General features: G+C 45.9%; 2 protein-coding genes across 2 annotated transcripts; one reads left to right on the top strand and one right to left on the bottom strand.

Moving 5' to 3' along the window:
• Positions 1–47,194: 47,194 nt before the first annotated feature.
• On the bottom strand, positions 47,195–117,545 carry DEPDC7 (DEP domain containing 7). Its single transcript, XM_073576336.1, has 9 exons — positions 117,402–117,545; positions 87,956–88,367; positions 78,109–78,236; positions 76,190–76,376; positions 75,889–76,106; positions 58,798–58,940; positions 57,208–57,333; positions 56,269–56,347; positions 47,195–47,500 (listed from the first exon to the last, which is right to left on the bottom strand). Exons 1-9 carry the CDS (start codon positions 117,472–117,474, stop codon positions 47,286–47,288), a joined length of 1,581 nt encoding a protein of 526 aa, XP_073432437.1. The 5' UTR covers positions 117,475–117,545; the 3' UTR covers positions 47,195–47,285.
• Positions 117,546–129,845: 12,300 nt separating this feature from the next.
• On the top strand, positions 129,846–130,963 carry LOC141090271 (paraneoplastic antigen Ma1 homolog). Its single transcript, XM_073576365.1, has 2 exons — positions 129,846–130,733; positions 130,775–130,963. The coding sequence occupies exons 1-2, from the start codon at positions 129,846–129,848 to the stop codon at positions 130,961–130,963; spliced, it is 1,077 nt and encodes a 358-aa protein (XP_073432466.1).
• Positions 130,964–144,179: the final 13,216 nt, after the last annotated feature.

Below are 144,179 nucleotides of genomic sequence, written 5' to 3'. Positions count from 1 at the left end.
AACAGGAAACCAACTGATGCGTGGGAGAGGTGCCGCCCTTTTGTATCTGTAGGTTTCCTGTTCCTATAGGGCGGATCCCCTCTCTCGTGGTGCTGTCATGGGAGTCCGAATAAAACTGAGGTTTATTTTTCGCCAAAGGAGCAGCATCAATCCCCCTCAAAGGGATAGGCGTCCGCAGAGGTGTCATCGGAAATCCACAACATTTAGCAAAATCCAAGTCCATTAGGTTCAGGGCTGCTCCCGAATCCACAAAAGCCTTGGCGGAAAATGTGGACAGGGAGCAGATCAGAGTAATTGCCAGAAGAAACTTAGGTTGAACACCACCCACAGAAAACGTGTGTGCAAAACGTTTCTCTCGTTTAGGACAAACAGAAATAATATGCGAGGCATCTCCACAAAAAAAACACAGCTTGTTACGCCTTGTGAACTCCTGACGTTGCTCCCTGGACAAAACTCTATCACATTGCATAGGTTCAGACACTTGTTCAACAGGTGGCAACACCTCTCGTGCAGTCCTGCGTTCACGTTAACGCCGATCAACCTGAATGGCTAATGACATAGAATCGTCAAGACCAGAGGGAACAGGAAATCCCACCATAGTATCTTTTACGGCTTCTGACAAACCCTTCCGAAAGAGAGCTGCCAAGGCATTATCATTCCAGGTAGTAAGGACCGCCCACTTTCGGTATTTTTGACAGTACAATTCTGCAGAATCTCGACCCTGGCTCAATGCCAACAGGGTCTTTTCAGCCTGATCAATAGCATTAGGTTCGTCATACAACAACCCCAAGGCTTGAAAAAATGCGCTCACATTAGTAAGAATAGGATCATCAGGTTTCAAAGAAAACGCCCAATCCTGGGGATCGCTGCGCAGCAAAGAGATGATAATTTTAACCTGCTGCGCGGAGCTCCCCGACGAGTTAGGCTTCAAGGCAAAAAATAATTTACAATTATTTTTGAAATTCAAAAATTTAGACCGATCCCCAAAAAAACACATCAGGAGTAGGGATCTTTGGTTCAGCAGCATGTGAATGAGCAAGGTAGGCAGAAATTCCCCGCACTTCCGCAGCGAGCTGCTCCACACAATCAGACAATTGCTTTATCTCCATTGAGAGAAAAAAAAAATTCCCCCTACGGCCTCAGAGATAGAGGAAAAAATATACACACTTTTTTTTTTTTTTTAGCAATTCTTTCCTGCTATTGAGTACCCTAGGATCTGCGGTAGGGCGGGTGATTGTTATGAATGAGTCACCGTAGGAGGCAAAAACAGAAATACTAGCTAAGTCCAGAAAACCAGAGGAGTTGGCAGCTATCGGATTGCAGACCCCTGAACCTATCAACAACAACTAGCAGTAGCCGTGGGAGGTTCCTACGGTGCCCTAGACCCCTCGATCACAGTCGGAGAACTAAATAGCCTAAAGACAGAAAGGGAAATCTAAACTGCCCCAGAGCAGACCCCAAAGCAATAGGCAGCCCCCCAACATATAATGACAGTGAAGCAAGATGAATAAACACTCACAGATAGAAAGATAGGCTGAGCAAATGATGGGGCCCAAGCTAACTAAATAGGACAGGATAGAAAATCTGCTGTCTGCAATCCGCCAAAAACCTATCAAAGCAAGAGCCAACAGACTGATAGGGAAAAAAGCCCTGAAGACGCTAGGCTTCAAAAAGACTATCAGTACTCAGGTATTTTCTGAAGACAGAGCAAAAAGGAATTCAGCTCACCCCAGCAGGGAATGGCAGAAATCCAGAAAAACAAGGCAAAACAAAACCAAAACACAAATGCAAAAAGGAGAGCAGAAAACTTCGCTTTTGAGGAGCAGGTGTCAGAGACACCGCACTACACTTGCTCAGAGCCAGTGCGCGTGTCCTGAGTACAGAAGCAGTGCTAAGAGTTACCTGGGGAGCAGGGCAGCAGAGGTGACCATGCGTGCTACAAGCTAATAATGTCAGGGTCCAGTCAGCGCTGGAAAGTAAGGAGGCACGGGACCTGCGGACACTGACAATGAACAAGCTTGCACGGGACCTATGGTCATGTGACTGCAAGGGGGCGTGGCTTAGCGTCCTGCTTTCAGATATGACAGTACAACTCAGAGTCAGGCAAAACGGAGGTCACAACAGTACGGGCAAACGTAGTACAGGAGGGACAAACAGATGGGAGGTCAGACAAAGCCAAAGGTCATACACAGGATCACAGTACAGTACCAGGGATGAGACAAAGCGGATAATCAGGGCCAAGCAGAGATCAAAACCAAACAGACATAGAAGGTACCAGGCAGAATCCAAAGCGATATCCAGGGAACAGACCGAGTCATACACAGAGAATCAAGTAACCAGAACACAGCACAAACACACTCAGGGGTCACCACACAATGCCAAGGGCGAAAGTATAACTGACAGGGATGGGAGCGTCCTGAAGCTATAAGAAGCCTCCCCAGAACCAGGGAGAGGCCACAATCATAGCCCCAGGTGTGCAGGTAAGCCTGCATCAGGATCACAACCTTTAACCCCAGAAATGCCAGTCATCAGCACTGGTTCCAAACATTAACCCCACGTGTGCGAGTCAAACCCACACTGAGATCATGACAGTACCCCCCTCTCAACGGGGGGCCTCTGGACCCCCAGGCTTTCCCGGGTACTTAGCATGGAAAGTCCGTACCAGGCGATCAGCATGCATCAACCGGGCCGGTACCCAGGACCTGTCCTCTGGTCCATAACCCTTCCAATGAACCAGGTACTGTACCGACCGCCGTACCAACCTGGAATCTACGATATGACCAACCTCGTACTCCACCTGCCCCTTGACCAAAACAGGAGAAGCAGCAGACTGAGTCTCCCCGGACTGCTTCAAAAGGTTTCAGTAGAGATTTGTGGAAGATGCTAGGGATCTTGAAAGAGGGTGGAAGGCACAGCCTATACGCCACTGGATTGATTTTTTCCACAATCTTGTATGGGCCAATGAATTTGGTTCCTAACTTGGCTGACGGAATCTTTAACTTAATGTTTCGCGTGGAGAGCCAAACTTTCTCTCCAACCTGAAACGTGGGACCAGGTGTTCGTTTCCTGTCCGCGAAAAACTTATACCTGCCTTGAGACCTGGATATACGCCGCTGGACTTCTGCCCATGTATCTTTTAACCGCTGAACAGAGTCCTCAGCCCCGGGGCACCCCGAATCCAGACGAGAAAACTCACCAAAATGAGGACTGAACCCATAGTTAATCAAGAAAGGGGACCTACCAGTGGATTGACTCACCCGACTATTGAAGGCAAATTCAGCCAATGGCAGTGCATCGCACCAGTCACTCTGTCTAGCAGAGGTTAGGCACCTGAGGATCTGTTCCAGGGACTGGTTAGTGCGCTCCGTCTGCCCATTGCTCTCAGGATGGTATGCAGACGAAAAGGACAGAGACATACCTAATTTTTTGCAGAAAGCACGCCAAAACTTAGCCACAAACTGCACACCACGATCAGACACCACATTCAGGGGTACCCCATGCAACCAGATCACATGCTGCACAAACAACCTGGACAAAGTCTCAGCTGACGGTAGTGCGGACAGGGGTACGAAATGAGCCTGCTTAGAAAACCTGTCCACCACTACCCATACCACTGTATTACCCTTAGATGGAGGGAGATTGGTAACAAAATCCATGGACAAGTGAGTCCATGGCCTCTCGGGCACTGCCAAGGGTATCAGCTCCCCTGCCGGCCGGCTATGAGAGCTTTTAGAACGAGCGCAGACCCCACAACCAGCAATGAATTTTTTTATGTCTGAACCAAGGGTAGGCCACCAAAAGATCCTAGCCACCGCCAGACGTGTGGCTGAAATACCAGGGTGAGCACTCAGCTTGGATTCATGGAACTCCTGCAAGAGTTTCAGGCGAAGTTGCTCTGGGACAAACAACTTCCCCTCTGGCTTGGCCGCCGAGGCCTGCGACTGGGCCCCCTGAATCTCCCGTTCCAATTCAGATGAGACCTCTGCTATCACAACCCCAGGGTGAAGAATGGAGGACGGTGGCTCAGGGGGCGACACCGGCTGAAAACTGCGTGATAAGGCGTCAGCCTTGACATTCTTAGACCCTGGACGAAATGTAATCGTAAACTGAAAATGGGAAAAAAAAAAGTGACCAACGGGCTTGTCTGGGCGTTAGTCTTTTAGCAGATTCAATGTATGACAAATTTTTGTGATCCGTGATCACCATAACCGGGTGACTGGCCCCCTCCAAAAAGTGCCTCCATTCTTCAAACGCCAATTTGACCGCAAGAAGCTCTCTATTGCCTACGTCGTAATTTCTTTCCGCAGCAGAGAACTTCTTGGAAAAGAAAGCACATGGCCTGAGGTTGGTTAGAGTGGCAGGCCCTTGGGACAACACCGCCCCCACCCCCACCTCAGAGGCGTCCACTTCCACGACGAATGGTTTGGACGGATCTGGCTGCACTAACACAGGAGCAGACATAAAACATTTTTTCAGCGTCGCAAAGGCCTCTTTTGCGAGCGAGGACCAATTTCTCACATCCGCACCTTTGCATGTTAGATCTGTGAGAGGTTTGACCACTTGCGAAAACCCCCGGATAAATTTGCGGTAATAATTGGCGAACCCCAAGAAGCGCTGAAGACCCTTAAGATCTCGGGGTTGCACCCAATCCGCAATGGCCTGCACCTTCTTGGGGTCCATGCGATAACCCTCACCGGATACAATTAACCCCAAAAAGGACAACTCTTGTACACAGAATACACATTTTTCCAATTTGGCATACAAATGATTTTCTCTCAGCCTTTGGAGCACAGTTCGTACATGTTCCAAATGAGAATACTTGTCGGGGGAATATATCAAAATATCATCTAAGTAGATAACGACAAAACGACCAATGAGATCCGAGAATACCACGTTGATGAAATTCTGAAATATGGCAGGGGCGTTAGTAAGACCAAACGGCATGACTAAATTTTCAAATAGTCCCTCAGTCGTGAGGAACGCGGTTTTCCATTCATCCCCCTCACGGACCCTTATCAAATTATATGCCCCCCGAAGGTCCAGTTTAGAAAACCACTTTGCCCCTGATAGTTGGTTACATAAATCGGGAATCAACGGAAGGGGGTACGTATTCCGTACAGTAATTTGATTAAGCTCCCGGAAGTCGAGACAGGGACGTAACCCGCCATCTTTTTTCTTTACAAAAAAGAAACCTGCCGCCACAGGTGAGACTGAAGGACGTATGTGTCCTTTGCGCAGACTTTCAGTAATGTACTCCTTCATAGCCAAGCGCTCAGGACCGGACAAATTAAACAGACGGGCTTTGGGTAATTTAGCCCCCGGGACCAGCTCAATAGCGCAGTCAAAGGGTCTATGTGGCGGTAACGTCTCGGCCTCGCTTTCGGAGAATACATCTTCGAAGTCCTTCAGGCATTCCGGAATACCTTCCAGCTCGACAGATGATACAGACACAGATTTAACAGGTTCAACCAGCAGTGCGGATTTATCATACAACTCAAAATCATTAAACCCCCATTGTACAATCTCCCCCGTTTTCCAGTTAATAACTGGGTTATGGTGTTGTAACCAGGGCATTCCCAACACCAACCCTGCAGGTAGATTGTCCAGCACAAAACAACTTATGTTTTCCACATGAGTAGCGCCCACTCTGAGCGAAAACACATCAGACAAAGCAAATTCCTTCCTTAGTGAGGGGAGATGAGTCAATGGCCATCACCTTGATCGGAACCTTGAGCCTAACTGTCCCTATCTTGCAGTGTGTGACCAATTGGGAGTCAATAAGGTTAATAGATGATCCGCAGTCCACGAAGGCTGTAGAGGAAAAAGAACTACCCTCCACAAACAGTTCCACAGGCAGTACTACTTTAGAAAACGAGGAAAATGGTACCTGAGGGTCTGAGCAGCCTCCCCGTTGACTACCCAGACCTAGTCGTTTCCCACCGACCGGGTTTGAAGACGGGCAATTCGGGCACTCCCTTTTCCAATGTCCCGTTTTACCGCAGTAAAAGCATAACTGCATGTCCTTCCGGCGTTTCCTCTCCGTATCCTTCAGGGAGAGGGCGCCTACATCCATGGGCTCAGGGGCAGTCTCTTTTCCACTGGGGAATAATGGAGTATCCACCTGCATCACCCCTCTGGCCCGCAGCCTGCGGTCCATCCGGACGGCCTGGGTCATGGCGTCCTCGAGAGAGTTAGGTGGGGGATGCAACGCCAAGGCATCCTGCAGCCGCTCGGACAAGCCTCTGCGAAAGAGTCCTCGGAGTGCGGCGTCGCTCCAAGAGACCTCTGCCGCCCAGCGGCGGAACTCAGAACAAAACCACTCAGCTGAGTGTTTCCCCTGACAGACACTCATCAACATGTCCTCTGCCAATCGCACTCGGTCAGGTTCATCATAAATGTGCCCGAGGGCCTCAAAGAATGCGTTCACTGACATACGTTCAGGAGCAGAGGAAGACAGAGAAAGCCCATGCTTGCGGAGCCCCCCGAAGTAGGGAAATAATGACCCCCACCCTCTGGAACTCATCCCTGGAGGAGCGGGGCCTTAGAGAAAAAAAAAGCTTGCATCCTTCTCTGAAAGACCTGAACTCCTTTTTATCCCCTGAGAAAAGGTCTGGTAATTTGACCGGAGATTCGGGGGACGCTAATGACACATCCCTACCCCCAGAACCAGAAGCCCCTGCATCAACAGCCCCCTGCACAGTAACCACCAACTGTTGCTGGGTCTGGGCCATCGTGTGTTGTTCCACATTGAGCTTATGGAACATTTGGGTCAGGTGCTTGACCTGATCAGCCAAGGCTTGTATGGGATACTGACAATGAACAAGCTTGCACGGGACCTATGGTCATGTGACTGCAAGGGGGCGTGGCTTAGCGTCCTGCTTTCAGATATGACAGTACAACTCAGAGTCAGGCAAAACAGAGGTCACAACAGTACGGGCAAACGTAGTACAGGAGGGACAAACAGACGGGAGGTCAGACAAAGCCAAAGGTCATACACAGGATCACAGTACAGTACCAGGGATGAGACAAAGCGGATAATCAGGGCCAAGCAGAGATCAAAACCAAACAGACATAGAAGGTACCAGGCAGAATCCAAAGCGATATCCAGGGAACAGACCGAGTCATACACAGAGAATCAAGTAACCAGAACACAGCACAAACACACTCAGGGGTCACCACACAATGCCAAGGGCGAAAGTATAACTGACAGGGATGGGAGCGTCCTGAAGCTATAAGAAGCCTCCCCAGAACCAGGGAGAGGCCACAATCATAGCCCCAGGTGTGCAGGTAAGCCTGCATCAGGATCACAACCTTTAACCCCAGAAATGCCAGTCATCAGCACTGGTTCCAAACATTAACCCCACGTGTGCGAGTCAAACCCGCACTGAGATCATGACAGCAGGAATCAGACTGGTCTCCTAGAATCCCTCAGAGAAATCACCCGCAAGGCAGAAGGGCGTCGGCTGCCTTATATCCAGTCAGCAATTCCAGTCACCCAGTCATCATCATCCTGCTCAGGTGCTTGGTAATCAGCCTCACTACCTTCCTTCACCAGAAGAGGGAGTTCATCAGACCTCAATGGTGAAGGGGAAAATGAACTCACAGCAAGGATGGCACGCACCGTTCTCTGAAATTTTTCACTTTATTTCATGTTAACAAAGCATAGGCGTCGGCACGGGAAGAATGTAAGAAGATGGACAACAGCCGTTTCGTGCACAATGCACTTCAACAGGTCCTGACCTGTTGAAGTGCATTGTGCACGAAACGGCTGTTGTCCGTCTTCTTACCTTCTTCCCGTGCCGATGCCTATGCTTTGTTAACATGAAATAAAGTGAATTATTTCAGAGAACGGTGAGTGCCATCCTGCTGCTTATCACATTTATTATAAACTGATAATGTGGAAAGCAGGGGTATAAAGTAAATGTACAGCCCGTACCCAAGTTATAAGGGTTGCATACACTTACCCATGTTGTAAAGTGCCGGTGCACAAACCACAGAACTCCCAGGGGCTGACCCCAGACGCATGTTTCACGTAAGCTTTTGCAATGATTCCCCATTGAAATTCCACATTCTTCCTCAATAATTTTTGCCTAAGATTATGTATGTTACTTATTATTGTATCTGTAAAATCATGTTTAATTTTTTTTTTTTAATTTGGATCTGAAGTAAAAAATTGTGAAAAAAAGTTAAATGTTCATTTTTTTTTAAACATTCCAAAAATTCCTGTGAAGTACCTGAAGGGTTAATAAACTTCTTGAATGTGGTTTTGAGCACATTCAGGGGTTCAGTTTTTAGAACGGAGTCAATTTTGGGTATTTTCTATCATATAGACCCCTCAAAGTGACTTCAAATGTGATGTGGTCCCTAAAAAAAAGTTGTAAAAATGATTAATCGCTGGTCAACTTTTAACCCTTATAACTTCCTAACAAAAAAAATTGGGTTCCAAAATTGTGCTGATGTAAAGTAAACATGTGGGAAATGTTAGTTATTAAGTATTTTATGTGACATCTCTGTGTTTTAAAGGCATGAAAATTCAAAGTTGGAAAATTGTGAATTTTTCAAAATTTTCACCAAACTTCCATTTTTTTCACAAATAAATGCAAGTCATATCAAAGACATTCTACCACTATCATGAAGTACAATATGTCATGAGAAAACAGTGTCAGAATCACTGGGATCCATGGAAGTGTTCCAGAGTTATTACCTCATAAAGGGACAGTGGTCAGAATTGTAAAAATTGATCTGGTCATTAACATGCAAACCACCCTCAGGGGTAAAGGGGTTAATGACCAAGCCTTCGGTTTTCAAACTTTTAATTTTTGTGCCCTTAAATCTGAGAGTCATATCGCACAAAATAGTTAACATTTCCCACGTCTACTTTACATCAACACAATTTTGGAAACAATTTTTTTTTTATTAGGAAGTTATACGGGTTAAAAGTTGATCAGCGACTTCTCAATTTTTAGAACAAAATTTACAAAACCGAGACCCCGGAGAAATTCCAACTCTGGGGGGCGCTATGCACTTAGCTCTCAGATAAAAAGCATACCGGCGGTCGTTAAGGGGTTACCATTGAGAGATAGAATATCAAAAATAAAATCCAGAAAATCACAATGTATAAATTATATAAATTTATTTGCATTTTGCAGTGAGAAATAAGTATTTGCTTCCCTACCAACCATTAAGAGTTCTGGCTTCTACAGACCAGTTAGATGCTTCTAATCAACTCGTTACCTGCATTAAAGACAGCTGTCTTACATAGTCACCTTTATAAAAGACTCCTGCCTACAGACTCAATTAATCAGTCAGACTCTAACCTATACAACATGGGCAACACCAAAGAGCTTTTTAATTATGTCAGGGACAAGATCATAGACCTGCACAAAGCTGGAATGGGCTGCAAAACCAAAAGTGAGACACTGGGTGAGAAGGAGACAACTGTTGGTGCAATAGTAAGAAAATGGAAGAAATACAAAATGACTCAATCAACATCGATCATGCAAAATCTCACCTTGTGAGGTATCCTTGATCATGAGGAAGGTGAAAGTTCGGCCTAAAACTACACAGGGGGAACTTGTTAATGATCTCAAGGCAGCTTGGACCACAGTCACCAAGAAAACCATTGGTAACACATTACGCCGTAAAGGTTTAAAATCCTGCAGTGCTCGCAAGATCCCCCTGCTCAAGAAGGCACATGTGCAGGCTCGTCTGAAGTTTGCCAATGAACACCTGGATGATTCTGTTAGTGACTGGGGTGATTTTTTTAATCAAAAATAAGTGGGTGTAGAACCCCTTCTCTATCTCCTTTGGAGGAATGTCTTCCAAAACATGATTTTCTTTGAGTGGCAGGACCCAATTTTCCAGCACCAGTTGTTTGTGTGGAGACAGTTGCACAGGTTTCCATGTATCTCTCCTGAGGCAGGGTCTGGAATTTCAACTTTAGGCCTGATCCTATGATCTGAAGGATCCAGGCACTGGAAGAAATTTTTTCCCAGGCCGGGAGGAAGAGCGAAAGTCTCCCTCCCTCCTGGGAAATCGACTAATTGAGGGGTTTTTTGGTCTCCCGGGAGGATCTTCCAAAGATGGAACCTCTGCCTCCCCTAGGTCATCCCTCCGGTTTGTCCTGCTCTCTGGGAGGTTTCTTGAGGGAATAGCGACCCTTCCAGAAGGATGGAAAAGGTGCTCTAGAAAATCCTTTCTTCCTATCTCCTGCTTTCTCAAGAATCTCATTGAGGGCCGGCCCAAACAGGAATTTCCCTTCACAGGGGAGAGAACAAAGCTTACTCTTCACCTGCATGTCCCCTGGCCAACATTCTAGCCAACCCTCCCTACGACCTGCATTGGACAGAGCGGCTGATCTGGCTGCCAACCTAACGAGTCTATAGAGGCATCTGTTAGGAATGTCGCTACCCCCTTAATGGTTGGTATTCCTTAGGACTTTCTGCTCCAACTGGTCCTCCAAGTTATCTTTTCAAAGAAACTGGAGAACTCTATTTAAAACAATTTAAACATCTTTATTGATACACTGATTAAAAAACAAAGGTTACACAATGGTATATGATAAGACAACACATGGTACACTCTAATGAGAAAGTGATTTTAATTTATTTCACAATAAATTCTTTATGATTTCACATTAAAAAATGACTTTCCTTTAAAATTGTGCATAGCATACGAGAATTTCAAAGTACATCCCCTTAAATTATGAAAAAGGGTTACATACTAAAAGAGTAGTACACCCGCAGACCTGTTTGTACAGGCAATAGGGGAATATTTAATGGAAAAGAAGGGAAGTGACTATACATCAAATTAAATTATCAATTTCATATAAATAATCACACCCAGAGCACCATTTGGTCAGAATATAGATATATCAAATGAAAAAAGACAAAGGGAATGGTATCCCATGAGCATCAATATTCCCATCTAAGCCTAGATATAAGTTCCCTTTGTAGATTGTGAAAAAGCTGCAAAGCACTATATAATTAATCTATGAAGATTCAACTATAAAACCAGATATCAACATGATTTTCAAAGTGCATAGGCAGAAGGTTTGAAAAGTGGCATTAGTGCATATGCAAGTGCTTAAATAGTGCAAAGCAGTCCATCCAACAATACAAACAGATAGTTAAGCAGGCATGTTCATTACCACAGACTCAATTCTTTTGGACAGTGTGCAGGGACCCCTTAACGTGCATTTCGCATGTGCTTCCTTCACACAGAAGTTGATACAAATGGGTTTGAATGGCTACTAAAGGTAACACTCTCACCTGTGACCTGTTTGCTTGTAATAAGTGTGTGTGCATAAAAGCTGAGCGAGTTTCTGGGATCTAGACAGACTCTTGCATCTTTCATCTACCCACTGTCATTTCTGGATTGGGAGTCATGGGGAAAGCAAAAGACTTGTCAATGGATCTACGGGAAAAGGTAGTTGAACTGTATAAAACAGGAAAGGGATACAAAAATATATCCAAGGAAATGATAATGCCAGTCAACAGTGGTCAAACTGTGATTAACAAATGGAAAATCAGGGGCTTTGTAAAAGCAAAATCACGGTCAGGTAGACCAACAAAAATTTCATCCACAACGGCAAGGAAAATTGTTTGTGATGCAACGAAAAACCCACAAATAACATCAGGTGAAATACTGGAGTCCCTGAAAACTAGCAGTGTGGCTGTTTCAAGATGCACAATAAGGAGGCACTTGAAGAAAAATGGGCTGCATGGTCAAGTCGCCAGAAGAAAGCCATTACTGCGCAAATGCCACAAAGTATCTCAACCACAATACGGAAAACAGCACAGAGACAAGACTCAAAACTTCTGGAACAAGGTAATTTGGAGTGATGAGACCAAAATTGAACTTTTGGCCACAACCATAAATGTTACATTTAGAGAGAGGTCAACAAGGACTATGATGAAAGGAACACCATTCCTACTGCACAGCATAAACCATGAGTGGAGAAAAAGTTTTGGTGTTATCATGAGGAAAGGTTGCAGGATTTGGGAATGTTTAGCTTGCAGAAGAGAAGACTGAGAGGAGACTTAATAGCTGTCTACAAATATCTCAAGGGCTGTCACATTGTAGAACGATCATCTTTATTCTCATTTGCACATGGAAAGACTAGAAGCAATGGGATGAAACTGAATGGGGAGACACAATAGATATTAGAAAAAACTTTTTGACAGTTAGAGTGATCAATGAGTGGAGCAGGCTGCCTCGAGAGGTGGTGAGTTCTCCTTCAATAGAAGTCTTCAAACATTGGCTGGACAGACATCTGACTGGGATGATTTAGCGAATCCTGCTTTGAGCAGGGGGTTGGACCAGATGATCCAGGAGGTCCCTTCCAACTCTACCATTCTAGGATTCTGTGATTTATATTCTCTGAAAAAAGGCCAAGAAAGCAAAAATTCTGCAGGGGTATGTAAACTTTTGAGCACAACTGTATATAATGTAATGATGGCTGCTGGAGCATGGGAAATGGAGGAGCTGATGGACTGGTCTTCTGGTCACGGGTTGCTCTATCAGCAGTTATTTTATATCTAGCAAGAGAAAAATTTGTAATAAAAGAGGCTGCTGTGAATAACAAAAATAACAAGAATACACTATGTAAAAGATGATGCTGTATATAGCCAGACATATTACTATGTAGAGTCAATTTCTGCTGTTTCTTCTCTATCTGGTCAGACCTTCATGTCAATATCTCCCAGCCACAACTCGTCTTGTCACGATGATCATCACAGCCCTGAAAATAACAAGGTCACTTGCATTATATACGTACATGTGTTTCCCCCACACTGCATCCCTGAATACAGATATGTATCCCACCCAGGTACGGACTGGGGCTGAAACTCAGCCCTGGCATTGCAATCACACAGGCCCATGTTGTCCCCATCCCAGCACCAGATGGGATATATTACTAATATCACCCTGGATGGAGGAAAGCAAATTTTACTACAAGACCAATCTTTCTAATGATACCCGTGGCCTGCTGGGGTAAGTGATGGAGTCAGCTATTTTGTGCTCCGTCACAACTCTTAGCAGTATGGGTGTCTTGAGAACGCCAATTCTGTTAATAACAAAGCAGCCAAGTGGCCCACGACCAGACAGGCCCTTCTGGCATTTGCCAGATGGCCAGTCTGGCCCTGACCCCACCGTTAATATACCATTAGCCATGCACCAATCAAAATATAAAGTGATAAGCAGCACTGTGTACCCCATTAACTATATTCTCTGCTGCCCAATAATATACATTATTCAGTATCTGTGACTTTCCCCAATTAACTGTAAGGATATATGCACACGGAAAATATGTAAAGTTTTACAGTACAAGTGAAGTGAATGAGTTCCTGAAGCCTCATGCACACTCTGAATATTTTTTCCTTGCAGATTTGCAGCAGATTAAAATCTGCATAATGTCAATTCTTGCAGCATATTTCCTGAATACTAATGAGTGGAGAAAATACGCAACAAAAGCATGGCAAAAATGTGGCAAATAAATGTTTTTTACTCAGCGTTCTTCCTGCCAACACATTAGGATATGCAGCAGAATTTTCTCCTGCATATCCTCAATGTGTGCACGTAGCCTTAGTCCCTGTCCTGTGTCCCTCCATTCAGTATAAGTCCTTGATAGCATCATAATGAATTTGGGGGTGGGAGAAGACATCAGATTATGAGCATCCGCCACCACCTCCCAATTAATTACAAGTCCCACACCTTTCAATTCATTACAAAGGGTCCTATGCACCTTACCACCTCCTCTCCCACTCCCCAATAAATTTTAAGTCACTGGAAGCATTATAATGATTTGTGAGATGGGGGAGGATGCTGTCAGGGGGCTTAGCACCCTCCTCCACCAACCAATTCATTTTACATCCATATCCAACATCCTCATCCCCTTCCCCCTGTTCATAAGGCCCCAGCCCCCTCATTGTCCTCTCCCTCACCATCAACGTCCTCCCTCACCTCCATCATAGTCATCCCAAGACCTCCAACATTGCCTTCTCCCCTCACCTTCATCATTGTTCTCTTCTCCTCCACCCCTGATTGTCCTGGACCTCTTCCCAGTGTATTGTTTATAATAAAAATAAAAAAAAAACCTCCACTCACCCCTCTGACCATTCCCCCCCGCAGCATTGTGGTCGTGGGCAAATTTGTCTCAACACATGTGCATGCTGCTTCCTGATGTCATCAAGCCCGCGTGTGCCTGTGTCAGAAAGCAGAGAACAGATCACTGCAGCTCTGCTGCTAATTTCTCCTGTAGGTAGCGGAGCTGCAGTGATCGCTCCTTGCCCGTTGCACATGAACACAATCTGGCCATGGGCCTGGAGAAAGTCTTAGTTACTCACCGGTTAACGGTATTTTTCGGAGTCCATGACAGCACCACCTGAGAGAGGGGATCCGCCCTTTAGGAACAGGAAACCTACAGATACAAAAAGGGCGGCACCTCTCCCACGCATCAGTTGGATTACAGAGCACAGAGGACCACCATGGTTAATAGCATAACTTATCCATAATACTATACACAATTTAAATTACCCGTGTACGTATATAAGAGGAAGAAGTGCACACCCAAATTAAACTAAAGGGAGGGAATATACGGGTGCTGTCATGGACTCCGAAAAATACCGTTAACCGGTGAGTAACTAAGACTTTATTCGGTCGTCCATGACAGCACCACCTGAGAGAATTACAGAGAGTAATAACTACTTTAGGGAGGGACTACAGCCTGCAGCACCCTTATCCCAAAAGAGAGGTCTGTGGAAGCACCCAAGTCTAGCCTATAATGACTATAAAAGGTGTTCGGAGAGGACCAAGTAGCCGCCTTACATATCTGGTCGATGGAGACTTCTGATCTCTCGGCCCACGAGGTCGCCATGGCTCTGGTGGAATGTGCCCTCAGCTTCCCGGGTGGCGACCTGCCTTTTGGAGGTGTATGCTAAGGCAATCGCTTCTCTAATCCACCTGGCTAGTGTATTCTTTGATACTCTATAACCTTTCCTAGGGCCTTGGTAGGAAATAAACAGTGCATCATCTTTCTTCCAAGGATCGGTAGCTGCCACATATTCTATAAGGCACTTCCTAACATCCAGGGTATGTAGTTTCTCTTCCTTCTTATTAGCCGGATTAGGGAGGAAGGATGGAAGGACTACTTCCTGAGTCCTATGAAAGTTAGAAACCACCTTAGGTAAATACGTTGGATCAGGTGTGAGTATTACCCTATCATTTTTAATCTGTATATAAAGGAGGACGCCTAGATAATGCCTGGATGTCGCTAACTCTGCGAGCTGAGGTTAGAGCTACCAGGAAAGCTACTTTGAGGGACAGGTTTTTTATGGAAGCTGATGAAATAGGTTCGAATGGAGCTTCCGTCATGGCCGTGAGGACTAGATTCAAGTCCCATGGCATGAATCTATCCTTCACTACCGGCCTGGATCTTCCTGCTGCTTTAATGAACCTACTGATCCAGTAATTACCCACGATGTTGCAGCTAAAGAGGGCCCCTAAGGCTGCTACTTGTACTTTAAGGGTACTAGTGGAAAGCCCCATGTCTAGACCTTTCTGAAGAAATTCTAAGATCTGATTTATAGGTGTTGAACCCCCAGCGATTATTCCCGAGCTCTGAAGGAATTTCTTCCAAATTCTAACATAGATTTTGGTACTAATGGCCTTTCTACTTTTAAGAAGGGTATTAAGTCTGGGGAGAAGCCTTTATCTTTTAAGAGTGCCCGCTCAAACTCCACGCCGTCAGATGTAGGCCAGCCACCTGAGGATGGAAGACTGGGCCCTGGGATAGGAGATCCAGGATGTCCGGAAGAACCCAAGGATCGGATACCGACATGGTCCTGAGGCAAGAAAACCAAGCCCTCCTGGGCCAAAATGGGGCGATGACTATAACCCTTGCTCTGTCTTTCCTGATCTTTCTCAACACCAAGGGTAGTAGCGATAGGGGAGGGAAGGCGTATGCTAGCCTGAAGTCCCACTTTATCAGAAAGGCATCTACCGCCAGGGAGTTCTCTCTGGAATTTAGGGAGCAGAATAGTCTCAATTTTCTGTTTTCTTTGGTGGTGAAGAGGTCTACCTCTGGCTGTCCCCACCTTTGCACAATCAGGTGGAAGATCGAGATGTTTAGGGACCATTCTCCTTGCCTTAGCAGATTGCGGCTTAAGAAATCTGCCATAATGTTTTCTTTCCCTTTTATGTGTAGCGCTGTCAAAGATAGAAAATGCTGCTCTGCTAGTTGGAACAACCGTTCTGCCACATTCATCAGGGGTTTGGAACGAGTCCCGCCTTGGTGGTTGATATAAGCCACGGTGACCTGATTGTCGGAGAGCACTCGGACATGATGGCCCTGCAGATACATAAGTAGCTTCTTAGCTGCCTATTCTACTGCTGACAATTCTTTCAAATTAGATGACATATTTATCTGGTGCTGGGCCCATAGGCCCTGGACCACGATCTCACCCATATGAGCCCCCCAGCCAGAAGGGCTAGCATCCGTAGTGACTATGCAGGATATGTCGAATTCCCAGGGAACTCCTCTGGATAAATTATCCTTGTCCAGCCACCACCCTAGGGACTCCCTTGTGTTTCGGGACAAGGTTAGCTGGCCTTCTATGTAGCCTCCGAGGATTCTTTGATGCAGTAAAACCTCGCCCTGAAGTGTTCTTGAATGAAACTGGGCCCACTGCACTGCTGGGATACAGGAGGAAAGGGAACCCAGAAGGGACATGGCTTTCCTGAGGGACATGGTGGGGTTATTGGAAGCATTTAGGACCCGATAGTGTAAGCGAACAAGCTTCTCCGGAGGCAGACGGCATTCCTGTTTCTCAGAATCTAGAATCAGGCCTAAAAACTGCTGGATTTTCATCGGCTGTAACCGAGATTTTTTGATATTCAGCAGCCATCCTAACCGCTCCAGGGCAGACATTGCTCTCTGTAGCTGTTCCGTACAATGTTTTGCCATTTTTCCTGACATCTCCCATGTTCCTTTTAGAAAGGAATCCGCTTTTTTATCCAGCGGGTCTTTTAGGGACCACGGCCTCCTTCTGTGGCCGCTCCTACTACTTTGGTAAACACACTGGGAGCGACTGCCACCCCAAAGGGGAGGGCCGCATATTGGAAATGTTCAACTGACCCATTTAACTGAACCGCCACTCTGAGGAAGAGCTGATGAGCTGCATGAATGGGTATATGGTAGTAAGCATCTTTTAAATCCAACACCACCATACAGCAGTTTTGAAACAACAATTTTATTGTTGAATTAATTGTTTCCATTTTAAACGGGCGTATAACCAAGAATTCATTGAGGGACTTAAGATTAATTATAGTCCTAAAGGAACCTTTTAAGGCCTCCCTGTACCCGGGTCAGCAGGGTTCTGGTGCGGCACCTCCCCAGCATCCGAGACCCCCCCCGCATGCTCCACCTCCCCCCCTCCGCCACGGGCACAGCGCGTCCCCCCTGGACAGCCGCGCACACTGGAAAGCCGGCCGGCACCCGACTTCCGGTTTCGGCGTCCCCGGCCCCGCCCCTTCCGCCGCGTCACTTCCGCCATGCGTCAGAGACCGCGGGAGCGCGTGGAACGGAGCCGGCAGGGCGCCCCCGGCTCCGGTGTGCCCGCCGCCCCCATATGCGCCCGCCTGCGCCCGCCGACCCGGACGCAGGAGGAAGACCGGACCCCGGGGGGAGACTCAGGAGGGGCCTGCATACGTACCTGGTGCCCGCACTTTGGAGACGGCTGTCCACCGGACCCTATGCTCCACCTGCTCCAACCACAGCCGTGGCGACCTACCCGGCCCCACCGTGGTGCTTCCAGGGACCCCGAACTGGACCGAGGTAGGAGATCCCCACGCTACCTGAGTCGGTCAGCCGGCCTGGGAATCCCTCGTCGACTCCATGACGGACGATCTGTAGGGAGTCCTGTCCTCTAGGAACAGGAAACCAACTGATGCGTGGGAGAGGTGCCGCCCTTTTTGTATCTGTAGGTTTCCTGTTCCTAAAGGGCGGATCCCCTCTCTCAGGTGGTGCTGTCATGGACGACCGAATAAACAGGCCAAATTTGCCTCAGTATTAGCCGCCCTTCACCTCCGGGCCAGGGCAGCTGAACCTGTAAAACAATCGCCAGGGGGTAGACACATCAGCACATTCTGTACTCACTGTGCTGGCAACTGCTTCTTCCCTGGTGCGTCCCACATTCTTCCTGGAGTTCAAAGGACTGGAGGCAGAGCCCAGGAAAACTTCAAACAGTAAAGATTTATTCTCTTCAGGACACAGCACATCCAATACACCTTTAGTACACTCGACACGGTACCAGCAATACATTTTCTTCAGCTACACCAGAATGGACCACAAAGTCACTATTGGACGAGGAGCCTGGTGAAAACGGCACTTCGACCTATCTCCCTGGAACCGACTTCAGTCCAGACACGGAAATACTCATCTACTAGGTCCTCCACCCCCTTCTGGTTATCCTGCCAGAGCACTCGCTGGTGGCCCACTCGACTACTTCTTCAGCACCCAGACTTCTGCTGACACTTCATCAGTGACTTCATCACTGATGTCTTCACTACATTGCTGCAGATACCATACACTTCACTTTTCTTTGCTCTGCTCAATTCTCCCACATCTACTATGGATGGCTAGGGATTCCACATCACACATGTGGCAGCTATACAGCTCAGGCGCAGGACCATCTGAGCTGCACCAGGGGTCTCCCCCCTCCTGACTATAAACCAGGAAATCTGTCTAATTCCCAGCTGCCACTCCTACAATTAACCCCTAAAGTGTCTTAAAACTGTGCTCTATTATGAGTGTGCGCGGTGCCCCATCTAGTGTCCTTTTTCCTGACTGCTCTGTCCCTAACTTATATATCATGCACATGTGGCGCCCCTGAGGCTCCGTCGCCACAGAGGTACTGCACCTTCCTCTCTCTCTAATGGTGTGGTACCCCACCATCCGGGTAGGGTGGGAACTCCTTTCCACACTCCAAACACTCGCACCCCACACAACAGGCTAGTTCTGCATAACCACATTGCGGCTCCTTGCTCAGAGGGTAGCAGAGCACCTTTGGTGGTTCCCTGCTTGGAACACTGGACGTGCTGGGAGGTGGGTGGAGTTAAGATACATAAAAGAGTGAGAAAGTGTAGGATGAGAGGTTCAGTCTGACAGAAGGTCAGTCGGGTAGGAAGTCATTCAGACAGGAGTGAGGATCCCTGGAAGAAGGGATGGAGGAAGGAGTGCTGCAGCTGCCTCAGTGATCTGAGCCAGCTGGCACAGGAAAGGAAAAGGAGAAAGACGTAGAACTGAAACCTAAGCTTCCATAAGAAAGAAAGACAAGTACGGAATGAAGGAGTAGAGAGAACAGAGAGGACGTGGGTTGGAAGAGGAACCCTGCCTATAGGTTCTCAGCGCAAGGCCGGGGCCCGGTCCCCGAGGTTGTATGGACACTTATGGTTCTGCAGCAGACACCAGTGGAGTAGTTGGCAGTAAATGCACTACTCCCATCTAAGACTTGGGGCACAACAGCAATTGGATAGAGAGCTGGGACTCAGGAGAAAGGAGTCCCCAAAGCAGGCTACAGCTGTCTGCCGTACAAGTAGAGTTCTTGGGAACATCTGTCAGGAGGAACTCCAGCGTACCACGGTACTGGAGATCTTCACACTTAAAGGCACTATAGAGGAGACGTTCAGGAAAGGCACATAAGTTGGCGGAGTGTTGAAGGGAGCTTTCCATCTTGCCTGGGGGTTGGCTGGGTCCCTGAACCAGAGGATACGGCACAGAAGCGGGCACTACTGACTGAGTAAAGCTTTGAAACTACATGCCCTGGTGTCCTCCATTCCTTCCTGCGTCCGTCTGCCTGACACTGCTACATCCCCTGTGCCGGACACTACACCACCAAATGTCCCCACATCTACACTGCCCTGGGACAACAGCCCTGCCTGTGGAGGGCTATACCATCATTGCTGCACCACACCACCTGTCCCGGAGGATCTGTTTGCTGCGTCGGCTTAACACCTCCCTTGCCGAACACCACAGGTGGCGTCACGAACTATTCCATTCCACTTAAACTACATTACAAACTCCCATTGATTTTTGGGCACCCAGGGCCACGGACCGGGTCACCGCTGCTGTGACACATTCCCCTGACACCAGCCCGGTACCGAGTACCCCCACAGCCCTGGGAGGGCGACCCAATTTGGCATCATGAACAGGATGACGAGACCCGATGCCATCGGGTTCTGTGTGCCTAAGATTTGTTGGACTTTGAATTTTTGAAAATGTGCAGAAGTCCCAATTTAATAGACTGTGACATGAATATTAAAAATGGCCACTGGCGCGGAGAAGAAGGGCGTGAAGAGATGGGAAGTCCTAGGAAAAGACCGTGAAGAGTCTTGGGCCTCCCCTGCCTGAATTACTATGTGACAGCAACATGGCCCACCCCCCGAGGGGTTCGTATACTGGCTTGGTATGGAGGCGCTGGAAGAAGACGCCGCACCCGGAAGGAGGGGCAGAAGAAGCCAGTGGCGGGAAAGGGACTGAGGCGGGGAGAACGCCAGAACGCCATGATGAAAAGAGAGAAGTCAGAAGAACAGGGGGAGAAGAGGCCACTTGCTCCCAGGCCGCCCCTGCGGAGGCTGCGACCACTGATACACCCTCTGCAGCGGCCGCCACCACCTCACACCCGATACGGTCTTTGGGTGAGCCCCATTCGGAGAAGATATACGAGGACGCTAGAGCAGAATGGAGGCCCAGGACAGCGTCCCCACCTGGACCGGGCGCGGCTGTACCAACCTCCACCAACGACCCCGGCCAAGACCGGCCTGGCCCCGGCACGGATCCAACTGCGGTCCATCCCATCAGTCACTCCGGGAGTTGCGGCTGCAGCCATCTACCACCAGGTACCGGAGCCGGAACCGCGCCTGGAAAAGCCAGATACGATTGCTGCCCCGGGGTTGACCCTAGCTTTGGGAGCGGAACTCATGGATAGGAATGGCCCAGTTGATCTCCACCGACGATCCCCGACTGTGGTACCACTGACTGAAGTCCCAATGGACACTGAGGAATCAGATCCCGAGGAATTAGTGGCGGCGCCGGCTGAATCGCCAACAGCAGCAGCAGTGCTGTCAGCGGATGCGCCATCCCCGCAGGCAATTGTTGTTTCGATGGCCCTTTCCATTACCCCGACCAGTCCCTATCTCACCCTGTGGGAGGCAGAATACATGCGTTTAGCAAGAAACCAGAATCAAGATGAAGATACCACATCTGGTAGCAGTTCCCTATCAGCTTCCAGAACCCCAGGAGGGGACCAGCACTAAAAAACTTGCAGTAACTCTCGTTACCCAGGAGGGTTTGTTTGCACCGTTGTGCTCTTGTTTTATTTTTTTGACCATCATGGTTAGTTTTGTTTTCCCAGTCTTGCCCTGTGTTGTTGGCAGCCTTCATATTGAACTAGCGATCATGAACTTGGAGTGATCCAAAAACTTTTATTTGTAAATAGTTGCACCTATTTAGGTGCCCTCTCTTGGTTTTACATATAGACAGTTTGTGAAGATTACGTCTACCTCCAGGGGTGGATTAAGGGTAGCCAGGGCCCGGGGCAGTTTAGACTGTGGGCCCCCCTCGTCACGTGACGGGGGTCACGAATCGTAGAGCCACACTCTACATAGAGAATAATGGGGCCTCCAGCACCGACCTCCACCCGCAGAGCCACACTCTACATAGAGAATAATGGGGCCTCCAGCACCGACCTCCACCCGCAGAGCCACACTCTACGTAGAGAATAATGGGGCCTCCAGCACCGACCTCCACCCGCAGAGCCACACTCTACATAGAGAATAATGGAGCCTCCAGCACCGACCTCCACCCGCAGAGCCACACTCCACATAGAGAATAATGGAGCCTCCAGCACCGACCTCCACCCGCAGAGCCACACACCACATCGAGAATAATGGAGCCTTCAGCACCGACCCCCACCCGCAGAGCCGCACTCCACATAGAGAATAATGGAGCCTCCAGCACCGACCTCCACCCGCAGAGCCACACTCCACATAGAGAATAATGGCGCCTCCAGCACCGACCTCCACCCGCAGAGCCACACTCCACATAGAGAATAATGGAGCCTCCAGCACCGACCTCCACCCACAGAGCCACACTCCACATAGAGAATAATGGAGCCTCCAGCACCGACCTCCACCCGCACTCCACATAGAGAATAATGGAGCCTCCAGCACCAGCCTCCACCCGCACTCCACATAGAGAATAATGGAGCCTCCAGCACTGACCTCCACCCGCAGAGCCGCACTCCACATAGAGAATAATGGAGCCTCCAGCACCTACCTCCACCCGCAGAGCCACACTCCACATAGAGAATAATGGAGCCTCCAGCACCGACCTCCACCCGCAGAGCCGCACTCCACATAGAGAATAATGGAGCCTCCAGCACCTACCTCCACCCGCAGAGCCACACTCCACAGAATAATGGAGTCTCCGGCACTGACCTCCACCCGCAGAGCCACACTCCACATAGAGAATAATGGAGCCTCCAGCACCGACCTCCACCCGCAGAGCCGCACTCCACATAGAGAATAATGGAGCCTCCAGCACCGACCTCCACCCACAGAGCCGCACTCCACATAGAGAATAATGGAGCCTCCAGCACCGACCTCCACCCACAGAGCCACACTCCACATAGAGAATAATGGAGCCTCCAGCACTGACCTCCACCCGCAGAGCCGCACTCCACATAGAGAATAATGGAGCCTCCAGCACCGACCTCCACCCACAGAGCCGCACTCCACATAGAGAATAATGGAGCCTCCAGCACCGACCTCCACCCACAGAGCCACACTCCACATAGAGAATAATGGAGCCTCCAGCACCGACCTCCACCCGCAGAGCCGCACTCCACATAGAGAATAATGGAGCCTCCAGCACCGACCTCCACCCACAGAGCCGCACTCCACATAGAGAATAATGGAGCCTCCAGCACCGACCTCCACCCGCAGAGCCGCACTCCACATAGAGAATAATGGAGCCTCCAGCACCGACCTCCACCCGCAGAGCCACACTCCACATAGAGAATAATGGAGCCTCCAGCACCGACCTCCACCCGCAGAGCCGCACTCCACATAGAGAATAATGGAGCCTCCAGCACCGACCTCCACCCGCAGAGCCGCACTCCACATAGAGAATAATGGAGCCTCCAGCACCGACCTCCACCCGCAGAGCCACACTCCACATAGAGAATAATGGAGCCTCCAGCACCGACCTCCACCCGCAGAGCCGCACTCCACATAGAGGATAATGGAGCCTCCAGCACCGACCTCCACCCGCAGAGCCGCACTCCACATAGAGGATAATGGGGCCTCCAGCACCTACCTCCACCCGCAGAGCCGCACTCCACATACATGGCTGCTCTCAGTGCTCTGTGCTGTGCGCACAGGACCTGTGATGAGGTCACAGGAGGGGAGGAGACAGGGGTCACATGATCGGGGGCCCTGACACCTTACCTCCTGTGATCTCATCACAAGCCTTTGCACGCTACCAGCAGCACCAGCGTTCACGCTACTTGTAGATGCTGCTGGTAGCAGAGCACATAATGCCGCCCCCACGGTCACTCACTTTTAGGTGGGGAGAAGATGGAGTGCCAGTGCAGCAGCCAGCAGGAATGTGGTGGGGGCCCCCTTAGAAGCTCTTGTGGTGGGGGCCCCGGGGCTGAAGCCCCGCCTGCCCTGCCTATAATCCGGCCCTGCGCGGTGGCGGATTATAATGGGGCAATTTACTGGCCTGGGCTGTGGGCCCCTTAACCCCACTGGGCCCGGGACAACTGCCCAAATTGACCTCATTATAATCCGCCAATGTCTACCTCATTTGGAACATGACTCCAATCAAGGACACTGCAAGAGATCCCGGCTGGGAGCGGTGTCCAGCACTTAAAAGAATAATTGTTGAAAGTTTTAATGTGAAGTATTTCATAATGTGTCTAATGATAGCTTTTATATAGAATGAGAAATGTTTTGATACAGGGATGAGAGATTTGAATAAAGAGTTGAAAATGTAAATGGTGAACCAGGTATCACGGGTGTTGCACCAGAAAGAGAAGAAATGTGTACTAGAGAAAGAAAGATGAATATTGAAGTGATAGTGAGTCACAGATAATAGCCCTTAGAATTACGTAAAGTATGAAAAATTGCACTTTTTGACTTAGAAATGTAGGTAGTTAATTGATGACTGTTTGCAACGTTCAAGAAACAATGGCTCCTATATTAGGAAGTTTAATATAAGAAATGTTTATGTAGCATTACAAAATGTTGTATGTTCCAGTACTGTCAACCTTGTTTATCCTGCAGCCCACGGACGTGCTGTGTTTAACGGGGGGGGTATATGGCGCCCCTGAGGCTCAGTCGCCACAGAGGTACTGCACCTTCCTCTCTCTCTAAAGGTGTGGTACCCCACCATCCGGGTAGGGTTGGAACTCCTTTCCACACTCCAAACAAACACTCGCACCCCACACAACAGGGTAGTTCTGCATAACCACATTGCGGCTCCTTGCTCAGAAGGTAGCAGAGCACCTTTGGTGGTTCCCTGCTTGGAACACTGGATGTGCTGGGAGGTGGGTGGAGTTAAGATACAGAAAAGAGTGGGAAAGTGTAGGATGAGAGGTTCAGTCTGACAGAAGGTCAGTCGGGTAGGAAGTCACTCAGACAGGAATGAGGATCCCTGGATGAAGGGATGGAGGAAGGAGTGCTGCAGCTGCCTCAGTGATCTGAGCCAGCTGGCACAGGAAAGGAAAAGAAGGAGAAAGATGTAGAACTGAAACCTAAGCTTCCATAAGAAAGAAAGACAAGTACGGAACAAAGGAGTAGAGAGAACAGAGAGGACGTGGGTTGGAAGAGGAACCCTGCCTATAGGTTCTCAGCGCAAGGCCGGGGCCCGGTCCCCGAGGTTGTATGGACACTTATGGTTCTGCAGCAGACACCAGTGGAGTAGTTGGCTGTAAATGCACTACTCCCATCTAAGACTTGGGGCACAACAGCAATTGGATAGAGAGCCGGGACTCAGGAGAAGGGAGTCCCCGAAGCAGGCTACAGCTGTCTGCCGTACAAGTAGAGTTCTTGGGAACATCTGTCAGGAGGAACTCAAGCGTACCACGGTACTGGAGATCTTCAAACTTAAAGGCGCTATAGAGGAGACATTCAGGAAAGGCACATAAGTTGGCGGAGTGTGGAAGGGAGCTTTCCATCTTGCCTGGGGGTTGCCTGGGTCCCTGAACCGGAGGATATGGCACAGAAGCGGACACTACTGACTGAGTAAAGCTTTGGAACTACATGCCCTGGTGTCCTCCATTCCTTCCTGCGTCCGTCTGCCTGACACTGCTACATCCCCTGCGCCGGACACTACACCACCTAAGTGTCCCCACATCTACACTGCCCTGGGACAACAGTCCTGCCTGTGGAGGGCTATACCATCATTGCTGCACCACACCACCTGTCCCGGAGGATCTGTTTGCTGCGTCGGCTTAACACCTCCCTTGCCGAACACCACAGGTGGCGTCACGAACTATTCCATTCCACTTAAACTACATTACAAACTCCCATTGATTTTTGGGCGCCCAGGGCCACGGACCGGGTCACCGCTGCTGTGACACATTCCCCTGACACCGGCCCGGTACCGAGTGGACAGCACGGTGGCTTAGTGGTTAGCACTGCAGCCTTGGTGTTCGAATCCCACCAAGGACAACATCTGCAAGGAGTTTGTATGTTCTCCCTGTGTTTGCGTGGGTTTCCTCCGGATACTCCGGTTTCCTCCCACATTCCAAAGACATACTGATAGGTAATTTAGATTGTGAGCCCCATCGGGGACAGTGATGAAGTGTGTAAAGCGCTGCGGAATATGTTAGCGCTATATAAAAAATAAAGATTATTATTACCCCCACAGCCCTGGGAGGGCGACCCACACAGATACGTAAATAAATTATATATATATATATATATATATATATATATATATATATATATATATATATATATATATATTTATTTATTTATTACACACACTAATAATATATTATACATACACACACACACATCACATACAGGTAAACAATAGCAACAACATCTACAGGGCTAGGCCCTGACCCTCTTACAAACCGGCAGTATGTCCACCCCTGGTCTCGTTTGTCACTTTGCTCTAGTAATCTGCTACTTTCTAGTGTTTTACAGTATATCGAATTATGACTTCATTTTTCTCCATACCAATGTTGTCTCCTTAATGATCACATCTCCTGTCCCCATACAGAGAGCTTCTCCTTCAGCACACCCCACTGCTGTGATTTACTGTACACTCAATCCTGCATTCCTCAGACGTGTTTGTTTAGGGAGATGAAAGGTCATTGTGTTGTGTGACTACATTCCAGCCAGGGCTTTGGTTGTGTGTGATCTGCTGCTTCATGGAGATGTCATTGCAGCCAGCAGATTTTCCACAGAGGTCGGAGACCACTAGATATAGCCGAATCCTCACCTTATCCCTAAAAGGGTCATTAATGGCTCAAATCAGTCGTCTTCAAACCATGGCTCCTGGGGTACCAGCATACCATGAGTGTCAGGGTGCGGACTGCTGCCATGAACATATTATGTAAGAATTATTCACTAAATCTTGGGTTCTACTGTACATCCCCTCTCTAAGGCTATGTTCACACATTGTTTTTTTTGCAAGTTGCGTCGCTGATCGTGCTCGAACGTCCTGGGCCATTTTCTCCTCATTGGCGTCCCGCTGGCTCCGACTAGCGACGCATGGACGCAAGCGGAAGTCATCGCTGCGGTGTGACAGGTAACAGCGACCGCCGACGGATCGCTTATTGCTTCTGCATCGCTGGTGAGATCTGCCTGTGTGGCAGCTCAATAGCAACCATTTAGTGATGCACCAGCGATCCTGACCAGGTCATATCGTTGTCGGGATCCCTGGTGCATCACTAAGTGTAACGGGACCCTTAGGTAAACTTTGCCAGACGAAATCAATCTTCTAGATCATTTTAGATAATTTGATCAAATTGCCCTTTTTTCTAAAAATCTTTTATGGTTTCACATACGCCTTGCATTGATCCCCTAATACCTTGCATTGTTCCTGATTGTATGGTAGAAACAAAGCTGAACTTTGGGATCCTGAAAAACGCAGCAAAAAATGCAGCAAAAATACAGCGAGAAAAGTCTGATTTTCAGACAGTATTAGGAAGCTGGAGAATTTTTTTTTTTTTACTTTCCACATCCAAGAAAATCAGATTACACTATGATCACACTCTGATTAGCTTGATCGGACCAATTTTCTCAGATGAGAGAAAAATGGTTACCTTACTTTGAAGAGGTGGAAGCGTCGCCCACATTCCCACTTGAATATATTTAAGCATAACAAATGTCCAACAAATATATTGCCAACCTCATACAAATTAGAATAAACAGAATCCCATTTAGATACAAAGGGGATAAAGAGGCATAGGCTAAATTATTTACCGTATATACTCAAATATAAGCCGAGATTTTCAGCCCATTTTTTGGGGCTGAAAGTCCCCCTCTTGGCTTATATTCGAGTCATATACACCAGGGGGTCGGAGGGGGAGGGGGCTCGGGGGTGTCAGGTCATACTTCCTCGTCCTGGCATGGTCTCTGCATCCCCTAGCTTCTCCACGATCTCCCTTCAGTGGACACGTGGTACCGCTCATTACGCTCATGATTATGCGCATATTCATGAGGTGTAATGAGCGGTACCACATGACCGCTGAAGGCAGGAAGGGAGATTGCGGAGAAGCTGGGGGCTGCAGAGACCGTGCCAGGACCGGTAAGTATAGCGATACTCACCTGTCTGGGTCCATCGCTGCTTGCTGCTGTCTGGCACGTCATCTGTCAGTGACGTTCAGACAGCAGAGGGCACGGTGACATGGTTAGTGCGTGCCACGCCCCCTGCAGACTGAACGTCACTGACAGATGACGTGCCAGACAGCAGCAAGCAGCGGCACCTGGCCCCAGTGACGGAGAGGCAAGTCCTTTTTTTATTTTTAAATGCAGCAGCGGCAGCACATGGGGGCATAATGTATGGAGCATCTTATGGGGGCAGCACATGGGGGCATAATCTATGGAGCATCTTATGGGGACAGCATATGGGGGCATAATGTATGGAGCATCCTATGGGGCAGCATATAGGGGTATAATCTTTGGAGCATGCTATGGGGGCAGCATATAGGGGTATAATCTATGGAGCATCTTATAGGGGCAGCATATAGGGGAATAATCGATGGTGCATCTTATAGGGGCAGCATATAGCGGCATAATCTATGGAGCATCTTATAGGGGCAGCATATAGGGGAATAATCGATGGTGCATCTTATAGGGGCAGCATATAGCGGCATAATCTATGGAGCATCTTATAGGGGCAGCATATAGCAGCAAAATCTATGGAGCATCTTATGGGGGCAGCATATTGGGGCATAATCTATGGAGCATCTTATGGGGGCAGCATATGGGGCCTATTCTATGGAGCATTTTATGGGGCAGCATATGGGGGCATAATCTATGGAGCATCTTATGGGGCCATAACCTTTATGGAGCAGCATATGGGGTATATTATTCTAGGGAGCACCTTATGGGGCCATTATTAACCTTTGTGCAGCATTATATGGGGTGTATTTTGTATGGAGCATCTTATGGGGCCATCATGAACTGTATGGAGCATTATATGGGGCTCCTGATTCAATATGGATATTCAAAAATATTTAGCCTACTGATGTCTCAATTAATTTTACTTTTATTGGTATCAATTTTTATTTTTTAAATTTACCAGTAGCTGCTGCATTTTCCACCCTAGGCTTATACTCAAGTCAATAAGTTTTCCCAGTTTTTTGTGGCAAAATTAGGGGGGGGGGGTCGGCTTATATTCAGTTCGGCTTATACTCGAGTATATACGGTAAAATATTTTCTTTAAATAAATCATAAAATCACAAAACATAAGCAACAGGAAACCTTAAAAGAGCTGGGTAAAAAAAGCACAGGCCCAGAAAAAAAAAAAATGGACAGCCAAAATATATGATTGATAGTTCAGAATAGTACCATTTTTGATATCCTAATGTATATGTTAGCAGCAAGGTTATAAAAACCAACAAAGTGCCTAGTGCTTATATATAGTATTAAATAACACTGCCCATAATATAAAATTAGTAGTCATAACATCACTGCGATAGTATCAAACCATATAGTGCATCAATGCAAAAAGTCCTAACACCATGATCATGATAAACAGAAGATGGTAAAGTGCCTTTATGCAGATATTAAAAAGCTGTCAAACAAATAGCCATATAAACTTATTTAAAGGGAATCTGTCACCCCATTTTTTTTGAGTTTCAGCTGCCGGAACCGCCATCAGGGGTTTATCTACAGCATTCTGTAATGTTGTAGATAAGTCCCCAATGTAACCTGAAAGATAAGAAAAATAAGTTATATTATACTCACCCAGGGGCGGTCCAGGTCCGGTTTTGGTCCGATGGGTGTCGCGGTCCAGTCCGGCGCCTCCCATTTTCTAATGGTGACGTCCTCTTTGCTGCCTGTCGTGGCTCCTGCGCAGGTATACTGCTCTGCCCTGTTGAGGGCAGAGCAGAGTCCTGCAGTGCGCAGGTACCAGGAGAGATCCGGCGCCTGCGCACTGCAGTATTGCAGATGCTGAGCTTGCAGAAGTGGCAGACCTCAGGTTTTGTTAGAGTATCTTTGGAGAATGACCACCGATACATCAGAGAACTTCACTGAGCAAGTTATCTTAAGTAAACAGCATTTACTTCTTATGGGTAAGCATGAGATAAGAATTCAGAAGCACACAGCCCATGCTGCTGAATAATACACTCAAAAGCGAAAGTAAAAGTAACAAGAGAGCTTCGCTCCCCACAATACAGCAAACATTTAACTTCACACTATCGCCATCTGCTGTCAGGCTAGTGTAAAGTCCTCCTTTACATAAACAATAAATCCATTACTGTTGCATATGCCAACACCCTTTCTCAACAGTAAGTACTTATTCAATCAAACCCAACTTTTTATTAGTCTCTGGTGTTTATCAGCACTCATCGCCTTTGTGAAGATGTCTGCTGTCATTTCTTCAGTAGGATAATCCTTCAAGAAATGATACTTCACATTTCCCTTCATGATTGACAGAGGAGCGGAGCCTGCGTCCATGCCTGCGCAGGAGCCCCTTCTCTGTCGCCGCCATCACTCGGGGGCGAACCACGGCGCTTCAGGATTTTTAGAATCTTTTCTTTATCCCTTTCTTGTTCAGAGCAAATCAAAATGTTGTCTATATAGGTGAGTACATAAATCCATCTATTCATTAGCCTTTTTGTGTACAAGCATGGATCAGCTTTGCTTCTTTGAAAATTTTCATTTGTAAGCACTTCTGTGATTTTGTCATTCCACACTTTAGCTGCTTGCTTTAAACCATATATGCTTTTCTGTAGTTTGCAAACTTTGGGTTTCTTTCATCTTTAAATCCAGAGGTTGTTCCATGTAAATGTCTTCTGTTAAATCTCCATTCAAAAATGCTGTCTTTACATCCAGATGTATCAGTTCCATCTGTTTCATTGCTGCAACTGTAAGTAAAGTTCTTATTGTAGTATGTTTGACAACTGGAGCAAATGTCTCATCATAGTCTTCTCCATATTTTTGAGAATACCCTTTAGCTACGAGTCTTGCTTGGTATCTTTCAGGTGTGCCATTTGTTAGGTATTTTACTTTAAAAATCCATTTACATCCTATGGCTTTTCTTCCTTCTGGTAAATCTGTCAGAGACCATGTATTTGAGTCATGCATGGATTTAAATTTCTGTTTCTGTTGCTTCTATCCATTTATTAGCTTCTTCTTTTGGGAGTTTAGGTATGTCTTCCAAAGAATTAGGTTCATAAATTTTAATTCTGCTTGTCTTGTATGAGAGACGTTTTGGTGGTTTTCCTTTTTCTCTCATTGAACGTCTTGGTTCCGTGTATGTTTGTAGTTGTATTTCTTCATTTTCAGTATTCTGTTCATCAATTTCAACTACTTTCTCATCAGATACCTCTTCAGCTATGTCACTGCTGTTTTTCTCATTTTTTGTTTCCAGTGAAATCATAGTGTCTTCATTTAGATCCTCAATGAATGTCATACTGTTACTCACCGTAACTGTCTGTTTTGGGATCTAGGATTCTGTATCCCTTGCAATTTTCACTGTATCCAACAAATATTGCCTCCATGGATCTGTTTTGAAGTTTGGAACGTTTTTCTGTTGGAATGAATATAAAAACTTTGCATCTAAAAACTTTTAAATGATTGACACTTGGTTTCATACCTTGCCACAGTTCATATGGAGTTTTCTTCAGTTTTCTGGAAAAAAGTCTGTTCTGTAGATTTGTAGCTGTCATTGCTGCCTCACCCCAATATTTCTCTGGTTGTTTGGAACCTGTCAGCATACATCTCAACATTTCTGTCAGAGTTCTGTTTTTCCTTTCTGCTACTCCATTTTGTTCAGGTGTGTATGGAATAGTTTTCTGGTGTTCTATACCATTTTGTCTTAAGTAGTTTTCTATTTTGTGACCTGTAAATTCACCTCCATTATCACTTCTGACGACAATTGGCTTCCTTTGAAATTTGTTACTCGACCTTGTTACGTAGTCTACAACTTTATCAAAAACTTCACTTTTGTTCTTAATTAAGTATGTAACTGTGCATCTTGAGTAGTCATCTATGAAAGTCACCATGTATCCATTTCCTCCTGATGTAGTCACTTGCATGGGTCCACATACGTCAGTATGCACCAAATCAAGCAATCTTTTGCTTTTCATCTCACTTTCTTTTGGAATAGACATTCTTGTGGCTTTAGATTTTATACAACATTCACATCTTATGGTAATTCAGCAATCTGATATCTTTAGATCTTTTGTCAATTCTTTTCTTTGTAGTCCCTTATACTGTCACTCCCTTAGGGTGTCTGTGTCCTAGACGTCTATGCCACGTGTGAATACAGTTCTTGTGATCATGTGTACATACCTTCCTCTTTTCCTTTTGTTTGTTAAGATGATATAATTGTTCATCTGCCTTGACATTGGTTATCACCTTGTTTCCTGCTAGAATTGCACTCATTGTCTTTGAATTTTACGAGTCCATTGGCTGTCAAAAAAAGCTTCACAGATAACAATCCGCTTTCCAGTTTTGGAACATACAACACATCCTGTACAAGTATCTTTGAATCTTATCCGAACTTGTTTGAACAGTTTAGCATACCTTGTCCGATACCTTCTGCCGTTATTTTGCTTCCATCTGCAAGACTATTATTTGGTGGAGATAGCATTTATCGGATTTATATGAGGTGTTCATTGATTATTTTTTCTCTATTGCACATGGCACTTTGCAGATTGATCATTAATTGACGCTGAGGGAAAAATGTGTACCTCATGATTGAACAGATATATAGTAATTTGAAATACGCGTCCTGAGCTTGGTACACCTGTGTTATTTGTGCTATTGATTTTCTCAGTCTTTTTGGATTATGGGGGACTAAACTTGGGGAATTATCTACTGCAGCTCGTCATTTACTACGAGATAAGTTCCATTGAAGCTGCATTATTGAATATGTTAGTTTAATCCCTATGTAGATGTTTTCTCCTTACAAATTTTGGAATAGGATATTAAGCCTAAATTTTTTGTCTACTGCGGCCTGCTGTCTTTTTGACTACGAGATAAGTCTTAGTAAGGCTGCAAAAATTTTTTTTTTTGAGACTTGAGAGAAGACTGTATTTACACTACGAGATAAGGTTTACAGCACTCTAGCACTTTTTTAATTGAGACCTATTGTCTCCTCATTTTTGTCTGTTTGGTAATGTAGGTGTGTGTATCCTCTTTTTTGTGTCCCTTTTTTGGATACGCAGGGTGGTCTAGGGCGTAATTAGGGACGCCGACGTTGAGCGGGGGCACCATATCTACAATTAGTGTGCCAACCTCCGCGGTCAGGAAGGGTCATTTTAGGGCCTGATAGGGCATTATAGATTTTTTGCCCCGGTATATGTATATATTCATTTGTCTCTAATGTCAATTGTTGATATGAGTAACTGACCTCTGACCCCCTGTTGTATATAGGTTTGTCCAATTTATGGGTGGTTTTAATGATTCTATTAAAAATTTAGATTTTAAAGGGTTTTTTTTGTTTTTGGTGCTTTCTGGTATTGATACTTGACATTTTGCTAATCACCTTGTTTCCTGCTAGAATTGCACACTCATTGTCTTTGAATTTTACAGTGAGTCCATTGGCTGTTAAAAGCTTCACAGATAACAATACGCCTTCCAATTTTGGAACATACAACACATCCTGTACACGTATCTTTGAATCTTATCCGAACTTGTTTGAACAGTTTAGCATACCTTGTCCGATACCTTCTGCCGTTATTTTGCTTCCATCTGCAAGATAAATGGCTTATTTCTTATCTAAATCAAGATCAGTGAAGAAATTCTTGTCACTTGTCAAATGACTTGTTACTCCTGAATAAATAAACCAACCAAGTGATGATTTCTTGTCTGTTACTTTAAATGCGCCATTCCAATTATTCTCACATGAATTAGAAATTATGTTTTTCACTTTGTGTATGCTCTTTATGTTGTAATTTTTGTTGTTCTGCTTTCCATATGGTACAGTCTCTTTAAATGACCTTTTTTCTTACATCTGAAACATTCTCTTGTCTCTTTATTATAGGGTTTTTTTAAATTATGTAGCTTTAAGAGCGTTTCCACTGTCCTTTTCAGTAGAAGAATCATTTGTTTGTTCTTTTCTTCTGATATTCATCTATGAGTCTGGTTTCACAAATTCTAATGTGATGTCTTTTTCTGGTCATGTCTCTAGGGCATTTAATCAAGGCTGTATACGAATCTGGTGAACTGCACAATAATATTGCTGCTACATGACTTTCTTTAATGTCTTCATCAATAAACCTTAACTGTGCTATTACTTCCATCATTGAGAATATGTGCTTCTGCATGTTGTCATTTGCACTCAATCTCATAATGTAAAGCTTTCTTAATAGAAATAACTTGTGATTTAAACTGGATCTTTCATGTAATTTTCTTAATGCGTCCCACATTCCTTTCGCTGTTTCTTCATTTCTTATGTGTATTAATTGAGCATCATCCACTAATAAGCTAATGGTGGCTCTCGCTTCTCTATTCTTTCTATCCCATGTCTCATTATCTTCATCAGGTCTATCTGTAATGATTACTTCCCATAAATCTTTAGATAACATCTCTACTTTGAATTTCCATAACTGATAATTTTCATTGTTCAGCTTAGCTACTGTGAGTTTCAGCTCAGTGCTGCACATCATTTTTATATAATCTTACTTGTTTTATGAAGATATTCTTTCTTGAGAGTTCCAGTATATCCTGTGTCTGTGGTGATTCTCTGTATTCAGCTCCAGTGTGCGGTCCTCCAGTTCCTGGATCATAAATTCCTTTGTCCCTCTGTATCTGGATTTTTTTCAGTCACTGTTCACTGGGTATTATCTCCTTATGTTTACAGAGCTTATCTGCTTCTCTGGTGTCTGGATTTATTGCTTGTAATTATCTTCTAGGATTTTGTGTTCTGTGACTATCTCCTGGGCCCATAACCTGTTGCAGAGTGTATCTTTTGAGAATGGCCACCAATACATCAGAGAACTTCAGTGAGCAAGTTATCTTGAGTAAACAGCACTTACTTCTTATGGGTAAACATGAGATAAGAATTCAGAAGCACACAGCCCATGCAGCTGGAATAATACACTCAAAAGTGAAAGTAAAAGCAACAACGAGAGCTTCCCTCCCCACAATACAGCATTTAACTTCACACTATCGCCATCTGCTGTAAGGCTAGTGTAAAGTCTAGTTTGATGAGTTGGCAGAACCGCTTTGCAGTGGGTGACTGTGGGGCAAGAGCAGAACTACAGGAACTGATAGCAGGATGAGGAACTGAGATGGATAGAGTGGTTTCACTCAGGAAGGAAGCATATGTGTAGCTGATCTTTGTTAAAAAAATGGCCATGAAGAAATGTACCTATTAAATGCTGTATATACATCAAATTACAGTAGAAAGCCATTTATTTTTGAACTGTGGTTTCGCTCACTTAAAATTGTAACATCTGGTCTTGACTAGCCAAAACAACGGCACCATGGGGTATGCAGAGGCTTATCTCCCTTGTAGCAAACGTCCACACACCCAGCCAGAACCCGTTTTTATGTAGAGTGCCTGAGTGTGAAACACTAGTACCTTGCCTACGGCTACTGCCACGTTGCGTGACCTTAGCCTGCATTCACAAGTTATAGCTGAACTGCGTTTTCAGCTGCAGTTGAGGCAAAAACATTGCTGCTCTTCCGCAGTCATGGCAACCCCCTCAAAAAATGCAAAGTGGGTGTAGGATTCAGCCAGGATGGTAGTCGTGGCCGAGGACACCAGGGACTGTGTCCTGGCCTCCTCCCACAGAAAAATTGTCAGCATCTGCCAGTGTACCTGTTTGGGGTTTTTGTTCACCGTCAGGAATTCCACTGCGGTGTTGCACAGCTCCTGCACACTCAGCTTCTGTGCACAGGGTGGAAAGAACAGACACAGATACCAGTTCAGTTGCCAAACAATTTTACTTTTCTCTTCAATAGTCTCGGACACATCAGTAACATTACAGTCCACACAGCATTCCTCCTGCACTTTCCCTTTCTTGCTTTCTTTGTCCTCATGTACATTACAGAGTAGTAGCGCCCTAGGTGGTACCGCAGCATCACTTCTGTAGGACCTCAAGACATAGGGGATCCCGTTCATCCGTTTCGCCCCGGACTTACAAGCTTCAGCCCTATTTAAGATCTGCCACATTGTGAATATTCTGTGCCCTGCACGACTCTTGGACCACATAATTCTCTTTCCCTTGCTACTATGACATCCCGTAACTACCAGGGTGCTTAGGTCTCATCCACCACCTGTCTGACTGTGCCTGTGCACTTTTCTTCCAAAAGAATAATACGTTGCTGCTATGTCATCTTGGGCCTAGAGCCCTTGTGGACACTTCAGGCATGCTCACCCTTCTAACCAGATGCTATCTTTTACACTCACTTATCCATAGCAGCTCCACCTACAATTAACCATCTATGAACTTCCTACCAGATATACCGACAAAACCCACTAGTATGCCCCCATCTAGTGGCCCACAACAGAACTAAACTCACCCGGTCTATGGAACTATATACTAAAAGTGCCCTCCTCTAATGTCCCCAAAGGATGCACTAGCTTACCCTAATCTGTACATAAATATGCAAAACATTATACAACACAATATATTACAATTCTTTACAGCATGGTAACACATACAGTATATGTGGCAGTACCATAGTATAATTACATATATACATTATATCAACATATTTACATTAAGACTTCTTAAAGGGGGTGACATTAAAGGGCATCTTCCTTCAATCTCCTTCATGGGCACAACGTGTGAATAAACCCCAACTTATGAAAAAGGATTTCATTACAGACATACAATGTGAAGCCAAAGCTGTATAAACCTGTAAAGGTGGACAAGTTGTCTAAACACCCTCTCTGAAGATTTCTGATATATGATAGTATGGGCCGGCTGTTTTATGTGCCATTTTATGTGAGCTTCAGTTTCCTGGTTAGAGGCGACAGGGTTAACTGCTAGCGCTAGCCCAGTTTGGGAGGAGCTACGTGGGCACATAAGAAAATAGTTCCTGTTTGTTAGGAGTTGGAGAGAAGCTACAGAGAAGCTAATAAAGGAGGAAGTGTTATATTCTGTTGTCTACATGTTAGGCCACACGTGAGAAATGTGTTCAGCGGCAAAAGATCTAAGGATAGCAAGTTGCAGACAAAAATATTCTACAATAGGATGAGACCTAGAAAGCTTGAAGTACTGTTAATCTTTAATTCTACCTATACCATCGAAATGCCGTATTTAACGCTCTCAACGGAATAGCCTCTGCACGAAGCAGAATATACAAAGTATTGTGCCTGCTATTAATTGTTGAAAACCTGTTTGAAGAATTCCAGAAAAGAAGTTTTTATCTTTTTAAACCGGATCCTGGTCTCCTTGATTTGTCACATTCTCAAGGTCCTGATACGATCAAACTACTTGTGGCCTTAATAGGGGTAAACAGCAGACCCCAAGATTGCACACACTCAAGAATACCGTAACAGGTTGTTTTGGGACTGCTAAGCAAACCTAGCCACAAATGGTCATTTAAACCTAAACTGGCGTAGTCAACAGGATCAGTTTGTCCTGCAAAAAAAAAAAAAAAAAAAAAAAAAAAAAAAAAAAAAAAAGAGGGGGGTGGGGGACTTGTGTAAAGCAGTAAAGATGGCCCCTGAATGGAGTGTCAAAATTGGTGTCATTATGGAAAAGAAGAAACGCCCATTGAGAGAGTGAAGGGTCCACAAGAGCGTGAAAATTTTCCTCTGTGCCCAATTGTTGACTTTATGACTATTTCCAATACTACCATATAGCTATGTACCTCAGAGCTATACAGTTAAGTCCATATATATTTGGACAGACAACATTTTTCTAATTTTGGTTCTAGACATTACCACAATGAATTTTAAACAAAACAATTCAGATGCAGTTGTTCAGAATTTCAGCTTTCATTTGAGGGTATCCACATTAAAATTGGATGAAGGGTTTAGGAGTTTCAGCTCCTTAACATGTGCCACCCTGTTTTTAAAAGGGACCAACAGTAATTGGACAGATTAAAGAATTGTAAATAAAATGTTCATTTCTAGTACTTGGTTGAAAACCCTTTGTTGGCAATGACTGCCTGAAGTCTTGAACTCATCGACATCACCAGACGTTGTGTTTCCTCCTTTTTGATGCTCTGCCAGGCCTTCACTGCGGTGGTTCCCTGCTTGGAACAATGGATGTGCTGGGAGGTGGGTGGAGTTTAGATACATAAAAGTGGGAAAGTGTAGGATTGGGGGTTCAGTCTGACAGAAGGTCAGTGAGGAAGGAAGCCACTCGGGAGGAGTGGGGATCCCTGGAAGAAGGGATGGAGGAAGGAGTGCTGCAGCTGCCTCAGTGACCTGAGCCAACTGGCACGGGAAAGGGAAAGGAGAAAGACGTAGAACTGCAACCTAAGCTTCGATAGGAGAGAGAAGGATCAGTACGGAACGAAGGAGGAGAACAGAGGAGACGTGGGTTGGAAGAGGAACCCTGCCTATAGGTTCTCAGCGCAAGGCTGGGGCCCGGTCCCCGAGGTTGTATGGACACTTATGGTTCTGCAGCAGACACTGGTGGAGTAGTTGGCTGTAAATGCACTACTCCCATCTAAGACTTGGGGCACAACAGCAACACGGATAGAGAGCCGGACTCAGGAGAAGGGAGTCCCCGAAGCAGGCTACAGCTGTCTGCCATACGAGTAGAGTTCTTGGGAACATCTGACAGGAGGAACTCCAGAGTACCACAGTACTGGAGATCTTCACACTTTAAGGTGCAATAGAGGAGTCGTTCAGGAAAGGTATATGTTGGCTGAGTGTTGGAGAGGAGCTTTCCATCTGGCCTGGAGGTTAGCTGAGTCTCTGACCCGGAGAACACGGCCCGGAGGCAGGCACCCTTGTGTACCGCAGACTGAGTAAAGCTTTGGAACTGCAAGCCTCGGTGTCCTCTATTCATTCTTGCGCCAACCCACTTAGCACTGCTACATCTGGGTACCATCTTTTACACTGCCTGCACCTTTCCACAACCACTACAACTACACTGCCCTGGGACATCAGCCCTGCCTGTGGAGGGCTATACTATCACTGCTGCACCACACCATCTGTCCCAGAGGATCTGTCTGCAGCGTCAGCTTAACATCTCCCTTGCCGAGCACCACAGGTGGTGTCACGAACTATTCCATTCCATTCCACCATTCACATCCCCGCCATTGACTTGGGCGCCCAGGGCCAAGGACCGGGTCACCGCTGCTGTGACACTCCCCTGACACCGGCCCGGTACCGGGTACCCCACGGCCCTGGGAGGGTGACCCAGAAGCATGAAGTGTTCTAAAATTTCCTGGTAGACGGCTATGCTGATTTTGGTCTTGATAAAACACAGTGGACTTACACCAGCAGATGACATGGCTCCTCAAACCATCACTGATTGTGGAAATGTAAGCAGGTCCCGGGATGCAGTAACGCAGGGAATGCAGAGCAAGGGTTAACAATTATGCAATTTAATTATATCAATATGGAAAACTCCTCGCAGGGAGACAACAGGTATTTAACAAATGAAATTGTAATATAAACACAACAGTCTTGTTATGAAACTTATCGTGACTCCTATGTTCCTCAGCCGCATGCAGTCTCGTGGGGGTTATAGTTCCAGCAATGGCCGGCACAATGTCTTCAGGCGTCACCCAACACACGAACAAGCTTCTGGCGGCAACGAGCAAGTGTGATTTAGTTATTGCCAACACCTGTTAGGTGCCACAGGTAAGTTACAGGTGCTGTTAATTACACAAATTAGAGAAGCATCACATGATTTTTCAAACAGTGCCAATACTTTTGTCCACCCTCTTATGTTTGGTGTGGAATTATATCCAATTTGGCTTTAGGACAATTTTTTGTGTTTTTTCATTTAAGACAAATTAAATGAAGATAATAAATAATTTGTCTTTGCAATCATTTTCAGGAAGAAACTGAGGATTATCTGACAGAATTGCAGGGGTGTCAATACTTTTGGCCACAACTGTAGCCTAAAGACAGAAAGGGAAATCTAAACTGCCCCAGAGCAGACCCCAAAGCAATAGGCAGCCCCCAACATAATGACGGTGAAGAAAAAAAAAAAAACACTAACACAGATAGAAAGATAGACTGAGCAAATGATGGGGCCCAAGCTAACTAGATAGGACAGGATAGAAAAGCTGCTGTCTGGAATCCACCAAAAACCCTATCAAAACAAGAGCCAACAGACTGACAGGAAAAAAGGCCCTGAAGACACTAGGCTTCAAAAAGCCTGTCAGTACTCAGGTATTTTCTGAAGACAGAGCAAAAAGACAAAAAGGAATTCAGCTCACCCCAGCAGGGAATGGCAGAATCCATAAAAGCAAGGCAAAATAAAACCAAAACAATTGCAAGAGACCAAGCAGAAAACTTCGCTTTTGAGGAGCAGGAATCAGACTGGTCTCCTAGAATCCCTCAGAGAAAACACCAGCGAGGCAGAAGGGCGTCGGCTGCCTTATATCCAGTCAGAAATTCCCATCACCCAGTCATCCTCTACCAGCTTAGGTGCTTGGTAATCAGCCTCACTACCTTCCTTCACCAGAAGAGGGAGTTCATCAGACCTCAATGGTGAAGGGGAAAATGAACTCATAACAATAGAGCTTGACAAGCCACATTATAAAAGAGCCACTGAATTAGTTGTTAACCGCACAGTCTGCCAAGCAACAGGCAAGACTGCTGCCAGCCTCTGCTGGAGTTTAAGTGACCAGAAGATCTTCTGGACTACAGCTGTTTCACACCTTACTGGGATAATCGGCATTTTAACCAGTCCAGCCATATTATCTTGGAACTGGCTATACATGTTTCAAAATAGATGGTTTTAAAGGACTCCCAAGCTCTTCTAGAGACTATCCACCCTCCCCATCAAGGAGGCCTTTTAACTTTTTGACAATATGGAAGATCTAACAGTTCATGTTGATTCCTTTGAAATGACCATATCCATTTTAGGAGCCTTGACCCATAAAGTGAGGAATCATCCTCAAGGGAATATTTGCTCTATTAGATTTAGAGCAAGAAACCCTCTCCCTTTTGATGGGGAGATTTTTTTTTCCAGGAAGTTCACCCCTCCTATAGTCTTTTCTATACAAGCCAACCTCTCAACACAACAAGTGATCCCCAGCTAGAGTCCCAGGTTGGTACACGGCCCACCTCAAAGTGCACATCAGCTGCAATCTGACTAGGGCAGGCCCATCCAGTTTAAAATGGCGGTTGACCCCCTGCATTTGGTAACCTTGCATAGTGAACCTTCCCTGAACCTGCCTTTTGTCACATTTCCTAGGTTTTCCCTAACAAGGAAAATGACAAGAAATCCCAATTACAAGGTGAAAATTCAGAGGTAAAATTATTACTCAGGAGCTGTTTAGGTACCAGACTGAGGAATCATCTCTTCCAAATTACCTCCTTTGGACTCATCCAGCCTGCTGGCACAATCCAGCTTCCTGGTGCCACTACTGAGGAGGGTCTTCACAGGCCGTCACCGAGCCGCTCCTCTGCTGGGCTGACTGCAGTTTTTATCTGGCAGTCAATGCCCCACCAACACAGTGCTGTAATTTGCATTTAGCACCTCTCCTGGCATACCCTGGAAGTGGATCTATCACTTCCATTGCTCCTGAAGTCACCGGCATGCTCATTGGGGTTAGCCTTCACAGACATGCGTATGCACAGGCCCAAGACAATGCGGTGGCAAGCAGTTTACCATGCTGACACTGTCCACTCACCAGCTGATTTCCCCTGGGAACTGCCATCCATGGTGCCTTCATGACCCACCTGCTCTAGCCACAGCAGTGCCATACCACTACCCAGGTGACTGGGCCATGGCAAGTCTTCATGTCCCAAGATGATCATTCCCCTGGACAAGCAGTTTGTTGGTTCCCTCTCCAAGGACAGGAAATTAACTGATCTGGTGGAGAGGCACCACACTTATTCTCAAGTGGTGCCTTCCTGGGTGATAAGAGCCATTATAATCAGATGGTGCAGCTCTGGTCTCCATCAAGCACCTCATCTCTTGCGATTGTCATCCACATGATGCAGGGAAGGAGGAAGGCACATCTGTCATCCACAGTGCCCCCATGCTCCTGTGCAGGAGTACTCCTCTTGCACTGTAGTACACATGTACAGTGAAAGGTCAAATAATGACAGTGACCTGTAAGGAAAGCCAGAACACCAGCACTGCAGTACTTTGCCCTTGGCAGAGCAAAGACATGCACCTGCACAGTAGCATAATGGGAGAAAATGGATTATTGACGTATCATCCACACGAAGCAGGAAAGGAGAACCACGACTGTAAGAAATGAGGCACCAGATCTAGAACAGAGAAGACCAGTTTTATGTGCCTTGCATAGGGAATTTGGGACATGCATGCAGCATTCCAGTATACTGGGAAAAAGGGCTGTACTTTATACATGGAAAACCTGACAGGTTCCCTGAAAGCAGAGTTCATGGCAGTGGTTGAGCGTGCACAGCTCCTGTGCCTGCAAGATCACCATGATGTATCCCCCCCCCCCCCCCCACTAGTCATACTGTGGGAACATTTCCCCATTATTACATACATATTGTATTCAAGTGTTGAGGTAGTGTTTATAAAGGTGATAACTCCCAGACCTGTTAAAAAAGGGAATTAGACCTACCGGTAATTGTTTCCAGTAGTCCCTCAGGACAGCACCATGGAGGAAGTCCTCCCTTGACCTATAGCGGGATAGGATCACAGAGGTTAAAAGGTCCCTCCCCCCTCCACCCTCCAGTGTTTTTTCAAAGTACCACTGAGGATGGATGGAAATGGTCCAAACGCACCCTTACAAATTCATCTATAAGAAACCATTTAACAGCTTCATCTTAGTCTGGAGCCATGGCGACCTGACGAACGATCCGCCGGAAGATTGATCCTGTGCAAGCCTAAATACAAACATAAGGGAGGGAATTAAGGGTGCTGTCCTGAGGGACTACTGGAAACAGAATTACCAGTAGGTCCAATTCCCTTTTTCCATTTCGTCCCTCCGGACAGCACCATGGAGAATACCAAAGGAAAGATCCCAGGGTGGGTACAGAAACCCAAGGACCAAAGTCCCAGGCAAGAACCAGGCCAGATATAGATATGATCTGCAAGATCAAAGAAATATAGATGTCTAAAGAAAAGCGCAAATAAAAAGATAAACACCGTAGTGCGCGTGATCTATGTCTATAATGGCCAATTTCAGTATGAATGTGGTAAAGGTATGCAGCAGAAACAGAGTGAAACACACCTGCCGTACCCCAATACCAATAACGAACAGCTGTGAATTATAGTTGTTGTGATAGATACTTAAAAAACACCGCAGCCACAGAATAGGTTTAAAAACCTTATTGCCCTGCAAAGTATGGCGATAGCCGCAGCCACAACACCATGAAGACTGTACAGACCAGTAATCCGCTGCATGTGGTTAACGACAAAAGGCTGTTCCTTCTTTGGTCCTCCTGGGCTAAGGTTAAACCCTGGTTAGAGATCAGCTTACCAAAGTAAAAGGAAACCTGCAAGAGACCCTGGACTGCGGGAAGATCAAACCAATAACAGTTAGTACATGGATAATGGGCAGAGCATTGGGATACACATACACTACTCATCCAGGAGATCATGTCTATTCCGAACACTTTGATGTCAAAACCCCCAAGTAAGGGTTGATTATTGAAGCTAAGGAAATATGCTATCTGGCAGGTAATATCTCCTGCCATTACCAACATAGGGCTTCTTATTAGAAGCACTGAAAGGGAAACGTGGATCACGCCTGTTTTACCTACAGTATGTTAGATACGGAGTCTGGACTCTGGAATCGATGAAAGTGGTGGTGGGGTTGTGATACGAGAGATTATTTCGAACTGCCTCTATAAGAGTCATTCGTCCAGACATAAGTCAACTTATCTATATATACACACACACACACACACACACACGCATAGCCTAAAAGGCAAATTTTCTCTGATATTTATACACCCAGACTGCCATAGTGGGTGTAACAATACACAATAGCTAGAGAGTAGTTTTCTCCCCATCACAGAGGGGGATTACCTACTGAGACAATGGGACTATGGGTTCTCAACTCTAAGTGTCCAGGTTACAGATTCTTTATCTCCGGAGCCTTGACTGCTGTAAGGACAGTGTGTGGTATCCTCTGCCACCTGACGCAGTGCTGCTGTTTCGCCACAAGGTATTGAAAAAAAACAGTGTTCAAGAGCAGTGTTGCTCGAAACACATATGGTCTCATTACACACCACCCCCTGTCATTGCTTTGCCATCTGAGATGTCTGTTTTGTCATTTTTAATTTAAGGATCATCCAATTTAATTTTTAAATAAGCCTCGTGAGTGGGCTGGATCCACTTCTATTTTCCCTATTGCCTTGGAGGCTGTGCAGCAGTGAGGAAGCAGTGCTCCTTCTTGTGCTTGGAATTATATTTCGGGGGTGAGCTGAATGTTCTCTTTTGTTTTTACAAAGGCAATGATGCAGTCCCTGGTAAACATAATACAACAGACTTATGTGACAAAAATCTGTCTACTGGATGTTGATCAAGACAACTAGTCTGATTGCCGTATGTGGAGCTGGGAAAGATTCTTTCCTTCCACCTCATGGGATTTACTGCTCCCAGGACAGTAGTATGTCATTTGTAGGATGAACCCAAAGATGTATGTCTCCTTTTAAACCTAATTATGAAAGACTTGCCCTTAGCACTCAAGGCAGTAGCTCCTTGAGAGTTCTGTTCCAGACGGAAGGAATGCTATTTTTCTAGGCCAATTCAAGCATAGGTTTTTTTTTTTTTGGCTAAGCTCGGATGCCAAGAATGGAAGCAACAAAAGTTGGATCTGGGTCCAAACTGAAGGACTCTGGGCCTGAGACAAAACGTGAAGTGGTAGGCCAACAATACAGGGTGCGGCCACACAACAAGGCCCAAGTCAGATGGTCTAAGCCAGAGGCCCACAGCCAGCGGCAAAAAGCCACAACGCCCGAAGTACCATGAAGCACTATAAAACACTAATGATACACCCTGAAGCACAGGGGCACCAAAGCACTATGATGCACCGAAGCATTATGACGCAATATGATGTATAGAGACGCTATGAAGCACTATGCCATATGAAGCAAAAAGGCACCTATGAAGCGCTATGATGCAATATGATGCACGAAGGCACTCTGAAACACTGATGCAATATGATGCTTAAAGGTACTATGTTGCAATATGATGCAATATGAAGCAATATGATGAGGGGCATTGTGAAGCAGTATGATGCAATATACACCGAGGCCTATGATGCAATATGATGTGGGGCACTGTGAAGCAGTATTCTGCAATGTGCACAGAGGCCTATGAAGCAATATGATGCCTAAAGGCAATATGATGCACTATAACGCGATATGATGCAGCGTTGCTGTGAAACACTGATGCAATATGATGTCGAGTTACTGAGGAGTACTATGGTTCAATATGCAGAGGCACTATGAAGCCCTATGCCATATGGTGCAACCTGATGTACTCAATATAATGCCTAAAGGCACTATGATGCAATATGACGTGCATAGGTATTATGATGCAATATGATGCACAAAGGCACTATGACAGAGGTACTATGATGCAATCTGGTGCAACGTGATGCACTCCATATAATGCATAGAGGCACTATGATGTAATATGTACAGAGGCATTATGATGCCATCTGATGCCCCCGGCACTATGGATGCAATATGATGCACTATGATGTAAAACGATGCAGAGGCATCCTGAAGCAATATGATCCATAGAGGTACTCAATATAAAGCATAGAAGCACTATAATGCAATAAGTGTAGAGGCACTCAATATAGCGCATAGAGGCAATATGATGCATAGAGATACTCAATGTGATGCTATGATGAAATGATATGCACAGAGACTCCCATATAAAGCATAAAAGCACTATAATGCAATATGAAGCATAGAGGCAGTCAATGCATAGAAACAACCTGATGCATAGAGATACTCAGTACCATGCATAGAGGCACCCTGATGCAATATGATGCACAGAGGCCCTCAATATAAAACATAGAAGCACTCTAATGCGATATGAAGCAGAGGCACCCAATATAATGCATAGAAGCAATATGGTGCACAGAGACACTCAATGTAATGCGTAGAGGCAGTATGATGCAATATGCCGCACAGATGCCCTCAATATAAAACATAGAAGCACTCTAATGCGATATGAAGCATAGAGGCACCCAATATATTGCATAGAGGCCATATGGTGCAGAGAAACACTCAACGTAAGGCATAGAGGCAGTCTGATGCAATATGATGCACAGAGGCCCACAATATAAAGCATAGAAGCGGTATAATACAATCTGAAGCATAGAGGCTCAATATAATCCGTAGACCCAGCCGTTTCTCTCAATCCTGTTGAGTGGTGTGATTTTCCTTTTCCTTTCCCTCTGTCTCTACGGCTAGGGCCATGAGCTGCCACTCTGAACGGAACTTCTCATTTGTCAGACTGACCCCACCCAAAGGAGCTAATTACCGAGCTGCAGCTGGAGGGCCTTCATGGAGACACTGTGCTGCATTAACCCCCTGTGTTCTCCTATGGATGGAGTAGTTAAGTCAAACCATGAGATGTAACCTGGACATATGGCCTTATTATAGCCTAGAGGTCCAAGGCTTAGCTGCATATATGTGAACAAATACCTCATCACCTGAGCAGCTTTCGGCACAAATGCATGAGACTGGCATCCGTCCAGAGGCCTAGGCCATCAACAGCATTCCACCGTGCACCTTACCTGTGCTGGCTCCATACCTGCTAGAAAACAGGGGGAGCTGGTAACGCCAAGTGCCCACCATGGAGGGAAGCGGCGTCCCGTCAGGCATGCTGCATTACTGCCAATGATTTCTTCTCCTGTGCCCCACGAGATCCAGGAAACTCGCCTGTTGCCTGTCTCGTTCTGCACAACCGCGTTCTACAGTGGAACGCACGCCGACCTGCTCTGTCATCACCGGAGGAGCGACGCCTTCTTCTCCACCTGATTTCCGTAAGTAACAGTGGCTTGCAGGCCAGCGTCAGAGCCGAGAGCCTCCACTGTGGGAGGAAGCGGCTCTACCCACGAGCCTCGTCCGCACCCTGGTCTCTGTGGCTGAGGGACCCCCCTAGGAGGGTTTCAGCCCCGGGCTGCTTGACAGGGGGAAGGTTTGGCCCAGCCATCCGATCCCCCTGGGCCCTGTCAAACGTTCACCTTCTACACTCCTCCTGGAGCAACCTCTCCTACGACCGTCCCCTTTGGGACAGCAAAAACACTGGAGGGGGAGGGACCTTTTAACCTCTGTGATCCTGTCCCGCTATAGGTCAAGGGAGGACTTCCTCCATGGTGCTGTCCGGAGGGACGAAATGGAAAACAATTCCATATTGATCATTTGTAATAAATGAAGAGTCACAGCACGCCAAGAGAATAGAAAAGTAAACATTTTTATTAACACAAAAAAACTGTTAGAAACATATACAATATTAACACTTTACATTACTTACATTAGTTTTTTTTTACGTATACACAGTGCTCACTTTATCACCAAAGAACTGGATGAAAATCTCTGGATGACTTTTATAGAACTGACCCAACAGCCGTTTCTTCTCTTTGGGGGAGAGTTTTGTGTCCTCATAGATCGTTTTAAGTAAAGTCCAAAGCTCAGTCTGTGTTGTTTTCTGTGTGGCTTGGTCAAACTCGCTTTTATCCACTCTCTGGCAAAAACTGTAACCTGGAAGTTAAAGGAGGCACAACTCATTGAAGATCACCAACAGATTCATGACTACAGTATAATAAAGTCAGCTATCCTATGTATTAACTGTATGATTTCATTTAAAAGGGCAACTACAATACTTTAAAAGGGGTTGCCTGGTTTATAAAAGTTTTAACTAGCCCATTAGTAATGTCTGAGTAGGGGTCCTCAGGAGCCAGTCTCCACAATGGCCTATACTAAGCGTTTTGCTCCGCAGTACCAGATATCTGCAAATCATAATCCGCTCATTAATTGGAATTGTGGAATCCATATTGCTGCTGTTCGGTAGATTGAGGATACTAGGGACCCTTTGAAGGCTGCAGAGCTTAGATTTATAAAAAAAAAAATTAACATTTCTGATTTTTATTACATTTTATTGAAGGTGGAAAAACCCCCCACCACATTTGAATTGCAATAATGCTTGGATCATGGTTCTGATAAAGCAAACATGGACTTTCTGCAATCACAAACATTCCCATGGGGTTACCAGAAACTGCATAGGCAAGTACAATTTCATGTGACCACCCCCCCCCCCAACGAACACACTAGTTGTAAGCAATCCATATTAAAATATACAAAACTTGCAGTTTTCACACTGACTACTGGGAATTTTGTTTTCGTTTAATTTTTCATTTCCCAGGAAACTGATCTTTCCTAGTGAAGTGTCTAATGAGCAAGTGCAAATGTTATTGTGATGGAGGCAAGCAGGATCAACTGAATGGCCAATTGTGATTGGTGGATCCTGCGTCAGTCCTGGCAATCCTGCCTCTGAGAAGCAGCCTGCTGGAAACTGTTCGTGAAGTGACAGGAAGCATATGGCAGTTTACACAAACTGACCAAAGGCACCAAATCGGTAACTAATTATAGTTACGTGGTCATTTACCATCCTGTACACCAGCAGATCTCCCAAAGATGCGCACTGAACAGATTTCTCAGTGCGCATAGGCGGGCAATCATGCTTGGCAGCAAGACACGGGTATTACATACCTGGTAATGTGTTTTTTCATGAGACATGATGGCACCACGAGAGGGGATCCGCCCCAATGAGGACAGGAAACCTTCAAGATAAAAAGGGGCGGCTCCTCTCTCCGCATCAGTTGTTTTACAGAGCACGAGAGGAATTGCGCAGGTTAGTGTACACATAAATAATACAACTTTAATACTGCTAAATTTCCGACACCAAGGGAGTGTATAATACTAATAATGCACCCAACTAATGACGTGATCAATAGGGCGGGAATATAAGGGTGCCGTCATGTCTCATGAAAAAACACATTACCAGGTATGCAATACCCGTGTTTTTCCATTCTACATGACGGCACCACGAGAGAGTTAGAGATTTGTATTCTCTTAGGGAGGGATCACTGCTTGTAACACTCTTCTCCCAAATGTGAGATCAGAGGTAGCAAATAGGTTTAACCTATAATGCCGGAGCGGACCAAGAGTCCGCCTCACAGGTTTGGTCTATGGGAGCGTCTGCTCTCTCCATCCCGGGCGTCATCATGGCCCTCGTGGAGTGGGCTTTATACCTTCTGGAATAGCCCTGCCTACACTGCTATATGTTAGCATAATGGCCTTTTTCACTCATCTAGCTATAGTCTGTTTAGAGGCTTTTAAGGCTCTTCCTTGCCCCTTGGAATGAGACAAATAAGGACCTCTGTATTCTCCAAGGACTCGTTACCTCTAAATACTGCAGGAGACATCTCCTCATATCTAGGCAATGAAGCCTCTCCTCCTTCTGGTAGTTAGTATCATGACAAAATAGATAAGATTATCTCCTGAGCCCTATGATATTTTGACATCACCTTGGGAAGGTATGCTGGATCTAATTTTAACACAACTCTATCGTCTATGGCCTGAGTGTAGGGAGGGTCTTATGGATAATGCGAGTGAATGCTCAACCTACTGGCCGACGTGCGTGCCATTAATAAGGCTGTTTAATGTTAGAATCCTTAGCTAATGTTGTGTTTTGATGGTTCAAACAGACTCTGTCCGAGATGACAGGAGTAAATTCAGATCCCAAGGAGGAGTAGGAGGAGTAGAGGATGTGACAGAGTCAGCTTTAGTACAGGCCTGGATAAACCTGGCCACCCACCTATTGTTTGCCTGGTCGCAGTTGAATAAGGCTGCCAGGGCCGAGACGTGTACTTTGAGGGTACTGACAGCTAACCCCAATCCTAAACCTTTTTGCAGAAATTCCAGTATTGCCCCTATCGGGACTTTCCCTTCCCGTATTGGGTCTGAGGAGATAAGAATTTTTTTTTTTTTTTTTTTTTTTTTTTTTTTACATATCCTCTTAAAAATTTTTGTAGTCACTAGTTTTCTGCTACTGAGTAAGGTGGATATTAACGCTGCTGAGAATCCCTTTTCCTCTAGTAGCGACCTTCTAAATTTCAGGTTGTCAACTGCAGCCTGGATCTCTGAGGGTGATTGAAGGGACGCTGTGTTGGAAGGTCCTAGACCTCTGTTACTGATATCACTCTTTTTGGCCAAAAAGGGAGCTATTATGAACACTATGGCTCTGACCTCCCTGATCTTCCTCAAAACCACTGGTATGAGGCATATTGGAGGGAAGGCGTACAGGAGACCTGATGTCCACATTATCCTGAAGGTGTCTACTGTCCATCGTCTGTCTGCTGGACTTAGGGCGCAGAATTTCTGAACCTTCCTGTTGGCTTTTTTGAGGTGGAGAGATCAATACTGGGTTTTCCCAAATGTGCACTATCCATTGAGAAATGGATTCTTTTAGGTACCCTTCTTCTTGCCTCAAGTGGTTCCTGCTCAGACTGTCTGCCTTCAGGTTGTCTATACTTCGGATATGCAGGGCCGGTAATGAGAGGGACTGGTGTTCTGCCAGAGTCATGATCTGGTCTCAAGCTGCTTAGTGGAGGCCCTTTGACAATAGCAGTCACCTTCAGCCTAAAAAGGGCCGGTGACTATCTGCATCAAGGACTGAGGACGGGTGTCTCCCTGGTGGTTTACATATGCAACCACCGCTTGGTTGTCTGATAGGACTCTCACGTGGTGCCCTCTTTAAGTGTGGTAACAACTCCTTTGACTTTTTTCGATTGTTAGTTCTCAATTGTTTGAGGATAGATTTCTTTGCTCCTGGGCCCAGGGATCCTGGAGCCCTAATGTGTTTACTTTTGGAAGCAGTCACGCTCATCCAAGAAGGGCCGGTGGCCTAGGTTGGCACCCCATCCCCAAGGACTAGCGCCCATTGTGACCACCTTGGAGAGTGTGTGTGTGTGTGTGTGTGTGTGTGTGTGTGTGTGTGTGTGTGTGTGTGTGTGTGTGTGTGTGTGTGTGTGTGTGTGTGTGTGTGTGTGTGTGTGTGTGTGTGTGTGTGTGTGTGCGCGCGCGCGCGCGCAGGGTACTCCTCCCGGGGAGGACTATCTGTAACCACCACCTGAGTGACTGGAGTACAGAGTCCAGGAGGGTGAGCTTTTGCTCTAACCGTTCCTGAAGTTCCCGGTTGTTCTGTATCACACACCCTTACCGTTCCCTTGTGTGGAACTAGGCCATTTCACTGCTGGTATGTCAGAGGTGAGGGACCCCAACATCAACATGGTCCTTCTCAGAACTATTTCTGCTTTTTTTTCCCTCGTCTTCCTCTGGGAGGTGATACTCCTGCTCCACCGAGTCCACTGTTAACCTCAAGAATTTCTAGATCATTGCTGGTTCCATTTTTTTTTTTTTTGAGGTCCAGCTGCCATCCTAGCATCTATAGTGTTTTCATCACTATTCTGACTTGATCCTGACGGTAAGGAAGATCTCTTCCCCCTATTAAGACGTTGTCCCGATAGGGTATCACCAGAGTATCTTTCCCTCTGAGGTGCGCTGTGATTTTTGCGATTAGCCTTGTGAAAAACTTGAGGGCTATCACTACTCGACAGGGCAGGGCCCTGTATTGGAAGTGACGCTACTGAGACCCATCTGGACTGTCACTCTGAGACATATATGGCCTTACTGCCGGATCTGGTGATAAGTATTCTTGAGGTCTCGGAATTGTTATAACACATTTGAGGAAGGAGGAGTTCTACTGCTGGCCTTATCGTCTCCATCTTGGAAGACGGGATTATTAGATACCTATTGAGGTCTTTCCAGAATTATGATTGTCCTCCAGGAATCTATCTGGGGAGTTTTTTTTTTTTTGGTGTCTTTGGAGGGCATGCTAAAGTAAAAGCCTCTCCCACCTTTGGATCGTTTGTCTCGATCCTTATACTCTTTGCCTGTGTGTCCCCCAGCCAGCATTTAAGCCATCCTGAACGGCGTCGCACATTAGCCAAAGCTGCTAATTTTCCTGCTAGCCTTGCTGAATCCTGCTGAAGTCTCAGCTAGGAATACTGCTGCTGCTCTTATGGCCGGTGTTGCCTCTAGGATAGTCTCCCTGAGGATTCTTTGCTCTAGCTGATCCTCCAGGTTCTTAAGGGATCTAACCACACCAGTGGCCGCCCAAGGCTGTTTTAAGACAACTGTCTTTCTGTTGGAAGTTCTTTCAGGGAACCTAAATCCTTAAGGAGCGGGAAGGACTTTCTGGCAACCTTTGAGATCGCTACGTCAATTTTGAAGCCTCATCCCAGGATGAGGCTGTCTCTTCCTCCAAAGGGCACTTCCTTTACAGGGATTTGATTATCTGGAACCTCCTCACTGGTTTTTCCCATTCCCTTTTAATGAGTCCTTGCAACTGTTAGTTAATAGGGAAGGCTCTACGTTTTCCTTATAGCAAGCTTGTCGAACATGAGTTCTTGGCTTTCGCATCTACAAGCCCCATGGTAGGTTGGACTGCTTTAATAAGCTTGTCCGTACTGTATCCTCTTTTAGGAATGTATCTTTTCCATCTGAGCTACTTTCTCAGTAGCGAGTTTTAACAGAGCTCTCCTATGGTCTTCCTGAGAGACCAATGAAGGGCTGGTCTATCCATTGCTTTGCTATCCATGTTTGTTGACTGCAAAGCCCTTCCTGATTGTAGACTTCTTACAATCAGGGATCTCCAGCTCTCAGCAGAGCGGGTGTCTCTTCCTCTACTGTTCTAACAGTACAGGTCTGACACAACCCCTTATTCCTAAGGGACTTTTCTCTTTTTTTTTACATAAGGAATATTCCTTATTCCTAGAATTTAATTTACCCCCTTTTCAGGGACCTCCAATGCTCTACCCCACCAATGTATGTAAGAAGAGGGGAGAGAGGAGACAAGAGAGAGAAAGAGAACAGACATTATTGTACTGGACTTTCTCGAAGCTCACTCACCACTCGGACGCTTCACAGGACGGGTACCGGATCTGGAGGCTGACTGGTCTGTACACATGACTCCCATAGGGACTGTGGACCCCCCTTGTTAACACCATGACGATCCTCCCGTACGCTGTCCGAGCGGCTTCCACTGTAGTTATGGCGCGTCTGGCTCCTCTCATCTGAGCGAGACCGCCACTCCTGCACCTCCTAGCGGGGCTGTAAGTGCTCTGGCAAAAAAGGCTCTCAATCTTAACAAGTTAGCTGCTGCTGCTTTCAGATGAGAAGAGTCACATTCAACCTAGAATGTTGGTGACCCCTGCCAGCACTTCTGACAGCATTACCCCATTTTTTTTTTTTTAATTAACTGATCACCTGGTTGATCCTGCACATGCCGGTCACCTGCGCACTACATCCGACTTGTTTGCACCCCCAGTAACCACTACTGGTGTGTGCTGATCTCCTCCCCGTGCATACCCCGGAGCACGCCAGCCTTTCCCTCAGGTGCGCGCTCCCTTTCTACACTCGGGGAGCCTTTCCGGCCAGTTCCTGGTGCGCGTCTCTGTCCTGCCACTATCGGGCGCGTCAGTTCCGGTGCGCGCCCGTGTCACTTCCGGTGCGCGCCCCCCGGCGTTCTTCTGTCGCCCGGCCACCATGACTCTGACCTCCCCCGGCACCACCGCCCCCTCCCTACCTGCCCGGAGGGGGCGATAACGCTGCACCACCACTGGCTACCAAGACGCCCGGTCACCTCCACCTCCTCCATACCTGTGCTGGGTTTTACCTGGAGGGAGCGATCACACCGCTGGCCAAAACTGATTCCTGCAGGTACTGCTTCTTCTTTATGGCCCCAATGGTGACCGGCGTCCTGGGCTCAACAAGGAGGGATTCCAAGAGGGTCCTCCGAGGAGTCTTACCTCTGCCCGTGCACCGATGTGCCTCACGGGCTGCATGGCCACCACACGTCAACAGAGAGGGAGCAGAGAGGGAGCAGAGAGGGAGCACAAAGGTGGCCTCCGTGGACTTCTATGGGGTATGTCGGCATCCCGAGGCGACTACCGGTACCTGGTGACGGGTGTAGCAGACCGGTGCCTGCCAGTAATCACCCGACCAAGGCATCCTTTTTTCTTCCAGAATCTTCAAGAGGTTTTCATCTTGAGGGTTTCCCATCGAGGACAGGAAACCAACTGATGCGGAGAGAGGAGCCGCCCCTTTTTATCTTGAAGGTTTCCTGTCCTCATTGGGGCGGATCCCCTCTCGTGGTGCCGTCATGTAGAATGGAAAAAGTCTCAATTACACCAGACCAATGATGCCAAGAACAATGATTTAAGCAATTTTATAAAATTCCCTCTGATGACAGTTTTCCACAGGGTGGGATGAGTGGGTGTTCTGATGTTCAGAACGCCACTGCTTTTTTCTGGTGCTGCTGCCCGGTGCTGCAGAGGTGCCATGTGATGTTGCCCGCAGTGCTGCTGTGGGTGTCTCGGGTGCTGCTGGGGCTCTACCGACATTTTGTGAAAGGTCAAAGCCCCGGCAGTTCAATGGCTTCCTGTGCGGCGGACTCTGGGAAAATGGCTGCTGGGGGCGGCACATGCGCAGATTGAGATCTTGGCACCAAGATGACGGGAGAGGAGATTTCAGCACCGAGATCTCATCTATTGAGATCTTGGTGCTGAAGTCTCCATCTGCACATGCACCGCCCCCCCGGCGGCCATTATCCCAGAGTCCACTGCACAGGAAGCCATGGAACTGGCAGGAGCTCTGGCCTTTCACAAAGTGTCATCAGAGCCTTGGCAGCACTGTAGACACTGCAGCAGCGCCGGACACCCCTCATCCCAGCCTGTAGCACCAGTATCGGTCAAGGTATATATACGCATTAGAAGACACACCCCTATTTTATCCCCAAATTTGGTGGAAAAGAGTACATCTTATAATCTGAAAAATACGGTATGTTTTTCCAACATGTCTGAGAATAGCCTGTCAGGGAATTTTTGATAAGCCATCCAGAAAAAAAATCAAGTAATTGGAGACCCTGTTCATGCTGCACGATGAGATACAAGCATTACTAGGAACATTCATTTGAGACTTAGTGACAAAGCCAATTTTTACAATTCTGACCAGTCACTTTATGAGGTTATAGTGCTAGAAAGCTTCAACGGATCCCACTGGTTAAGAGACTGTTTTTTGGCGACATTGTATTTCATGATAGTGGTAACATTTCTGTGATATGACTTGCGTTTATGGAAAGAAATTCTGAAAATATCTATCATTTTGCAATTTTCAAACTTAATTTTTGTGCCTTTAAATCAGTAATGTCACAAAATCGTTCAGAAACATTTCCTATGTGACTACTTTACATAAGGACAATTTTTAAAATATTTTTGTAAGAAGGGTTGAAAGTTGACCAGCAATTAATTTTTACAACAGAAAAAAGTCACTTTTTTATTAGGGACCACACCACATTCAAAGTTACAGAGAGCCCTATATGATAGAAAAATACCCCAAAGTGACACCAACCTAAAATTGGAACCCCTTGTGGTGTAGTGACCACTGTCCACTAGGGGGTGCTGTATGGATGTCCCAGGAGAGTGGATGAATGGCAAGATACTGAATGACAGTTATGTATCTCAAGGTGGGTGGCCTTGAGATGGAGATGTGTGTGTTAATCAGCAGTGATACTGCTGAGGTGCTGGTTCAATGTGTCAGGGACTAGTTACCTACAAACCCAGGGAGTGTGTTTAATAACGCTATTGTAAAATGTGTGTGTGAAGGACCTGTGATGAGGTCAGTCATGTGACCCGGTGGGCGTGGCTATGGACCATATAATGTGGCCAGGGTAGGTCACATGGGGGTGAAGCTGGGACCTGGTTGGTCCAGTGTGGAAGGTCCCGTCTGAGTGAGATGGGGCTACCTTCTGACAGCAAGTGAACGCTGTGTTAATGGCTGCACGTGCCTGGGAGTTCCCTGGAGGGAATGGATGTCTGCAGTATGCTAAAGGAACCATGAGTGACCCTGACGTGCGTGAGATAATTGAGGCTAGAAAGCCTTTGTATGTTTAACCTGTGTGACCACAGGGATTACAGAGCTGAACTCTGTCAAGGATGCTATGCTGGTATATGAACTTTATGTTGCTTCTATGGGTTTATGCTGCTGAATAAACCGCATGGACTGTTATGAGTTTATGGAAAATCTGTGCCGGATCTGATTTTGTGGCTGCTGAGCGAGTATCCCCTACTTGAATGACAGCGCTACCTCACACCCTCGAAACCAGCCCTGATCATGTTTGAGGGTCTCGGCTAACCCTAGTAGCCGAGACGTTAGAGAATTGCCAATGCTAGGTGTACAAAACCCTTATTTTTCAGCTCTGTTAAACGCAGCGCTGAGGAATAAGTACCCTTAACTGCTGCCAAGAAAAGGTGTATCAGCAGTTGTTAAAGGGTTAAGAAAACATGAAGAAAAGCACACTTAAACTTGTAACATTACCAAAATGCTTGGATATATTTAATAAAATTTACCAGTGTCTTTGTCAGGGTCACTTCCTTGTTGTATGGCTGCAAGTTTATCACTAACCATCTTGTGCAAGGACCCAGGAATCTAGGGAGAAGGAGAGAATGCTGTAGCCATCACAACGATGAGCTCCTTACTAGAAACATTCAAACGCTTCTATAGAAAAACAAGTAGAAGAGAATTACAAAGCGCAAAGTCTTAGCAGCCCTTTCTATTGACTTCAGTGCAACTCCTATGGGGGTAAGATCTCTCAAGTTCTAGATCTCCAGCAAATAAGAGTCAATGCTCATATTGCAGTGCTTGTACAGTTGGAGAGCATAGTTTGCCAATAGATGCTACTGCGCATGTCACTTGTGCCAACTTTTTTGCTCCAGCAGAATGGTGGTGGCACATGCGCTGCAGCATCCATCTGTCAGCTATAGATGCTACTGCGCATGCGCCAGTAACATTTTGCTGGTGGCAATGCCCCCAAAGGCCACATTGTTATCTGCAATATTTAAAATAGGAGGCAGGTCACTCAAGCTTCAGTAAAATGTCATTTAGGTAACAATGAGGCAGCCCGAGAAAGCCTCGCCCACAGTCCGCCCCAAAGCAGGAGCATCTCCTAACTGAAACTGCAAAGATTAAACAACCATAAGATGGATATCACCCAGTTATCATTTTAATCAGTATAACAATGCCAACATGACAATTGTAGTTTTCTTTACAAATCCTGCTGACAGGTTCGCTTTAACATAGGAAACTGTTTTGGCTGATGTATTAAGACCCATGACCTACAGACTGCTAGGGATGACTACACCATGAGGTTATACATGGGGAAATAAAAGGATAGACCCCTACAATTTGACCCAGAGTTGTTCCTTACGGACCAGGTAGCCTATCAAAAGACTAAGATAAGGAAAAGTGACAATCCATTTTATTCACCCAACACAAATCTCTCTACATACCTTAAATACATCTTTATGATGATCCAAGAGAAAGAGCACCAGAAGATCACACTTCCCTTTGGATAGATTTTTGTTATCTACGACAGCTTTAGAAAACTTCCTTTTCACAGTCATTCTGTTATCGCTCTAAAATTCAAGTAAAAGCACATGATTTGTTATGAATGGCAACATAACCGCCCCCAGGGACAACATTTGGAAAATGCATTACTTGCATATTTGAGTGACCAAGCAAGCGTGCTATGCAACGTGCTACACGACCTGTCACTGCAGAGCTCGTCCACATTCCAGAAATACAGCAACGCAAGAGCAGTCTATTAGTCATCACAAACCACTCACAGGTGATTACGGAAGACAGGTGGGACAATATTTGGCTGCCTGACACCAGTTCTACATAGGGTCAAGGACTTCAAAGATGAAGTGTGATGCTGGGATCCCAGCTATTACCAGGGCTTGTACATTACTACCCATGTAAAATATTGAAGCATTTATTTTGTTATAGTATTTCATTTGAGTGCAGTTTTAGTTTTTCCTCCCCATGCCATTTTAGATGCATACAACTGCCACTAGCGCAAGCTGAAGAGTCTACTGTGATATTGAAGGGGCTGTCCATTACTAGACTACCCAAAGCAAAGTCAACTCAGGACCTGAATTAAAACATTGTGTACACCCATCCTCCAGCAGTGCCATTTGAGTGATTTCAGCACCGCCGTTTAATGAGCGAACCTGCTCTCAAGGCATTATCCGAGCATGCTTGAAAAATATGATAGAGTCCTCGCAGATGCATGAATCATGGCTGTTAGCTGCAACACATGCAGGGATTGCCTATCTAAAAGCTGTGACACATGCAGCCATGGGGACTTGAACATTTTTCGAACACGCCGAAGACACTTGGCACCACAAGCAAGCGCGGCTAATGCCTTATGACGGCATGTTCGCTCATCATTACCGCTGTTGGAGGCAAATTTCATTGTCTAGTACAGAATCCAAAGCGCTGACAGTCACTGTAGTACATAAAGATTGTGGACACCTGCTCTGACAGTAGTAAAGGCAACAGCTGACGAGTGCCTACTCCTCAGCTGCAGGCGCCACGAGTCCTGTCACTTTGGGAACAGCGCTGCAGCAAGGTGGAGAATATAAACTTAGTTTCACTGCAGGTCCAGAATTGATCAAGTAGCACACAGGACAACCCCTTTAAATGAGAATAAAACCATTTGCCATATGCTCCTTGTGGCAGCCAGAAGGTAACATTTTCTATTAACAGCCTTTAGGTCCCTTTTAAAATCAGATTTAAGAAAACAGTTTTACTTTAATCTAGAATACTGTTCAAAATTCAGTGTTGATTCACTTGCTAAACATTCACAAAGAAGGGGCGTTCCCATCAGATGTTTGCCATATTCACAAATGCCACACCCGATAGCTGTGGGTTTCATTGATTGATAGGACCTAAAAGTCTAAGCTGGGAAGGCATTGTGATTCAGACAGTGGCAGATCTACTGCTAGAGGTAAGGGCACCTTAGAAATCAGATCACTGAAAATTGATCAGCGATGTATCCATTTGTAATCCTCTGCATTCCTCATACTCCGCTTTACCTCTTCATGGAGTCTGAACTCCGACGGTTCTGCAGCAACTGCCATGAAATATAGGAGGCGGCGAAATTCTTCACGACTTTGGGAGTCCAAGAGCTTCAAGCACAACTGTGTGGCTTCCAATGCTGGTTCAGTCTTACCATTCACTACAAATATAAATAGAACGTAAATACATATTCATACATTTGGTTGGGTCATGATTATACAAAGTCCATCAGCAGTGACTACGGTGTATACAGTATTGTAAATTACTGAAAACCCAATAAGGCCAAAAAGCCTGATCATGTATTGCAACTGTCACAAGCGCGTACTAGTTATTCTGGAAAAATAGCACAAAAAAAAACTTGAATGTGAAAAATCACAGGAAGAGGCCAGAGTATATTCATAAAAAATTCAAGTTTATTATACTCAAAAAAATTATTAACCCCTTCACCCCCAAGGGTGGTTTGCACGTTCATGACCGGGCCAATTTTTACAATTCTGACCACTGTCCCTTTATGAGGTCATAACTCTGGAACGCTTCCATGGATCCTGGTGATTCTGACATTGTTTTCTCGTGACATTGTACTTCATGTTAGTGGTAAAATTTTCATATAACTTGCGTTTGTGAAAAAAAAAAACAAAAACGGAAATTAGGTGAAAATTTTGCAATTTTCCAACTTTGAATTTTTATGCCCTTAAATCACAGAGATACGGCACACAAAACACTTAACATTTCCCACATGTTTACTTTACATCAGCACAATTTTGGAACCAAAATTTTTTTTTTCCTTAGGAAGTTATAAGGGTTAAAAGTTGACCAGCGATTTCTCATTTTTATAACACCATTTTATTTTTACAGACCACATCACATTTGAAGCCACTTTGAGGGGTCTATATGATAGAAAATACCCAAAAGTGACACCATTCTAAAAACTGCACCCCTTAAGGTGCTCAAAACCACATTCAAGAAGTTTATTAACCCTTCAGGTGCTTCACAGGAATTTTTTGAATATTTAAAAAAAAAAAAATGAACATTTAACTTTTTTTCACAAAAAAAAAAAAAAACAAACACTTCAGGTTCAATTTTTTTTATTTTACCAAGGGTAACAGGAGAAGTTGGACTGCAAAAGTTATTGTGCAGTTTGTCCTGAGTACACTGATAACCTAATATGTGAGGGGGAACCACTGTTTTGGCACATGGCAGAGCACAGAAGGGAAGGAGCGCCTTTTGCAAAGTTGGCTAGAATTCAGATCGGACGCCATGTCACGTTTGGAGAGCTCCTGATGTACCTAAACAGTGGAAACCCCCCACAAGTGACCCCATTTTGGAAACTAGACCCCCCAAGGAACTTATCTAGATATGTGGTGAGAACTTTGAACCAACAAGGGCTTCACAGAAGTTTATAACGTACAGCGGTACAATTAAAAAATCATTTTTTCCACAAAAATGATCTTTTCACCCCCAATTTTTATTTTCCCCAAGGGTAACAGGACCCTAAAAGTTATTGTGCAATTTGTCCCGAGTACACCGATACCCCATATGTGGGTGTCAACGACTATTTGGGTGCATGGCAGAGCTCAGAAGGGAAGCAGCGCCATTTGACTTTTTGGCTGGAATTGAGATCGGACACCATGTCGCGATTGGAAAACCCCTGATGTACAAAAACAGTGGAAACTCCCCACAAATGACACCATTTTGGAAACTAGACCCAAGGAACTTATCTAGATGTGTGGTGAGCACTTTGAACCCCCCAGTGCTTCACAGAAGTTTATAACGCCCTGGCTTGAAAATAAAAAAAAAAATCGTGTTTTTTCCACAAACCTGATCTTTTAGTCACCAATTTTTTTATTTTCCCAAGGTTTACAGGAGAAATTGGACCCCAAAAGTTGTTATCCAATTTGTCCCGAGTACGCTGATACCTCATATGTGGGAGAAAAATGATAATTACTTACCGGTAATTTGATTTTCCAGAGCCATGACAGCACCGCAGACATGAGAGATGGTATCCGCCCCCAGGAACAGGAAACCTGTAGCAGAGATAAAAGGGGGCGGCACCTCTCTCCTCAGTTTGTTTCAGAGTATGCAAGGTAACCGCCTTATTAGTTGACATGTATTGTTATTTGATTTAGTCACTCTTACCACCTTCTTTTGATACATTTATATATATATTTCTCTCCTATATACATATATTTGTGCATCACACAACCCTCACCAAGATAGGGCGGGAATCAATGCGGTGCTGTCATGGCTCTTGAAAGTCAAATTACCGGTAAGTAATTATTTTTTCCCTTCCCCATGACAGCACTGCAGACATGAGATGAAAGATAGCAGAGACTCCTAGGGTAGGACAACAGCAGATAACACCTTTTCCCAAAGGCAAGATTCAGAGCCCTAGATCTAGCCTATAGTGACGGAAAAAGTGGATTGTGAAGACCATACTGCTGCTTTGCAAATCTGTTCTACAGATGCATTTGCCCTTTCAGCTCAGGATGTGGCTGTGACCCTTGTCACGGCTCACTCTGAGCCGTTACACCCAGTGGGGGAGTCTGACCTGAGGAAGAGTAAGACAGTGAAATAGCTATACGTAGCCATCGTGCAATGTTTGATTTTGAAGCCTCTTTTTCCTTTCACCTTATTTGTCCCCTGGAAGGAGACAAAAAAGGGCAGAAGACTATCGCCATAATTTTGCAACCTCTATATATTGGAGTAGGCAATGTCTAACATCGAGCAATGAAAGGTTTGCTTTCCCTGGGATTTTGGGTTGGCATAAAACAAGGGCAAAATTATTTCCTGGACCCTGTGAACTTTGGAACTGACCTCCGGGAGGAAGGCTGGGTCAGTTATGATTACTCTCATCCAGAAAGGTAGCGTATGGGGGATTTACAGAGATAGTTTGCAGCTAGGTCGAACTGAAGTCAGGGCACCAGGAGTACAGTTTTCAACGTTAATGCCTTTACCGAAGTGGAAGTAATAGGCTCAAAAGGAGGAGTTGATGTTAGGGCATTTAATACTAAATTTAGATCACAGGGATCTACCTTAGTCAGTAATTTGAGGGTCTGGTTGTGAAGGAGGCTCAAATGAACCTACAGACCCAAGGGTAATCGGCAAGTTTTTGGTCAAAACAATGCACCCAGGGCAGATACTTGCACTTTTAGGCTAAGTGCACACGTTGCAGAAGTTTTCTGCTCAAAAACCTGAATCCCTTCCCAGAAACCGCACCTATTTTTCCGCTTGCGTTTTTTGCGTGGTTTTGATGCGTTTTTTTTCCACAGCGGTTTAAAACCGCGTGGAAGAGGCCTAAAACAGGGAAAATCCGCAAAATTAATGAGCATGCTGCGTTTTTTACCGCGATGCGGTTTTTTCGTGGTAAAAAACACATCAATGTGCACAAAAAGTGCAAAATGCATAGAAATGACTGCAGCTTATTTTTAGTGGTTTTATAGCGAAAACCGCGGTAAAAACCGCTAAAAAAAACGCTGTGTGTGAACACAGCCTTAGGGTGCTCGTGGACAACCCTCTTTCTAATCCTGGAATCCCTCCAAAAAAGGGCCTCTTAATTGAACTTCCTGGCTCGTTTTGGATAACTGCCAGCCTGAGAACTCCAGGATCTTTTCCCAAGTTTTTTGGTACTTGATTGAGGTTATGTTTTTCCTGCTAGCGAGCAGGGTGGTCACCAAGGGCCTGAGGATCCCTTTGCTAAAAGGAATCCCCTCTCAAGTGCCATGCGGTGAGATGGAGTCTGTAGTACTGTGCCATGAAGTAGATTCATGATATCTGGGAGGATCCATGGGTCAGAGATAGACATGCGCCTGAGTCAGAAGGGCGCAATAAGGATGACTCGCGCCTTGTCTTCTCAAATCTTTTCCAGGAATATTGGAATTAACAGAATTGGGGGAAATGCATAAGCTAGGCGAAATTCCCAGCGGTGTAGCAGTGCATCCACCCCTTCTGGGTGTTCTCTTGGGTTTAGAGAGAGTAGAACCTGTTTACTTTCCGATTCCTTCTTGTGGCAAACAGATTCACTTCTGGTGTGCCACAGACGGCACAGACTCTCCCAAATATCTCCAGATTTAGGGACCACTCCCCCTGGTGTAATACATGCCGGCTTAAGAAGTCGGCCAGAAGATTGTCTGTCCCTTTCAAATGTGTCCCAGTCAGGGACAGAAGATTGTTTTCTGCCCACATGAATAATTTTTTTGGCTTCTGCCATCAGAAATGTTGACCGTGTACCCCCTTGTTGGTTTATGTAGGCTATGGCCATACATTGTCGGATAAAATTGCAACATGTTTGCCTTGGATTTCTTCTTTTCCTGAAGAAATGCCCCTTTACAGCTGCCAGTTCTTTCAAACTGGAGGATGCTGTCTTTATCGAAGGGTTCCCATTGGCCCTGTAGAATCCGGTCTGCTAGTTGTGCTCCCCCAACCTAACGGACTTGTGCCCATGGTTAGCACCACTGGGTTCTGAACAGACCAGGGTACTGGCCTGCTTAGGTTTTTCAGTGCTCAGCCACCATTTTAACGAGTTCTGAACTTGTGGCGACAAGATTATCTCCCGATTCAAATTGCAAGGGTATTTTCCCTGCTCGGCCAAGATCTGCCACTGTAATTTTCTTGTGTGGCTTTGCGATCACTGGACCGCCGGGTTTATCACTGTTAAGGGACCTAGAAGTGACATTGCCCCTCTTACCGATATGGCCTGACCAGGTTGTATTTGTTGCATTTTTGATGAATGATCCAAATCTTCCTGTCTGGGAGGACACATTGTTGTTTGACTGAATCTAATTGAATTCCGAGGAATTCTTGTGTCTGGACCCGAACGAACCTGATTTTAAGGTTTACCATCCAGCCTAACCTGGTTAATATGTCAAATACTTTTGTGACTGCCTCTCCACAATTTCCTTGTTGTTCCCCACGATGAGGACATCGTACAAATAGGCTACTAGCAGTATGTTTTTCTTTTCTCACAAAGGACGTCATCTCTGAGATGATCTTTGTGAATATGCGAGGGGCCAATGACAACCCAAAGGGAAGGCATTGATATTGAAGGTGAGTGGAGACCTGAGCAATCTCCACTACCAACCTTAGGTATTGCTGATGTTCGCCCCATATTGGTACATGGTAGTAAGCATTGGCTAGATCTATTACTGCCATGTAGCAGCCCCGGGTCAAGTAACCTTACCACTTAGGGTGCTCGCCAATTTTAAAAAGTTTCCATTTTGAAGCTCTCCGCACGGATATATTGGTTCAATGCTCTAATGTTGAATATTGTTCTTAATGGACTATCCGGCTTTGGCGTGAGGAACAGGGTGCTGTAGAATCCCTTTCCTATTTGGTGGTGTGGTACTTTTATCAGTATTTACTTTTGTATGAGGAGCTGAGCCTCCTTCTCTAGCATGGCCTGGTTCTTTTTGGCCACATGCGTAATTTTTATTCATTGCGGCAGGGAGCTGCACAGACCTTCTGATAACAGCTTGGTTATCCAGTTTGAGGCAGGTAATTTTATTTTTTCTTTGATGCTTTCCCCAAAATTTTGCATGACACCTTCCCTGAAGAGGTATTGTCCCTTTCATGGGACTGCACGGCGCTTGACCTTCGACTGGAAATCTGCGGCCCAATTTTTTTTTTTTCCCACATAGTGCTCTGCGATCCGAATTTTAAAGGGCGCATGCACGGCAGCACGTTGGACGGAGTCAACCGTGGCATCTGCCAGGAATCCTGTTTTCTGTAGGGAAGGTATGGCTTCTACCAGGCCTTACTTTGGAGAGAATATATAAAAATTATAAAAAATTATATATATTTAATTTTTTTTTCAGAGTTTCTCTCACCATTTGAAAATATCATGTGCTGTGCAAGTGGTGGGTAACCCAGGTTTAAATGACCATGCTGGCGCCTCACAAGCAGATTTTAGAAAAGCATCAGCTTTTTCTTCCATTCAAGGGGATCTTTTAAGGCACCCATGTCTTCAAATGGCAGGGCTATCCCTCTGGAAGTACTGGTGATAGCAGTATCCAGTGTAGGAGCTTTTTCCCCATAATTCTTCATCAAATGGGTATTTACATTTACCGTATTTTTCGCTTTATAAGAAACTCCGGATTATAAGACGCACCCCAAATTTTGAGGAGAAAAATAGGAAAAAACGTTTAATAAAATGGTGGTGCTTCTTATAATCCAGGCGTCTTATTGCTTATGGTGCTGCCAGCCACTGTCCCCTGGGTGCTGCCGCCCACTAGGTCCCTCGGGTTCTGCTGCTGCCGTGCTGGGTCCCCCGGTGCCTGCCACCGCCACCGGGCTCTGTCCCATGCTGCGTGGGGGGCTCTGCCGTTCCATCCATGCCTGCGCAGTGGCTTGCTTCCTGGAAAATGGCTGCCGCGCAAGCGCAGATGGAGATTTCGGCACTGAAATCTCAGGGATGTTTCTTAATACACGAGCAACAGAGTCACTTATCGTATGTTTTAGGGAGGGTTTTTCTGCATAACGCACATGCTTTATTGCTTGCACTTTTTTTTTTTTTTTTTTTTTAAGCATTATCCATGACCTGTCGATTTCCAGCTGGTCTCCCATTCTGGTCCCCGCCCAGCTTCAAGTACCACCTGACGAATGCACTCAGCCTAGACTTCACATGACACAGGGCATCATTATCCACACATTTTTGCCTTACAAAGGCACTCACCCAAACCCGGGTACTATGGTAGCCTCCGGGCCTTCCTCTGGTGCGCACTTCGGTTGCGGGGTCCACGCTCAGCCTAGAATGGCCAGTGGCCGCCATCCCGCGCCTTGTTTCATTATAATGGAGGAGCGGTGTGCGTGCTCCTGGATCAACTCCCTCCTGGAAGTGTCCAGCACACCGGCTACCACCGGCATGTGAAGTTACTTCCAGTGCGACTGGAAGACGTCCCCCATTCAGTCAGCGCCAGCGTCGTGATGGACACGCCTTCTCCCGGCCCAGCCTCCCGACAGGAGCGGCCGCCGGAGAGTCCAGGGGGGGGAATGAGTACGGCACCGACAGCTTGCTGGGATTACAGGCGCGCACCACCGCGCCCAGCTGCCTTCCCCCCATACGGACCTCGGCCTCCAGACTGGACTTCAGAGGGGGATGCCCCTGGAGGTATGAGACCTGCCACAGGCACCTGCAGGAACTGGAAACCAAACAGAGGCACCGCCCCCTTTTATCTCTGCTACAGGTTTCCTGTTCCTGGGGGCGGATACCATCTCATGTCTGCGGTGCTGTCATGGGGAAGGGAAAAACTACTTTATGGGGACACGTCGGGGCTCAGAAGGGAAGTAGTGACGTTTTGGAATGCAGACTTTGATGGAATGGTCTGTGGGTGTCATGTGCGTTTGGAGAGGCCCTGATGTACCTAAACTATTGAAACTCCCCACAAGTGACCCCATTTTGGAAACTAGACCCCCCACGGAACTTATCTAGATGTGTGGGGAGCACTTTGAACCCCCAAGTGCTTCACAGTAACGCCTGAGCGTGATAAAAAATTTTTCCACAAAAATTATATTTTTGCCCAATTTTTTATTTTCCTAAGGGTAACAGGAGAAATTGGACCCCAAAAGTTGTTTTGCAATTTGTCCTGAGTACGCTGATACCCTATATGTGGGGGTAAAACACTGTTTGGGCACATGGCAGAGCTTGGAAGGGAAAGAGCACCATTTGACTTTTTCAACACAGAATTGGCTGGAATTGAGATCAGACACCATGTTGCATTTGGAGAGCACCTGATGTGCCCAAACAGTGGAAACCCCCCCCCCCAATTATAACTCCAACCCTAACACACCCCTAACCCTAATGGGAAAATGGAAATACATTTTTTTATTTTATTTTTTTCCAAAACTGAGGGGGCGATAACGGGGGGTTTGATTTACTGTTTATGGCGGTTTTTATGTTTGGCAGCTGTCACACGCTAAAAGACGCTTTTTATTGTAAAAATAGTTTTTGCATCACCACATTGAGAGCTATAATTTTTCCATATTTTGACCCACTGAGTCATGTGAGGTCTTATTTTTTCAGGACGAGTTGACGCTTTTATTGGTATCATGTTCGGGCACGTGACATCTTTTGATCGCTTTTTATTCTAATTTTTGGGACGCAGAATGAACAAAAATCAGCATTTCATGAATTTCTTTTGGGGGGGTGCGTTTACACCGTTCCGCGTGCGGTAAAATTCATAAAGCCCTTTTATTCTTCGGGTCAGTACGGTTACAGCGATACCTCATTTAGGTTTTACGTTTTGGCAATGTTATGCAATGAAAACAATTTTATATAAAAAAATTTTTGCATTGCTTTATTCTGCGAGCTATAACTTATTATCCTGTCTCCCATGACGGCACACATGAGAGCGGGGATCCGCCCAGTCTGGACAGGAAACCCTACTGAAGATAACAGGGCGGTATCTCTCCCTCGCTTCAGTTGGGTTTCCTATCCTGACAGGGACCCGTGTGCTGAAGACAGGGAGGAGGGTACCGGAGGAGGCGGAGTGCGCAGTGGATCCCCCTTACATAAGGGGGGATGACCACAGAAGACGCACTCATGCCCAAGGCTTCAAGATGGAAGTTGGGCAAGACAAGCAGCGTCAGCAGCAGCGATGACAGCAGCGTCAGCAGCAAGACCTCTCACCAGATGCCAGGCCGAGCCGCCAGCATACCAGGAGCAGTCGCTCGAGTGGTGGGAGCAGCAAACGCAATCGGCATGACTCTGAGACATCCAGGAGAATCGTAACGAGTATCTGAGGAGCCTCCGAGATCGGTACCCCTGATTGACAGCGGTGGTGAGTGATCTACGCGAATGTCACCCTTATGGTAACAGGGTTCCATTTTCTCTGTTTGATCACTAGGGGTCGAGGAAGGCCAGCAGCAAGACCAAAAATAGAGAATGCGCCCTATGTAAAAACCCGCTGGCAGATCAGTGGCAGAAAGACCTCTGCGCTGAATGTAAACAAAACTATACAGGAGGAGACCCCTGATTTGGTGACTAGCCTTAAGGCGTTAAATCAGCAGGAGGTGAAAGGCTCCCTAAAGGCAGCCCTCAAAAAGAAAGAAAAGAAACCGTAGAAGGAGCCCTGATTCAGAGGCCTCACCAAGGCAGAAGGGGCGGGATAGATCCTTGTCCCCCTCCACCTCCTCTTCCTCTACTCAGTCCTCAGAATCCTCCTCAGACAGATATAGGCGGCCATCCATGTTTTCCAACAGAGGACGTAGAAAAGCTGGTCAAAGCTATTAGGGCTACAATGGGCCTTAAAGAGGAAAAGGCTCCCAAATCATTAGAGGATGTAATGTTTGGAGGACTGGAGGAAAAGCGAAAACGTTCCTTCCCTGTAAATGATAAAATAAAAGCACTAATTGACAGGGAATGGAAAAAAAACAGAGGTCAGGGGGCTTACCTTCCACAAAGAAAAAGGAGGTATCCTTTTGAGCAGATAGATTCAGAAACCTGGGAAAAAAGTCCCTAAAATTGATGGGGCCGTAGCCAGATCCTCAAAAAAGGTATCCCTACCATTATAGAAGACTCTTGCGTGCTGAAAGACCCGCTTGATAAAAAAGCAGACGGTTTCCTAAAGCACATATGGGAAGCTTCAGCAGGTGGATTGAAGCCAGCGATAGCTGGTACCTGTACTGCTCGTGCCCTCATGGTCTGGCTGCAACAAATAGAAGACCAGATCAGGGATAGAGTTCCTAGGGTCGAAATTCTGTCTAATTCGACACTGGTGCACGGAGCAGCGGCTTTCCTAGCAGATTCCTCTGCAGACTCCGCAAGATTGACAGCTAGAGCAGCAAGTCTGTCAAATGCGGCAAGACGAGCCCTGTGGCTTAAAGGGTGTCCCGAAGATTTACCATCAAAGCATAGGTTATGTTCCATTCCATGCGATGGCCAATTCCTCTTTGGGAAAAAACTAGGAGATTTTGGAACATGCGGGGGATAGGAAAAGCTTTCCACGAATCCCGGGAGAACCTAAAAAGCAGCCCTTTCGGAGGAGGAGATTTAACAGGGGTCGTCCCCTGGGAGATAGAAAAAGCTGGGACTTTAAAGAAAGAAGAGGATCGTGCTACATGTTTAAAGGGCCCTCCACTTCCTCCAAAAAATCTCCCCAATGACATTGGGCCAGAGGTAGGGGGAAGGCTTTCTCTTACTTTCCGCCTGGGCAAATCTCCCCCAGTACATGGGTCCTAAATATAATCAAGGACGGCTTAAGAATAAAATTCATCTGTCCGCCCAGGCATACCTTCATAATGACACCCAGAAGGAAAGCCCAAGAGCAACAGCTGGCCCTGGAGACAGAAGTCTTGGGACTAGTGAAAAAAAACAAGTCCTACAGGAAGTCCCAGTGCAAGAAGGAAGGGGGTTCTACTCCCCCCTCTTAATACAAAAACCAGACGGCTCTTGGAGACCTATTGTCAACCTGAGGAGACTCAGTGGGTAGACAATTGCTCCTTCAAAATGGAGTCAATCAACACAGCCACAAAGATCCTGTTCCAGCATTGCCTCATGGCAGTGATTAGACTTAAAAGATGCCTACTATCACATCCCAATTCATCAGGAGTATCAAAAATATTTGAGATTAGCGCTCTGTGTCCAGGGGCAGGTGAAACACTACCAATACGCAGCCCTTCCGTTTGGCCTGTCTACAGCCCCCAGAGTATTCACCAAAGTGATGGCCGAAGTAATGTCTTTTCTGCGTTCCAGGGACATAGTGATTGTCCCATACCTAGACGACTTTCTGATAATAGAGAGGTCGGAGTCCCACTGCACACATCAAGTGAAGGAAGTGATAGCAATTCCAGTAGGACTAGGATGGATAGTAAACATCCCAAGAATAACCCCAGTAAAAGAGCAATCCTTCCTAGGGTTGATACTGGACTCAGAGCAACAACGCTCTGCCTCCTACCAGAGAGCAAAGTGACCAAAATAAGAGGCCTAGCTCGCACAGCAATACAAAGGCCAAATATGACACTGAGGAACGCAATGTCCCTTTTAGGCTCACTGACATCATGCATACCCGCAGTAGCATGGGCGCAGTACCACTTAAGGCAACTACAGTGGGAAGTTCTGTCAGCACAGAAACAATTAAAAGGGCACTTAGAAGGCAAACCGTCTCAGTGGCTGTAAGAGATTCCCTGCTCTGGTGGACTGTAGAAAAGAATCTAACAGCCGGTGTCCCATGGCAAAAACAAGTCGAGGACTTCATTACAACAGACGCGAGTGCCACAGGATGAGGAGCACACCTGAGATCCCACTCAATACAGGGGACCTGGTCCTTGCTAGAAAGGGATCACGGTTCAAATGTAAAAGAACTATGGGCAGTGGAAAAAGCCGTGAAACATTTCCTTCCCTTACTTCAGGGCCGCCACACCCGGGTCATGACGGACAATCAGGCAGTAGTAGCCTACATCAATCACCGGGGGGGGGGGGGGGGAACGAGATCTTGGGGCCTCATGCAAATATAGGATCTACTCTTCCAGCTAGCAGAACAACATCTGTTATCCATCACAGCACTACACATAAAAGGGGCAGAAAATATACAGGCAGACTTCCTGAGTCGCAGGCATCTAAGACAAGGGGAATGGTCCCTAAACCCCCAAGTCTTCCAACAAATAGTTCAGGCCTGGGGCAAACCAGAAATAGACCTGTTCGCTACCGCACACAACCGGAAGATCAGGAAGTTCTGCTCACTAAATCCAAATGAAAACCCCTTCGCAGTAGATGCCCTACAAATACCCTGGAAGTTCATCCTGGCCTATGCATTTCCCCCGATAACAATGATCCCAGTAGTGGTCAGGAAAATCAGGGAGGATCGAGTGAGAATAATTCTTATAGCTCCGTTTTGGCCGAGAAGGCCTTGGTTCTCCCTTCTGAGGCTCCTGTCTGACAGATCCATGGATACTACTGGAGATTCCAGACCTGCTTTCCCAGGGACCAGTGGTCCACTCAGGTGAAGGGCTTCCATCTAGCAGCCTGGAATTTGAGAGGGTGCTACTGAGTCGCCAGGGATTCTCTCCAGGGTTAGTCTCCACCCTGTTGAAAAGTAGGAAACCTATAACATCCCAAATCTACAGTAGAACATGGAAAGAGTTCCTAGACTTCCTGGGGGAACCCTTGGGGGATGTAGCACCAGTGGGACCTATCCTAGAGTTCTTACAGTCAGGGCTACAACTGGGGTTAGCCACTAACACACTCAAAGTTCAAGTCTCAGCTTTGGGGGCCCTATATAACTGCAACTTAGCAGCCAATAGGTGTCCCGATTCATAAAGTCCTGTGGCCGGTCAAGGCCGGTCATTATCCCAAAGATACCACCCTGGGACCTCAACCTAGTCTTAGAGGCCTTAACCAAAGACCCCTTTGAACCACTACTAGAGCTGTCACCAAAGCTACTTACACTTAAAATGGTCTTACTGGTTTCCTTAACATCAGCCCGAAGAGTCAGCGACCTACAAGCTCTATCTATATGTCCTCCATCTACACAGATCTTGGATGACCGAGTGGTTCTAAGACCAGACCTGGCCTATCTCCCCAAGGTAGTCCAAAAGTTTCATAGGACTCAGGAAATCTCCTGCCATCTTTCTGTAATAATCCTAGAAACCCTGGGGAGCAAAAGTTCCATACATTAAATGTAAGAAGAGCCATAGTACAACATATGTCAGTAACTAGTCAGTGGAGGAAAGATCAGTCCCTTTTTGTTGCCTTTTAGGGTAGTAGAAAAGGGCACGGGTAGAGTACCATTGCCAGATGGATCAGGGAGACCATTATGTTATCCTACTCTGCAAGTGGCGCTCCGGTTCCAGAAGGCATCAAGGCTCACTCCACCAGAGCCATGGCTACCTCCTGGGCAGAGAAGGCTGAGGTATCGATTGAACAAGTTTGTAAAGCCGCTACTTGGTCCTCACCTTCCACTTTTTTTTTTTTTTTTTTTTTTTTTTTATTTTTTTTTTTTTTAACACTACTGACTTGATCTGTCTTCCTCTACTGACCTAACCTTTGGTAGAAAGGTGCTGCAAGCGGTGGTCCCTCCCTAAGGTGTCTTATTCTACAAAAGTCTCTCATGTGTGCAGTCATGGGAGACGGGAAAACACCAAGGTTACTTACCGGTAGCCGGTTTTTCCGGAGACCATGATGGCACCTGTATATTCCCCCCGCTTTTTTTTTTCCACTCCTTTTAGTGTGCACTATAGTTTGGGTGTTTTTTTTTTTGTTTTTTTTAGTTAGATATGTGGTGATAGTTTTACCATGTGTACTAACCCGGGGGGCCTCTCATGCTCTGTAAACCAACTGAAGAGAGGGAGAGGTACCGCCCTTTTATCTTCAGTAGTGTTCCTGTCCTGACTGGGCGGATCCCCTCAGGTGCAGTCAAGGGCTCTGGAAAAACAGGCTACCGGTAAGTAACCTTGGTGTTTTTTCGCTGATGATGCCGTGTGGCGGTTCGTTTTTTGCGGGACAAGATAATGTTTTCAGCAGTACCGTGCATACTTATATGCGTCTTTTTGATCGCGCGTTATTGCACTTTTTGTTCGGCGGTATGATCATAAATCGTTATTTTTGCTTCATTTTTTAAAGGGTTAATTAATGGGACAGTTTTATAGGGCGGGTTGTTACGGACGCGGTGATATCAAATGTGTAGTTATTGTTTTTTTATTTCCAAAAAATGAATTTATAAAGGGAATTTTTTATTTAGCGATTTTTTTAAATTTTTACACTTAACTTTATTACAATGTCCCAGGTGGGACATCACTGTCCTGTGACAGATTGCTGATCTGTCAACATCACAGATCAGCGATCTGTCACAGGCACTGCACAAGGCTTCCTCCTTGCCTGCGTTTTGCAGGCATGAGGAAGCCAGCTCTCTGCAGGCCCCCGAAGGACCCCGTCACCATCTTGGATTCTGGGACCTGCAGGGATGGAGCACCCCGCAGCAGCGCTGCACATTGCGCTGCTGTGGGGGGCTCAGGAAAGCACAGAGGGAGCCCCCTCCCTGCTGATGCTTCCTTTTAACTCCCGGTACACTGCGATAGTGTTTGATCGCGGTGTGCAAGGGGTTAATGTGTAGGGCGGTCCGTGACCGCCCCTGACACTGTGCCGGGTGTCAGCTGTGATAATCAGCTGACACGGCCACGATCAGCGGCGCTCACCGCTTGGGCGCCGCTGATCGCTGTGACGTACTTTCCCGTCCCTGGAAATTAAGTCCCAGGGCACATGGACGGGATAGTACGTCACATGACAGAAAGGGGTTAAAGTCGTATCAATTCAGAGTAACACAAAGCAGGAAATTGAGGAATATAAATTTAGGAGCCAGCTAGACATTTAATTCTGGTGACATTACACCTAAATTGCACAAAAAAAAAAAAAAAAAAAATTAGTTTACCAATGTTATACAACACATCATGATTATTTCGTGTATGTGGATGTACCGTAATTGTAGCTCAATATGACATAATCATGATGTGTTTATTAAGGTTTTTGTGCTAGTTGAATAATGGAGTTCTTTATGAATTTATGATACCTATTTGGGAAAATTATATAGTTTATTCTGGAAAATGTAGATGTCCAGTTTAGGTTTTTAACCGCTTGTGGACCTCCCAGAGACTAAAAGTTCCTGCAGCTCACACTATACTCTGCACAGACATTTTAAAAGGTCAATGCAAAGCAAGAAGTTTGCAGGTGATTGTACAGCTGTCAGACACAGCCAGACTCCACCACAGTGGAGATGAACAGGGATATGTTTGCCTTCTCTATCACTCTACACAACCGTGAAGCAGAGATATCAGTGAATCCACCTCCTGACCCAATCACAGTGGAAATCAGTAATAGACAGTGTTAAGGTACTGTCACACTTAGCGATGTACCAGCGATCCCGACCAGCGATATGACGCGGTCAGGATCGCTGGTACATCGCTAAGTAGTCGCTAGTGAGCTGCCACACAGGAAGATCTCACTAGCGACATCGCTGGGGACGGGGTTCGCTACTTACCTGTCACACCAGGCGATCCTGCGTCCTCCCGCCCGGCTCCACGCGTCGCTCGTCTTCACAGCAGGAAGCGCCACAGGAAGCAGACGACGAGAAACAGTCCTGAACGTTCTCGCGCGATCAGCAATAACCAGCGGGGGAGCGGGTCGCTGGTAAGTATCAGACACAGATATCGCTAGCAATATCGCTATAACGTCACTAGTTATAGCGATATTGCTAGCGATATCTTAGTGTGACAGGCCCTTTATAAGGGCAGTGTGGGAAAAGGGTGAGGGGCTGAAGCTGCTAGAGAAAAAAAAAAAAAACCCACAAGTTTAGAGGTCTTAAAATCCCCCCAAAAAATGTACTCAGGATGAGGGCAAAATAGGCCATTTCAAAACTGGTTATCTACAGACCAAGCATTTTGCAGCCCTGACGAATATGCTGCTCATAGATGTATATGGTAGCAAAGGCCACATGGTGTGTCAGCAATGCTGGTGAACCAAAACAACCGTTGTGGGATGTTCGATACCTGGAAGCTCACTCCTACAGAACATTAAAGGAATCCACAAAAACAAGTCTCAGATTTGTCACATGAAGAAAGAATTAACGACCCTGCCATGCAGTGACACTCAGACTTCTTGAGTTACTAACGCAGGACCTTAAGGTGAACTTTTATACACTGGTGGTCTAAGCAGCAGACTATGGGCAACTAGTCAGTACCATGTTCCTGGGAGCTGCGCTTTTAGTCTCTTCTGCCCTAGATCATTTAAACAAACCGGTGTTTTCCATCAGGTGAATGGTATAAACAAGCATTAAAAGTTGTTACACCAAAAATACTTGCTCACATATTGCATGATTACTAGTGATTCACCTGAAGTCATTCCTTACATCAGCTCCCTACATACCTTAAATGACAATTACAGATCTTTAGCCATGTAACAAAATATTTAAAGGTAACTTCATTAAAGTGACTGAAGACTAAACAGTGATCTCCCCAACAGTGCTTCGAGGTGCCCGACCAGAGCCCAGGCACTATATTTTTTATTGTATCACTGTTCTGACAGTGCAGGACGAACACTTCCCACTGGTCTCAAGATAAAGGGAAGCAATGTGAACCCATTGGTACACTAACTGTGGCTAAGGGGGTGCAGAAGTAGCATATTCACCCAGGCCACGGTGGACAGAACCTCTTTTACACAAGACATGATTATGTGAGGCTCGGTTACGATTTTACTTTGGGACAGAGATTAGGCTTATTGGGAGTCACAGCCAGAACCACTGAGTCTACAATGGAGAAATAAGTGTCTGGCAATAGCTTGTCACCCCCTTCTTGTTAACATGTATAATGTGTAATATGTATGGTGTATGGTAGGGGCTGTCACCCTAGCATGACAATTGGGTATGTGATACTTATGGGATTCCCTGCTCACCACCAGGGCTAACCAACCAATTTACCCCCCCGATTACCAATCCCCGATGCAGATTAACAAGCTGACTCCTTTTTGGATAAATTGACCACAGCAGCCTTTTATTATTAACATAACAAATTAAACATTTATAATGTTTATCAAGGAAGGGAGTCCAGGACCTATTGAGATCCCCCCTCCCTCCAAGCCACCATTTACTGATATCACCAACTTCGAGGACCTTCCTTCCACACCAAGCTGCCGTAACAGACAAAAATACAGAAAAGTAAACACACCCTAGCTTATACACTAAAAGGAAAACCTCATACTCTCCTCAACTGTATTTCCATGCTCGATTTAAAAACCTCCTCGTCATTATTAACGGGGACGGGTGGGTGGGAGCTTTTGTGCTGAAGTAGGGGCACATAAAATGGTTGCCCCTTGTAAGATGATCCCCTTATTTATAGTACCCTGCTCTGGCACCACCTATCCCCCCCCCCCCCCCCACCTACACCACTCAGCTCTGACCCCCGCCCTAAAGTCCTTCACATCCACTAACCCCATCTGTGCCACCCTATTCCCATACAGTTCCCTATAGGTCCCCTCAACCCTGTCATGCTGGCCACCCTTTTAGAGGCCTGCGGTCCAGTCCAGCCTTACTAAACTTCAACAGTTATGCCAGGAGTTGTCAGCAAAGGGGAACCCTTACTGTCCAACCAGAACAGGTTGCATGGTATTAGACAAGTAAAGAATAAAACCTCACCCAAGAGCTCAGCAATGCCTGTGTGAATGTCGAAGAATGGGTTAGTAACCAAGGGTACCCGGTTCTGGCTGTAGTACTTGCTTAAGGTCTCAAAGAGCAGTAGTTTCCATGCTCCATCCTTGTCCTGATGCTCCGGAAGATTTCTGCTCAGTTCCACCACTATTTGATCAGGGAGGAACTCCAAGCAATCCACAGCAGCAGAAACCCATTCATCTGCCCTACAACAAGATTAGTTTGTATTAGTAAACGAATAGTTATAGCAGTATTCTATAGGATTACAGATGTTCACATTGTCACTTACTGAGAGTTACTGAATGCTTTGAGAATCTCCCGGTCCAGGTACTGACTGGTTATGAGCAGATGCTCAATCTTCGATGGCTCTGGTCTCTCTGCTGCAGGGGCATTTTCCAAAAGTGAATCCAACACTGGGAGATCTACCAGCTGAAGCAGCCGACGAATTGTCTGTTCCTGCCAGACCTCACAGAGAACTAAAGAAAGGGGTAGAATTAGAAAAGCAGTTCACCATAACCTCAAGGGTTCCATGCATCTTCCAACAGGACTCAGGATATGAGTTGTACCATCTGGCTTTATTCATGAACAGTGTCTAAACTGAGTATCAAGTGTGTGGGAGCTTCCTCCCTTTCAAAAGGAGACCGCAACCTGTGCCTTTACTTGACCCAGTTTAAAAGGGGCAATGTTTTTACTTTTGGAGAGCACCAAGTTGGCAAAAAAACTTGCAGTTCTCTGGGAATTTAAATAATCACTTTATAAAGAGGACGAGGACTACAGCCATCACATTTAATTCTACAGAAGAGCATTACATTACTTCAAAATTTCTGTATTCTGCCTTGGCACTCACCATAAAAAAAAACTTTGTCTTGTGCTTCCTTTCAAAGACCTCACCAAACCAAAACTACTTTATACTGATGGGCTAACATCACAACCCATGTCTGCAAGTGGATTTTCTGATTAAAGGGCCTTAAAATAAGACCTAAAGGGCAGATCTTCACTTCAGATTGCCATTTCCACAGGTGGCACTAGAATTCCTCCTCAGCCTATATTTAAATGACAACTACATGATAAAAATCTGTACCAAATCATCTACAGTAAATGTGAAAGCCACATTAGAGGTGTTGCATGATGTAATGAAAGATCAACTCTGATGAGGCCAACAAGCAAGGTTCTAGATAAGATCTCATCACAAAAAAGTTCCAACCTTTAAGGGACATTTGCACGGCAAGATAAGAGCAAGCAAATGACTGCCAAATTGATAAAAGCTAACCAATCCGCAACCGTATTGTACCAGACGTTCCATGTAAATGGACCTTTAATTCTAGTACTTCCTAATCTCCTATTCCATAGCAGCATTGGAATGGACAAACCACATGAAAGAACAGCTAATCCAGAATATTTATAGATTTTTAGAACAGAACAGATAGTGAGGATCCAGTGTCCATTTACAGTTTGTTGACAATTAACACCATTGTTACATGGATTTCCTTTTACAATTTTAAGCCAAAAGCCATTCTTAAGTAAATGAAAATGGAGATTACAATATAAGAAACCCATTCACTGGCTTCTGAGGTTGTCATACTTTATAATGAATGTGACAACGAGATGCGAACAATGCTGTAAACTGTCCTTCAATAGACTTTTGTTACCAGGCTGGCACCAGATTTCCCTTCGGGGCAAATATTCAAGGATCTTTAAATTCTTTATTAAGATGAGCACACCATTAACTGTTGAGCAGCACTCTGATCAGAGTCCATGAAGGGGATTGAAGTTGTAAATGATGGCTTACTGATTGGCTCAGTCAGAGGAGCTTGGTTACTCTGACACAGGCTGACAATTTGATGCAATTCTCAAGTACCTAATGTTCAGATGAACCAATAACTATGATTGGGCAAGTAGTCAAAAGGAGTATGAGGATAAAAAAAAAAAAAAAACACTCAAGAACAATTTGTCATAAGGGGACACTCACCATTGGTTTACTCCTCTTTAGCAAGAAAAGCTACAAGGAATAGACATGTCTGTACATTACATGCCCAGACTATGGCTTTTGAACAATATACTGCGTAATGTTGCACTATAGGGGAATTTTAACTTTGGTAAGCAATTTGGAAGGTGGCTAAGGGGTGCCCACCTTCCCACAGGTTATCCTTCCTGTATTGCAAAGAATTGGCAGACTGCAGTGGTACATTGTAGAACTTTGAGGCTCACCTTTGGGAGGTAGGTCTATAGGGAGATTCATCTGTTCCGGGTCAGCAGGAGTCAAACTGAGGTTATCCCAAAGATCTTCTAGGTTCTGTGACTGGAGGGGAGAGGCCTGGAAGTTGGTCTGTACATGTCTGCAAGGGATATACTGCCAGTTACTATACAAAACGTAGCAAGATCACATTATGTATACCAGTACAGGATGTAGGCATCTACTAAAGTGCCATATGACTTACCTGGATTCTCAGCATTAAAGGACTCTAGTTTCCTAACATTGCATTGAAAGGCAACCCAAAACAAATGTCTTTACTTACTCCTTGTTTGTTTGAGATCCTTAAAATAGTGGTACAAGAACTTTTTGGGGATGGGATGAATGAAACAAGATGCTGCATTTGCACTACTCATAATTGCCAACCTAGTAAGGCAGTTACTGTGATTCCCCCCCCCCCAAAGAATCCTCTTAATGGTCGATATGCAGTGGGGCATGTAGATAGGAAGCCCCAAAGCCTAAAAGTCATCATTAGTGAGCCTTTAGCACAGATCCTTCTGTCTTGGGTGGCAGCTTTCACTTACATGTCCTTTTAAATAACCCTTGGGCCAGTTCTTGCCACACAGTAGTTAAGATGGGACCAAATAAGTTGCTCTTTCCAGAGGCACCACAGGAACACATGACCTAACTGTTAGCCCATGGTTTATCCTTTTTTGCAATAATTATAATTTTTCCAATAAGGTGAAGAGATTACAAGACTTTGTGAAAGCATGGATGGGTTTTCACTAGTAAACGGTTCTGCAACATCTACCACCTGCTAGAGAATTCACATCTACTGGAGCAGCGAGTGTAGGATCTCTGGAGTGGGGGATTATGCTTAGCCATCTGTGGTAGTTGCACCTTCATTTCATGTCAATATTAGACCCATTCCTAGAGTAGAAAATCCACATAGTTAAGCCCAGAGGGCAATTGGGCAGCCAGTTTTTCATGTTCATGTAAATACCAAATTGCTTGGTATTTACATGAACATTTACACAATGACGTCGTCCATGTTTATTAAGCACTAGTCAGACAAGGCTTCATTATGACAAACACTCACAAACCATAGAAGCTGCAGACAATAGTCAGGACTGGAAGATGTTGCTGGTTACTATAGAGACTACCTAGTATTATCTAGTCTATAGTTGAACAACAAACTTCAGGGCTGCAGAAAAAAAGACCAGTAAAACTGCCTGGACTGGATCGCAAAAATGTCAGAAGCAGATACCAGTGCCGTCTCCAGCTAGACTAGGGCCCCAATCATGTGTCAGGTTTTTAAGTACATCTGCTTATCTGATTTTGGGGAACATGTTGAGTCCATAAGGAAAAAAAAAAAAAAAAAACTGATTGCCAAATTTAGAGGGAAAGTTTAGGCAATAGGCATACAGTGGGGAAATAATGGTTTGATCCCTTGCTGATTTTCTAAGTTTACCCACTGACAGACATGAAAAGTCTAAAATTTTAAAGGTAGGTTATTTTTAACATTGAGACAGATTCTCAAAAATAAAATCCAGAAAAATTATTGTACAAATTATATAAAATTATTTGCATTTTGCACTGAGAAATATTTGCTCCCCTACCAACCATTAAGAGTTCTGGCCCCTACAGACCAGTTAGATGCCCCTAATCAACTCATTACCTGCATTAAAGACAGCTGTCTTACATAATCACCTTTATAAAAGACTCCTGTCCACAGACTCAAATAATCAGTCAGACTCTAACCTCTACAACATGGGCAAGACCAAAGAGCTTTATAAAGGATGTCAGGGACAAGATCATGGACCTGCACAAAGCTGGAATGGGCTACAAAACCATAAGTAAAACGCTGGGTGAGAAGGAGACAACTGTTGGTGCAATATTAAGAAAAATGTAAGAAATACAAACTAATGTCAGTCGACATCGATATGGGACACCATGCAAAGTCTCACCTCGTGGGCCATCCTTGATCATTAGGAAGGTGAGAGAAGACTCAAACTACAGGGGAGAATTTAATGATCTCAAGGCAGCTGGGACCACAGTCACCAAGAAAACCACTGGTAACGCATTACACCATAAAGGTTTAAAATCCTGCAGTGCCCACAAGGTCCCCCTGCTCAAGAAGGCACATGTGCAGGCCCGTCTGAAGTTTGCCAATAAACCCCTGGATGATTCTGTGAGTGATAGGGAGAAGGTGCTGTAGTCAGTAGAGACAAAAATGGAGCTCTTTGGCATTAACGCAAACTTGCAGTGTTTGGAGGAAGAGAAATGCTACCTGTGACACAAAACACCATCCCCACTGTCAAGCATAGAGGTGAAAACATTATGTTTGGGAGTGTTTCTCTGCTAAGGGCACAGGACTAGTAACACCGCATCAATGGGAGAATGGATGGAGCCTGAGTGACAACCTCCTTCCCTCTGCCAGGACATAAAAAAAAAAAAAAAAAAAAAAAAAAAAAAAAAAAATGGGTTGTGGCTGGGTCTTCCAGCTTGACAATGACCCAAAATATACAGCCTAGGCAACAAATGAGTGGCCCAGAAAGAAGCACATCAAGGTCATGGACTGACCTTAATCCCATAGAAAACTTATGAAGGGAGTTGAAGCTCTGAGTTGCCAAGTGACAGCCTTAATCTTAATGATTTAGAGATGATCTGCAAAGAGGAGTGGACCAAGATTCCTTCTGACATTTGCACAAACCTCAATTACTAAAAGTGTCTGACTGCTGTTCTTGTAAAGAAGGTTCCCCCCCCCCCCCCCCCCCCACTGTATTTTCACTGCCACTGAAAGGGTGTCAAGTGGCCAGACGTTGTAGAGCAGGCTACATTAATCCCTGGAAAGGCCATCGGAAAGGCCATCAGATCAGCCATGGACTCCATAGAGCAAACAAGTCAAGTCACTATACTGGTTTAGGACTCAGACTTTTCCCTCACAAGAACAAAAGATTCTCTGCACGTCTTTGCCAGTGATTTCCTAGTGCAAAAAATACTTCACACTGATGGAATCTATGTGCTGCCCACAATTGTCAGACCCATAAGACTTATATGCAAGGACTACATGGGTATGAATGCTTCCGTATTTATTTACGGAAATCACCCAAATGAAACAAGTGGGTCAGATTACCCCTACTGTCATGGAGGGTTCCTGGAAGTCAAGTTATGGGCAAGTCTAATTGTTTTCTCTAGTTATCCTCCACAACAGCACCATAGGAGGAATGCCAAACAATCATTCTTAGGGAGGGACAATGGCTTGGAGAACTTTCCTTCAAAGGCCAAATCAGTATTGGACATTAAATCTAGTCTGTAATGTTTTGAAAAGGTATGGACCAAGGATCAGGTGGCAGCTCTGCTCGATAGGGAAAGTGCCTCTATCAGGCCATGAGACTGATACAGCTCTGGTGGAGTGTGCTGTAGACTTATCTGGAGGTACCAACTTTTGGTTTTCGTAAGCTCCACATATAGCCTTCTTAATCCAATTTGCAACTGTGCTTTTCAAATCTCTTTCCCACCAAAGTGTTGTATCAAGATATTCTGGTACTTCTTCCAGGGTCATGACCTTTGAAATAGTGAAGGACTGTTCTTCACATGTCCAGGGTATGAAATTCCCTTTTACTATTGGATGGGATCTGACAAAGGCAGTATGGTTTCTTGAGATCTATGGAACGCTGATGCTACCTTTGGTAAAAAGGATGGCTCTAGAAGGAAAATAATTCTGTCCTTAAGTCTCTTAAGTAGGATTCTCTTAGAGGACCTGTAGTTCACTCACTTTTTGCTGTTGTGATGGCCACCAGGAAAGCAGCTTTCCAAGACCATTTATATCTATAATCTCTATAGGCTCAAACAGAAGTATTGTGAGGCCTTTGAGAATCATTCAGGTCCCAGGCTGGGACCAAATCAGGAACTCCAAGTCATAGACAAGATGCTGCAGTCAAATCTCATCCGCCGATGGTCAGCTATATTGACCAAAGTATGAGCTGAGGGCTGAACCTGGACATTCAATGTGCTGGTCTTCAGAGCTCTCTCCAGTCTGCTCTGTTAAAAAAAAAAAAAAAAAAAATATAAATGGATTTGCACTTCATTCAGATGTAAAATAGTTAGTGGGTTAGAACTGCACCAGGACATGAAGGTTTTCCATATCTTTTTACAGACTGAACTTGGTTACTGGTTTCCTGCTTCTATGAAAGTCTTTACCACCTTATCCAAGAGACCTCTAGCCTTTAAGATTGAATCACAAGCCAGGCTGCAAGCTGTAAAGGCCCCGTCACAGCGAGATCGCCCATTCTGTGACACCACAGCGATCTCGTTTTGTCCCTCCTGATTTTCTGCAACATATTTGCTAGGAGAGGAATCTGAGGGACGGCATACGCCAACTTGAAGTTCCAGCAGTGAGAAAAAGCATCCACCGCTATGCATGTGTTTGGGTCTAGAAAAGTTTTTGACCGCTTTTGTATTTAAATGAACAGCAAACAGGTCACTTCTGGGACACCCGATTTTCTGTTAACACCTGAAATACGCCACCATCTAGGCTCCATTCTCCTGGGTGTATAGTCTTCTTACTGAGGAAGTCTGCTTGAACATTGGTAGACCTTTTAGATGGAATGCAGACAGGAAGAGCATGTGTCATTCTTCCCAAGCTAAAATCCTGCTTGAGGCTGTGTGCCCACGTAGCGATTTTTAAGCGTTTTTGCCGCGATTTTCGGTGCAAAAACGGTTAAAAATAGTGTACAGAACGCCCCCCCATGCATTCCTATGGCATTCCGCACATGCTGTGCTAATGCTGCGCTTTTTTCCGCGGTGGAATCGCAGCATGCTCAATCTTTTGTGCGGAATCGCAAAGAATTGCCGCGATTCCGCACCCATAGGAATGCATGAGAATCGCTTACTTCCTGCATGTGGCTATGCCCACCATGCGGGAAGTTAAGCGTCTCATGTGCGGTTGGTACCCACGGTGTGGAGGAGAGGAGACTGTCCTCCAGGCCCTGGGCACCATACCCCTGTAAAAAAATTGGGGTATATTTACCTTCCGACGTCCCGCGCTGCATTCCCGGCCTAAGCGTTCCCAGTAATGCCTTGCGGCACGGTCCAGTGATGACGTGGTCTCGCGAGATCGCTATAGTAACGCGAGACTACATCACAGGTCTCGCAAGGCATTACCGGGAACGCTGTGGCCCGGGAATGCAGCGCGGGACGCCGGAAGGTAAATATACCCCGATTTTTTTATTTTTTTTTAGCATTTTAACATTCTTTTACTATTGATGCCGCATAGGCGGCCTCAATAGTAAAAACCTGGTCACACTTGTCAAACACTGTTTGACGAGTGTGACCAACCTGTCACTTTCCAAGCGATGCTTCAAATCGCTTGGAAAGTGCTTGAATATCGCACACAAAAATCGCGGCAAAAAAGCCACGCGATTTCTGGGAAGGAGTCCGGTTTTTGGTGTGCGTTTTAACACGCACCGTGGGCACATAGCCTGAAATTTCCTTCAGGCTTTAGAGTCTTGTGCTCGCTTGGTGCTGCAGATGAGCCACTGGTCATATTGCCTGAATATGCTTTTATATGGATCCCTTTTCACCAAGTCCACTGCAGCTTTTAGTACTTCCTTCAACTCCTGGAAATTTTAAGAGAAAAGACTGATATCTTGGGACCATATCCCCCTGGAATGTGGCATGGGAGATCATCACTCCCCATCCTCTTCCACTGGTCTGTGGGGACCGTTGATTCTGATCCCAGGCTACTCCCCTGCTCAAGTTCTTCAGGTTGAGACACCAACTGAGGGAGACTAAGGCTATGTGCACACATTGCAGATTCTGCTGCGGATCCGCAGCGGATTTGGCCCTGCGGACCTCCAGCGGTTTCCAGTACCATGTTAGCCTATGCAAAACAAAAACCGCTGTGCACATGCTGCGGATTTTTCCATGCGGTTTTGCAGCGGATTACAATCCGCCGCATGTCAGTTGTGTGGAATCCGCAGCGGTTTCACACCTTATCCTTATGAGATGTAAAACCGCAGGCTAATCCGCAGATAAACCACAGGACTTTTGATTTTACCAAATCCACGCGGAAAAATCTGCAGATCAATCTGCAACGTGTGCACATAGCCTTACACTGCCTGTTAAGTGAATACTTTTGCAGAGGGACCCTTGGGCACCATCCCAGGAGGTTAGAATGTGGCATTACAAATGTCTTGTGTGGGCCTGAGCTACCGCTGGAATGCCAGAAGTCATGGACCCTAGTGCTGACAATGCTGACCTGAGGGATATTTTTCTTCGATCCTGTAAGGCTATTATCTTGGACCTGATCAGGATTTATTTCTCCTTTAGCAGCTGAGACATCTGGTCTTGAGAGCCTAACATTATTCCCAAGAAGATTCTCCTGGTGATTTTTGATTGTTAACCATCTCAAATATGTAAGACAACAGAACTTCTTATGTGGCATTTGAGAACAGTTTGATTGGTCTATGAGCAGCAGGTCATTTAGGTAAGGCATGATACAGATTTTTGTTCTGGATGGACGCCATCACCTCTGCCATTATTTTGGTGAACACCAGTGGTGCCGAAGAAATGCCGAACAGGAGGACACTGAATTGATAGTGACGCATTTGCAGTCCCTGAGCTACTGCAAACCTCAGATATATTTGATTTGTTGGGTGAGTGGAGTGTGATCGTAAGCATCCCAGAGGTCCATGATGGTTGCTAACACACCCCAGAGGCTGTGGGATACTCGGCGCCAGGCCCATTAACTTCAATGGGAGAGGTCACAGTGGCAGTGACCCGGTCCAAGGCCTCAGGAGGTCATGCAAAAGGGGCTGAGTTGAATGGGGATAAAGTTTATGTAGTGATTCGTGATGCCACCTATGGTTTCTGGTCAGATTGCCCAGAGCTGCAGTGTTGCTTCTCTGGGACAGATGTGGTGCAGCAATGATGTTGAGCTCTCCACAGGTAGAGCTGTAGTCCCAGGGCAGTAGAGATGAGTTTGTAGATGGTGAGGTAGTGTAGAGAGGAAGATGTAGCAGTGCTGGACGAGTGGCGCAGAAAGGATGTGGAGGACACACTGGCGGGTAGTTCAATGGGTTTTACTCATAGTTCTGCTGTACACACAGATGCCCGCTTCAGTGCTGCGTTCTCCAGGTGAGGGGCTCAGTCAACTTCCAGATAAGATGAAATGCACCTTTCCAGCTCTCCCTGTCAGTGTGTGCCTTTCCTGGCTGTCTCCAAACAATATGCTGCTTAAACTCCTTTCCACTTCAGTTATCATTCTGGGCCAGCAGCTGCGAATCCTGTTCAGACAACGCCTCACCGTTTGGGACTCTATATAGCCGCCTTTCCAGTCGGACTAACTGTGGTAGGGGCGATGGTCCATAAAGCAACCAAAGCTGTTGGCTTGCTAGTGGCACCCTGAAGAATGCAATCTAGGCTAGGGGCCATTCCCTTTGCGAGTAGTTTCTCCCTCCACCTGACCTGTAGTCAGCGTGGATAAGGGACCCACGGGGAGTTTGTCCAGCCGTGTCCCAGAAGAACCTTCTTTCCTACGGAGCTTCCCTTGTAATCCAATCCATCCAGCAGCCTCTAAGCAGTAGATCTGCTGCAGACACATCCTACTGCTTTCCCTCCCTCAGAGGGATCTGATCTCACTTTCTATCCTGCTCCCGCTCTTAGCTATGCTCTGCCCACCTACCAGCACTCTTAGTGTTCCAAGCAGGGAGCCATAAAGGGTGCTCTGCTACACTACTGGTCAGGTGCATTCACCTTACCTGGTTGTGGGATACCACACCTCTGGGTGAGGTGCAGTACCTCTGTAGCAACTGGACCCTCATGGGTGCCACATTGCCATTACAAAAGCCTTGTCCTACCAATTGAATGGTGTTTAACGATTCCATCTTGAACCTCCTGTACTTTGTGCATATTCAGAGGTTTCAAATTTATTATCCTGTATGTTCCATTTGTTTTTTTTTGTTTGTTTTTTTTTTTAATTAGGAACACATGGGAACAATGTCCTGTTCTGCACTGTTTTCAGTACTGGGGATACCACCCCAGCAGAGAGAACTTTTGTAGTCTGGACACTAAGATGAGATGACAGGTTACTCAATATTTGTGGAGGTCTGGAGGAGAACTTGATCTTTACCTTGGTTTGGACCAATTGTCGCACCCATTGATTGGGGCAAGAAGTTCCCCCTTGGTGTCTCCTACTGGGGTCTTTTGAAATATTTTCACAATTCTAAATGCAATTGGATGAAACTATACTCTTGTGACAGTCCTCACTATTTCCAATAAAAGAAATTGGCACTCAAATGGCAAATGGAGTAAATCTGTTTTATTGGCATCCAGACTATGCGTCTTAAACGTTTTTGATCTGATAATGGATCTTCATCAGAACTTCTCTATAAGAACATATATACAAAAATAGAAATGAATCTATATTATTGAGTATCACAGTATAATAGAGAAAGTGTCAAATCTTACAATGCATAGGAGAGATACACATTTCAAAAAAGTTAAACTATGTCAAGCAGTATAAGTCTTGCCAAATAGTATCTTGAGAACAAATTTCAGGTGCAAGTGATCCTGTGGACTTCCGGTATCTAGGTGCCAACCAAAAAGTGAAGAGCGATAATTATGCCTGGTGCGTGAATTACATCTTTCCTATATTTTGGTATATATAAGGGGACGCAATGCGTTTGGTATAGCAACCCAAGTCACTTATTTTGTGGCGCTGCTTCCTCTGGCCCAAATAGATTGCGGTATGACCGCTGAAGTGGAGGACGCCAGAAAACTTGCGATGTAACCGCTGAAATGGAGAAGTTCTGATGAAGATCCATTATCGGATCGAAAACGTTTAACACGCATAGTCTGGATGCAAATAAAACAAAAGATTTACTCCATTTGCCATTTGAGTGCCAAGTTCCTTTATACTACTACGTGGGCTGGAAATCCTACTTGTGCACCTACTTCATATTATTTGAGAGAGTGCCTTGTTGCTTCTACTATGTGAACCCACTATTTCCAATATTTGAGATCTATTCCAAACCCGATTATACAGTACTTCATTTGCCTGTCTGTTGGATTTACACTGTCCTCCCCGTTTCACTTTATGACCTAATAGGGCTTAACAGGGAGAGTCAACTGTTAGCGGAAGCACCATAAGTGTAGGTTTAAGGGTCCCAAGCTCTGCAGTAGGGAGACAACATTGTCTTAATAGGGTTATTCCGCAGTCTGTTCCAAATAACAGATAAATAGTAATTTGTTGGCCTCTTATATCAAATGTCTATCTAGACCATACATATAGTTTACCTAGTGATCTAGTACTTTTTCTGGCACGCAATATGGATTATTCAGTGAAAACCCCTATATAAGCAAAGAATAAAGTTAGTTTTAAGGCAGGCATCTCTCCGCTATACAGACTGGCTTTGGAGCAGCTGCCAGAGGTTGAACATTACTGCAGACAAATTGCAGCCACTTCATTGCTATGGACTTCTGCAGAAGTAACCCTTCCGTTTAATTAGGAAGTGTACATTGGTTCATGGTAGGACATTCACAGGATAATGTGCACTCAGCTTATTAATTGACTAAATACACCTTTAATTCTAACAATGGATTTTTAAATATGGAAATTTAAAGTGCTAAAACATAAGTAAATCAACAAACCCATAATATGATTGTATGGAATAGTGTGAAAGCAGACCATCTGCATTTACTCCTGGCATTATCAATGCTCCTAAAAAGACTCAACCCAGTTGCAAACATTGACCCTACATGGCTGGCACTGGGGGGATAAGGAAGGAAGGAAGGGGGGGGGGGGAATAAAGAATTTTAGACCAACTCCGATGTATAAAAGGAGAACAGAACATTGCTTACCTTCCTGTGCATCTCTGCGGAGTACAGTGCCCATTGCCCTTCTCAATCATTCCTGTGGGATGACTCGGCACATTGAGAAACCTGTACAGGCTGCAGCTGCTGTCCTCAAACACCAAACGCTTCTTCTCCTTCCCAAACATACAAGTTGTCAGCACCGACTCAAACACTTTACAGTCCATGAGAGCCTGGCACACACGAACCACTTTGGAGCGGGAGATCTCTGCATCCCCAAAATATTTATGCTGTACTAGATGAGAGAATACAACATCCACAGCATCTGAGCCGATAAAGCAGTCCGGGTGAGACTTCAGGTGGTGCCGCCTCTTCTTCACTTCTACCTGTGTCTGAAGAGCGTGGATGATGCTACTCCAAATGTATGTGGCTCTGAAAGGCTTGTTACTCAAGTTTGGACCTAAAGGCAAAAAAAAAAAAAATCATCATGTTGGAGACTGCAGGGATCCATTGCGGTTTGTAGTTGATGGCCAGTTAGGTGCAGGAAACATACAAGACTTCAGGTGCTGCGAATTTGTCACCAGTGAGAATCACCACCAACCTACCACACTTTCCATTTTTACCTTTATTTGGTCACTCCAGGAAGGAATTTAGTGGCCGGTTCAGGTATTAGGCTTATAGAGAACCTATTTCCAGAGACTCCAGGTGCAATTAGAGTTCTACCAACTTCTGATCCTGCACATAAGATGTAATAATGGGGATCCAGACAATTGCTAGAACAGGTTGTGATGGCCTTTCAATCTGAATTTTTGTTGGCATATTTGGAAGGGGCCAAGACCACTCAATATATCGCATTACAGTCTACAGCCAGTCCGGTTTCCTTCTAACTTTGTCGGTAGTGGGCAGAAGGCTGTTTTTATCTTAGGTTTTTTTCTACAAAGTGAGCAGGTACCCTGCAGCAAGCATCAATACTGCATGAAAACATAAGGTACTTTACATAATTTGGATCAAAGAAAACAGCCATTCCACCAGGTCAAGGTGACCCTGTTTGGGATATATATGGACCTGGATTAGCACTCAAGGTTGTTACAATTGAGAAGTTTTATTGCCAAATCCGAGTGCAGCTTCTGAGACATCAGATCAGAGGAGCTTTATATGGACTGTAAGGAGCTCCACGCTGACTTCTGTTCTTCATATTCTGTACAGTGGTAAAGATCCAATGTCATACGTGCATGCATACAACATGGAAGTACTGCCATTGCCATAACTCCACACCGGTCCCTAAAGACATGGAATGTTATCAGCTTTACTTCTGCACTTTAATAAAGGCCGATCTATATTTTACCCATTGTCATTTTTACTAGGAGAAATGACAGTCAAGTTCCCCTTTCTGCAAAGAACAGTATGTATTTCAGGCAATAAATCAGAGATTAGAGATTGCAGCTGTTAATAGAAAGTGACTGGAGAAAGCAAGACTAAAGTCTCAGGACCCCCATGGGAAACCCTGCAGAGGACAGATTTAAGGGAAGCAGTCAGCAGGATTGTGCACAGTAACCTACAGACCGTGTCAGGTCAGCGCCATAATACTGATTACAATGATACCTGGTGATGAAATCCATCTTGTTGTTTAATCTTTATTTTCAGTTTTGCAGTGATGCCTGTGCTCCAGGTCAGCATCTAAAAATAAGGGCAGTACCATCAGGTGAGTAACATCCATATAACATACTAGTGCAAATCATAATTATATCCAATGAAAATATGTGCAATAGAAGCCTCAATGTATAATAAAGTGCATATAAAAAGATCAATAAATGCATTAACAAAACTTCACAGTGCAAACAATGTAGTTGTGGTTTTTAACCTTACACTAGGTGTCAGTGTATCTATCCACATAAGAGGGGGGACAACGAAAATGTCCTTATAAAGGGCGTGTGTGAATATATCAAATAAAGCAGTGCAAATTAAAGTGAAATAACCTGAGATGACAGTGTTAACTTACAGTGAATACTGCTTGAACTGCTCCTGGTCACCTGGAATAGGACACCCTGCCCCAACGCACGTTTCGGGATTTTTATATGCACTTTATTGTACATTGAGGCTTCTATTGCACATATTTTCATTGGATATAATGATTTGCACTAGTATGTGATATGGATGTTACTCACCTGATGGTACTGCCCTTATTTTTATACATATACAGTGTATATATAATATATATATATATATATATATACATACATACACACACACATACATACACACATATACACATACACACACACATACATACATATACACATTGATACCTGATTTAATATTTTTATATTTAAAGATATTTTTGATATATATCGTGATAATATAATTAAAAGTTATTTTTAATGGGACTTATGGTCGTATGTGGTCTTTTTGTGTGTTTTGAATGAACCACCGCACGACCTGCTCTACCCTCTCCTACTGTATCCTCACCCATCCCTGTAGACTGAGCCCTTGTGGGCAGGGTCCTCTCCTTCTGTACTTGTGTGCCCCTTGTCTTGCACATGTTTATTGTACTTGTCTATATTTTCCCTTTTCACATGTAAAGCGCCATAGAATAAATGGCACTAATTATTATTAGTCATGTCAGGATAGGTGAGAACTTCAGGGCTATCTCCTTGTGGTGAATGAAGGGTATACATTTCTATTCCCACAGGTACCTTCCCAGATTGCATGTTCAGTCTTTACATGCTATGCAAGTTAAATAGCTACTACAAATACAGCCCTAGTGATATGCAAGGACAGACAATACAACAGTGCACATCACATCTGGGAGTGAGAAGACCTGTCTGACCTGAGGCCTCCATAACCATGAAGTTATATCAGCATAGGTGGTACAAGAATCTGCCAGACTCCTGGCACAACGCCTCAAGGATAAGACTGGACTAGTACAGCCCATTCTAGGAGATCCTTAGTTCTTCCTGTAAGAAATTTGGTGAAGTCTCAGACACTAGAACTTCTAGTTTATCAATGGTGAACTGACAAGAGTCAAAGGACAATGACCAGCTGACCTGACAAGATTGTACAGATGTAGCACAAAGGCCCCCACCCGTAGACATACATTTGGGGATTCAGACTGCAATTTTCAGGACCGCTCACGGTCAGTCTGAAGGTAGCCATCCTGAGCAACACCACTACATAGAAAAATACCAGATCTGGACTTCCAAGGATTGGATGAAGATTTGCAATTCAGCATGAAAGTTTCAGCACCAGATAAGGAGGAAGAAAAATAAACTAGATTATGTTACTGACAAACTTCACCCCATTTACATTATGTGATCTGTTGCAGTAAATTACCGATAGAAATACACAGAATTTGTTGTGTAATAGCTTTAGACAGGCAGACCAGATAGTATGCACACGATTAGTTATATGCATCGTTCTGTGCATAGGCTGCCATTTTTCTGGGTAGCACAGGCCCAGGTTACACCAGACAATGAGCTGCCGAGAACAATGACTAGAGCTCATTCCACCGGTCATATGAGCATTTAGCTAATGATAGACAGCCTGTTTACACCGCACAATTACTACAAGTGTCCCTAGAAGGGCTTGTTCCCAGTTATGCAGCATAAATGCACCCTTGCACAATTTTCTATTGTCACGTGCATCTTTTCATGACAACACAAGTGATTAACTCTGTCCTTTTAGCAATCCAAATTTCCTAGTGTGGACAGCTTTGGGTTACACAGCAACATGTCACAAGTCCAGGGAAGGGGGAAAAAAAAAAAAAAAAAAAAGTATTACAACTTTTTTTGCTTCATGGCCCAACATCAAAGTTGCAAGTGACTTTACAATACTTACAAATAAGAGTGTTTCTTGGAGTCTGCAAACTATCCTAGCCAAAACCCCAACTGCACTGTGGACAGAGGTCACCCTGGAAATATTTATTTTCCAAACAAGTAAACTCTTTGCACCAGTCTGGGAAAAAAAAAAAAAAAAAAAAAAAAAAGGATTACTTACTGTAATACTCTTTTGTAGAGTCCACGACAGCACCCACAGAGAGGGATCTGCCCCCAGAAACAGGAAACCTACAGAGATAAATGGGGCAGCCCCCCTCGCTCCCTCAGTTTGGATTACAGAGAACAGTGGAAGAACCGCCATACATGTCTTAGTCAATATGCCAGATAAGCCATTCATCTCTAACATATTCCTACATCTGCTACACCTATCTACAGATTAATCCCTAATCATTCTCCACCACCAAGGAAAACCAGGGTGTAAATCTATACATTAAGGGGGGGGAAGTGAGCAGGTGCTGTCATGGACTCTACAAAAGAGTATTACCGGTAATTAATCTGGTTTTTTCTCTTTGCCACAACAGCACCCACAGAGATTTTCAGAGACAATCACCTGGGAGGGCGCACCGTGCCAAGTACAGATCTGCCAAAGGCCAAATCCTCAGGAGGACAAATCTAGTCTACAGTGACTATAGAAGGTAGATGAAGACCAGGTTGCAGTCTTACATATTAGTTCAATTGGGACATTTGCCCTCTCGGCCCACGAGGAAGACATGGCTCGAGTAGAATGCGCCTTTATGCCCTGTGGAGGGTCTCCTCCCTTTGCCGAATATGCCATCGAGATTGCATCTCTAATCCACCTAGACAGCGTGCTTCTTGTAACTCCCAACCCATTCTTGTTACCCTGGAAGGAGACAAAAAGAGACCTACTCTGCCTCCAGGGACTGGTCCTATCTAGGTAGGCTAGCACTGCCCTCTTCACGTCCAAGCTGTGATATTTAATCTCTGGTGTTGTTGGGTTGTCATAGAAGGAGGGTAGGCAGATCTCCTGGGATCTATGAAACCTAGTAGCTTGTTTGGGAAGGTACAATGGGTCTGTCTTTAACACAAGCCGGTCCTGGACTACTGACAGGAAAAGGGGATTTACCGACAGGGCTTGGAGATCACTTCCTCTTCTTGCTGAAACTAAAGCTACCAGTAGAGCAGTCTTCAATGAAAGGCATTTTATTGACACACAGTGTATGGGCTCAAATGGGGCCTGTGTGAAGGCATCTAAGACCAAGCTAAGGTCCCATGTTAGCAACTGAGGAATGTGAACCGGGTTCGCTCTGACAGACGGTAATAAATCTGGCCACCCATTTGTTGCCTGCCACGTTGAGGTTATATAAGGCTCCTAGAGCCGATACATGGACCTTTAGTGTGCCGAGAGCCTCAACTCCCAGCCCTTCTGCAGGGATTCTAGAATAGCCGTAATAGGTACTTCGCTGGAAAGCCTTGCTGGGTGAAAGAATAAAAATCTTCCATACTTTAGCGTAAATTTTTGTTGTGGATTCTTTTCTGCTTTGTAGAAGGGTGTCAATTAAACTATTTGAGAATCCTCAGTTTCAATAGCTCCCTCTCAGATTCCATACCGCTAGGTGCAGGGCTTTGACTCAGGGATGGTAACAGGGACCCTGTGAGAAGATCCCGATGTAGTGGTAGGATCCATGGATCGGATATTGACATGGCCCTCAGCCATGAGAACCACAGCCTCTTGGGCCAAAACGGGGCAATCAAGATGACTCTCGCCCCTTATTTTCCTCACCACTGTTGGCAACATCGGAGGGAAGGCGTTGTCCTGCAGGAACGTCCAGGGTATTTGGAGGGCTTCGAACACGTCTGGATCGTCTGCTCTGTATAGAGAAGCGAACCTTTCTACCCGCCTGTTGGCCCTTGTTGCGAACAGATCTATTTCTGGTCTGCCCCATTTTGCCGCTATCATCTCGAAGATATGCTGTCTGAGGACCCACTCCCCCTGATGTGACGTCTAGCAGCTGAGAAAGGCTGCCCTGGAATTGTCCACTCCTTTGATGTGGAGTGCAGACAGGGAGTGGAGGTGTAATTTGGCCATCTCCCAAGATCCTTTCTGTGATAGACATGAGCGGACCTGATTGCGTACCTCCTTGCCGGTTTATGTATACTACTGCAGCGGTATTGTCCGACTGGACCCTCATGTGGGTTCCTCTTACCTGCGGGAGAAATTTGGACACAGCATAATATATCGCAGCAAGTTCCTTCATATTAGACGAACCTACCGCTTCCATCTCGGACCATCGGCCCTGTATGATATCTTCCCCTAGGTGGGCCCCCCACCTCGAGGGGCTAGCATCCGTGGTGACTATTTTAGAGGGGACAACCCACCAAGGAACCCACTCCCGCTAGTTTGTTTGGGTTTGACCACCATTCTAAGGAACAGATTACCTCTGGTCACAGGGACATTCTCCCTTCCAACCACTCCTGCAGTCTATCCACTTCTTGCAAAACGGCCCATTGTAACTTTCTGGAATGAAATTGGGCCCACTGTACTGCCGGAATACATGATATTAAGGACCCCAACAAGGACATACCCTCTCTCAAGGACATCGTGGGATTGTCACTTGCCATGCATATCTTGCTAACTATGACCCTTGCTTTTGTTTCTGGTAAAAAGCATTTCTGACTTAGAGTATTTGCAGGCCCAGAAACGTCTGACAGGTTACTGGTTTCAATCTGGATTTCCCCCAGTTGATTAGCCAGCCTAGCGTCTGCAGGGATGAGATATACATCCTGCTCTTGCATTGAGAAACAGAATTCCCTACTATAAGGTCATCCAAATACAGGACTATTAACGTGTCTTTCAGCCTTACCTGCAACATCACCTCTAGCATTAGCTTGGTAAACACGCGGGGCGCGCCATGGATAGTCCGAACGGCATCGCCGTAAGCTGAAGATGTTGTATCCAGCCTTCTAACCAGACTGCTACCTGTAGGAATTTCTGGTGCTCGCTGCATATAGGGAGATGGTAATAAGCATCCTTTAGGTCCAAGACTGCCATAAAGCAGCTAGGGAACAAGAGTTTTATTGCTGAGCGTATTGATTCCATTTTGAAAGTGCACAGCCTTAAAAACATATTAAGCTTTTCTAAATTAATTATTGTCCTAAAGGAGCCATCTGGCTTCAGGACTAGAAACAGGGGAGAATAAAATCCAATTCCCCTTTCGTGCCTTGGAACATCTACCAGAACATGCTTAGACAGGAGCGCTGTAATCTCCGCTTCCAAAGCCTCTTGCTGCACTGGGGACTTCCAAGAAATCAATACAAAGGAGTCCAGCGGGTACCAAACAAATTCTAATCTTAGGCCTGATTTAACGATATTAACGGCCCAGGGGTTAGATGTAATTTTCCCCCACTGGTGGCTGAACTGCAACAGTCTGCCACCTACCGGTGGATTGGCCCTACCGGAACCTGTCTCCAGATTTGAATGGACGTTTTCCGAATAGGCTACCTTTCTGCTTGGGGTCCTTATTGCCCCAGCGGCCTGGGATTTGAAATCTTTCCTACCAAATGGAGGCTTCTTGAAGGCTCTCCTGTTAAAGGGAACATACAGTGTTGCGAGTTCATTTTCTGGTCTAGCAGTTGTGAGTTCTCCTTCCAGGCTCCCTCTGGTGGTAACAGGAGGTAGTGAGGCTGATTTAATCAGTAGAGATCTGCCACCTGACAATGAGGATAACGATTGGACCTCAGGAATCTCACACTGGATTTAAGACAGCCTATTCTGGTGCTGGTGATTCCTTCTGGCTATACAGGTCTTGGTTCTCAGCTCTGTTCCAGTCAGCTCAAGCTAAGTTTTTCTGCTAATGTTCAGACTTGATTTTGTTGGTCTATTCAGTTTTTTGTGTGGTCAGCCAGCCCCGGCTGGGGCTGTGCTGAATTTCCACTCTTATTTATCTGCATTTGCCAATTTGCTTTTTGGCCCTTATTAGACTGGCCTCTTTTTGCTCTGTCTCAGAATATTTCAGAGTGCTGATATAGTGGGAGAAGTCTAGTGACTTCAGGGTTAATTTTGTCATCAGAAGTGTTGGACATTTTTGTAGGGCTTTTGGCAGATTGCAGACAGTGTCTTTCCTTTCCTGCCCTTTCTAGTTAGTTTGGGCCCCATAGTTTGCTCAGCCTATTTTCCTGCCTGTGTTTGTGTTTTCATCTTGTTTCACTGTCAATACATGTGTGGGGGCTATCTATTCCTTTGGGGTCTGCTCTGGGGCAGTTAGTTTTCCTCTTTTCTTGCTTTAGGCTTATTTAGTCCTCCGGCTGTGCCAAAGCATCTAGGTTCATCATAGGAACGCTCCACAGCTGCTGCTAGTTGTGTGGTTAGGATCAGGGATCTGCAATCTGCATAGTTACCAACCTCTCTGGTTTTCTGTGACTTAGCTTGTTTTGTTTTTTCCTCCTTGGTGACCCATTCATAACAGTACAGGTTAGGGAACCCCTTCTTCCTCTCCCCCGCTTTCGTCAGGATCTCGTCTAGTTCTCTGCCGAACAGGTACTTACCCTGACAGGGTATAGCGCAGAGCTTGGTCTTTGTCTGCATATCGCCTCTCCACCCCTTTAACCATAAGGCCCGCATTGGCCAGTCCTGCCCCTCTAGCAGATAATCGGAGGGAATTGGCTGAGGCGTCAGAAAGGAAGGCCGCTCCACCTCTAATCAAGGGAATAGAGGAGAGGAGCTTGTCTCTAGATGCTCCATTTTTTTATGTTTTCCTTCAGATCATTTAACCATATCATGGACCTTGCTGTGCATTTAGCTGATATGGCTGGCTTGAGGGCCGCCATGCATGCCTCCCAAGACCACTTGAGGAAGGCATCTGCCTTGCGATCTAAGGGATCGGGTAACAGCCGAGTCTTCCACTGGTAGGGAAGAACGGTGAGAAGTGGAGGCCACTGCCACGTCTACTTTGGGGGCTTTGGACCAGGACGTTAGCTCGTCATACGGGTATTTTCATTTAGATGGTAAGGGGAGAAGGGTTCTTTGCCCCCGTTTCTCCCACTCCCTTTTCACCAGCTCTTTAATTGCTGGAACTACTGGGAAGGCCCAGACCTTTCTCTGGGAGATACCCACGAACATTATCTCCTGTGGGGTATTAGGCTCTTTAGTGTCGGGTAACCCCATGGTATTCTGAACTGACCACCAAATTGCTGACGCTGTCTGTGGGAAAGCAAACTTGCTCCTCATCTGATATTCTTGAGAGCCATCTATCCGAGTTCAGTTCCCCCATCTCTGAAGGTGATCTCGACTCTGGTGAAGCTATCTCCCTGGTGACCGAGTGCCCCCCCCAGACTACTGGAACCACCTAAGGCCCGCAGCTCCTCCCTAATTATTGTATGGATATCCTCTTTTTTCCCCCTGAAGATTCCTCCTGTAGTGTTTGTTCAATACAGGGCTGGCATAACCTCTTAGGGTGACCGTCTGGGAGGGGTTGGGAGCATAAGGCACATTCCCTGTTTTTGGCCTTCTCGGTCCTTTTGGCCTAAGGGGTGCGAATCGAGAAAAAAAAAAAAAAGCCGCCATCAGCCCAAGGCTTGACTAAACACTCACCTGTGAATTTCATCAGCACAGTACCAGCTGCGGGGTTTGCGACTCGGGCTGAGGCGAGGGATGGTTTTTTTCTCCTTCTGCTTCTCCGTGGACTCGCTCTGCCTGGGGCATCCACTAGTATTTCTCCTGGAGCTTCCACTCCTTGTGCTGCCACTCCTGCCACTTCTCCTGGCACAGTCATGAGAGGATTGCTCTGGTTGCACTAACTGGAGTGAAACCGGGTCGTTAGACGACATGGCTGCGCACCGGTGTGCCTCTGGCCGGTGCTTTTATGCAGCTCCTGGGTTTCGCTCATTTTCCTACACATTTTTTTTCCCCTCTTCATGCCCAGCACACATGCACGATTGGTGTTGACGCGATACTGCGGTCCTCCGCCTCCTCGTGCCCCGGAAGTCCTCCCTGCACTTCCAGGTTGCTCAGCCCAGTGCAGGAACGCCAGCTTCTTCCTCCACCGGGCAATTCCCAAACACCTGCATCACCGGAGGACAGACATACACTGACGTGTCAGGTATGTCGTTCTCCCCTTAAGCGCTCCTGGCATTCTTGCGTCCGTGTGAGCTCAGGGACCCAGACTTCCCCTTGCCTCGCTGTGTTAGTGGGGGAACGGGCATCCATAGCTGCTGCGCTCTGTAATGCGTGCCACCCCTGCAGGAGGAATCCTGGTATCGGCTCCATGCCATATTAAGGTGAGCCAGGCCCATTTTGCCACAGCCTCACCCACATTACCAGCTGGGGGGGGGGGAATCCATATTCTGATCAGCCCGTTGCCGCTTCCAGCTCTGGGGCCCCTGCTGCTCATATAATGCAAGTGGGTGGCAACCAGGCCAGGCACTCTTCTCTGCGGGTTCCTTCCAGGAACAGGAAACCAAACTGAGGGAGCCGCCCCATTTATCTCTGTAGGTTTCCTGTTCCTGGGGGCAGATCCCCTCTCAGTGGATGCTGTCACGGCGAAGAGAAAAAAAAAATAATGACATAATGGAGGACAGAGTGTCCAGCGTCTCCAATTTCATTGGCTCAGTTGGGGCATGTCAGGGCTGCCATCAGAATACAGACTACTTTCAGGGATTTTAACAATTCCCCTGATAAAAGTGCTCTCTGCCAAGCACTACAAGGTGAACATAACCTTAGAGGCATGAGCCCGGTAACAAGTTTGGTGCTTCTTCCAGCCGCCATGCACCAGGAGAGTTAGAAAAAAGTCCATGAACCTTACACTATGAAACGGAGAAGTGACACCCATTTTCGTCAAAGTTTGCATGGGAGAGACGGCTCCGTAACCATTTGACATGATCGCCACATCGCTTGACTTAAGTGGGTCACCTAAAAACATGATTTTGTAGAAATCACTTGTATATACAGTTTAGAATAAAAAAAACAAACAAACATGATCTTAGGTTGCAACATTAAAGGGTAAGAAGCAGCTTACTGCATCATAAACCTGTCATATGGCAGCTGCCTGGGTCATTGCTCCAGATTGGCCTCCCCCTTCTATGCTTTCTAACTAGGAGTACTACCTTCCCGATAGTGATGCAAAGTGTCTTCCTTTAGGCTAGGTTCACACTGGGCGTTTTTGCTACTTTTTTATGCCAATTGTCAGCTGCATTTGACAGTACCAGCTATGTAGGAGGTTTCAGAAATCTCATGCATACAGCTTGGTTTCTTGTCACCAGCATTTTGTGCTTTGCTGCGTCTTTTGGACAGAGCACGTCTTTGGGTGGTGAAAAATTGCAGGCATGTTTTTTTGCAGTGTTTTTGCTGCAGAAAAGTCAAGGACAGCAGGCTGTGACCTCACAGACACGCAAGTCACTGAGCAGCAGTAGCAGATGCTGCCCAGTCTCAGCTGGATGTCAGGCTGTACGGTCACATCATGCAACTTGCCATCTAGAGGTAGCAGAGCTAGACCTGTCGTGGGACAAGTGGATCATCTGCTCAGCAGAATGGTGAGGAATATTGCCATTTTAATTCTCACAGGGAAAACGGTGTCACTTAAAATGGGCAATGACGCAAGTATGGTTAATTAAGATTAAAGGAGTTTGTCATTCAATTAAATGACTATTCTGGGTGTGTTTTTATACAACAGGGGTCCTCAAACTACGGCCCGCGGGCCACATGCGGCCCGCCAAGGACTTTTATCCGGCCCCCGCCAGGCCGACATTGAACTCATGAACTGCACTACAGTTCAATGCCGGCAGGCCCTGTAATCGCGGGTGGGACGAGGAAAGGAGTTATGCAGCCCTCCGTATGCAGCAGAGCACAGTGCACACAGACGGCGTGATTGTCATCACGCGGCCTGATGACGTCACGCCGCCTGTGTAGGAAGACTGATGAGCGGGCGCCTCTTCAGAGCAGCAGGGGACACTTATTTTTTAACACCAGGTCCTATTGGAGACATGGGCTGCCTATTGGGGATTCCTGCACCACACCAGTCTGAGCCTGAGGTAAAAGTGGAGTTCCACCAATATGGGCACTGCAGTCTATGTCTCTGTGTGCAATTTTATTGCTGGTCTAGTGTTTTTGTAGCGATGAATATATGTTGGTATTTTACTAATAGCAATTTTGAATCCCTAGGAAACAATGATATCAAGGGAAAAAAAAATTGACTCGAAGTGTAGGATATTCAAAGAACCCCAAAAAAAAAAAAAAAAAAAAAAAAAAGGCAAGTTTGATTTAACTTAATTTTTAATATTGTACTTGTTCCTATTTTTGTTTTATTACTTCTAAATAAGATGTGCAGTGTGCACAGGAATTTATTCATAATTTTTTTTTAAAACTATATTCCAGCCCTCCAATGGTCTGAGGAACCGTGATCTAGCCCCCTGTTTAAAAAGTTTGAGGACCCCTGTTATACAATATCTCTATGGGGTTAGTAATGGGGGCATATTGAAGCTTCTCTAATACTAACCTCTGGGGCAAATGAGAGCTGATGTTTTTAGCCTGGATGTTGAGATGGCCAAACTTTTAAATTTCTATTTTGCATCTGTTTTCTCTCAGAAAGGAAATGTAATATCAACAGTTCTTCAATGTCCTATTAAGGGAATAGAAGAATCCAGGATATCTATAAACAGAAAGTTAGTAAGGAAACACTTAGCTAACCTAAATGAATTCAAGTCTCCAGGTCCAGATGAATTACACCCCAGAGTTCTGAAGGAGATAGCAGAAGAAATTTTTGAACCCCTCTCTATAATCTTTGAAAATTCTTGGAGAACAGGAGAAGTCCCATAAGACTTAAGATCAAATGTTGTTCATATCTTCAAAAAAAAAAAAAAAGGGAAGGTGGACCCAGGGAACTATAGGCCAGTGAGTTTGACTTCTATAGGAAAGATCTTTGAACAAATTATTAAACATGTATGCAAGTACCTGGATAAGAATGAAGTGATTAAACAGAGTCAGCATGGGTTTGTAACTAATAAGTCATGTCAGAATCACTGATTGGGTGGATCAGGGAAATGCTGTAGATATAGTATATCTTGACTTCAGCAAAGCATTTGACAAAGTATCTCACACAATCTTTATTGAAAAAATGGCTAAGTATGGAATGGACAAGGCAACTGTTAGGAGGATTCATAACTGGCTTAGTGATCGGACCCAAAGAGTGGTCGTAAATGGCTGCACATCCAGTTGGAAGAATGTCTCAAGTGGGGTACCACAGGGCTCTGTCCTGGGCCCTGTATTGTTCAACATCTTTATCAATGATTTAGATGAAGGAATGGAGGGTGAACTGATTAAATTTGCTGATGACACAAAGCTAGGAGGGATAGCTAATACTAGAGAAGATTCAAAAAGATAAGTAAACTGGAGCAGTGGGCAACTAACAGACTGTTTTTTAACAGGGAAAAATGCAAGTACTACATCTAGGCATTTAAAATGAAAAAAGCATATACAAAATGGGAGTAATAGGGCTAAGCAACAGCACATGTGAAAGACTTGGGTATACCAATTGATCACAGACTGAATATGAGTCAACAGTGTGATGCAGCAGCAAAAAAGGCAAATGCAATTCTAGGATGTATTAACATTAACATAAGCATACAGTCTAGATCATGTGAAGTCATTATTGCCCTCTACTCTTTGGTCAGACCGCATCTGGAATACTGTGTCCAGTTTTGGGCGCCACATTTAAAAAAAAAAAACCCAAAAAAACAACAAACTGGAGCAAGTTCAGAAAAGAGCGACCAGAATGGTGACCGGTCTGCAAACCCTGTCTTATGAGGAAAGGTTGCAGGATTTGGGAATGTTTAGCTTGCAGAAGAGAAGACAGAGGAAACTTAATAGCTGTCTACAAATATCTCAAGGGCTGTCACATTGTAGAAGAATCATCTTTATTCTCATTTGCACAAGGAAAGACTAGAAGCAATGGAATGAAACACAGATTAGATATTAGAAAAACCTTTGACAGTGATCAGTGAGTGGAACAGGCTGCCACAAGAGGTGGCGAGTTCTCCTTCAATAGACGTCTTCAAACAGAGGCTGGACAGACATCTGTCTGGGATGATTTAGCGAATCCTGCTTTGAGCAGGGGGTTGGCCCTGATGGCCCAGGAGGTCCCTTCCAACTCTACCATTCTATGATTCTATGAATATCTAGGGCCCCTTCCTATGCAATTATTAGCCCATAGCTGTCTGCCTAGACTTTGCTGGTAATTATAGGGGGACCCTACATTTTTTTTGGGGGGTCCCCCATTTTAATAGCCAGTAAAGACTAAGTATACAGCTGTGAGACAATATTAATAGCCTGGGATCCTCCAGTGGTATTAACCCCCTTCCCAAGGTATAAACATCTGCCCCCAGCAGTCAGCTTTCCCTGGTTAAGAAAATTACTCAGGAGCCCATGCCTTTTCTGAAAAATAATCTTTTAATAATTAAGTACATGTACAGCAAGCGGCACAATGTACTAATTGTGCATGTCACCGACAGCTATATATTCTATGTATATACTGTATGTAATCCATATATTCTATCCTGTTGGGTCCTGCTGTGATTTTACTGTACACGGATGCCGAATTGCCGGCTTTTCATCCATCATGCGATTTTTCCAGTCTGATCATGATCCACAGGTAAGGTTCTACAGGAATTATTTTTCCCCTCTGGGGGCATTAAACTTTATTAGCATGAAAAAACAAAAGTTAGCCCAAAAAACACATGAAATAACCACAACAAAACATGAGTTTTTTGCTGCAGCCTCTCTCCTGCCAAGAAATCAGGGTTTGCAGCAGAAAAAAATGCAGCAGAAAAAAATGCAGCAGAAAAAAATGCAGCAGAAACACCCAGTGTGAAGTTAGTCTTCATGTCCCTTTAATGCCCATGGTGTATCCTCACTGTAGAGCAGAGATCAGAGGACTGAGTGCTGGGCTGTTACAGTAAACTGCATACATTATAAAAAAAGAAAACAAAAGAGCACATTGGACTTCACAGAAAGGTCACATTCAGATCATACAATAAATACCTCGCGATCAGTGTCCTTTTATCTATGCACCTCAGCAAGTAAACTACATTGGTGAATTCTTCAGGCATAAAGGATCAGTTATGTTACTTTACACGTAGCAGTTTTACACCTGACTATAAGCACAACTTACACATTTCTGTAGACACTAAGAGTTGCTGGGTCTCTGATTAGCCCATGTGGCGCCCCTGAGGCTCAGTCACCACAGAGGTACTGCACCTTCTCCAAAGGTGTGGTGCCCCACCATCCAGGTAAGTTGGAGGCTCCTGACCACACTCCAACACTCGCACCCCACACAATAGAGTACTTCAGCAAAACCACATTGTGGCTCCTTGCTTAGGCCTCTTTCACACATCAGGTTTTCGGCGTCAGGCGCGATCCGGCGCTTTTGACTAAAAACGGATCCGGCGAAATGCAATGCCGGATCCGGTTTCCCCCCCATTGACTTGCATTAGAGCCGGATGGCCATGCGTTTCATCCGATTTTCGCCGGATCCGGCAGTGTGACGCAATCCGGCGTCTGGAAAAAACGGCTACTGTAACGTTTTTTGTCTCCGGCGAAAAAGCCGGACACGCCGGATCCGGCGTGTCCGGCTTTTTCATACAATGAAAGCCTATGAGCGCCGCAATGCGCCGGATCCGGCGACAGCCGGATCCGGTTTCTTTGGTCTGAGCATGCTCAGTAGCTCTGCCCACAGGACATATATAAAAGCAAGACAATGGGACCCTCAGCCACACCCAACATGCCACCCAAGCCAAGAACCAGGAGCAGGAGAAGGCAGCAGACATCTGCAGCAGCACCATCAGCACCACCCCAAATGGAGCAGCATGCTGAACGGGAGGGGAGTCCAGCAGCAGATGAGAGACGGTAATTATCAAATCCCCCATTCCTCCAAACTAGGGCTATGGAATATCAAGATATTCATTGGCCCTTTGTTTCTCTTTATTCAACAGCCGCCCAATAGATGCAGCAGCAGCAGCAATGGCAGCAGCAGAAACACCACCCACAGCCATGGAGTCTGGCCATGAGGAAGACAGCACATCTTCTGGGAGCCCTCCCTCGCATCGTCAGCGTTTGACGGTAAGTTTTTATTTCCAAAATCCATCATCTCTGTAATATATGTGTATTCATTGCCTTTTATTTCAAAACAGGAATCACAAGATGAAGAGGAGCTCCCAGAAGAAGAAGGAAGGGGTGGACAGACACCTGGAGTGGGCTCACAATTGGTAAGTTTTTTGCATCAAACGCAGAAACACAACATCACACTACACACAACACATAGAAAACAATGTTCTGCAGACCACACACAGCAAACAAATGCCTACATCCAAAGACATAACATTTTTTGTTTTCTTCTCTAGTCTTCCCAATCTGGTGCTCGGCCAAGAGGTCCTAGCAGTGCCTCCCAGGGTCGTCGGCGACAGCAACGCGGCGGTCACCAGCGTGTAAGTATAAATATTTTTGCTTTGTTTTTTTGCACTTTTTATTTCATTTCTTTTGTGGAGGCTAATTATGTTATTTTTGTCTTTTTCTTTAACAGCCTTCACAGCGTGCTCCCGACTCTGACGGTGAGGATGGAGGGATTGAAGTGGACCGCCTCATCGATCTCGTCAGAGAAAGGGAGCCACTCTGGAATATGGCTGACCGCCGCCACGCTGACCTGATCGTTACCCGACGACTCTGGGAGGAAATCTGTTCGCTCCTTGTGGACCGCTGGGAGGACCCCGAAGCTCGGGCCCAGATTAAAGAGCGTAAGTATATACAGTACCGGTTGCTTGATTTAAACCAGTGTTTCCCGAACTCCAGTCCTCGTGGTCCCAACGGATCATGTGTTCAGGATTTCTATTTACTTTGGAAATCCTGAAAACATGACCCCTGGGGACCATGAGGACTGGAGTTTGGGAAACACTGATGTTGTATACTAACCACTTTGTCCTTTCTCGTTTCAGGGGAGAGAATTGTGAAGCGGTGGCGGTCTGTGAGGGATCGTTTCAAGAAGGAGTTCAATAAAGAGATGCGGGCCCCGAGTGGATCTGGAGGACGCAGGAGCAAGTACAAGTACGCACGAGCCCTGTCGTTCCTCCGGGAGACAATGCTCACCAGAAGGTAAATATTACACACCACATGTGACAAAAAAATGTTTAGATGTAACTTTTTTTTCAGCCAGGGCCATACCATGTCACTATTTTAATTGTTTTTTCTCTTTATTCCACAGCACGGTGAGCAGCACTCGGGAGCCTGCACGATTGGACCCTTCTGAGGCGATCCCTGAGGAGACCGGCACCGAGGGACACTTCGACCGCCCCGGTACATCTGCACCTTCCCAGCCTTCCCACACATTCGACCCATCTGTCCCATCCACCAGCACAGGAGCATCGTGGCCGCCTACATTACATGAAGCTGCTGGTGAGGAGATCGCTTTCCCTTTACCCCACCCTTCTGCCCCTGCCACCTCTAGTACACCTGCGGGTACTGGGCGGCAGCGGCAGAGGGGTCAGGAAAAGACTTATGCACCAGAGTTCTTGCATCTGAATGCATCTTTCCAGAACTGTCTAAAAGTCTTGTCAGAGCAAATCTCCGCAGGCTTTCAGCAGATCAACTCCAGCATTCTGGAGGTGAAGACACTTCTGCAAACCATGCATTCAGAAGCAAGATCTTCGCCAAACCACACCTTTTTCAGGTCTGTTGTGGAGCGCATGGAAACGCTCTCTCCTGCCCAGCAGATGCATGTAATGCATTCATGCCACGCTGCTCTCCAGCAAGTTACCTCCCAACCTCCTCCTCCCACCACAGTAGTTCCTCCACCTGCACCCCCTCCAGCCACTTTCCATCCTCCCCCTCCTATTACATCTACACCCCCTCCAGCCACTTTCCATCCTCTCCCTCCTATTACATACCAGCAACCTCCCCAGCACCAGCAACCTCCCCAGCACCAGCAACCTGCCCCATACCAGCAACCTGCCCCATACAACTTGCCATCAACATCTGCTCCTACAGTCCCTGCCCAACCCTCCACTCCACCACCCACCACCTCTTCTGCTTCCCACATGTCCACCCATTCTGTAGTTTTTTCCACACCTTCACCTCTAACTGTTCCTTCCCCACCACGATCCCAGTCCTCTCTCCACACTCCCAGTGTCGAAGTGTCCCGCAGCCCCTACAGCAGTATTTCCACCACACACTACACAGATTTATAATGTGTGTATTTAAATAAAAATGACCAGTTTTATGGTTTCAAAGCTTTATTAAACAAGTTTATTAAAATTTTAAAAAAGTTTAAAAAAAAATAGGTATTAGACCTACCGGTAATGATGTTTCCAGGAGTCCATCCTGACAGCACTATGGAGGACGTCCTCCTCCTCCTTACAGGGACAGGAAAGCACACGAGAGGTTAAAAGGCCATGTCCCACCCCCTTTCCCTCAGTGATTTGACAAGTACCACAAGGTGGATGATGCTAGTAACGGTTTAATGAAACAATCATATTACAGCATATGACATAACATAATACAACATAGTAAAACATAACAGGGAGGGAACTACCCGTGCTGTCAGGATGGACTCCTGGAAACATCATTACCGGTAGGTCTAATACCTATTTTCCAGGACGTCCACCTGACAGCACTATGGAGAGTACCAAAGCACCTCCTCAGGGTGGGATTACTGCTTGGAGAACTTTTCTCCCAAATGCGGTTTGTTGGCCAGCTAACACATCTAGTTTGTAGTGTTTGCAGAATGTATTAAGACTAGCCCAGGTTGCCGCTCGACAAATTTGATCAACTGACGCCCCCGCCCGCTCGGCCCATGAGGCCGATACCACCCTCGTAGAGTGGGCTTTCAAGGAATCAGGCGGGCTGGCGCCTTCAGCCTGGTAGGCGTCCGAGATTACTGAGGTAATCCAACGCGCGATGGACGCCTTAGAGGCCTTCTTCCCTTTATTCCTACCTCCAAAGAGAACGAACAGGTTCGGGTCGACACGCCAACTATTGGTGGCCTCTAGGTATTCTATAACTGCGCGCCTCACGTCTAGCGAGTGGAGCCGCCGCTCCTTCTCATTTCGGGGATTATCGCAGAAAGAGGGTAACACTACCTCCTGGTTCAGATTTCTTGTAGAGGCTACCTTCGGGGTAAATGCCGGGTCTAACCTTAGGATTATACTATCCTCTCGTATCTGGAGGTATGGATCCTTAGTGGATAGGGCCTGGATCTCCCCTATTCTTTTGGCCGTGGTAATGGCTACTAGAAAGGCCGTTTTACGAGTGAGAGCAGGGATGGCTATCTTCTCACTAAGGGCGAAAGTGTCCGAGCAGAGGAACCGAAGTACCAGGCCCAGGTCCCATGGCAAGGTGAGCTGCCTAATCGTGGGGCGCAGGCGCTGTGTGGCTTTTATAAACCTTATCACCCAGGGATGTGCAGCTAACTGATAATCGAAGAGGGCGCTCAAAGCTGAAACCTGGACTTTTAGAGTGCTGGGCTTGAGGCCTTTATTAAAACCTGCCTGCAGGAACCCTAGTATGTTAGGGAGATCAGGGGTACCTGCCACGAGCTCGGACCTGCCACCCTCCAGACAGAATCTCTTCCATATCTTCCGATAAATTGCCAACGTCACCGGCTTCCTGCTGGCCTGTAGGGTGGAAATGACCTGCTCCGACAATCCTTTTGCCTTCAGGATGTCCCTCTCAGGATCCAAGCCGATAAATGGAGTCTTGCTGGGTCCGGGTGGTGGATCGGGCCCTGGTGGATGATGTTCTCCCACAAGGGCAGCTCGACTGGATCTTCTACTGCCATGGCTCCCAGAAGGGAAAACCAGCTTCTCCTCGGCCAGTATGGCACTATCAATATCACTCTTGCGTGGTCCTCGCGTATCTTTCTGAGCACTGCCGGTATGAGGGCCAGTGGTGGGAATGCATGAGAGGGATTCTCCCCAAGTCTGACTCAGGGCGTCTACGCCCTCTGGATGATCCATCGGATTTAGGGAGTAGAATCTGGGAACCTTCGAGTTCTTCCGGCTTGCGAAGAGATCTATACTGGGGTTCCCCCAGCGCTGACAAAGCTGGTCGAAGATCTCTACGTTCAATTCCCACTCTGTCGGGTGGATCTGTTGTCTGCTCAGGTAGTCTGCCACTTCGTTTTGGGAACCCTCTAGATGTACCGCGGTCACGGATCGAACTGTCCGTTCTGCCCACGTGAATATCTTTTCCGCCAGTGCCTGTAGTGGTTGATGTCTGGTTCCTCCTTGGTGTTTCAGGAATGCCACTGTCGTTGTATTGTCGGATAAAATGCGAACATGACGACTCTTTAGTACCGACCGGTTTCTCCGCAACGCTTCCCAGACCGCGAAGAGTTCCTTGAAATTGGAGGATCTGGCCTTGATGCCTGCTGGCCACTTCCCCTGGAAGATCTTCCCTTCTATGTGGGCTCCCCATCCCCACGCACTTGCGTCTGTGGTGACTACCACGTATGGAGAGGTTGTCCAATGCACGCCCACCTGAAGGTTCCTGGCCTGTAACCACCAGCGAAGGGACTCCTTTACTCGTCCTGAGAGCCTTAGGGGTTTGTCTAGCGACGCCTGACTCCTGTCCCACCTCGCGAGAATCTCTTTGTAACAACCGCGAGTGGAATTGGGCCCAACGGACACACTGGATGCAGGCCGTCATGAGGCCCAGGACCTCCATTGCTTCCCTTATGGAGCATTGACGCTTCAACAGGCCTCTGGTTCTGGCCTGAATGGACTTCTGCTTCTGCTCGGGTAGCCAGGATATTCTGTCGGCTGAGTCTAGGAGGACTCCCAGGAATACCTTTCTGGTGTCTGGTGTGAGGTCCGACTTCTCCCAGTTGATCACCCAGCCCAGGAACTCCATCACAGTAGTTGTTCGGATCCTGTCTCGGATGAGCGCTTCTTTGGATCTTGCCACCAGTAAGAAGTCGTCCAGGTACGGCACAATCACAATACCCTGATCTCTCAGGTAGGCCACCACCTCTACCACCAGCTTTGTAAAGATCCTGGGAGCTGAGGCCAGCCCGAATGGAAGACCCTGGAACTGGAAATGGCAGGTCCGGGCTGGTGAACTGATCGCGAACCTTAGTAGGCCTTGGGATGAGGGATGAATAGGAACCTGATAGTATGCCTTTTTTAGGTCTAGGGTGCACATAACTGCGTCCCTGTCTATCAGAGGAATTGTGGATCGGATCGATTCCATCCGGAACCTCCTGTATCTGACCCAAGCATTTAGTGGCTTCAGGTTTATGATGGTGCGGGCCTCGCCGGATTTCTTTGTGATTGCAAACAGGGAAGAGTAGTGCCCTTTCCCTCTTTCTGACGGTGAAACTGGTATTATGACCCCTGAGTCTAACATGTCCTGAAGATCCGACCACATTGCGGAGTCCTCCTGGACGACAGTGGGGGCAATATATCTGTCGGGGGGAGGAGAATAGAGCTCTATCCTGTAACCTTCTCTGATGGTTCTGAGGACCCACTGATTGTTGGTGACTCGTGACCAGTTTGCTGCAAAGTGGCGAAGTCTCCCCCCAATGCCTATGGCGTCATTGTCTCCTCGATCTAGATGTCGATGCAAATGGGGGACCTCTGTTCCTTCCACTTTGGCTGAAGGAGCCTTTGTAGGAACTTCTATTAGACCTCGCCCGGCCCCTAAACTCTGACTGTCCTCTGAAGAAGGAGCCTCTCCGAAAGGACTGGGACCGCCTGGGCTTTTCTTCCGGGAATCCCTTATTCTTATCGGACACCAGCTCAAGGATATTATCCAGGGCTGGACCAAACACCCTCAGACCCGAGAAAGGGATGGCACATAACCCTTCTAAGGCAAAGTTATCCCCCGACCAGGATCTAAGCCAGACTGCTCTCCGGGCCGCATTAGAGAGGGAGCTGTTTCTGGCCGCAAACCTAACTGATTCTGCCGACGTATCCGACAGGAACGCCGTGGCTGATTTCAAGAGAGGAAGAGATGCTAGTATCTCTGACCTCGGGGTCTTGTTGGTTAGGTGTTCTTCCAACTGCCCCAACCATAGGAACATAGACCTAGCCACCGAGGTGGCTGCTATGTTGGCTCTAATCAGGGCCGCCGACGTCTCCCATGCTCTTTTTAACAAGACGTCCGCCTTTCTATCCATCGGGTCTCGAAGACCGGATGAGTCCTCGGCTGGGATAGCCGACTTCTTAGTAACCTTGGCGACCGGGACGTCGATCTTAGGGACTTCTTCCCACGCCCGAGTTTCCTCGGGATCGAAGGGCAGTCTATTTTTAAAGTTTCGGGAGAGTGTCAACCGACGCTCTGCTTCTTTCCACTCCTCCAGGATCATTGCTTTGATGTGCTCGCTCACAGGGAACACCACCTGTTTGCGGGACACCAGTCCTCCAAACATTAAGTCCTGTCTGGACTGTGGCTTAGGGACTTCTTTCATCTGCATGGTATTTCTGACCGTGTGTACCAGCTCGTCCGTATCCTCCAGTCTGAATAGGTACTTTCTGTTCTGCTCCTGACTATCCCCCAGGATCTCGCCTTCTTCCTCCTGATCTGAGTCCCGGAAATGGGATTCCTCGCTAGGGCTCGCCTCTGATACTGGGACTGGTTCCCACCTCGGACGCTTGCGACCTGGCCCAGGGCTGGGGGATCGACGCCGGGTTGTAGAGGCCTGAATCTCTTCCCTTATCCTGGGCTGTGGGGACGGGTGGGGAGGGTGGTCTGCGCTATGCGCACTTACCCCTCCACCAGATGCAGTGTTGCCTTCCATCCCGTGGCGTCCGATGCAGTCACACAGCCTGGAACGACCTGTGACGACTCTGGAGAACGCTTTGGTCCAGGAGCGCGCGCGCCCTGGATTTGAAACCGGCGTCTGACGTCACCGGATGTGACGCTGGTAAGCCGCGCCTCCACTTCCTGCCGGGCATCTGCGCGCGACCGCGCTCGGCGCGTGCAGGGAGCCGCCTCCATTCCTGCTATGGCGCTCCGGCCTCCACTGCCCAGCCGTCGGCGTCGACCTGCGGATACTCGGCGTCGCGGCCGATTGCGCCCACTTCTGTCGGTGCCCGCATGGCCAGCCGCCTGCGGGGAGCCGACCCGTCCTGGAGCCGAGAGCCCCCCCACCGGGAGGAACGGCTCCCTCCAGGAGCGTCGTCCTGCTCCTGGCCTTTGGAGCCGAGGGACTCCCCACCGGGAAGTTTCGTCCCCGGGACCTCTTGACAGGGGAAGGATTGGACCGGCCGCACGATCCCCTGGGCCCCTCCGGTAAGCTCTCACGTGTCCCTCCGTGCAGGAACAGGAAAAACACTGAGGGAAAGGGGGTGGGACATGGCCTTTTAACCTCTCGTGTGCTTTCCGGTCCCTGTAAGAAGGAGGAGGACGTCCTCCATAGTGCTGTCAGGTGGACGTCCTGGAAAACATTTTTCAATAAAAGTTAAATTATTTTACACTGGTTGTCTGTCATTTCTTTCTGCGGCGAAAAAGGTTAAATACAGGGTATTTAAAAGGTGAAATGGTATTCAAAACTAGGTATATAACTGTGGGTAAATTTTAGCTTTTTGCCACAGTTGTGTTCCTGGTTGTGTTTGAAGCAAAGTATTTCACCTAAAAAGTTGTGTTTATTGTTGGTGATTTCCTAACAATGTACACAACTTTTGTTAAAAGGTGAAATACTTTGCATAAAACACAACCAGGTACACACCTGTGGCCTAAAGCTAAAAATAGAGACCATGACAAGATAGCCAACTTTGGTTGGCAAAGGTATATACTGTTGGTACAGAAGGTACACAAGTTTGGTTAGGGCACAAATCTTTCACACTCTGTCATCCTGCAAGTGTACTCTGCCTTGAGGTGACAAAGTATAGTGCAAAATTGTCCCTCATTACTGAAACCGTCACAGAACTTCTAGTGGTAATGTCCTGGTAATCTTGCAAGGTGGTTTCTTCAGAGGTGTCCTCAATGGAAATGGGTTCCTTGCAGATAACAAAATTGTGGAGTACCACGCACGCTTTGATCACCTCGTCCACAGTTTCTGTCTTGAGGTTGATCGCAGTCAATAGGACCCGCCATTTGGCTGTCAGAATGCCAAAGGTACATTCAACCATTCTTCTTGCTCTTGTGAGGCGGTAATTAAAAATGCGTTTTGGTCTTGTCAATCCTCTGCTAGAGTACGGTTTCAAAAGGTGTTCTGACAGCTGGAAGGCTTCATCCCCTACACAGACAAATGGCATAGGTGGACCAGATGTTTGCGGCAGCGGTCTAGGTGGTGGGAACTGGAAGGTGTTTCCATACAGTTTACGCCCCATGGCAGACAGTTTGAAAACTTGAGAGTCATTGGAGCGGCCATAGGCCCCAATATCAACCGCAATAAATTTGTATTCCGCGTCAGCGATGGCCATGAGGACAATTGAAAAATATTTCTTGTAATTGAAATATTCCGATCCCGATCCAGCTGGCTTTACAATGCGGATATGTTTCCCGTCCACAGCGCCCAAGCAGTTTGGAAACTGACATATCTGTTGAAACTTGTCAGCAATTTCAATCCACCTCTCTGTTGTGGGCTCTGGTAAAAACTCTTCAGCTAAGGAGTCCCACAGTGCACGGCATGTGTACTTCACAATTCCAGATATGGTGGAAATCCAGAGTCTGTACTGGAAATGCAGTGACGAAAGGGATTCTCCAGTTGCAAGAAATCTGTGGGGAATTAAAAAACAATAAATTAGTTTTAAATCACAGCATTACATACCAAAACTGAGCTATAACACTTGGAGATACAAACTACCACCAACAAGATTGCAGTGAAAGTGTGCTCTGATGCGATCACATCCAATAAATGTGGCTTACCTTAAAGTCACCATCAGACGCTCTGCGGGTGAAACAGAAGCGGCAATAGGTGTCCGCTTTTCTTATGAGGTGTGCAATGCGCTCCACCAAGTAATCAAAATTCTCCATTTTCATCCTAACATATCCAAAAAATTTATCCGGGTTTCGTTGAAGGTCCATGCAGAGTGTAGAATAGACCCCACGCGTCATTCTCTTGGCTGTGATGGGGTGGATCCACAAACGTCGTCTACGATGCCTGATGCGCTGCTGTCTCGCTCTCTCCTTCTCCAGAACAATCACCCTCAAACGATTCGCCTCCGCTATAAAATCCGCCAAATTCTTCAAAATATTTCCAATGACAACATCCATCTTCACCAGTAACTTGCTCTTCTCTCCAACCTGCACTTTCTCCTCGACAACCTGTCAAAGAAGGGTTGTAGGAACACTCTATATATAGTTTTCCAGTAGCCAATCCCGTTCGGAAGGCCACAAAGGTCAATTTTAAAAACCGGATCCGGCGTAATCCGTCGAAAAACGGATGAACCGGATGAGACGGATCCGGTTTTGTCTGTCAAGAAAAAGACGGATCCGGCAGAAAACCGGATCCGTCACATCCGGTTTTACTAAACATTTGCCGGATCCGGCGTTCCGGCATGACGCCGGATCGCGCCTGACGCCGAAAACCTGATGTGTGAAAGTAGCCTTAGAGAGGCAGAGCACCTTTGGCGGTTCCCTGCTTGAAACACTAAATGTGCTGGGAGGTGGGTGGAGTTGAGAATACATAAAAGAGCGGGATGGTTTAGGATTATAGGTCAGTCGTTCAGTCAGTGAGTGAGGCTGAGAGACAGGAAGCCACTCGGAGAGGAGTGGGGATCCCTGGAAGAGGGATGGAGGAATGAGTGCTGCAGCTGCCTCAGTGACCTGAGCCAGCAGGCACGGGAAAGGAAAGAAGGAGAAAGACATTGAACTGAAGCCTGAGCCTCCATAGGAGAGAAAGACAAGTACAGAATGTAGGAGTAAAAGGGAACACAGAGGACGTGGGTTAGAGGAAGAACCCTGCCTAGAAGTTCTAAGCGCAAGGCTGGGGCCCGGTCCCCGAGGTTGTATGGACACTAATGGTTCTACAGCAGACACCGGTGGAGTAGTGGGCTGTAAACGCACTACTCCCATCTAAGACTTGAGGGCACAACAGCAACACAGATAGAGAGCCGGGACTCAGGAGTAGAGAGTCCCCGAAGCAGGCTACAGCTGTCTGCCGTACAAGTAGAGTTCTTGGGAACATCTGTCAGGAGGAACTCCAGTGTAACTCAGTACTCGGAGATCTTCACACTTAAAGGCGCTATAGAGGAGACGTTCAGAAAAGGCACATAAGTTGGCGGAGCGTGGAAGGGAGCATTCCATCTTTCCTGGAGGTTGACCGAGTCCCTGACCCGGAGGACACGGCACAGAAGCGGGCACTACAGACCGCGAGTAAAGCTTTGGAACTACATGCCCTGGTGTCCTCCATTCCTTCCTGCATCCGTCCGCCTGGCACTGCTACGTTCCCTGCGCCGGACACTACACCATCTAACAGGGGTGTAACTAGAACTGATTGGGCCCCATAGCAAACTTTTAAACGGGGCCCCCTCAAAGACACACCCCCTTACCGATAATGCATACTAGAGTCACATTGAGTAACAGAATTAGAAATAATGTAACAATTATTCCTAATCCTGTAACTCCGTCAATACAATCAAATTAGTTAAGCATTGATAATTTTATATTTAAAGTTGCTGGCCCAGCACCACATGGTATACATAGCGTCCAGCCCCACATGGTATACATAGCACCCCCCTGCAGAGAATTGCCCCACAGTCCAGCACACAATATATTAATTAAAAAAAAACAAGAAAAAAAAACCATCCTCACCTTCTCGTGCCTGCACTGCTCCCAGCTCCTGTCTCCTGCTCCTCTGCCTGGCTGGCACTCAGTGAGAGCGCGATGACATCGCGCACCCGCTGTGTCACAGGCAGAGCGGGGAATGATGGGAGGGGGGAGCGTCAGCTAACGCTCTCCTCCATCATTGCGATGGCGCGGGGGGGGGGGGGGGGGGGGGCGTCGGCGCTGGGGGCCGGTGGGCCCCCCAAGGCACCGTTGGCCACAGCACCTGCTGGAGCGCCGCTGCACTTCATTGCACTACCGGGTAGCGCCGATCAGAGTCGGGGACCCGGGCCACTATATGGGCCGGGCCCCAAAGCAACCGCTTCGGCTGCTACCCCGGTAGTTACGCCACTGACATCTAAGTGTCACTACACCTACTCTGCCCTGGGACAACAGCCCTGCCTGTGGAGGGCTATAACATCATTGCTGCACCACACCATCTGTCCCAGAGGATCTGTCTGCAGAGTCGGCTTAACACCTCCCTTGCCGAACACCACAGGTGGCGTCATGAACTATTCATTTAACTACATTCCACTATTCACAACATCCCCTATTAATTGGACGCCCAGGGCCATGGTCTGGGTCACTGCTACTGTGACACATCCCGCTGATACCGGCCTGGTACCGAGTACCCAATAGCCCTGGGAAGGCGACCCACCCACACTGTTCTGCCGTGGACGCAATGTAACAGCCCCGACTCCCATGTCTGTGCTAGGATCCCAGAGAACAACACCAGTTCTATTACTCCACAGCATCGATAACAAATAGCCAACATTAAGGACTTCTCTGGGATCGGCAGAAGTGGGATAAACGCTTCTAAAGGGCATGTCACACTAAGATATCGCTAGCAATATCGCTATAACTTGTGACGTTATGGTGATATTGCTAGCGATATCGCTGTGTGTGATACTTACATACAACCCGCTCCCCTGCTGGTTATCGCTGATCGTGCGAGAACAGGCTGGACTGTTTCTCGTCGTCAGCTTCCTGCAGCGCTTCCTGCTGTGAGGACAAGCGACGCGTGGAGCCGGGCGGGAGGACGCAGGATCGCCTGGTGTGACAGGTAAGTAGCGACCCCCGTCCCCAGCAATGTCGCTAGTGAGATCTGCCTGCGTGGCAGCTCACTAGCGACCACTTAGCGATGTACCAGCGATCCTGACCGCGTCATATCGCTGGTTGGGATCGCTGGTACATCGCTAAGTGTGACAGTACCTTTAACTACCAAGTACAGAACTACATATACCCCCTCCCCTCCAGATGTCTCTAGTTGCCTGCAGTAGCCCCCTACTCTCCACCAGCAGAGAGGGAGGCAGGCATAGAAGGAGCTTGTGGGCCTCTGCCACCATGATCTTGTAGGACAGGACACTGGAGAGCGGCACACGTTCCACAGCGGTCACTGGCTTTAGGCTGTGTGCACACGCTGCGGATTATGTGCGGATTCATCCGCGCGGATTTTTTAAAATCCGCAGGTCAAAAGACCTGCGGTTTTACCTGCGGATTGCTCTGCGGTTTTGCCCTGCGGTTTTTCATCTCCTCAATGGAGGAGATGGCAAACCGCAGGAGAATCCGCAGAAAGAATTGACATGTCAATTCTTTCTGCGGATTGAAAACCGCAGATAATCCGCGCAGAAGATTCCGCACCGTCTGCACTGCGGTTTTTGATTCCCATAGGGAATCATGGTACTGTACACCGCAGCAAAAACTGCTGCGGGTCCGCAGCGGCCAAAACCGCTGCGGAACCGCAGCAAAATCCGCAGCGTGTGCACACAGCCTTACCCTGTGTGGCCAGAACCGCATTACAAGTCGGCCGGCTGTGGATCTCAACTACCCAGCGACTCCGTGCACAGTCACACCTTGCAGACAAGGCTTGTCTCACCCATCTGCCTTTGTCAGTATATATGGGAGTCGCAGAGCCGCAGCGACTTGTACCATATGGAAAGAATCCCAGCGACACAGCGCACAGAACGTCCTGTACGGAGGTGAGCCCAGGACGGCACAGCACACCGGAGGCGAGCACCGACTGTACGCGGCTCCAGCCACATTCCAGGGCTGAGGCATCACACCTGCAGCCGGCACAGCTCCCCGCACCGGGCCGCCTGACACCGCGATCCTCCGAGCGCACAAACGGCGGCGGGACAGCGCAGAGACGGCGCGGGGCACAGCTACAGGCGGCTGCCGGGAAGGACGCTGCCCGCGGGATATACTGGAGCGGCGCATCACACTGGAGACCGTCCTGCCCAAGAAGGAAGCGAGACAGCAGGGCAGCCCCCCCCAACACATAGGCACCTACACCCAGCAGGCCAGCCCCCCCCCCCCCCCCCCCAACACATAGGCACCTACACCCAGCAGGCCAGCACCCCCCCCCCCCCCCAACACATAGGCACCTACACCCAGCAGGCCAGCACCCCCCCCCCCCCCCCCCAACACATAGGCACCTACACCCAGCAGGCCAGAACCCCCCCCCCCCCCCCCCAACACATAGGCACCTACACCCAGCAGGCCAGCACCCCCCCCCCCCCCCAACACATAGGCACCTACACCCAGCAGGCCAGCCCCCCCCCCCCCCAACACATAGGCACCTACACCCAGCAGGCCAGCCCCCCCCCCCCCCCCCCGACACATAGGCACCTACACCCAGCAGGCCAGCCCCCCCCCCCCCCCCCAACACATAGGCACCTACACCCAGCAGGCCAGCCCCCCCCCCCCCCCCCCCAACACATAGGCACCTACACCCAGCAGGCCAGCCCCCAATATATAGGCTCCTCACCCAGTATATAGTCACCACACACAGCAGCTCCTCACACAGTATATAGTCACACAGTATATAGTCACACAGTATATAGTCACACAGTATATAGGCTCCTCACACAGTATATAGTCACACAGTATATAGTCACACAGTATATAGGCTCCTCACACAGTATCTAGTCACACAGTATATAGCCACACACAGCCGTACCTGGCGGTCTCTGTGCCGGGCTGTAGGATGTACACAGGCTCAGCGCCTGCGCTTTCTCCCGTACCGTGGCCATCCCGTCCCAGCAGAGCAGCCAGACTAGGCGGGAGGCGGAGCGTCCGCATCTCTTCTACCACCTGGGGGCGGGCCCGGTGACGTCACATGTCAATACAGTGTGTGCGGCGCACGTGTGCGAATTCCTGGGCTCCCGGTCACAGCGCGGTGTCATCCGCATCCTGGCTGAGAGCTGGCACCGTGTCGTACCGAAGTCAGTGAAGTCAGTGCCCTGCCGTAACTATGGCTACTAACACAGAGGTGCTGGGAACATGGAGTTATTATGGGGCCGTGCGGGCTGTGAAAATTGCTTGAGATAAAAAACAAAGAAACCTATTAACTGTGTGTGGTCCGGTGTAGTGTGAGGGGCTGCGCACACGGGGGCTTCCAGCAGAAACTTCCCATTTGGGCCAGGCTGGAGGGACCTGGGTTCTATATGTCTGCAGTGTGATATCAGTGGTCCATAGTCATTTAACCCTTTCATTAACGCCCTTCGGTGCCCATTTTTGTGTGTTTTATAGTTTTTGTAGCTGTTTTTAGGTGTATTCACATCAGGGCTCCTCGCTGCATTGTATGTAATTATTGTGATGATGATTTTTTGTTGTTAAACCTATAAAAACAGAACAGAAAGAATTGCCGAATAAGAAACCAACTTCAGCCTCGTTATTACTCCTCCCAAACTGTCCCTAGGCCACGTTCACACGTACGGTATGTGGTCAGTGTTTTACCTTTACACATGTTCAGTCTTTTGAGCGTCTTTTGGCCAGATCTGAAGCAGAACCGTCCATTCTTGAGGAGACTTTCTTCCTGAAAAACGTTGTGGTTTGTACATGTGTTCACCTACCCTTAGGGTTTGCCCACACTGAGTTTAAGGCCGGTTTCACACGTCAGTGGCTCCGGTACGTGTAGTCACAGTTTTGTCACGTACCGGTGACTCTGACATACGTAGACCCATTCAAATGAATGTGTCTCTGCACATGTGAGCGTGTTTTCCCGGACATACGGTCCGTGTGAAAAACACGGAGACATGTCAGTGTTTATAGGAGCGCACGGTCCGCAAAACGTGCTTAATACGGCACACGGAGAACAGTTCACACTGTCCTCCATGTTCACGGACGGCCGCCGGGGAAGAAGCGCTTTTATAAGCCGCTGTTCCCAGACGGCTGGTGCTGAACTCGGCTGTCATTCTTCTCTCCTGCTCTGCCGGCAACAGCGAGCAGCAGAGAATGAATGAAAAAAAAACCGACGTGGGGTCCCCCTCTGTTTGTGAACCAACCCGGCAAAACTAACAGCTGGGGGCTGTTGATCTTGCCCCCCCCAGCCTAAAAAACAGCAGCCCGCGGCTGCCCAGGAAAGGCCGTTGGTGGTTCTGGAGGACTGGAGTTGGGCTGCTGGCTTTTGAATGCAGGTGATTCCGCTTGTGTTCATTGAACCATACGGAATCACCGCGTCCAATACATTGTAATTTTATCTTGCGGAGACTGAGCGTCTCCGCAAGATAAATAGACATGCTGTGGTCTGGAAAGACATCCGCATGTCCGTCTCTGCAGGGAAGCCAAAGGTGCCAATGCATGCATAGTGGAGATGGGATTTCTTGAAATCCCATCCACTATGCTGTAACATCTGGCTGCTGCGGATTGGACACTGCAGATGTACGCAGCGTCCATCCCGCAGCATTTACTGACCATGGGCGCGTACCCTTATTCCTCAGCGCTGCTTTTTATGGAACTAAGGAATAAGTGAATAACCTACGGCATATCTTCCAACCGTCCTGAATTCAGCCACAGTTTATAATAATGTAGTAAGGAAAATTTGGTCATCTTGACCTCTATCTCATAACCCAGAAGCAGGTTATACATGTCCACAGAGATGCATTATAGATATAGCAATGTATTTCTATTGTCCCTGTAGACTGATGTGAAGAAAAAGGTTTTCTTATTCCTATAACAGGATCAAATAAAAAAAAATTTGCAATAAAGACCAATAAGAAAAGTAGTGAATTAAAAAAGATTTTTATTACAATAAATAATAGTGAATAATTAATAATAGCAGCTGAATCAAAATAATGGAGCATGTTTTAACAAAAATAGTATTTTTCCCCTAATATACCCATTAGGGAGAAATAATATTGCAAAAATGCCCCAAAAGAGCCCAAAATAATATATGTGTATACTATAAAAAATGTAAAAATATATTTTTCATTTATTTATATACATATTGAGAGACAGTGACCGGCATTGTTGTAAATGGCCGGTAAGTGTCACAGAGGAGGGGGGTCCTCTGCGCTGTAAGCCAGTAATGTTACTCTGGGACCTCTAGTTCTACAATATGTGTTTATAAAGGGGGGCTTACAGGGTTAACTGGAGAGCTGGGCGGGACTGACTAACCACACATACCTCCCACACTCTATGGGGGTGGTTTCAGCTACATAATGTGACCATGGTTTGGGTCACATGATTTTCAGAGTTGTAAGGTCCTGAATGACCATCTGAAGGTGTGCAGAGCCACTTGGAGCTTTGCAGAGCTTTGCGGAGACGTGCAGAGCGGTGTAGAGCTGGGCAGAGCAGTGCATAGCCTCGCTGTACAGAGCCGTGCGGAGCTTTGCAAAGCTGGACAGACCCTGGCAGAGCGGCTGCAGGAGCAGCAGCAGCGGCGTGTGACTGGCAGCCGGAGGTGCCAAGAGAGTCAGTGGCTGCAGTAGGAGCTGTGGCAGTGCCATCAGGAGCTGGTGAGGTGTAAGAGGACATCGGAGGTCCAGATCGTACAAACTCTTAAAGGGCCAGTGCAAGCCCAGAGAAATAATAGTGTACTGTGTGAACTGGGACTTGAGAGTGCCTGTCCACGGGGTGTACCCCAGAGAGGGGTGGTGTCCCTAAAAGGGGTGTTGTCCAAAAAGGGGATGGTGACCCAAGCAGGGATGGTTGCCCAAAAGGGGTGGAGTTCCGAAAGGGGGCGGTGACCCAAATGGGGGTGGAGTCCCAAAAGGGGGCCAGCAAATGAGCCTTTGGACTGTAGCTGGGGGCAGTGAAGTTCCTGCTAAGCAGGTCCATGCTATGCTGTGGATAGCTTGGTCAATGAACTGACATGACAGTGCCCCTTCTGGATGGATTAAGAATGGGTGATGGGACTGATAGACCCGGGGAGTGGAGTGTCTTTGCTGAGGACCCCTCCTCAACATTCTGGGTTGCCTGGGACGGGGCCGAGAGTGAATGGCTCCAGTGGGGACGATAAAAGACCTTTGACAGTCTACCTCTACATTGATGCGACTGAGATGTCCACGTACTACGAAGTGACGCTAGTCCCGGACTTTCTGTATACTATGGTAATAGGTCGGGACTTGGAAGCCCTGTGGGACTGGTGGATAAAGGAAACAGTGTCTGTAGAGTTAATGTGTGTCCAAGGTAATGATGTTGAGAATGCGCCCCCTAGAGTTGACAGTCCTAAGTTAGGCATTACCAAGGAAAATGGTGGACAGGCCCAACTTAGGCTGCTTTCACATTAGCGTCTGTTTGCGCACCGTGTAATCCGCAGCAATCGGTATGCGTCATGTTTCCCTATCTTTAACATGATGGATGCAGGCGCATGCGTTTGCATCAGTTCGCATGCGTCAGCGTCCGCATGCGTTGCTTTTCGATATGCGGCGGGTTCCGGCGAACGCATCATGTTGGACTTTTGGAAGCGGAAAAAATCTGTCAAATATGCGCATTACTGTCTATGGGAACGCATGCGTATGCAAGGACATACGTAAGCACATGCTTCTATACGCATGCGTTTTTTAAATGAGTTGATCCAGGAAGTGATTCATCCACCTGATGGTCTGCAAAAAATTTTTGTTCAAGAGCTGTTTTGGTTATTCCACGTAATCTTTATGTCTTTGAGTGCGCTGAATCCGAAAATGACCTCCGTTTTGTCATAGGACATCACGTTTTCTGACAATTTAAGTAACTATGTTAAATAAGAAAATACCTCAAAATAAATGAAAATAGCCTCATAAAATTAATTTTTTATTACAAATGTTTCATGAAAATCATTTTTTTAACTGCAATGAACTCACTAACGCACACTAAAATTGATTCTTCCCTGTGAGGCTTCTCTTGGTACATTTACGCTTGTGAGTAGCATCTGTAATGTTTCTCTGAAGCGTCCAACAGTAGTCTGACATCATTGTAATGCTCCATCTTCCCTGGTATCTTCTTTCCATCTCTTTAATGTCCTGGTGGAATCGTTCACCTTGCTCTTCACTCACAGCTCCCAAATTTTCAGGAAAGTTGTCAAGGTGGGAATAGAGGAAATGCACTTTCAAACTCATCAGGCAAGCTAAAGCTTGAAATGCTTTCAGCATTCGTCCGATGATTTTTTTGTAGTCAGGGTCTTTGTTATTGCCTAAAAATTTCTCTACGACCTCTTTAAATGCAATCCACCCTTCTTTTTGAGGATGCGTCATGGTATTGATAAACTCTTGATCAGCTATAAGCCTTCTAATGTCTGGTCCGACACAACACAACACACCTTCCTTCAATTTTGCCTCCGAGAGGCCTGGAAACTTGGTGACCAAGTATTTGAAGCATTCTCCATCTTTTGGAAGTGATTTTACAAATTGCTTCATCAATCCCAATTTGATGTGGAGAGGTGGTAGAAGAACTTTATGGGGAGGAACCAAAGTTTCTCAGAGGACATTTTTTTCACCAACTGAGAGCACCCTCGGCTGCCAATTCTTCTTGGTCCAGTGATTTTGTCGGTCTCGACTGTCCCATAGACACAGAAAACAAAGGTATTTGGTATACCCAGCTTGTTGCCCGAGCAGCATGCATAAGACTTTCAAATCCCCGCACACTTGCCAACCGTGGTCTTCATATTTAAGTTTACGAAGAACCAATTCCAAGTTCTCGTAGGTTTCCTTGAGGTGTACGGAATGACCTACAGGGATGAAAGCAAAAAAAACGCCATTGTGGAGTAAAACTACTTTGAGACTTCTTTTTGAAGAATCTATAAAAAGACGCCATTGCGCTGAATCATATTGGATTTTGAATTGACACATCAAACCTTCGACATCGATGCAATAAACCAACTTTTCTTCCTGGGCAAAGTAAGGAACGAACTCGTCTTCACGATGTCTGAACCATGAAAAAGACACTCCTGGCAACAATAAATTCTTGCTTTTGAGCCTTGATCCGAGTAACTCAGCGGCATCTTTGGGAAGATTCAAGTCTCTTACCAAATCATTCATCTCCTGGGAAAACAATTTTGGTCTTGTATCATCTTCAAAGTCAGAACTTGATTCATCATCTGGTTCAGGTATGACTCCACCTTCATCGGAGCTAGTTATCTCTTCCAAGGTAGCAGGGGCCTTGGGTACTGGTATATCTGTGCCATGGGGGATGGGGCGAATTGCTGAGTGAATATTGGTGTATGAAATGGAATGCTTCCATTCTGAATTATACCCTTTCACATCGCATGAACAAAAGTAACAATCGTCACTATGGTTCTTTTGCTCTCGCCATACCATAGGAATCCCATAACGGAAAGCTTTTTTCTTACCCTTGAACCAATTTCGGAGGTCCTAAACACACCGTTTGCACACTTTATTAGGCGCCCAAGCTTTACCTTGATCTCCAAGCTTTAGTACGAAATATGCGAAGTATACTTTTTTCACAAAGTCTGTAATATTCAGCTGTTGCTTCAACACTGTATATTCACCACAAATGTAACAGAAACTGTCAGGCCAATTAATACACTTCCGCAGAGCCATAATGCTAATTTTGGGAAACTGTTGAATATGACGAGCTAACACGAACTGAGATTAAAAAGTGTGAACAGGCGAGAACCAAGATAAAACAATTGAAACAAGCCCGGGCATGTTAGAGCCCGCTTGTTCAGCTTGCAACATGTTGATGCTGGTTTCATTAGCTCACTCTGCAAGTTCTTTTCTTTGAAAGTTATATTTTTTTGGCATTGTATGTCTTCAATGCATTGATGTGAATTAATTAATACCGTATACTCGTGTATAAGCCGAGATTTTCAGCCCATTTTTTTGGGCTGAAAGTCCCCCTCTCGGCTTATACACAAGTCATATACTGGGGGGGATCGGCGGGGGAGGGGAGCGGGGGTGTCAGATCATACTCACCCTTCTCTGCAGCTCCCCTGCTTGTTCCATGTTGTCGGCGCTGCTCTCTTCCTGCTTCAGCTGTCAAATGGTACCCGCTCATTAAATATGCGCATATTTAATGAGCGGGTACCACGTGACCGCTGAACCAGGAAGAGAGCAGCGCCAATAACATGGAACAACAAGCAGGGGAGCTGCAGAGACAAGCGCCAGGACCCGTGAGTATGAACGCGGGGGGGGGAGGGAGGCATGCATAGTCACCTGTCCCTGCGCTCTGCTGTCTTGCGTCCTCTGCAGTGACATTCAGGTCAGAGGGCGCTATCGCGCTCTCTGCCTGCACAGTCACTACAGAGCGCAACGCTGATGAGCAGGGGGCAGCGACTGAGGTGAGCATACAGGTTTTTGTTTTTTTTGTAAGGGAGGCAGCGGCAGCAGCAACATGATGGGGCCACTCACTGTGCAGATAACTGGGGCCACTCACTGTGCAGAAAAGCTGGGGCCACTCACTGTGCAGAAAAGCTGGGGCCACTCACTGTGCAGAAAAGCTGGGGCCACTCACTGTGCATAACTGGGGCCACTCACTGTGCAGATAACTGGGGCCACTCACTGTGCATCATAACTGGGGCCACTCACTGTGCATCATAACTGGGGCCAGTCACTGTGCATCATAACTGGGGCCACACACTGCAGATAACTGAGGCCACTCACTGTGCACCCTCGGCTTATACATGAGTCAATAAGTTTTCCCAGTTTTTTGTGGCAAAATTAGGGGGGGGGGGTCGGCTTATACTCGGGTCTACTTATACTCGAGTATATACGGTAGTAATTTTGACTTTCAAAACCCTAAGATTAAAAAAAAAAAAATTGAGAAAAATTTACTAAATTTCAAGAGAATTTTGCATTTTGTGGCAAATCCTGACGTCCAGGATTTTTTTCAATTTTTTTTCGTTTTCAGCGCACCAAAATACATGGAAGTTAGATAAAAATAATAAAACAGCTTTTTAGTCACAGACCTGTGAAATTGAGAGCTCTATAAAAGGAAGTGTGGACACGGCAAGGCCATAGCGCTCTGGACTCTGGACGATATCACAACACTGGCTATGTAAGTATAGAACCTTCGAAAATGTCTAATAAAAAAGAAAAAATGCCAGCTTACCCAGTTGGTTCAAACGATAAGCTGCTATACTGTATAGGCTCTTAGCAGCGGATAAATGACAAGAGCTCTTGCCAACAATAGATGCGAAAAGGAGATGAATCCAGCGAGCCAAGTTTGAAGTACATAAAAAATCTTTTTCTTTATTTCAAACGTAGATTAAAAATATTTATCCATAACAGCATATTATAAATATAGGCAGAGATGGGAAAAATTACTGCTGTAAAGCGCACGGCAAGACTCGTTTCGGCTAAACCTTTATCATTGCCATAATACACATTGCTATTTTTCTGGGATATAAGAAGGAAAAGATCCTAAGGTAGGTGGTGCTATAGTTGATTAAGCGTTAATAGATCACACTTGTGAGCATCCACCTATAAGATTAACTATTTAAAAACAAGTGTTAACCCTAACAAAAGCTAATACGCTAGCAGCAATTTTTCCAAATATTTTACAAATATTTTACAATACATAACATAACAGAATATATATACAGAGATTTTTTTCATGTTATCCTCCACAATACTTCCATAATATAATTTTTACTCAAAAAAAATATATATTTATGAGCTTAAGACAGAGCAGGTTATAATTGTTAACATAAGAATCATAATTTTAGGATTTTTACTATATTCTAATTAAATCTTGTCTATTATTTAAGCCTATTGGCATCCTAGTTTCCAAAGTAAAAATCCAAGCAGATTCTCTGTTAAGTAGTTTACGTTTTCTATCGCCCCCTCTGGTAGACCGTGTTACTAACTCTATTGCTTTAAACCTGAAGCTATCAAAATTGCCAGAATGATATTGTGAAAAATGCCTGGAGACCGCTGATGGATTGAAGCTGGAGGGGTTAATAGCATCAGAGATGTGTCTTCTAATTGTTTTCCTCAGTTTTCCCGTTGTGCAACCTATATACTGTTTACAACATAATGTACAGTCAATCAAATATGCTACGTAGGTGGAATTACAGTTCAAAAAACTGTTGATAGGATATTCTTTGTTGCTATGGAATGAGGAAAATTTGTCGATTTTATGTGCATATTGACAACAAGTACATCTCTTATTTCCACATTTAAAAAACCCCTTTAAATTCAGCCAGGTGTCACTGGTTTCCAGCGAAGAATTCAAATACAGACTAGGCAATAGTTTATCCTGCAAAGTAGGTGCTTTTTTTGCTACATAAGTGATTTGGTTTTCTGCAATATTTTGTTTTAGTTTTGGATCCTGGCTTAACACAGGAATATATTTCTTTATAATAGAAACTATGTTGTTATACTGGAGACTATATGGAGTAGAGAAATTTTTTTTTATTATTTGGAGATTGTGATTTTTTTGTTGTTTTTTTGTTTATTATTAAATCCTTTCTATCAATATCCTTAACTATTTTGGTTGCTCTCTCTGTAACATCCAATTTGGATATCCTCTATTTTTTAGTCTCATATTAACTAATTCCTGTGCATTTTTATATGTTTTTGGATCAGTTGAATTTCGTTTATACCTTATAAGCTCTCCTATGGGGATATTTTTTAGCACATGTTGAGGATGGCAAGAATCAGCTGCCAGTAATGTATTTTTGGCAGTGCTTTTGCGATAGGGGCTAATAAAGATGTTTTTGTTGTCATTTTCATCTAGACCTGCTGTTAATGTGACATCTAGAAAATTCACTGAATTTTTATTCCAAAAATGTGTAAAGGCTAAATTGAAATCATTCACATTAATGCTGTTTATAAAACTGGAGGCTTCCTCCTGTGTTCCTTTCCATATAATTACTAAGTCATCTATATAACGCCCTGTCCACACCAGGCTTTTAGAAAAAAGATTGGAGTCAGCATATAGGACCAATTCCTCCCATCTGGCCATAACTAGATTTGCCAGAGACGGGGAGAACTTGGCCCCCATGCTGACTCCAGTCTTCTGCAGAAAAAATCTGCTGTTAAAAGAAAAATAGTTGTGACTAAGTAAAAACCTTACTGCCATTACCAAAAAATCCTTGATTTCTATAGCATAATTGCTAAATGTTTCTAAGTGATAAATTAAGGAATCTATAGCCAAACCATGAGGGATCGATGGATATAATGAAACCACATCGCTTGTAATCCAGGAGTATTGATCAATCAGAGATACCAAAGCTTTAGTTACCATGATGGAAAATTGTGTATGGGAGGATCAATACTCCTGGATTACAAGTGATGTGGTTTCATTATCCAATCTTTTTTCTAAAAGCCTGGTGTGGACAGGGCGTTATATAGATGACTTAGTCATTATATGGAAAGGAACACAGGAGGAAGCCTCCAGTTTTATAAACAGCATTAATGTGAATGATTTCAATTTAGCCTTTACACATTTTTGGAATAAAAATTCAGTGAATTTTCTAGATGTCACTTTAACAGCAGGTCTAGATGAAAATGACAACGAAAAAAATCTTTATTAGCCCCTACTGCAAAAGCACTGCCAAAAATACATTATTGGCAGCTGATTCTTGCCATCCTCAACATGTGATAAAAAATATCCCCATAGGAGAGCTTATAAAGGTATAAACGAAATTCGACTGATCCAAAAACATATAAAAATGCACAGGAATTAGTTAATATGAGACTAAAAAATAGAGGATATCCAAATTGGATGTTACAGAGAGCAACCAAAATAGTTAAGGATATTGATAGAAAGGATTTAATAATAAACAAAAAAACAACAAAAAAATCACAATCTCCAAATAATTACAAAAAAATTTCTCTACTCCATATAGTCTCCAGTATAACAACATAGTTTCTATTATAAAGAAATATATTCCTGTGTTAAGCCAGGATCCAAAACTAAAACAAATTATTGCAGAAAACCAAATCACTTATGTAGCAAAAAAAGCACCTACTTTGCAGGATAAACTATCGCCTAGTCTGTATTTGGCTGAATTTAAAGGGGTTTTTTAAATGTGGAAATAAGAGATGTACTTGTTGTCAATATGCACATAAAATCAACAAATTTTCCTCATTCCATAGCAACAAAGAATATTCTATTAACAGTTTTTTGAACTGTAATTCCACCTATGTAGTATATTTGATTGACTGTACATTATGTTATAAACAGTATATAGGTTGCACAACGGGAAAACTGAGGAAAAGAATTAGAAGACACATCTCTGATGCTATTAACCCCTCCAGCTTCAATCCATCAGCGGTCTCCAGGCATTTTTCACAATATCATTCTGGCAATTTTGATAGCTTCAGGTTTAAAGCAATAGAGTTAGTAACACGGTCTACCAGAGGGGGCGATAGAAAACGTAAACTACTTAACAGAGAATCTGCTTGGATTTTTACTTTGGAAACTAGGATGCCAATAGGCTTAAATAATAGACAAGATTTAATTAGAATATATTAAAAATCCTAAAATTATGATTCTTATGTTAACAATTATAACCTGCTCTGTCTTAAGCTCATAAATATATATATTTTTTTGAGTAAAAATTATATTATGGAAGTATTGTGGAGGATAGCATGAAAAAAATCTCTGTATATATATTCTGTTATGTCATGTATTGTAAAATATTTGTAAAATATTTGGAAAAATTACTGCTAGCGTATTAGCTTCAGTTAGGGTTAACACTTGTTTTTAAATAGTTAATCTTATAGGTGGATGCTCACAAGTGTGATCTATTAACGCTTAATCAACTATAGCACCACCTACCTTAGGATCTTTTCCTTCTTATATCCCAGAAAAATAGCAATGTGTATTATGGCAATGATAAAGGTTTAGCCGAAACGCGTCTTGCCATGCGCTTTACAGCAGTAATTTTTCCCATCTCTGCCTATATTTATAATATGCTGCTATGGATAAATATTTTTAATCTACGTTTGAAATAAAGAAAAAGATTTTTTATGTACTTCAAACTTGGTTCGCTGGATTCATCTCCTTTTTGCATCTATTGTTAGAAAATGTCTGTCTCTCACTGCCTTTTTTAATTTGTACTAATTTTTTTATGTTTACTTTTAGATATGTCTACTGGCCTGGTACAGTGGTTGGCTTCTGGTTCGCTCCTGGTGCAGCAGGTTTCTCCAGTTCGTTTCCTGGTGCTGCTTTCTGTCATGGTGAGGACAACACTGTCTATGTGTAACACATGGACAGGGAACTGTCAGAGCATCTAGCGGCATGCTGGAGTTTAAGACTCTAAGAAGAGTTTTGCAGTGGCTGTTAAACAGGGACCTACAGACACTAATCGTTTTTCTCCTGAGTGGCAGAAGACTACAACTCCCAGGGATCCTTGTTCCAGTGAGATGATAGAAGAAGGGAGGAGGAGGGACTTGGGGGAGGAGGCTGGAGAGAAAGTGAAAGCAAATGGTGAGAGGAGAGAAAACATGGCTGCTGCTGCTGGTTATGAGAAACAGAGCGGTGTGGATCTTGATTCCCCTAAGTTGCAGAGTGTGGGGGACCCCGCGGAGATACCAGTGTTGCTGGAGAGAGCAAAGATCCAGAGAGTCCTGCCAGTACTCCCATCGGATAAAGGTCTAAATCCTGCAGCCCTCAGCTGGAGTCTAAAGAATCCTCCGATTGTTGGAGACACAGTGAGTGTTCTGCTGAGACTTGTGATTCTATCAGCGCGACTTTCAGTGAGTACACTGAAACTGAGACTATTGACAGCAACATTCATTTAAGTGCACCTACGTTTTCTACTTTGTGCGCCAACCTTCCTTTGTGCGCCAACATCCGCGGCAACTGGGCCCCAACGGTCAGACTGAGTAAATGCAAAAGAGGGGGAATTGGCCACGTTATATTTGCAAGGTTGGGGTTTAATTAGTCTGTGATGGGTATATGACTTTTATAGAGCACAGTAAATCGCATTGTATGTTTATTCCTGTGAATCCATTTTAATTCTGCTTCATAGCAATAAATCTGTTAAACTGTTTTACTCCTGCTTCCTGAGTGTGTACCAAGCTGTGGCAGGGGTTTCCCGAATCAGCCCTTGGCAGAAGATAACTGTCCTCCTGCAGCCCAGAAACAGAGCTCCAATCAAGATTCGGGTTGAGGTACTGCGTACAGAAGAGGTGAGACCCCCCCATAACACCCAGGGTACAGTGGTAGCCATAAAGGGGTGTTACAGTGGAGGCACTGCTGAGATTTCAGAACAAACACAGGAGTATTTACTATGGAGACTTTAACAGAGCGAGAAGCGTATTTGTGGTGCGGAGAGATGGATGTTACAGCTAAACAAATCTTTACAGTGAGTGGTGAGCTTCGTGATGCGTCTGATGAGGAAATTCTGAAAATAGTTAACCGACTCACTGAACTTGCCCACCCTAAAGTGGTCGACCGCCGGGAGGAAAAAAAGGGACAGTTACCCACAGTCCTGACCTCAACTGAGCAGAACTTGAGGAAAGAATATTTCCCATCCATGATAGCTGTGTCCCCAGAGTATGGTCGACAATGGAGGATCACTTGGCCTATTGAGTCTGAAGTGGAGACCTGGCAACAGGAATCAACCCTTCAGTCTAGAAAGACTAGTGAAGGTTCGCCCTCTACTTCATTTAGAGTCAGTCAGGAAGAGACAGCGGCCCCTGCAGATGTGCTTATGATGGCTATGAGACAATTAGTCAGTCAGTTTGCAAAGATGCAGCCAGAGGGGAATTACCGTCTTCTAAGAATTTTCTCGGGTGCCCTCCCCACCCCTGCTGGAGAAGAGGGATATGATACTTGGAGGGATGTCACTTTGCTGTGCTTAGAAGAGTGGCAGTGCACGGATGCAGTAAAGAAGCAGAGAATAGTAGAGAGTTTGAGGGGTTCTGCTATGGAAGTGGTGCAGACTGATTGGCGGAACAGGCCACAAGCAACTTATCAAAATTATATGAGTGCTTTAGAAGATGCTTTTGGATCCCCTGAAGATGCTACTGATCTTCTTTATAAACTCCGTACCACCTACCAACTGCCAGATGAGAAGATGTCTGACTATCTCTACCGGTTAGACAAGCTGGTTCATAGAATAGTATCTAAAGGTGGAGTCAGCCCTAAAGAAGTTGATCAGTATCATCTGGAACAGGTACTCAGAGGAGCTCTCTCACGCATGATCCATTTGCCCAGCGGATGAGGTCTTGTGATAGAAAGAAGATTCCTGGTTCTATTGATGAGCTGCTTAAGGAAGTTCGCAAGGAGGAGTTTATTTTGGCAGCAAGTGAGAAGACATCCCCTCGGGTGACTACTGTTGCCCTGAAGCCAGCAGCCGACTGCCGAGAGATGGAACTGCTGACAGTCATCGAGAAACAGGGGTAGCAGATTACACAATTGTTAAGTGCCCAGGCCAAGACAATACAGTGGCTACAAAGTGCTGTGGAGGTAGCCGAGAAGCAAACCCTGGTTTCAGGGAGTGAGAATGATGACCTCTGTAGAGTAAAGAGTATGAGATCAAAAGGGTGCTTTCTGGGAGTCCAGACCATATGGCTCGTCAGTATCGGAAGAGGTGGAGCTCAAGGAACTCTTCACATTCGTCCAAACAGACTGGGTGGATGGATAGGGTCCCCGCCTCGGAGGTGAAGACTCGGTGCCATGGACATCAAACTAATGCCCTCTCTATGCAATGCCAAGTGACAAATGTGACCCCAGATTCTCTTCAACTGACTCGCAATCAAGTTAGAAAGGCGCAGCAGGAGGATCGGTTAGTTGGGGTAGTCCGATGGTGGGTTATGAGAGGCTTGAGGCCCGAGAAGAATGCCTTGAGAATAGAGGAGTCTGTTCTACTGACTCGGCAGCTAGAGTCGCTAGTAGTAAGAAATGGACTACTATACCGGGAGACAAAGCGCCAGAAGGGAGGAGTTTGTAGACAGCTGGTGTTACCCACCTGATTTCGGAGGATAATCATGAAGTCCCTGCATGGTGATCATGGACATCTTGGCATCGATTAAACCACGGGTCTTGTGGCTGACCGATTTTACTGGCCTTGGATGGAAGCAGATATAGAAGAATACTGTAAATCATGCTCCCGGTGGTGTCCTGACCCTTATGTGGTGATGGAGAAGCAGCCTGATGTCCGGGCCCCCAGAGTAAAGTCTGTGAAAGGGGGCGGAGCTGTCAAAACCTATCATCGACACCATGTGTTGCCTGTGGGAAAGAACATCCCTTTACCACCATTGCAACTTCAAGGAGGTCGTACCAGCCCTCTGTGCAATAGGAGAAATCGTAGGGGTGAACCTCCACCCCAGCTTGGGGTTGCCTCCGGAGGAAGTGGCAGCGAGTCTGGAGATGAATGGGAAGCTGACGGTCAATGGAGCTACAGATGGACCGAGGACCCATGCCCCACAGGCTCGGGCCTTGAAAACCAGACTCCTGAAGTGGAAACACGAACAAAGGACATTTGTCAGGAGGCTAAGGCGCTCTGTCCACAATTGGAGGAGAGTCCAGAAGAAGGACATTTATTGAATGAAGAGATCCATCTGGAGGAGCCCGTTTGGAGAGACAAGAGTCAGGGGTTGAGGAGGGGGCCCCCTCGGTACACAGTCGTCCCAAGCGGGACGTTAGGCCCCCATGATGTTGACCTATGATAGAATGGGACATACCACTGAGGTCCCTAGGCTGATACCCTCTAATTTCAATTCTGTTTGGCCCTTTTACTCGGTATCTCCCATGTGTCCAGGTGGTGGTTTGTGTGCATGTAAATTTGATGTTAGTCAGGATGCTCTAACCCCCTTTCATGTTTCAGGTGGTGAGTCCTCATCTTGATGGGACACTTTCAATGACTCACCAGGGGGAGATTGTAACACATGCACAGGGAACTGTCAGAGCATGTACCGGCATGCTGGAGTTTACAGACTCTAAGAAGAGTTTTGCAGTGGCTTTTAAACAGGGACCTACAGACACTAATAGTTTTTCTCCTGAGTGGCAGAAGACTACAACTCCCAGGGATCCTTGTTCCAGTGAGATGATAGAAGAAGGGAGGAGGAGGGACTTGGGGGAGGAGGCTGGAGAGAAAGTGAAAGCAAATGGTGAGAGGAGAGAAAACATGGCTGCTGCTGGTTATGAGAAACAGAGCGGTGTGGATCTTGATTCCCCTAATTTGCAGAGTGTGGGGGACCCCGCGGAGATACCAGTGTTGCGGGAGAGAGCAAAGATCCAGAGAGTCCTGCCAGTACTCCCATCGGATAAAGGTCTAAATCCTGCAGCCCTCAGCTGGAGTCTAAAGAATCCTCCGATTGTTGGAGACACAGTGAGTGTTCTGTTGAGACTTGTGATTCTATCAGCGCGACTTACAGTGAATACGCTGCAACCGAGACTATTGACAGCAACATTCATTTAAGTGCACCTACGTTTTCTACTTTGCGCGCCAACCTTCCTTTGTGCGCCAACATCCACGGCAACTGGGCCCCAACGGTCTGACTGAGTAAATGCAAAAGAGGGGGAATTGGCCACGTTATATTTGCAGGGTTGGGGTTTAATTAGTCTGTGATGGGTATATGACTTTTATAGAGCACAGTAAATCGCATTGTATGTTTATTCCTGTAAATCCATTTTAATTCTGCTTCATAGCAATAAATCTGTTAAACTGTTTTACTCCTGCTTCCTGAGTGTGTACCGAGCTGTGGCAGGGGTTTCCCAAATCAGCCCCTGGCAGAAGATAACTGTCCTTCTGCAGCCCAGAGACAGAGCTCCAATCAAGATTTGGGTGGAGGCACTGCGTACAGAAGAGGTGAGACCCCCCATAACACCCAGGGTATAGTGGTAGCCATAAAGGGGTGTTACATATGTAAGTATAGAAGCTTTGGAAATATCTGTCTCTCTGAATGCTTTTTCTGTTCCTTGTAGACTGTCCGATTCTCTGGTGCAGTGATTGTCTTCTGGTGCAGCAGTTTTCTACTGGTTGTCCCCTGGTGCTGTGGTTGGCTCCTGTTGCTGCCATCTGTCCCTGGCCTGTGCTGACTGCTGTAGTGTTTGACTACTGCCTGTAATGTAAGTATTGTTGTCCTTTTGTTTTTTTTTCTACATTGTTTTTGGATCTTTACAAGTTTAATTTTTCTTCTCTTCTTTTCTGTAGTGTTTCACTTGACTGCTCCCTGCTCTTCAAAATGTCCTCAAGTGAAGCACAGACTTCTTCCCAGGGTGGACCGGACAAAGATTATGTAATCACATTTGCTATACTGATTGGTGTGTATTGACTGGCAAAACTCCACCTGTTAAATCATTTACCGTATATACTTGTGTATAAGCCGACCCGTGTATAAGCCGACCCCCCTAATTTTGTCACAGAAAACTGGGAAAACTTATTGACTCGCGCATAAGCCTAGGGTGGGAAATGCCGAAGCTACTGGTAAATTTCAAAAATAAAAATAGATACCAATAAAAGTAAAATTAATTGAGACATCAGTAGGTTAAATGTTTTTGAATATTTAAAAGAAAAACATTAAACAAGCCCTGTAAGTGGAAAAGAGGGGCAACAAAAACAATATGGTAACAACAATAACGTTAAAAGTACAAAAACCTCAGCTCAATCAGCAACCAATCTGAAACACAAGAGTTAAAATCCTTCAAAGTCACTGGATTCATCATCTGTATGTTCAAACAGAGCTTCAGCTTCAGCTGGTAAGAGGTTATCAGCATAGGCATTGTCATCATCACTGAGTTGGTCATTACCGTCACTGCTTTCATCTTCATACAAAGCGCTGTCTTCACTGCCATCCATAGCATTACTAATGCCACATTTCTTGAAGGCGCGTTGCACCATGTCCTCTGGAATCTCGTCCCATGCATCACGAACCCACTTTGCTATTAATTCTATGTCCGGCTTCATCAGATTTCCAAGTTTTGTCAGTCGGGCTTGATCAGATGACATCCATTCATGCCACATCCTCTGCACACGGTCTTTGAAAGGTTTATTTAAACACACATCTAGGGGCTGTAATACAGATGTAAGTCCACCTGGAATAACCGCCAAAGTAACTTGAGAAGACGTTGCTAATTTTTTTATCTCATCAGATGTTTGGACTCTGAACATATCCCAAACTAGCAATGATGGTTTTTTCTTTAAGGCTGCTCCTGGTCGTCCATTCCAAATTTCTTCCAGCCATTGTTTGGTTCCATCTTCATCCATCCAGCCTTTAATATAAGCATGCGCTGTAATTCGTGGTGGGAATTTCACCTTTTTAGGCAAGGACTTTCTTTTAAAAATAATGACAGACCGCAGCTTAGTTCCTTTAGCCAAACATGAAAGAACGACTGTGAAATGATTTTTTTCATTTCCTGTGGTCCTGAGTAAAATAGTTTTGTCTCCCATATTTGCCACAGTTCTGTTGCTGGGAAGATCAAAAGTCATAGGTGTTTCATCCATATTTCCAATATCTCCAATATCTCCCAGGTCATACTTATGGATCCTTCTTTGTTTTATGATGATGCAATTCAGTCTCTAGAGCCTCATATGACACCTTTGAACCATGTTGAGCTTTTTTTGCCTTTGGAGTCTTTCCCAAGTCTGCTTTCATTTTCCGCCAAACCCTCACTTGCTTTTCGTTAACACAAAATTCCCTACTTGCAATACTGTTATTGCTTTCTTCTGCTCTTGACACAACCTTAAGTTTGAAAGCAGCTTCATATGACCTGCGTTTTTGTTTTGGTCCAGGATTAGAAGTACTGGGATCCATTTCTATAGGGATAAAAAAAAGACTTTAAAAAAGAAATCCATACCATAGCAATTATGGTAAATTCTCAAAATACAGTACGTACTGTATATCCAAGACCAGAGATATACCAGTACGTATACTCAGCAATGCTTGGGCAAAGCAAGGCGGCTCCATATTGAATCATAAGCCCCATATAATGCTCCATAAAGTTCATGATGTGCCCCATAAGATGCTCCATACAAAATACGCCTCATATAATGCTCCATAATGTTCATGATGGGCCCATATAATGCTCCATAAAGTTCATGATGTGCCCCATAAAATACTCCATACAAAATACGCCTCATATAATGCTCCATAAAGTTCATGATGGGCCCATATAATGCTCCATAAAGTTCATGATGTGCCCCATAAGATGCTCCATAAAGTTCATGATGGGCCCCATAAGATGGTCCATAAAGTTCATGATGAGCCCCATAAGATGGTCCATAAAGTTCACGATCAGCCCATCTAATGCTCCATAAAGTTCATGATGGGTTCCATAAGATGCTCCATACAAAAATATGCTTCAAATAATGCTGCACAGTGAATAATGGTGGCCCCATTACATGCTCCATAATAGCATACCGTATGCCCCATATAATGCTGCACAGTGAATAATGGTGGCCCCATAACATGCTCCATAATAACATATGCCTCAAATAATGCTGCACAGTGATTGGTGGCCCCTTATAATGCTGCACAGTGAGGCCCTAATATTGCTGCACAGCGAGTGGCCCCTCATAATGCTGTACAGTGAGTGGCCCCTTATAATGCTGCACAGTGAGTGGCCCCTTATAATGCTGCACACTGAGTTGCCCCTTATAATGCTTCACAGTGAATGGCCCCTAATATTGCTGCACAGTGAGTGGCCTCTTATAATGCTGTACAGTGAGTGGCCCCTTATAATGCTGCACAGTGAGTGGCCCCATATAATGCTGCACAGTGAGTGGCCCCTTATAATACTGCACAGTGAGTGGCCCCTTATAATACTGCAAAGTGAGTGGCCCTTTATAATGCTGCACAGTGAGTGGCCCCTTATAATACTGCACAGTGAGTGGCCCCGTATAACACTGCACAGTGAGTGGCCCCTTATAATACTGCACAGTGAGTGGCCCCAATTGCACAGGTAGTGTAAGGTAATCCAATTATTTTGCTGCTGCTGCCTCAATAAAAAAAAAAAATACCCCCATCGCTGCCGCGGCTCATCAGCGTTGCCGGCTCTGCAGTGACTGTTCAGGCAGAGGGCGTGTACTACGTCATCGCGCCCTCTGACCTGAATGTCACTACCAGAGGATGCAAGACAGCAGAGCGACGCGCAGTGGTGGAACAAGGGACAGGTGAATATGGCTCCCCGTCATACTCACACCCTCCTGGCACAGGTCTCTGCAGCTCCCCTGCTTGTTCCATATTCTCGGCGCCACGCTGTTCTTCCTGCTTTCAGCGGTCACGTGGTACCGCTCATTAAACTCATGTATTCATGAGTTTAATAAGCGGTACCACGTGACCGCTAAAGCAGGAAGAGCAGGGGCGCCGAGAGCATGGAACAAGCAGGAGGGCTGCAGAGACTGCGCCAAGAGTGGGTGAGTATGATCTCTGAAACCCCCGCTCCCCGGCCAACCCCCGGTATATGACTCGCGTATAAGCCGAGAGGGGGACTTTCAGCCCAAAAAAATGGGCTGAAAATCTCGGCTTATACGCGAGTATATACAGTAATTTCTTTACAGGTACCTACCTGGAAGTGATGAAGAGAAGGAGTAGTCCAGTGGAGAGGATTCTTCCCAGGGTCGTCGGGCTCATGTGTCTCAGGAGGAAAGACAGGGTGTAAAGTATTTCTTTCATCAGAGTTGTAATACAATTTTTTTTTCAGTTTTACTTAAAATTCTTTTTTTTTCTATTTTATCTATAGGTTTCACAGCGGGAAGAAGCCACACTGGATATAGATAACGAACAACTCATCCATCTTGTGCAAGAGCGAGTACAGTTGTGGGACACCCGTGACCGTCAGCACTCCGACAGTGCGGTGATTCAACGAAGAAGTAGCAACATCGCTGCTGCCTGGTTTGGAGCGTGCCAGAACAGATTTTGGTAAGTATTGCAATGTGGTCTGAAACAGCAGTGAACCTGTGAATGGATATGCATTGTTTTCTAATTTTTTTTTCCCCCTTCACAGTGAAGCAAGTCAAAATCCATTGGCGCTCGATGAAGGACCGCTTCAACAAGGACATGAGAGAGGAGCTTTGGGTTCGAAGTGGTGCCATTCAAAGGTTCCGGAAGTACAAATACCACTGGAACCTTGCCTTTCTGAGACCTGCGCTTGCTCAGTGAACGCAAGTATAGAATTTTTTTTTTCTTTTTACTAATGTTTAATTTTTTTCCACACACAGAACCTGGAGCAGCACAACACAACCTTGATTTTTGCACTAATGTTTTTCTCTTTTCCACACAGAACCTGATGCAGCACCACACAACCGAGATCATCCTCGGTGGAAGCGACCCCTCATCTACCAGCCACTAAACAGAACAGTCCCAGTCATCCACCAGCGATGGAGCAACTTTTCAGTCTTCACAGCCTGGGGAAGAGGCAGCCAGTCTATCAAGGTTTTCCCTCTCCCTCTCCCAGCCCTCTGCCTCTGCTCTTGCTGGGTCTTCTTTTCAGCGGCAGAGGGCCTGGGAGAGGTCAGGCATGCCCGAGTTTCTGCAATTAAGCTCCGTCTTCTAGGATGGGGTTAGGTTGATTGCTGACAGAGTGAAGAGTGGGTTCAAGGAAGTCAACAATCTCCTTGACCGCCTGAAAGTCGAGCTTAATAAACTGGCGCAACATTTTGTTTTCTGCAATTGAGCGGAGCGTGTCGGAAAACCTTACGCCTCAACTCCAGCTGACCGTCAAGCAGGCCAGCCAGGTTGCTTACAGCCACGCATTACAGCAGCAGCAGTCCCAGCAGAAGTCACAATCCTACAATCAACCGGCCGGAGAATACTACCAGCAGCCAATCTACTATCCTGTTCCTACAGCACCGAACTATCTGCCACCACCATCACCTCCAGTTCACCACGCTGCCAAGTGTATCAACCCTGCAGCCGGCAGCATCCACCATGCTCTAGAGTCCAGTATCCATGCAGCCAGCAGTATCCACAATGCTGTCCAGTTCACCATCCCTGCCCAGTCAGCACCCCTTCCCATTCCAGCACCCCTGCCCTCTACAACACACCTGCAGCCAGCAGTATCCACAATGCGGCCCAGTCCAGCACCATGCCAGATGACTGCTACAGCGCCCAGCACTCCCACTCGGCCAAGAAAAGCAAGGTCCAAAAAAAAAAATCTTGGCATCAGGACCAAAAACCAGGAGCCAAAAAAAATCTGCCCAGCTTGAACTCACCGCCTCTGCCCTCACCTACCAATTTGTCACTACCTTCCCTTGTGTCTCTGTTCCTTCCAGTTTGTCTATCAATTCCCATGATTCCACTTTGTCATCTATCCCCAAAGTCTCCAAAGTCATCCCTGATCCAATCCTTCAATTTGTTGCCCCTTCCCCTGTAGACCCTTCCCATGTAACCCCTTCCTGATCAACTACCACCCAATCCTCATAGCTCCACACTCCCAAGGTCCTCCCCATTTCACCCTCACGTAAACCCCGAAGAAAAAAATCACCCCAACCTTAACCTTTTTTTTTGTTGTAAAAGTGTTTAAAAGAAAAGTTGTTTGTAAAAGTGTTACAAATTTTATTTTCATTTTGTTAGCACTATATCTTGTGGTTTTTTTTTTATATCTTTATGCGCCGCCACCGACACAAACACACTTTATTTTTGAGGTAAGGTATGGCACAAACACACTTTATTTTTGAGGGAAGGTAGTTTATATTTAACTCAGAAAACATTAAGGGTAAATTTTTACATTACATGTACATTTTAACATCACAGGTACATTTAAGCATAACAGGTATGTAATGTTTAACATTACAGGTATGTTTTAAACTTAACAGGTACAAAACATAACAGGAAATTTAACTTAGCGTTTTAAATCATTTCGTCTTGCCATGCCACACATCCATTATCTGAAACAAAGTAAGCGGCAAACTTATACCTCATCTGAGTAACTTCCACTGTGGTTCTCATAGGGTGAAATTGGTAATCATGCAATACAATGGGTTCCTCAGGTTGTAAGCTTGGTCGCTCTTTTACCATGATGTAGTTGTGCAGAAATACACATGCTTTCACAACCTCATCAATAGTGTCAATTTTTAGATTAATGGATGTGCACAAAATGCGCCATTTCGATACCAGCAATCCAAATGCACACTCCACGGTTCTTCATGCCCTTGTCAGTCTGCTGTAGTTGAACATTTTTTTTGTGTGATTTAAGTTCCGACTTGAGTATGGTTTAATGAGGTTGGCACACATTTGGAACGCCTCATCACCAACAACAAAAGGCATTGGCGGTCCATCAGTGTTGGGCAGAGGTCGTGGCCGCGGAAAATTAAAATCATTCCCATACTGACATTGGCCCATGTCTGAGTTTTTGAACGTCTGAGAGTCATTGCCTTGTCCAAATGAGCCAATGTCCATGGCAACGAATCTATAATCGGCATCAGCAATAGCCATTAGAACAATGGAAAAATATTTTTTATAATTGAAGTACTCTGTTCCACTTCCAGATGGTTTCATAACCCTAATGTGTTTGCTGTCCACAGCCCCCACACAGTTAGGAAAATTGCTAATTTCCTGGAATTTGGAAGCATTTTCAATCCAGAGATCACTTGTGGGTTGGGGGAGAAATTCTTGCCGCAGAATGCCAACTAAAGCACGACAAGTGTCTACAATAAGCCCAGAAAGGGTGGATACTCCAGTCCGGAATTGGAAATGTAAGGAGGACAATGTCACCCCAGTAGCCAGTAATCTGCGAAAAAGAAAATGAAAAACAAAATTCAGAACACTTCTTAGGGTTAGGGATAGTGTAGGGTTAGGGTTATTTGTAACAGGAGATTCTTTTTCCACACTACGTACCTCAGGGTGACCAAGAGATGTTTCTTAGCAGGAATTGCTCGACGGAGCTGTGTGTCCTGCCTGGCAATGGATCCTTGGACACGTAGCAGCAAGTCATGGAAGCTCTGTTGCGACATCCTCGTGTAGTCAAAAAATTTCTCCAGGTTTTGCTGCAGCTCGGTGTACATAGAGTGGTAGGCTCCACGGCTCTCTCGGAGTTCAAGGATGGAGTGTTGCCAATAGCGATGACAACGTCTTCTCAGTCTTTCTCTTCTGTGTTCTTGACAAGTAAAAGAAAAGGCAGCGGCCAACTTCAATTTTAAATCCAGATCTTCTAGGAAGCTGGCAAGGTCAAGATTCATCTTGCAGCTAGATACAGCAGCCAAAGAGGAGGATTTCCTCAGTGCAGTGTGTCTATATACTGTATATAGAAATCCCATGAGACACGCCAACTGGGTGTCTGATGTCAAGGAAAAGCTACAGGAAAAAATTGGAAATTTCTAACGCTTGCGCATAAAAAACACAAACACATGCAAGAACAGATACACATGCATGTAAACGCTGCTTTTTTTGCCGTCATGCGTAAGATGATGCAGATAAAAACACTGCATAAACATGCGTAAACATGCGTTTTTGCATGCAATTGAGAATGCTGATGATACGCTGCGGATTCAAACGCAAATATGAACATGACAGTGGCAGCCATACCAGAAAGTATGACCGTTAGAAGTGGGAACTGCTGGTTACAGGATGACCGATCGGGTGGTGGTGACTCCCAATCAGACCGTGATGCAAGCGGAAAAGAGTGCAGTATGGCTGACATGGGTATAAATCTCAAGTCTTCCTCCCATCACTGGAGACATAAAGGGCGCAAAGAGGCTGAACAAATTGCACCCTCTGAGAAGATAAAGAAGAGACAGGGACAGGTGCCAACAAAGTTAATATCCTTGATAAAGAGGTCACTTTACCACTGACAAAACCCAGCACTGAGGTAGTCTATAACGTGAGAAACATAAAACTGACCAAGGGTGGTGGTAGGAATCCAGCAGCTAAAATCGCAGTTAGAGAACAACGCAAGGACAAAATAGCCTGCAGGAGAAGCTGTCCAATTTGACCGCTGTCACCCGACAACTAGAGGATCAAATCAACAAGCTGACAAAGGAAATATGCACATGGAAAGAGCAAGCCGACAGTTTCCGCCAGGTAGAAGAGCATGTCCAAAGCTTGGAGAAAGAGCGTGATGCAGTCTGTCAATAGCTGACAAATGAGATTTTGAAGGTGTCACGTATGGAAGCTGCCAACTCCGTTCAGTTGGATCAGGTACATCACCTGGAGTCCAAGCTCTAGGCAGTCAAGGCTCAGCTCGGAGAGAAGGAAAAAATGACAGATTTAGGCCGGAGTCACACTAACCTGCGCAAAATACGCTCCGTAGTTTACATGCGTAATACGGATGAATGACCACTAAATAGTGCTCCGTAGGTCATCCGTAAGCAAGGTGAGGTCGCGTATTTTGCGCATGTGTGCATCCGTATGTAATCCGTGTGGCATCCGTATGCAATCCGTATGGCGAGATTTTCTCGCAGCCTTGCAAAATGGACATTTAACGGTTTTGAGGCCTGCAAACAATTTAAATCATTAGCCTGCACCCTATTTAGACACTCAGAAACAGGTGGCTGCCTACATTCTGTACATTTGTCACCTTGCTTTCACGAGGTGTGTTGGTGTTCTTTGTGCAGCATGGCAGAGGGTCTGCGATTCAATACAACTGAGCAGGTTCTCTTTACCTGGCTTTTGTCATGGCGCTTTGGGCAACCATATCCTGTGATAGTGGATCCGCGGAGGAGGAGACGCATGTGGGTACATCCACTTTTGAGGCAACGACTCACAAGAGGTCATTTTCCTCTATTATTCTCTGCGGGAGCATCCGGAGAAATTTTACCAGTACTCTCGTATGAGCATTTCCACATTTGATCGCCTCTTGGAGACAGTGCGCCCTGGGATCACCTTTCAGGACACAAGGATGCGCAAAGCCATATCTGCAGAGGAGCGACTTCTCACAATACGGTATGTACTACACAACCACATTCTCTATGGTCATAATGTGTGTGTTAATTTATATTTTTTGGCCTTCTTGGACAAAGTTTAATGCCCTCATCTTACTCAAAATATGTTTCACCTGACACACCAGAATGTTACATCTAATATGTCCTGCATATCACTTAGTCATTGTGCCACCAAATATGTGTGTGTTGTTCTCTCTCCTTTCCTACCAAGTTTGGTCGGCATGTAAATGATTTTTTTTACTTAAGCCATTCTAAGCTGTACTCTCTGTTGTTCTACAGCTTCCTGTCCACTGGCTTGTCTTATGCCGCCCTCCACCATGAGTTTCTCATTGGAAAGTCCACCATTTCAGGCAGTGTGAGGTCTACATGTGCACAAATCTGGACAAGACTCCATCAAGTGGTCATGCCCGAGCCCAGGATGGAAGACTGGTTAAGGATTTCAAGGGAGTTTGAGGAGCACTGCCAGTTTCCAAATTGTATTGGGGCCCTGGATGGCAAACATATCAGGGTGCGTAAGCCGCCGAACTCAGGCTCCCAATTCTTCAATTATAAACAATACTTTTCTGTTGTATTGTTGGCTCTGGCAGACCCTCAATACAAGTTTATAATTGTCGACATTGGGGCCTATGGAAGGACGGGAGACTCTAGAGTCTTCAATACTTCCATAATGGCTCGGCGGCTACGCACCAACCAGTTGGATCTACCACCACCACGCCAGCTACCAGGCTACCCCGAACAATCAGTCCCTTATGTCCTTGTGGCAGATGAGGCCTTTCACTTATCACGCAATGTAATGAGGCCATATCCCTGGCGCAACCTTGACCACAGGCGCAGAATTTTTAACTTGCGCCTATCACGTGCTAGGCGACTGGTGGAGTGTTCCTTTGGGATTCTTTGTGCCAAATGGCGGGTACTCCAGTCTGCCATTCAGTTGAGTGAGCAAAATGTGAATGAAGTTGTGAAAGCCTGTGTTGTTCTGCATAACTTCACCAGGATACATGATTGTTCCTCCTCTGATGGTGTTGTGCGTAGGCCGGACAATGTGCGCAGGGTGAGACCACCTATCAACCCTCAACGTAGACCGCTCTCTGGCCTCAAAGTGCGTGATATTTTCACGAATTACTTTATCTCACCTGAGGGGGCTACTTCTTGGCAAGAGAATGCTGTGTCTATGTTATAATTTGTTTCTTTAAGTGTGTCTAAATATATATTACTCAAGCCTTTATGATTCTATGAGTGTTTCATTGCATTGGTTGGTGTCTGTAAGTATGTTGTGAGGGATTGTGAAATTCACACAGAGACGTTAACTAGAGTAGACAAATTTTTAGTTTTGCCTATTTTTTTTTTTGGTTTGCTTAAAGGCAAACATAATATTGCCATAACACAAATTTGGCAATGGCCAAAATGACCCTTTGTGCCTTCTTTAACTTGGTGTTAAATTAACATAACAGAACAAAACAGCAACAAACATTAGGCAATAACAACATTGCTGCATGCCTAGATTAACCTTGATTTGGCAACAAAAGGTGAGCTCCATCACCAAAATAAAGGCAACAAGATAACACTCACATTTCCTCATAATGTTATCCAATCATAGAAAGATTCCACCATGACAGGCAAGGCTACCTCACATCTTTCACACAGATATTACCTGTCTGTAGAACAGACAATATTTAAGCATGCTATACTGGAAAGGATCAAAATACAAAACTCACTTGTTAAGACATAGAGAGAGCGTGATATTCTGTATGCTGGTCGCCTCTAATTTTTTGACTAGAGATTGCTAACAAAAAAGGTGAC

The sequence above is a fragment of the Dendrobates tinctorius genome, unplaced genomic scaffold (assembly GCF_039654945.1).
Source record: "Dendrobates tinctorius isolate UK_male_01 unplaced genomic scaffold, ASM3965494v1 ptg000048l, whole genome shotgun sequence".
In the NCBI taxonomy this organism is placed as follows: Eukaryota; Metazoa; Chordata; class Amphibia; order Anura; family Dendrobatidae; genus Dendrobates; species Dendrobates tinctorius.
Note: the sequence above shows the minus strand (reverse complement) of the source record. Positions and strands in the feature narration are given on the sequence as shown.

What these genes read in the sequence shown, in the direction of transcription:
- DEPDC7 (XM_073576336.1), bottom strand. Translation starts at nt 117,474, where the DNA reads ATGGCCACGGTACGGGAGAAAGCGCAGGCGCTGAGCCTGTGTACATCC. An exon ending in AAAGCATTCAGTAACTCTCA is followed by an intron (nt 76,107 to 76,189) that starts GTAAGTGACAAT and finishes ATCTTGTTGTAG; the next exon opens with GGCAGATGAATGGGTTTCTG. An exon ending in AGGCATTGCTGAGCTCTTGG is followed by an intron (nt 58,941 to 75,888) that starts GTGAGGTTTTAT and finishes TTATATTTGTAG; the next exon opens with TGAATGGTAAGACTGAACCA.
- LOC141090271 (XM_073576365.1), top strand. Translation starts at nt 129,846, where the DNA reads ATGGAGACTTTAACAGAGCGAGAAGCGTATTTGTGGTGCGGAGAGATG. An exon ending in ATCAGTATCATCTGGAACAG is followed by an intron (nt 130,734 to 130,774) that starts GTACTCAGAGGA and finishes CCATTTGCCCAG; the next exon opens with CGGATGAGGTCTTGTGATAG.